This window comes from Rattus norvegicus, chromosome 14 (assembly GCF_021556685.1).
Source record: "Rattus norvegicus strain SHRSP/BbbUtx chromosome 14, alternate assembly SHRSP_T2T, whole genome shotgun sequence".
Classification (NCBI taxonomy): Eukaryota; Metazoa; Chordata; class Mammalia; order Rodentia; family Muridae; genus Rattus; species Rattus norvegicus.
Genome location: NC_141547.1, coordinates 106,927,295 through 107,071,473, shown reverse-complemented (window position 1 = coordinate 107,071,473; position 144,179 = coordinate 106,927,295). Strand labels below are relative to the sequence as shown.

The 144,179-nt window shown below is 39.7% G+C and overlaps 1 protein-coding gene across 6 annotated transcripts; it reads right to left on the bottom strand.

Moving 5' to 3' along the window:
• Positions 1-43,170: 43,170 nt before the first annotated feature.
• On the bottom strand, positions 43,171-122,430 carry Efemp1 (EGF-like fibulin extracellular matrix protein 1). Of its 6 annotated transcripts, none has more exons than XM_087583633.1 (12): positions 121,741-122,430; positions 121,573-121,611; positions 121,100-121,189; positions 112,822-112,870; positions 112,295-112,681; positions 66,636-66,758; positions 62,911-63,030; positions 61,812-61,931; positions 60,601-60,720; positions 56,164-56,287; positions 55,882-56,077; positions 43,171-43,758 (listed from the first exon to the last, which is right to left on the bottom strand). In XM_087583633.1, exons 3-12 carry the CDS (start codon positions 121,178-121,180, stop codon positions 43,597-43,599), a joined length of 1,482 nt encoding a protein of 493 aa, XP_087439759.1. In that variant the 5' UTR covers positions 121,181-121,189; positions 121,573-121,611; positions 121,741-122,430; the 3' UTR covers positions 43,171-43,596.
• Between the last annotated feature and the right edge of the window lie 21,749 nt (positions 122,431-144,179).

Here is a 144,179-nt window from a genome sequence, read left to right as displayed (position 1 = left end):
GGATTGGTAAAGATCTTTTCCCAATCTGTTGGTTGCCGTTTTGTCCTAACCACAGTGTCCTTTGCCTTACAGAAGCTTTGCAGTTTTATGAGATCCCATTTGTCGATTCTTGATCTTAGAGCATAAGCCATTGGTGTTTTGTTCAGGAAATTTTTTCCAGTGCCCATGTGTTCCAGATGCTTCCCTAGTTTTTCTTCTATTAGTTTGAGTGTGTCTGGTTTGATGTGGAGGTCCTTGATCCACTTGGACTTAAGCTTTGTACAGGGTGATAAGGATGGATCGATCTGCATTCTTCTACATGTTGCCCTCCAGTTGAACCAGCACCATTTGCTGAAAATACTATCTTTTTTCCATTGGATGGTTTTGGCTCCTTTGTCAAAAATCAAGTGACCATAGGTGTGTGGGTTCATTTCTGGGTCTTCAATTCTATTCCATTGGTCTATCTGTCTGTCTCTGTACCAATACCATGCAGTTTTTATCACTATTGCTCTGTAATACTGCTTGAGTTCAGGGATAGTGATTCCCCCTGAAGTCCTTTTATTGTTGAGGATAGCTTTAGCTATCCTGGGTTTTTTGTTATTCCAGATGAATTTGCAAATTGTTCTGTCTAACTCTTTGAAGAATTGGATTGGTATTTTGATGGGGATTGCATTGAATCTGTAGATTGCTTTTGGTAAAATGGCCATTTTTACCATATTAATCCTGCCAATCCATGAGCATGGGAGATCTTTCCATCTTCTGAGGTCTTCTTCAATTTCTTTCCTCAGTGTCTTGAAGTTCTTATTGTACAGATCTTTTACTTGCTTGGTTAAAGTCACACCGAGGTACTTTATATTATTTGGGTCTATTATGAAGGGTGTCGTTTCCCTAATTTCTTTCTCGGCTTGTTTCTCTTTTGTATAGAGGAAGGCAACTGATTTATTTGAGTTAATTTTATACCCAGCCACTTTGCTGAAGTTGTTTATCAGCTTTAGTAGTTCTCTGGTGGAACTTTTGGGATCACTTAAATATACTATCATGTCATCTGCAAATAGTGATATTTTGACCTCTTCTTTTCCGATCTGTATCCCCTTGATCTCCTTTTGTTGTCTGATTGCTCTGGCTAGAACTTCAAGAACTATATTGAATAAGTAGGGAGAGAGTGGGCAGCCTTGTCTAGTCCCTGATTTTAGTGGGATTGCTTCAAGTTTCTCTCCATTTAGTTTAATGTTAGCAACTGTGAACCCCATTTTTTAATAGGGTTATTTGTTTCCCTGCGGTCTAACTTCTTGAGTTCTTTGTATATTTTGGATATAAGGCCTCTATCTGTTGTAGGATTGGTAAAGATCTTTTCCCAATCTGTTGGTTGCCGTTTTGTCCTAACCACAGTGTCCTTTGCCTTACAGAAGCTTTGCAGTTTTATGAGATCCCATTTGTCGATTCTTGATCTTAGAGCATAAGCCATTGGTGTTTTGTTCAGGAAATTTTTTCCAGTGCCCATGTGTTCCAGATGCTTCCCTAGTTTTTCTTCTATTAGTTTGAGTGTGTCTGGTTTGATGTGGAGGTCCTTGATCCACTTGGACTTAAGCTTTGTACAGGGTGATAAGGATGGATCGATCTGCATTCTTCTACATGTTGCCCTCCAGTTGAACCAGCACCATTTGCTGAAAATGCTATCTTTTTTCCATTGGATGGTTTTGGCTCCTTTGTCAAAAATCAAGTGCCCATAGGTGTGTGGGTTCATTTCTGGGTCTTCAATTCTGTTCCATTGGTCTATCTGTCTGTCTCTGTACCAATACCATGCAGTTTTTTATCACTATTGCTATGTAATACTGCTTGAGTTCAGGGATAGCGATTCCCCCTGAAATCCTTTTATTGTTGAGGATAGCTTTAGCTATCCTGGGTTTTTTGTTATTCCAGATGAATTTGCAAATTGTTCTGTCTAACTCTTTGAAGAATTGGATTGGTATTTTGATGGGGATTGCATTGAATCTGTAGATTGCTTTTGGTAAAATGGCCATTTTTACTATATTAATCCTGCCAATCCATGAGCATGGGAGATCTTTCCATCTTCTGAGGACTTCTTCAATTTCTTTCTTCAGAGTCTTGAAGTTCTTATTGTACAAATCTTTTACTTGCTTGGTTAAAGTCACACCGAGGTACTTTATATTATTTGGGTCTATTATGAAGGGTGTCGTTTCCCTAATTTCTTTCTCGGCTTGTTTCTCTTTTGTGTAGAGGAAGGCTACTGATTTATTTGAGTTGATTTTATACCCAGCCACTTTGCTGAAGTTGTTTATCAGCTTTCGTAGTTCTCTGGGGGAACTTTTGGGATCACTTAAATATACTATCATATCATCTGCAAATAGTGATATTTTGACTTCTTCTTTTCCGATCTGTATCCCCTTGACCTCCTTTTGTTGTCTGATTGCTCTGGCTAGAACTTCAAGAACTATATTGAATAAGTAGGGAGAGAGTGAGCAGCCTTGTCTAGTCCCTGATTTTAGTGGGATTGCTTCAAGTTTCTCTCCATTTAGTTTAATGTTAGCAACTGGTTTGCTGTATATGGCTTTTACTATGTTTAGGTATGGGCCTTGAATTCCTATTCTTTCCAGGACTTTTATCATGAAGGGGTGTTGAATTTTGTCAAATGCTTTCTCAGCATCTAATGAAATGATCATGTGGTTCTGTTCTTTCAGTTTGTTTATATAATGGATCACATTGATGGTTTTCCATATATTAAACCATCCCTGCATGCCTGGGATGAAGCCTACTTGATCATGGTGGATGATTGTTTTGATGTTCTCTTTGATTCAGTTTGCCAGAATTTATTGAATATTTTTACGTCGATATTCATAAGGGAAATTGGTCTAAGGTTCTCTTTCTTTGTTGGGTCTTTGTGTGTTTTAGGTATAAGAGTAATTGTGGCTTCATAGAAGGAATTCGGTAGTGCTCCATCTGTTTCAATTTTTTGCAATAGTTTGGATAGTCTTCTATGAAGGTCTGATAGAATTTTGCACTAAACCCGTCTGGACCTGGGCTCTTTTTGGTTGGGAGGCCTTTAATGACTGCGTCTATCTCGTTAGGAGTTATGGGGTTGTTTAACTGGTTTATCTGTTCCTGATTTAACTTAGGTACCTGGTATCTGTCTAGGAAATTGTCCATTTCCTGCAGATTTTCAAGTTTTATTGAATATAGGCTTTTGTAGTAAGATCTGATGATTTTCTGAATTTCCTCTGAATCTGTAGTTATGTCTCCCTTTTCATTTCTGATTTTGTTAATTTGGATACACTCTATGTGTCCTCTGATTAGTCTGGCTAAGGGTTTATCTATCTTGTTGATATTTCTCAAAGAACCAACTTTTGGTTCTGTTGATTCTTTCTATGGTCCTTTTTGTTTCTACTTGGTTGATTTCAGCTCTGAGTTTGATTATTTCCTGCCTTCTACTCCTCCTGGGTGTGTTTGCTTCTTTTTGTTCTAGAGATTTTAGGTGTGCTGTCAAGCTGCTGACATATGCTCTTTCCTGTTTCTTTCTGCAGGCACTCAGCGCTATGAGTTTTCCTCTTAGCACAGCTTTCATTGTGTCCCATAAGTTTGGGTATGTTGTACCTTCATTTTCATTAAATTCTAAAAAGTTTTTAATTTCTTTCTTTATTTCTTCCTTGACCAGGTTATCATTGAGTAGAGCATTGTTCAATTTCCACGTATATGTGGGCATTCTTCCCTTATTGTTATTGAAGACCAGTTTTAGGCCGTGGTGGTCCGATAGAACGCATGGGATTATTTCTATCTTTCTGTACCTGTTGAGGCCCGTTTTTTGACCAATTATATGGTCAATTTTGGAGAAAGTACCATTAGGAGCTGAGAAGAAGGTATATACTTTTGCTTTAGGGTAGAATGTTCTATAAATATCTGTTAAGTCCATTTGGCTCATGACTTCTCTTCGTCTGTCTTCGTCTCTGTTTAATTTCTGTTTCCATGATCTGTCCATTGATGAAAGTGGGGTGTTGAAATCTCCTACTATTATTGTGTGAGGTGCAATGTGTGTTTTGAGCTTTAATAAGGTTTCTTTTACGTATGTAGGTGCCCTTGTATTTGGGGCATAGATATTTAGGATTGAGAGTTCATCTTGGTGGATTTTTCCTTTGATGAATATGAAGTGTCCTTCCTTATCTTTTTTGATGACTTTTAGTTGGAAATTGATTTTATTTGATATTAGAATGGCTACTCCAGCTTGCTTCTTCTGACCAGTTGCTTGGAAAGTTGTTTTCCAGCCTTTCACTCTGAGGTAGTGTCTGTCTTTGTCTCTGAGGTGTGTTTCCTGTAGGCAGCAGAATGCAGGGTCCTCGTTGCGTATCCAGTTTGTTAATCTATGTCTTTTTATTGGGGAGTTGAGGCCATTGATATTGAGAGATATTAAGGAATAGTGATTATTGCTTCCCGTTATATTCATATTTGGATGTGAGATTATGTTTGTGTGCTTTCATTCTCTTTGTTTTGTTGCCAAGACGATTAGTTTCTTGCTTCTTCTAGGGTATAGCTTGCCTCCTTATGTTGGGCTTTACCATTTATTTTCCTTTGTAGTGCTGGATTTGTAGAAAGATATTGTGTAAATTTGGTTTTGTCATGGAATATCTTGGTTTCTCCATCTATGTTAATTGAGAGTTTTTCAGGATACCGTAACCTGGGCTGGCATTTGTGTTCTCTTAGGGTCTGTATGATATCTGTCCAGGATCTTCTGGCTTTCATAGTTTCTGGTGAAAAGTCTGGTGTGATTCTGATAGGTCTGCCTTTATATGTTACTTGACCTTTTTCCCTTACTGCTTTTAATATTCTTTCTGTATTTTGTGCGTTTGGTGTTTTGACTATTATGTGACGGGAGGTGTTTCTTTTCTCGTCCAAATATTTGGAGTTCTGTAGGCTTTTTGTATGCCTATAGGTATCTCTTTCTTTAGGTTAGGGAAGTTTTCTTCTATGATTTTGTTGAAGATATTTACTGGTCCTTTGAGCTGGGAGTCTTCACTCTCTTCTATACCTATTATCCTTAGGTTTGATCTTCTCATTGAGTCCTGGATTTCTTGTATGTTTTGGACCAGTAGCTTTTTCCACTTTACATTATCTTTGATAGTTGAGTCAATGATTTCTATGGAATCTTCTGCTCCTGAGATTCTCTCTTCCATCTCTTGTATTCTTTTGGTGAAGCTCGTATCTACAGCTCCTTGTCTCTTCTTTTGGTTTTCTATATCCAGGGTTGTTTCCATGTGTTCTTTCTTGATTGCTTCTATTTCCATTTTTAATTCCTTCAACTGTTTGATTGTGTTTTCCTGGAATTCTTTCAGGGATTTTTGTGACTCCTCTCTATGGGCTTCTACTTGTTTATTTATGATTTCCTGGAATTCTTTCAGGGATTTTTGTGACTCCTCTCTATGGGCTTCTACTTGTTTATTTATGATTTCCTGGAATTCTTTCAGGGATTTTTGCGATTCCTCTCTGTAGGCTTCTACTTGTTCTCTAAGGGAGTTCTTCATGTCTTTCTTGAAGTCCTCCAGCATCCTGATCCAATATGATTTTGAAACTAGATCTTGCTTTTCTGGTGTGTTTGGATATTCCGTGTTTGCTTTGGTGGGAGAATTGGGCTCTGATGATGCCATGTAGTCTTGGTTTCTGTTGCTTGGGTTCCTGCGCTTGCCTCTCACTATCAGATTATCTCTAGTGTTACTTTGTTCTGCTATTTCTAGTGGTTAGACTGTCCTATAAGCCCGTGTGTGTCAGGTGTGCTGTAGACCTGTTTTCCTGTTTTCTTTCAGCCAGTTATGGGGACAAAGTGTTCTGCTTTCCGGCATGTAGTTTTTCCTATCTACAGGCCTTCAGCTGTTCCTGTGGGCCTGTGTCTGGTGTTCACCAGGCAGGTCACTTGCAGCAGAAAAGTTGGTCTTACCTGTGGTCCCGAGGCTCAAGTTTGCTCATGGGGTGCTGCCTACGAGTTCTCCACGGAGGCAGCAACCAGGAATATCTGTGCTGCCCTTTCCGGGAGCCTCCGTGCACCAGGGTTCCAGATGGCATTTGGTGTTTTCCTCTGGCGTCAGAGATGTGTGCAGAGTGCAGTCTCTTCTGGTTTCCCAGGCGTGTCTGCCTCTCTGTAGGTTTAGCTCTCCCTCCCACAGGATTTGGGTGCAGAGAACTGTTTATCTTTTCTGTCCCTTCAGGTTCCGGAGGTGTCTCAGGCGCAGGGGTCCTGCCGCTCCTGGGCCCTCCCCCACAGGAACCCAGAGGCCTTATACAGTTTCCTCTTGGGCCAGGGATGTGGGCAGTGGTGGGCAGTGTTGGTGGTCTCTTCCTCTCTGCAGCCTCAGGAGTGCCCACCTGAGCAGGCAGTGAGGTCTTTCTCCCATGGGGTTTGGGAGCAGAAAGCTGCTGCGGGCAGGGCGGCGAGGTTTCATTTTCTAATTGTTGCTCTGAATACGTGTTCAACCAGGATTCTGTTCAGAAAGTCCTATCAGTTGCCAAGGAGTTTAAGTGTATTCTCTTTTTCCTCATCTATCAGGGTCAGGGTATCAGGTCTTCTGTTAAAGTGCTTGACTCATTTGGAGTTGAGTTTTGTGCAGGATGAATGATGAAGATCCACTTTCATTCTTTAACTTACAGTTAAGCAGTTTCACCTAGCACACCATTTATTAAAGATTTTTTTCTCTCCAATATATTTTTGGGTTCTTTGCCAAAAATCAGGTGCTTACAGGATATACTTCTTGACGTCTGCAATATTGTCTGGGTTTGGTAGCTGTGTATGGGATACATCCCCATGTGGAACAATTTCTGGATAGCCTTTCAGGCTCTGTTTCAACGTTGCCCCCTATTTCCTCCTGTATTTTTGTTCCCTCTCCTAAGAAGGTCTGAAGCATCAACACTTTGGTTTTCCTTCTCCTTGAGTTTCATGTGGTTTGTGAATTTATCTTGGGTATTAAATTCTTAGGCAATGAATGGAATTTGAAATTATCCTGAGTGAGATAGCCCAATTAAAAAAGAACACTGATAAGCGGATATTAGCCCAAAAGCATGGAACACCCAAGATACACTTACTAAATTCTACATTCATCCTTGGTTGTCCTGGACTTATAGGGCTGCTCAATTGAGCCTCACTCCCTTGTCTCCTTCACATACCAGGTATGCCTCCCTGTCCCTCACTCTTCTCAGGCCTGGATTCTCTCCTTTCCTTCTCTTTTTTTTCCTGGCATTCAGATCTCCTCTTTCCTCCTCTCAATCACTCCCAAATCCTGGAAATTCTCAAGTCCTGCCTCTGTCTGCCCAGTCATTGACTGTGGCATCTTTATTTACCAATCATAACCAAGTTGGGGCAGGTTCCCAGAGTCTATGTGCAGGCACTCTCTTATAGTTTTTTGGGAAATGTGGTTAACATTCATAATACAAGCAGCTACACCTCCCAGCTGGACCAGGATCCTGAAGAGCCCATTCCAGACTCTTCTTCATCCTTCCTGCCTAGTCTAGGTGTACAGCAGTGTGTCTGGACACCCTGAGTAGGAGGATACAGCGGACTCAGAACCACTGCTGAGTCATTACCACACATATCTCATGTGTTTACCAGCTCTGGGGGGGCGGTGTGTTCCTTGGTTGAATTGTTGTTCATTCTTTACTTTCTCCCTACTGTAGTATGAGAGTTTTGCTGGCTCACTTTGTTATATATGAAGCACTCCTTCTAAACTCTCAGTTAATCTGTTCCTCTGACAAAATTTATTTATTACTAAACTCTTGTGTTTGATACTGTCTTTCTTCATCCTAGGTGTATCATATTCTTTTAAGTATTTTTGCAGTGCGGGTTTCATAGTCTATAACCACCTCGGTTTATATTTGATTTGAAATATCCTGAATTCTCTGTCAATTTTAAAAGACATCTTTGCTGTATATAAGAATCTTGGTTTGTAGTTACTTTCATGGCTTAGGAAATATAATTAATATATTATTCCATGCTTCCCTGAATTTTATATTGTTGATGAGAGATTATATGTTATTCTGTTGTTTCTACCTTTGTAGGTGACCTGGTGGTTTTTCCTTATGGCATTTTAATATTCTTTACAAAAAACAAAACAACAACAAAAAACCAAAAAATACCTACAGTACATCACAGAGAACTTCTCTGGTAATTAGTGCTTGGAGTTTTTCAAACCTTTTCTGTTTTAATGTCATTTCTTTTCTCTACAATTGTAAAAATGAAATGCTATGTTTGTTTAAACAGATCCTCTCATCAGACAGCGTATTTACTGCAGATCTTTCTGGCCCATAGGGTCTTAGATGTGATCTCTTAGTCACCCAAGTTTCTGCATGATTTAGTTACATTCACTTGCTACCATTCCCCTTATTGGCTTTTGAGTATAGTGTTTTTAATCTTGTCTTCTATCCTTGATATTAAGTCTATGAACAGTTCTTTCTGTTATCTATTTGTGTATAATCTGTTGGGTTTCTTGCTTCTAATGCTTTTGTCTTTTTCTCCCCAATCCCTGTTTCCTTGTTGAACTTTTCCCATGTTGCTGACCTGTTCATTTATGATTCTATTTTTTTTTTACTTTCATAATTTTTTTTAAATATTTTTTTTATTAACTTGAGTATTTCTTATATACATTTCGAGTGTTATTCCCTTTCCCGGTTTCCGGGCAAACATCCCCCTCCCCCCTCCCCTTCCTTATGGGTGTTCCCCTCCCAACCCTCCCCCCATTGCCGCCCTCCCCCCATAGACTAGTTCACTGGGGGTTCAGTCTTAGCAGGACCCAGGGCTTCTCCTTCCACTGGTGCTCTTACTAGGATATTCATTGCTACCTATGGGGTCAGAGTCCAGGGTCAGTCCATGTATAGTCTTTAGGTAGTGGCTTAGTCCCTGGAAGCTCTGATTGCTTGGCATTGTTGTACATAAGGGGTCTCAAGCCCCTTCAAGCTCTTCCAGTTCTTTCTCTGATTCCTTCAATAGGGGACCTATTCTCAGTTCAGTGGTTTGCTGCTGGCATTCGCCTCTGTATTTGCTGTATTCTGGCTGTGTCTCTCAGGAGAGATCTACATCCGGCTCCTGTCGGTCTGCACTTCTTTGCTTCATCCATCTTGTCTAATTGGGTGGCTGTATATGTATGGGCCACATGTGGGGCAGGCTCTGAATGGGTGTTCCTTCAGTCTCTGTTTTAATCTTTGCCTCTCCCTTCCCTGCCAAGGGTATTCTTTTTCCTCATTTAAAGAAGGAGTGAAGCATTCACATTTTGATCATCCGTTTTGAGTTTCGATTGTTCTAGGGATCTAGGGTAATTCAAGCATTTGGGCTAATAGCCACTTATCAATGAGTGCATACCATGTATGTCTTTCTGTGATTGGGTAAGCTCACTCAGGATGATATTTTCCAGTTCCAACCATTTGCCTACGAATTTCATAAACTCGTTGTTTTTGATAGCTGAGTAATATTCCATTGTGTAGATGTACCACATTTTCTGTATCCATTCCTCTGTTGAAGGGCATCTGGATTCTTTCCAGTTTCTGGCTATTATAAATAAGGCTGCGATGAACAGAGTGGAGCACGTGTCTCTTTTATATGTTGAGGCATCTTTTGGGTATATGCCCAAGAGAGGTATAGCTGGATCCTCAGGCATTTCAATGTCCAATTTTCTGAGGAACCTCCAGACTGATTTCCAGAATGGTTTTACCAGTCTGCAATCCCACCAACAATGGAGGAGTGTTCCTCTTTCTCCACATCCTCGCCAGCATCTGCTGTCACCTGAGTTTTTGATCTTAGCCATTCTCACTGGTGTGAGGTGAAATCTCAGGGTTGTTTTGAATTGCATTTCCCTTATGACTAAAGATGTTGAACATTTCTTTAGGTGTTTCTCGGCCATTCAGCATTCCTCAGCTGTGAATTCTTTGTTTAGCTCTGAACCCCATTTTTTAATAGGGTTATTTGTTTCCCTGCGGTCTAACTTCTTGAGTTCTTTGTATATTTTGGATATAAGCCCTCTATCTGTTGTAGGATTGGTAAAGATCTTTTCCCAATCTGTTGGTTGCCGTTTTGTCCTAACCACAGTGTCCTTTGCTTTACAGAAGCTTTGCAGTTTTATGAGATCCCATTTGTCGATTCTTGATCTTAGAGCATAAGCCATTGGTGTTTTGTTAAGGAAATTTTTTCCAGTGCCCATGTGTTCCAGATGCTTCCCTAGTTTTTCTTCTATTAGTTTGAGTGTGTCTGGTTTGATGTGGAGGTCCTTGATCCACTTGGACTTAAGCTTTGTACAGGGTGATAAGGATGGATCGATCTGCATTCTTCTACATGTTGCCCTCCAGTTGAACCAGCACCATTTGCTGAAAATGCTATCTTTTTTCCATTGGATGGTTTTGGCTCCTTTGTCAAAAATCAAGTGACCATAGGTGTGTGGGTTCATTTCTGGGTCTTCAATTCTATTCCATTGGTCTATCTGTCTGTCTCTGTACCAATACCATGCAGTTTTTATCACTATTGCTCTGTAATACTGCTTGAGTTCAGGGATAGTGATTCCCCCTGAAGTCCTTTTATTGTTGAGGATAGCTTTAGCTATCCTGGGTTTTTTGTTATTCCAGATGAATTTGCAAATTGTTCTGTCTAACTCTTTGAAGAATTGGATTGGTATTTTGATGGGGATTGCATTGAATCTGTAGATTGCTTTTGGTAAAATGGCCATTTTTACTATATTAATCCTGCCAATCCATGAGCATGGGAGATCTTTCCATCTTCTGAGGTCTTCTTCAATTTCTTTCCTCAGTGTCTTGAAGTTCTTATTGTACAGATCTTTTACTTGCTTGGTTAAAGTCACACCGAGGTACTTTATATTATTTGGGTCTATTATGAAGGGTGTCGTTTCCCTAATTTCTTTCTCGGCTTGTTTCTCTTTTGTATAGAGGAAGGCAACTGATTTATTTGAGTTAATTTTATACCCAGCCACTTTGCTGAAGTTGTTTATCAGCTTTAGTAGTTCTCTGGTGGAACTTTTGGGATCACTTAAATATACTATCATGTCATCTGCAAATAGTGATATTTTGACCTCTTCTTTTCCGATCTGTATCCCCTTGATCTCCTTTTGTTGTCTGATTGCTCTGGCTAGAACTTCAAGAACTATATTGAATAAGTAGGGAGAGAGTGGGCAGCCTTGTCTAGTCCCTGATTTTAGTGGGATTGCTTCAAGTTTCTCTCCATTTAGTTTAATGTTAGCAACTGGTTTGCTGTATATGGCTTTTACTATGTTTAGGTATGGGCCTTGAATTCCTATTCTTTCCAGGACTTTTATCATGAAGGGGTGTTGAATTTTGTCAAATGCTTTCTCAGCATCTAATGAAATGATCATGTGGTTCTGTTCTTTCAGTTTGTTTATATAATGGATCACGTTGATGGTTTTCCGTATATTAAACCATCCCTGCATGCCTGGGATGAAGCCTACTTGATCATGGTGGATGATTGTTTTGATGTGCTCTTTAATTCGGTTTGCCAGAATTTTATTGAGTATTTTTGCGTCGATATTCATAAGGGAAATTGGTCTGAAGTTCTCTTTCTTTGTTGTGTCTTTGTGTGGTTTAGGTATAAGAGTAATTGTGGCTTCGTAGAAGGAATTCGGTAGGGCTCCATCTGTTTCAATTTTGTGGAATAGTTTGGATAATATTGGTATGAGGTCTTCTATGAAGGTTTGATAGAATTCTGCACTAAACCCGTCTAGACCTGGGCTCTTTTTGGTTGGGAGACCTTTAATGCTTCTATTTCCTTAGGAGTTATGGGGTTGTTTAACTGGTTTATCTGTTCCTGATTTAACTTCGATACCTGGTATCTGTCTAGGAAATTGTCCATTTCCTGAAGATTTTCAAATTTTGTTGAATATAGGTTTTTATAGTAAGATCTGATGATTTTTTTGAATTTCCTCTGAATCTGTAGTTATGTCTCCCTTTTCATTTCTGATTTTGTTAATTTGGACGCACTCTCTGTGTCCTCTCGTTAGTCTGGCTAAGGGTTTATCTATCTTGTTGATTTACTCAAAGAACCAACTTTTGGTTCTGTTGATTCTTTCTATGGTCCTTTTTGTTTCTACTTGGTTGATTTCAGCTCTGAGTTTGATTATTTCCTGCCTTCTACTCCTCCTGGGTGTATTTGCTTCTTTTTGTTCTAGAGCTTTTAGGTGTGCTGTCAAGCTGCTGACATATGCTCTTTCCTGTTTCTTTCTGCAGGCACTCAGCGCTATGAGTTTTCCTCTTAGCACAGCTTTCATTGTGTCCCATAAGTTTGAGTATGTTGTATCTTCATTTTCATTAAATTCTAAAAAGTTTTTAATTTCTTTCTTTATTTCTTCCTTGACCAGGTTATCATTGAGTAGAGCATTGTTCAATTTCCACATATATGTGGGCATTCTTCCCTTATTGTTATTGAAGACCAGTTTTAGGCCGTGGTGGTCCGATAGCACACATGGGATTATTTCTATCTTTCTGTACCTGTTGAGGCCCGTTTTTTGACCAATTATATGGTCAATTTTGGAGAAAGTACCATGAGGAGCTGAGAAGAAGGTATATCCTTTTGCTTTAGGATAGAATGTTCTATAAATATCCGTTAAGTCCATTTGGCTCATGACTTCTCTTAGTCTGTCGACATCACTGTTTAATTTCTGTTTCCATGATCTGTCCATTGATGAGAGTGGGGTGTTGAAATCTCCCACTATTATTGTGTGAGGTGCAATGTGTGTTTTGAGCTTTAGTAAGGTTTCTTTTACGTATGTAGGTGCCCTTGTATTTGGGGCATAGATATTTAGGATTGAGAGTTCATCTTGGTGGATTTTTCCTTTGATGAATATGAAGTGTCCTTCCTTATCTTTTTGATGACTTTTAGTTGGAAATTGATTTTATTTGATATTAGAATGGCTACTCCAGCTTGCTTCTTCTGACCATTTGCTTGGAAAGTTGTTTTCCAGCCTTTCACTCTGAGGTAGTGTCTGTCTTTGTCTCTGAGGTGTGTTTCCTGTAGGCAGCAGAATGCAGGGTCCTCGTTGCGTATCCAGTTTGTTAATCTATGTCTTTTTATTGGGGAGTTGAGGCCATTGATATTGAGAGATATTAAGGAATAGTGATTATTGCTTCCCGTTATATTCATATTTGGATGTGAGGTTATGTTTGTGTGCTTTCATTCTCTTTGTTTTGTTGCCAAGACGATTAGTTTCTTGCTTCTTCTAGGGTATAGATTGCCTCCTTATGTTGGGCTTTACCATTTATTATCCTTTGTAGTGCTGGATTTGTAGAAAGATATTGTGTAAATTTGGTTTTGTCATGGAATATCTTGGTTTCTCCATCAATGTTAATTGAGAGTTTTGCTGGATACAGTAACCTGGGCTGGCATTTGTGTTCTCTTAGGGTCTGTATAACATCAGTCCAGGATCTTCTGGCCTTCATAGTTTCTGGCGAGAAGTCTGGTGTGATTCTGATAGGTCTCCCTTTATATGTTACTTGACCTTTTTCTCTTACTGCTTTTAATATTCTTTCTTTATTTTGTGCGTTTGGTGTTTTGACAATTATGTGACGGGAGGTGTTTCTTTTCTGGTCCAATCTATTTGGAGTTCTATAGGCTTCTTGTATGTCTTTGGGTATCTCTTTTTTTAGGTTAGGGAAGTTTTCTTCTATGATTTTGTTGAAGATATTTACTGGTCCTTTGAGCTGGGAGTCTTCACTCTCTTCTATACCTATTATCCTTAGGTTTGATCTTCTCATTGAGTCCTGGATTTCCTGTATGTTTTGGACCAGTAGCTTTTTCTGCTTTACATTATCTTTGACAGTTGAGTCAATGATTTCTATGGAATCTTCTGCTCCTGAGTTTCTCTCTTCCATCTCTTGTATTCTGTTGGTGAAGCTTGTATCTACAGCTCCTTGTCTCCTCTTTTGGTTTTCTATATCCAGGGTTGTTTCCATGTGTTCTTTCTTGATTGCTTCTATTTCCATTTTTAATTCCTTCAACTGTTTGATTGTGTTTTCCTGGAATTCTTTCAGGGATTTTTGCGATTCCTCTCTGTAGGCTTTTACTTGTTTATTAATGTTTTCCTGTGCTTCCCTAAGTGTGTTCATGTCTTTCTTGAAGTCCTCCAGCATCATGATCAAATATGATTTTGAAACTAGATCTTGCTTTTCTGGTGTGTTTGGATATTCCGTGTTTGCTTTGGTGGGAGAATTGGGCTCCGATGATGCCATGTAGTCTTGGTTTCTGTTGCTTGGGTTCCTGCGCTTGCCTCTCGCCATCAGATTATCTCTAGTGTTACTTTGTTCTGCTATTTCTGACAGTGGCTAGACTGTCCTATAAGCCTGTGTGTCAGGAGTGCTGTAGACCTGTTTTCCTCTCTTTCAGTCAGTTATGGGGACAGAGTGTTCTGCTTTCGGGCGTGTAGTTTTTCCTCTCTACAGGTCTTCAGCTGTTCCTGTGGGCCTGTGTCTTGAGTTCACCAGGCAGCTTTCTTGCAGCAGAAAATTTGGTCTTACCTGTGGTCCTGAGGCTCAAGTTCGCTCATGGGGTGCTGCCCACGGGCTCTCTGCAGCGGCAGCAATCAGGAAGACCTGTGCCGCCCCTTCCGGGAGCTTCAGTGCACCAGGGTTCCAGATGGTCTTTGGCTTTTTCCTCTGGCGTCCGAGATGTGTGTGCAGGGAGCAGTCTCTTCTGGTTTCCCAGGCTTGTCTGCCTCTCTGAAGGTTTAGCTCTCCCTCCCACGGGATTTGGGTGCAGAGAACTGTTTATCCGTTCTGTTTCTTTCCGGTTCCGGTGGTGTCTCAGGGAGGTGTCCTGCTGCTCCTGGGCCCTCCCCCACGGGAGCCCAGAGGCCTTATACAGTTTCCTCTTGGGCCAGGGATGTGGGCAGGGGTGAGCAGTGTTGGTGGTCTCTTCCGCTCTGCAGCCTCAGGAGTGCCCACCTGACCAGGCGGTTGGGTCTCTCTCTCACCGGATCTGGGAGCAGAGAGCTGCTGCGGGCCGGGATCCGCGGGTGAGGGACTTCCGCTAAACACAGAACGTGCCCGGTCCTAGAGAAATTCTGCTTCCGTGTGTCCCAAGCTCACCAGGCAGCTTTCGTGCAGCAGAAATTTTGGTCTTACCTGTGGTCCCGAGGCTCAGGTTCACTCGTGGGGTGCTGCCCAGGGGCTCTCTGTAGCGGCAGCAATCATCAATTTTTTTTTTTTTATTAACTTGAGTATTTCTTATATACATTTCAAGTGTAATTCCCTTTCCTGGTTTCCGGGCAAACATCCCCCTCCCCCCTCCCCTTCCTTATGGGTGTTCCCCTCCCAACCCTCACCCCATTGCTGCCCTCCCCCCATAGTCTAGTTCACTGGGGGTTCAGTCTTAGCAGGACCCAGGGCTTTCCCTTCCACTGGTGCTCTTACTAGGATATTCATTGCTACCCATAGGGTCAGAGTCCATGGTCAGTCCATGTATAGTCTTTAGGTAGTGGCTTAGTCCCTGGAAGCTCTGGTGCTTGACATTGTTGTCCTTTTGGGGTCTCGAGCCCCTTCAAGCTCTTCCAGTTCTTTCTCTGATTCCTTCAACGGGGGTCCTATTCTCAGTTCAGTGGTTTGCTGCTGGCATTCGCCTCTGTATTTGCTGTATTCTGGCTGTGTCTCTCAGGAGCGATCTACATCAGGCTCCTGTCAGTCTGCACTTCTTTGCTTCATCCATCTTGTCTAATTGGGTGGCTGTATATGTATGGGCCACATGTGGGGCAGGCTCTGAATGGGTGTTCCTTCAGTCTCTGTTTTAATCTTTGCCTCTCCCTTCCCTGCCAAGGGTATTCTTTTTCCTCATTTAAAGAAGGAGTGAAGCATTCACATTTTGATCATCCGTCTTGAGTTTCGTTTGTTCTAGGGATCTAGGGTAATTCAAGCATTTGGGCTAATAGCCACTTATCAATGAGTGCATACCATGTATGTCTTTCTGTGATTGGGTTAGCTCACTCAGGATGATAATTTCCAGTTCCAACCATTTGCCTACGAATTTCATAAAGTCATTGTTTTTGATAGCTGAGTAATATTCCATTGTGTAGATGTACCACATTTTCTGTATCCATTCCTCTGTTGAAGGGCATCTGGGTTCTTTCCATTTTCTGGCTATTATAAATAAGGCTGCGATGAACATAGTGGAGCACGTGTCTCTTTTGTATGTTGAGGCATCTTTTGGGTATATGCCCAAGAGAGGTATAGCTGGATCCTCAGGCAGTTCAATGTCCAATTTTCTGAGGAACCTCCAGACTGATTTCCAGAATGGTTTTACCAGTCTGCAACCCCACCAACAATGGAGGAGTGTTCCTCTTTCTCCACATCCTCGCCAGCATCTGCTGTCACCTGAGCTTTTGATCTTAGCCATTCTCACTGGTGTGAGGTGAAATCTCAGGGTTGTTTTGATTTGCATTTCCCTTATGACTAAAGATGTTGAACATTTCTTTAGGTGTTTCTCAGCCATTCGGCATTCCTCAGCTGTGAATTCTTTGTTTAGCTCTGAACCCCATTTTTTAATAGGGTTATTTGTTTCCCTGCGGTCTAACTTCTTGAGTTCTTTGTATATTTTGGATATAAGGCCTCTATCTGTTGTAGGATTGGTAAAGATCTTTTCCCAATCTGTTGGTTGCCGTTTTGTCCTAACCACAGTGTCCTTTGCCTTACAGAAGCTTTGCAGTTTTATGAGATCCCATTTGTCGATTCTTGATCTTAGAGCATAAGCCATTGGTGTTTTGTTCAGGAAATTTTTTCCAGTGCCCATGTGTTCCAGATGCTTCCCTAGTTTTTCTTCTATTAGTTTGAGTGTGTCTGGTTTGATGTGGAGGTCCTTGATCCACTTGGACTTAAGCTTTGTACAGGGTGATAAGGATGGATCGATCTGCATTCTTCTACATGTTGCCCTCCAGTTGAACCAGCACAATTTGCTGAAAATGCTATCTTTTTTCCATTGGATGGTTTTGGCTCCTTTGTCAAAAATCAAGTGCCCATAGGTGTGTGGGTTCATTTCTGGGTCTTCAATTCTGTTCCATTGGTCTATCTGTCTGTCTCTGTACCAATACCATGCAGTTTTTTATCACTATTGCTCTGTAATACTGCTTGAGTTCAGGGATAGCGATTCCCCCTGAAGTCCTTTTATTGTTGAGGATAGCTTTAGCTATCCTGGGTTTTTTGTTATTCCAGATGAATTTGCAAATTGTTCTGTCTAACTCTTTGAAGAATTGGATTGGTATTTTGATGGGGATTGCATTGAATCTGTAGATTGCTTTTGGTAAAATGGCCATTTTTACTATATTAATCCTGCCAATCCATGAGCATAGGAGATCTTTCCATCTTCTGAGGTCTTCTTCAATTTCTTTCCTCAGTGTCTTGAAGTTCTTATTGTACAGATCTTTTACTTGCTTTGTTAAAGTCACACCGAGGTACTTTATATTATATGGGTCTATTATGAAGGGTGTCGTTTCCCTAATTTCTTTCTCGGCTTGTTTCTCTTTTGTGTAGAGGAAGGCTACTGATTTATTTGAGTTAATTTTATACCCAGCCACTTTGCTGAAGTTGTTTATCAGCTTTCGTAGTTCTCTGGTGGAACTTTTGGGATCACTTAAATATACTATCATGTCATCTGCAAATAGTGATATTTTGACCTCTTCTTTTCCGATCTGTATCCCCTTGATCTCCTTTGGTGTCTGATTGCTCTGGCTAGAACTTCAAGAACTATATTGAATAAGTAGGGAGAGAGTGGGCAGCCTTGTCTAGTCCCTGATTTTAGTGGGATTGCTTCAAGTTTCTCTCCATTTAGTTTAATGTTAGCAACTGGTTTGCTGTATATGGCTTTTACTATGTTTATGTATGGGCCTTGAATTCCTATTCTTTCCAGGACTTTTATCATGAAGGGGTGTTGAATTTTGTCAAATGCTTTCTCAGCATCTAATGAAATGATCATGTGGTTCTGTTCTTTCAGTTTGTTTATATAATGGATCACGTTGATGGTTTTCCGTAAATTAAACCATCCCTGCATGCCTGGGATGAAGCCTACTTGATCATGGTGGATGATTGTTTTGATGTGCTCTTGAATTCGGTTTGCCAGAATTTTATTGAGTATTTTTGCGTCGATATTCATAAGGGAAATTGGTCTGAAGTTCTCTTTCTTTGTTGGGTCTTTGTGTGGTTTAGGTATAAGAGTAATTGTGGCTTCGTAGAAGGAATTCGGTAGGGCTCCATCTGTTTCAATTTTGTGGAATAGTTTGGATAATATTGGTATGAGGTCTTCTATGAAGGTTTGATAGAATTCTGCACTAAACCCGTCTGGACCTGGGCTCTTTTTGTTTGGGAGACCTTTAATGACTGCTTCTATTTCCTTAGGAGTTATGGGGTTGTTTAACTGGTTTATCTGTTCCTGATTTAACTTCGGTACCTGGTATCTGTCTAGGAAATTGTCCATTTCCTGCAGATTTTCAAGTTTTGTTGAATATAGGTTTTTATAGTAAGATCTGATGATTTTTTGAATTTCCTCTGAATCTGTTGTTATGTCTCCCTTTTCATTTCTGATTTTGTTAATTTGGACACACTCTCTGTGTCCTCTCGTTAGTCTGGCTAAGGGTTTATCTATCTTGTTGATTTTCTCAAAGAACCAACTTTTGGTTCTGTTGATTCTTTCTATGGTCCTTTTTGTTTCTACTTGGTTGATTTCAGCTCTGAGTTTGATTATTTCCTGCCTTCTACTCCTCCTGGGTGCATTTGCTTCTTTTTGTTCTAGAGCTTTTAGGTGCGCTGTCAAGCTGCTGGCATATGCTCTTTCCTGTTTCTTTCAGCAGGCACTCAGAGCTATGAGTTTTCCTCTTAGCACAGCTTTCATTGTGTCCCATAAGCTTGGGTATGTTGTACCTTCATTTTCATTAAATTCTAAAAAGTCTTTAATTTCTTTATTTATTTCTTCCTTGACCAGGTTATCATTGAGTAGAGCATTGTTCAATTTCCACGTATATGTGGGCATTCTTCCCTTATTGTTATTGAAGACCAGTTTTAGGCCGTGGTGGTCCGATAGCACTCATGGGATTATTTCTATCTTTCTGTACCTGTTGAGGCCCGTTTTCTGACCAATTATATGGTCAATTTTGGAGAAAGTACCATGAGGAGCTGAGAAGAAGGTATATCCTTTTGCTTTAGGATAGAATGTTCTATAAATATCCGTTAAGTCCATTTGGCTCATGACTTCTCTTAGTCTGTCGACATCACTGTTTAATTTCTGTTTCCATGATCTGTCCATTGATGAAAGTGGGGTGTTGAAATCTCCCACTATTATTGTGTGAGGTGCAATGTGTGTTTTGAGCTTTAGTAAGGTTTCTTTTACATATGTAGCTGCCCTTGTATTTGGGGCATAGATATTTAGGATTGAGAGTTCATCTTGGTGGATTTTTCCTTTGATGAATATGAAGTGTCCTTCCTTATCTTTTTTGATGACTTTTAGTTGGAAATTGATTTTATTTGATATTAGAATGGCTACTCCAGCTTGCTTCTTCTGACCATTTGCTTGGAACGTTGTTTTCCAGCCTTTCACTCTGAAGTAGTGTCTGTCTTTGTCTCTGAGGTGTGTTTCCTGTAGGCAGCAGAATGCAGGGTCCTCGTTGCGTATCCAGTTTGTTAATCTATGTCTTTTTATTGGGGAGTTGAGGCCATTGATATTGAGAGATATTAAGGAATAGTGATTATTGCTTCCCGTTATATTCATATTTGGATGTGAGGTTATGTTTGTGTGCTTTCATTCTCTTTGTTTTGTTGCCAAGACGATTAGTTTCTTGCTTCTTCTAGGGTATAGCTTGCCTCCTTATGTTGGGCTTTACCATTTATTTTCCTTTGTAGTGCTGGATTTGTAGAAAGATATTGTGTAAATTTGGTTTTGTCATGGAATATCTTGGTTTCTCCATCAATGTTAATTGAGAGTTTTGTTGGATACAGTAACCTGGGCTGGCATTTGTGTTCTCTTAGGGTCTGTATAACATCAGTCCAGGATCTTCTGGCCTTCATAGTTTCTGGCAAGAAGTCTGGTGTGATTCTGATAGGTCTCCCTTTATATGTTACTTGACCTTTTTCTCTTACTGCTTTTAATATTCTTTCTTTATTTTGTGCGTTTGGTGTTTTGACAATTATGTGACGGGAGGTGTTTCTTTTCTGGTCCAATCTATTTGGAGTTCTGTAGGCTTCTTGTATGTCTATGGGTATCTCTTTTTTTAGGTTAGGGAAGTTTTCTTCTATGATTTTGTTGAAGATATTTACTGGTCCTTTGAGCTGGGAGTCTTCACTCTCTTCTATACCTATTATCCTTAGGTTTGATCTTCTCATTGAGTCCTGGATTTCCTGTATGTTTTGGACCAGTAGCTTTTTCCGCTTTACATTATCTTTGACAGTTGAGTCAATGATTTCTATGGAATCTTCTGCTCCTGAGATTCTCTCTTCCATCTCTTGTATTCTTTTGGTGAAGCTCGTATCTACAGCTCCTTGTCTCTTCTTTTGGTTTTCTATATCCAGGGTTGTTTCCATGTGTTCTTTCTTGATTGCTTCTATTTCCATTTTTAATTCCTTCAACTGTTTTACTGTGTTTTCCTGGAATTCTTTCAGGGATTTTTCTGTCTCCTCTCTATGTGCTTCTACTTGTTCATTTATGTTTTCCTGGAATTCTTTCAGGGATTTTTGTGTCTCCTCTCTATGGGCTTCTACTTGTTTATTTATGTTTTCCTGGAATTCTTTCAGGCATTTTTGCGATTCCTCTCTGTAGGCTTCTACTTGTTCTCTAAGGGAGTTTTTTACGTCTTTCTTGAAGTCCTCCAGCATCATGATCAAAAATGATTTTGAAACTAGATCTTGCTTTTCTGGTGTGTTTGGATATTCCATGTTTGTTTTGATGGGAGAATTGGGCTCCGATGGTTCCATGTAGTCTTGGTTTCTGTTGCTTGGGTTCCTGCGCTTGCCTCTCGCCATCAGATTATCTCTAGTGTTACTTTGTTCTGCTATTTCTGACAGTGGCTAGACTGTCCTATAAGCCTGTGTGTCAGGAGTGCTGTAGACCTGTTTTCTTCTCTTTCAGTCAGTTATGGGGACAGAGTGTTCTGCTTTCGGGCGTGTAGTTTTTCCTCTCTACAGGTCTTCAGCTGTTCCTGTGGGCCTGTGTCTTGAGTTCACCAGGCAGCTTCTTGCAGCAGAAAAGTTGGTCTTACCTGTGGTCCCGAGGCTCAAGTTCGCTCGTGGGGTGCTGCCCACGGGCTCTCTGCCTATGATTCTATTTTTACCATGCATTCTGTTGATGCTTCATATATTTCTTTCCAGATCCTGTATTGAATTTACCTGCTTATTTGTATCCTTATTTATGTCATTAGTTTTTTGTAACAGAAAACTTTTGAAACCTTCATCTGGTCTGTTAACTGTTTAACTGTGTTTGAGATAAGTAAGGAGTTATCTCTTTCAGGAGTCATGTTGCCTTGGCTTTCCATGTTATAAGTTTTCTATGGTGTGTGTTTCTACAGTGCCATTTGTGTATCTGTTGATTGGAATACCTTTGTTTTTTTTTTTTGTTTGTTTGTTTTTTCAGGAGCAGCAGTATCTTCTTACTGGGTGACCCACTCTTGACTGAATCCAAGAGCAATTCAGCAAGGAGAAAACCAACTACTTTTGGAAAAAGTTTCCACTGTGAAGCTGCTGAGGCTTTCTCTGGCTGACCTCTCTGTGTTGACTTTTCTCTTTTTTTTTTCACTCTTACATCTAACTTTTAATTTCATTTGTGATTCTGATTGCATCCCTCTCCTCAAAACAGAGTCTTGTTTTCTGTCTTTGATTTCTTCACTTGATCATAAGGAGGCAGCATCTAGTTCCACCATCTTACCTGGAATCAGCTTAAAAGGACAAACATTTGACAAAGGAACCATCTCAATTTGACCAATTAAAAAAGTGGATTCTGTTACAGAATGGCTCACATGTCTTTACAGTTTCTTTCCTACTGGTTAATTAAGTGGTCACTATTGGAAAGTGATTTTTATTTCCTACCTACTTGGTTTATTCCAACCAAGCTTAATTTCCACTAATAATTTATTGAAAGTAAAATAAATTATTAGTGATGTCCTAAAGATCCAGGTGCTGGTTAGTATTCTGAAAAGGAAGCCTTCAGAGATCTGGAGAAATGGAGCTGTGGTTAAAGTACACGCTATTCTTCTAGAGGACCTCCGTTTATTTGTTGGCCCCTAGGTAGAGCAGTTTCAGCTGCTTATAGCACCAGTTCCAGAGAGTCTGGCTTCCTCTTTTGGCCTCTGTGGGTATATACTCATCCACATGTACCTATTATTAAAAATAAAACTTTAAAATGAAATAATCATTGTGGCTGCTTATATTATGTTAATTTGGGTCCCCAAAATTGTTTGCATAGCCATCATGTAGGAGCCAAGGAATAACAGCCTCAAGCCAATTGTGTCCAGGGCAGCAAAGATGGAGTACAGGATTCAGTGAGTAATGACTGGGGTACTGGAGGAGGTGGATTAGCCACATGGAGATTAGGAAGTCACCTAGCCATTGAGCTGTTTTAGGTATATCAAAATATAAAGGCTGTGTATGTGTATTTGGGAACCCAGAACATTGGGGCAAGTGGCAAGGAACAACACAGCTGCCTGGACAATCACATAAATAATTGGGTACTACTATGAATCATCTAGGAGAAAAATCAAAATTCTTGAAAAAAGTTTAAGTAAGCAGTTCTATGACAAATTACAAGAAAAGAAATACCCCAAATTTTGTATATAGGAAGTTTCTTTGTTTTTACTATCTCTGGGAAGTCAGTTTGCAAAGCAATCTTTTGCACATCGTTTAATCTGTGTATGTTAAGCCTATATACATAGGAACTCCATGTCAGGGTGATTGGAGCCCTTGGAGCTAGGCAGTTTGGACTCAAATCCTTGCTCCCCCACTTACTAACTGTAGGACTTCCAGCACCTTGGGAAATTACTTAACCTCTTAAAGCTTTGGTTTCTTCATTTCTCGAACAGGATAAGTAGTTTTAATTTATACAAGGTTGTATTCGGTGTGAACCAAACATCTGAAAAATTCCACCTATCATCAGTATGACTAGGTATAAGAGAGATTTTTTGCCTTAGTAATAAAAAACTTTCTTAATTTTATATATAGTTGGTGTTTAGTAAATGTTCTTTTCTACATCAATTGTTTAACTTCTACCCATTTCCCCCTTGAAGGCACTACAGCCCTGAGCACTACAATTTTGGATAATTAAAATAATTAACTAGAACATGCTATTATATTGTGACAAGGTGGTAAGTTATAGATTGCAGGTACTAAAAATATAGGCAACACAGAGAAAGGAAACATTCTGAGAAGGTACTTACTTGTAAGGATGCCATCTTGGTAACACTTTCCCACATTTCCCCTTGTTTTAATCAGGTAATTGCTGATGTTGGACTAAATCCCTAGTTTCTTTACAGAGTTCCAGGTGTATGTGACTCTTTGGCCTGTATGAAGGGTTTTTTTTGTTTGTTTGTTTTTTGATAGTTGGTTCTTTTGTGGTGCTATATACTCTTGGGCTGCTGTCTGATGGACCGGCATGGAGGTTTTCACCTATTTTTGCCCACTGGGGGCTGTTGTTGGGACCCACAGTAGACTGTAAAGCTACCCAAGAGAGAAGTATGTAGTGGTATAAGCATTGTTAATTATAGGAGCAGTGGTGAAATGATAAAACAAGGTGTTGAGCTGAGAGGCCATTAGAGAATGGCTCAATGCTAACAGCTGGGAATTTCTATCTTGTTTAATTCTGATTTTCATGGTCCTATCCCCTCCAATTGAGAAAAAAACTATAGCTTAAAGGTATATATGTGTTACCAGTGTTGAACATTACCACTGTTAAGGAGGAGTCACTTTCAAAATGCTCTGCTGGGCACCGAGTAAATATTTGCCAGTATTTGAGAGGAATGCCAAGAAGTTCTGAAGCCTTAGGAGGAATGTTGCTTAGGCAAGAGTGGGGGAAGGGCAGAATAACTCCTGTTCACACAGCTGTGAAGCCAGATTTTGAAGCTCTGAGTTGAAAGTCTCCAAAAACTACCATGTGACCATCATGTTCATTGTTTTTGTGTTGGCAACTCCTTCAAGCTGCCTTAGAACACTTCTGTTGATCCTTTGGAAAAGCAAGAATTCTCTTCTACTGGTTTGGGTTTTGATCTGTGTTTGAAAAAGTCATCATGGAAAAGTAGGTCTGAAGGGGGTGAAGTGAAGCCTCCGACCTCACATTGAGGGCTCAGCAAGTTGCTTCATGTTGGCAGTGTGCAGTTGCCTCTGCTCTGTCAGCTTGTTTGAAGCACCCATAAAACAAAACAGGCTCATTAAATATAAGAGGGTAAATGAAACTGGCAGTTGGGCCTGTTCAAATAGGCTTTCTTCTTTAGATGTTTACACTCTAGGAAAATAAAAAGCAAAAGACAAATATCTGCTTATCACTGGCTATTCAGAGCCTCCCATTTGGAGTTAGTGAGGTCAGCCAGGCTTTGGAAGATGAAGATGTTTTGCTCCAGTCCTAAAATTAATCTGGTTCACTGAAGTCATAACATAGTGAAAATATAAGGCAGGGACTTTTACTGTCATTTCATGCATCATATTTACATGTAAGGAGATCATCATCTCACATAGACTTGTCTCTGCTTGGGCTGACAAGGCCAGTAATATGTCTATCTGTCTTGTAGATAGCTCTCCTCAGCACTTTCCACTTTCTGGCTCTCTTCCTTCTTGACACCCCACCCCCACAACCACACACAAGTTTGGTTTCTTTTCTGAACCTACATTTTCCACTTTTTAATGAGCTAAAGGAGTGCTAAGATGTATAGACAGCTTTAGTTCTCAAAATCTCAGTTGGTGAGGTAAGTTATAATGATGTTGCACATCAGCAGGCAAATGTGAGGTAACTAGAACTCAACCTTGAGAGATGGTATTGTTTCTGACTGTGGGAAAAGCATTCCAGATTGGGTAGGGGGAAGGGGGAAGTTGGATCAGTAGCACAGAGCTCTTTCTAAGCAGTGGACACGTTTTGGGTGTTCCTTAATTTGGTCTGAGGAATATTTGAGGTTTGTGACTTCTTCCTTCACCTTCAAGTGTGTCTTGGCTACTGATGCCCGACTTCCATCTGGAATTTCTCTCCTTTGCTTTCTTGATGGCATTTTGGAGTCTCACCTCCAGTTCCCTATGGCTGTATATGTGGTGTGGTGTTGATGCTGCAGACCTGTCTCCAGCCAGGCTGCTCTTCTCACATCTAGTTCTCCATGTCTGTCAGCTGTCTACTCTCCTATAGCTGACTCTTCCCTAGTTTGAAACGTTCAATTAAAATTGAACTCATTATCTTTCTAGAGCTCTGTCTTTTTTCAGTTTTGAACTTCTGTGCATAAAATGCAGTGAATTATTCCAGAAAGGCATCAGCCACATGAAGTTATGCTGACCCCTTCCTCCTCACCAGTTCCTCGAGAAAGTGGTCTCTGTCCTCCTCATCAGAACCACAGAGAAAGTGGTCCCTTTGGGTCAGTTTGCAGATATTTTGTTTGTGTGGCATCAGTAATCACCCTTTTTCAAATTTCAGCTATTTTTTTCTCAGTACAACACATAGAAAGTTTTCCTAAAAGTGCAAATATTATTTTCTGGTTATTTCTTTTCTTCAAGCTATGTGGCATTCCCCCTGTTCTAAGTATAGTGTCTACATTCCTCTACAAGGTTTGTTCTTTTCTTGTTCTCGCTCTGCTGATTTCTCTTGCCTTTTCTCCTACTACCAAGCCTCTTGAGCTTCACTCATTCTGTAATGTGTGTGTGTGTGTGTGTGTGTGTGTGTGTGTGTGTGTGTGTGTGTGTATGTTTTGTGATGAGTTTTCATATTTCTGAAACTCTGGTCATGTTCTTCTCTATTTAGCATACTCTTCTATGTTTTTTTCTGTAATCTGGACTAGAGAATTGCTGCTTTATTAATTCATTTTCTCTTGCTGTAACAAAACGCCTGCAGTTAGACACTTATAAAGACTAATTTTATTTATCTTATTTAATGCAGAGTTTTGAGGCTGAAAATTCAAGGCTGTGTGATTCTGTCATGTCAGCTTATGGTAAGGCCTTGTCTTTGATGCAGTATGCTGAGCGTTGGAATAAGAGGGATATGTCCCATAGAAACACAATAGTACAGAGACTGGGAACAACAATGACCCACTCAATGTGCACTTACTGGAATCCCATAAGAATCTTAGAGGTCTCTGTTTTTAGTGACCCATTCACCCTGCAACAAGTCCTACATCCTACATGGTTCATTATTTCATGCTGCCACACTAGGAACCATGTTTCCAATGCAGAAACTTTTAGCAGACACTGAAAACACATTTGAAACACTGAAACTGCTCATATTATATTCTACTGGCTGCTTGCTCCCTTATATCTCATTAGACCAATCTTTTGAAAATTCTGTAACATGTTAGACAACCAGTAAGATTCTTATTTTGGTCAGTTGAGAGCATGAAGCTTCCTTCTGGAATGGTAGCTTGACCACTGTGACTGGTACATAGACTATAGAAACAGTAAAATTAAGTCCCGTGAAAGAAAGGATTTGAGGTTATTATGTTGTAGCTTCTGAACACAAGTTCTGAGAGGAAAGGACCAATGTATGATTTTTATTGGGGAATTCCCTTGGGATTAATAACTGTGAAGGAATGAAGGAAACAGGATAGGGCAGAGGAAATGTTGAGTTAAATAAAGTTGAAAAGAACCTTCAGCTGGTCCTGTGTGAAGCTGGCAGAGCACTACAAACTTGCTCTGAGATTGAGGCAAGGGAGCTTTGCCTTTGTGTTCCTCACAGCCAGCATTGCATGTGGGCTGCCTCCTGGGAAAAGATAGAACTTGAGACAAACAGCTACTATTGCCAAAGGAAATTTCTGGAAAGGGATTCAATTGTGACCTGTCAGTAGCCAGGATTACTGACATCAAGGAGAATAAATATGCTGGTGTGATGGGGAGGAGGATAATACCACAGAATTCACTACCTTGGGCTTAGTTTATGCCAGAATGAGCAATTTATATTTTATTTGATAGGCTATGGAATACCATGGAGGGTGTTTACTTTGAGAAGTAATGTGAGTCAGAGTGTATTGGGAAGATTAATCTAGCTGGGGTGTTTGGATTGGATTGGAGGAGGGGAAACTAGAGTCAGAAAGGCCAGTGGGAGACTTTTGAAACAGTGTAGGCAAGGAAATAAAGTCCTAAACAAGGATACTGGCAGTGGAAATGGAAAAGGTGGGTGGTGGCAAGAGATATAACGCTAGAATTCACAAGCCCTGGTGACTGAAGGTGAGACATGTGAAAGAAGAGGCCATAGTCAGATTCCCAGCTGAAATGTGAGGATGATGGCTCTGGCATTAGCAACTGAAGGACACCACATGTGTATGGATAGATCTGCTCAATTTGCAATATGGTAGCCACTGAAACAGAAGTGGTTGTTGGTGGCTGATCAATTATGAGTGAGAGAAGGCACATATAAAAGAAGTTAGGTGGTAATTTAAAAGTGGTTATATATCCTCATAAGCATCAACTTAATCCTAAGGAACCAAAGGAATGAAACCAGAGAGTAGTGCAGTGCTGTACATAGAGAGGAGGTGTTCCTTGAGCATTAGATGGAGGTCTGGTTTCATGATGGGGAGGGAGAGACTTTTGGTACAATTCTGCCTCTGCTTCTAAAGGATGTTCCATTGATTGCCAGTGTGTGGGTCTCCATAAACCCACACAGCTGAACTCTACACTTAGTCACTCAGAGCTTTTCCATGTAACTGTGATGAAGTAGACTACTGGTCATTGGTAGTATCTTATGGAGAATATATGAAGACACATTAGAGGAAAATTCAGCCTGAATGTGTTATGAGTCTTTTATACCCAGTTTTTGCTTAGCTTTTGCAGAGACGCAAAGAATCTGTGGCCTGATTGGTCAAACAGCTCACTGGCTTGCTATAAAAAGTAAATATCTGCAAGTGGGAAGTCAGTCTGTATAATCTAGCTGCTAGTCATGCCTGCCTCAAACACTGCTGAAAACCTTTACCATGGTCTATAAAACTGTCAAGAGCCCAGACCTGAGCTGTTTCAACACTAAATAACTCATTACTGAAATTACTGGAACAATATCAGCATCTGATTTTCTTGGATTTCTTTGCTACAGAAGCATACTGCAAAGCTAACTATCTTTGTGTCACATTATTTTTTTGTTTCTTACTTCTTATATATCATCTACTTTAATTAATTTGTTACTTAATTTGGAAACTTGTGTTACCCACCTCTGAACACTCACACTGAATAAGAATAGGGTCTGCATATGACTTCACTGACTTGGAAACCAGATCTTTTGACTTACCCTCAGACAACTGAAAGAGTTTTGGTGATGGTTTGGAGTGGATGTCTCATTATCTTCTTCCAAAGTGGTTATGGGCTACTTTGAGGCTTCTCATTGCTGTTTTGTGACAGCCATGGTATCTCTTTGTTTGTTCCCTTTTTCCAGTTTTATCATAGAGTTTTTGAAGTATCTATGTGATATCTATATCTACTGCTTAAGGGACTGACATTTCATGATTCATTTTCTTTATTGTTTAGTTTCTTGAAACAAGGAGTGAATGCTATATATTAGTCTCCTATGGGTGTTTTACAGTGGCCTAGACTTAGAACTAGGGAAACTAAGCAACTGGTAATATACATAGTTACTTCTGGTAAGGTAAAATGGCCCTAGTGTGACTGTAGCTTTCCTCACATTTAACTGCATGAATTCTCATTTAGCAGGAGTGTACCAAAACTTGAGCAATTAAAACACACACACACACACACACACACACACACACACACACACACACACACACACACACACGCACGCACACAGAGTGGCAACTGATACTTAATAGTTCTACATTAATCCCCAAACAGAAGAATATGTACTGGTTTTAGTCATTGCTAACTTTTGCTGGTAAAGAATATTCTATTTTATTTTTTGTTTGATTTACGAGACGTCTATGTAGGCCAGGCTAGCCTCAAACTTGTGGTCATTCTACTCTTGCCACCTTAGTGTTGGGATTATAAAGTGTGCCTGCTTAGAATTTTCAAAATATATATTTATGATAGTAATGTCTTTGACTAGTCTAAAGAGTGCATGGTGCATGTCAGTAATCCAAGAAAGTAGCAGGCACACATTGTGTTTTGTGTTTAATTATAAATCATAATCACTCATAATGTTCAATTATGATTATAATAATAATTAGGAATTATATCATTAGTCATTTCTGAGTATAAGTATTTTTCATAAATAGACAACTCACTTTTAATATCCTTTTAAAAGAATAAAGTATAGTTCCTAAACATTATTAAGTCACTCAGACTGGTCTTGAATGCTGTAAACCAGGCAGGCATGGAGCCAGCAATCCAGTTGTCTTAGCTTTGTGGGTTCTGACTTCACAGGACTAGTTAGGCATGCCATTGATATGCATCATTTTTATATTTTTACTTATTAAAATGAATTTAATAAACATTAGAAATATGACTGTCTTTGCTTTTGTCCTCCCTGTGTGGTGTCTATATGTGTCTGTGACAACAGTAGATACTTGGATGTCTATTGAAGAAATTAAGAGAGTGATTTGCTGCATCTGCACAAGACTGGGCCTGCTGTCAGTCAAACATAGATTTGGGATGGGTTCACAAAGCCTCACAGTCCCCCATGAATAGGTGGATTTTGGGAAAGAGAAGGCATTATCTTCAGTGTATACTCAAGGGTAAGCACCCCAGGTTCCAATGAACTGTTCCACACTTGTGATCACAGAGATGGCCTTCCTGAATCTTGACTTGGTAACAGTGGCCTGCTTGTTGGATTACAAAAGCCAGAAACCCACATTTACTATTGATATGTCCATCTTTCCAAACTCTCCATGACTGATCCATCATCATGCCCTTGATTTTGTCCCATGAATATGTGGACTCTGTTCCCTTCTCTTCATGTTCTTTACCAGTACTGGAGTTGCCATGCCCTATCCATGAGTCTTCACAGCATTGTTAAGTAAAACCTTGATGACATTAATTATCTCCTTAAAATGTTTGAATAGTTTTCCATTTCTTCAAGAACAAAGCCAGAACTTCAGTGGGTTCTACATGTCTCTTAAGCTTTATCCCTAAGGTCCAACCACCTCAAGGTTTCAGTTTATTTTGTTCCAGAAAATATTCTTTCCTTACAAAAGCAGTTGTATATGTATATCCTGTTCTGAATATTAACCTTAAAATGGCACTTAATTTTTACTAACCTTTAAGAAGAGACATTTTGCTATGGAGGCCTGAGTAGATTGTTAGATGTTTCCCAATTATAGACTTGTGTAATACCTCATAGCATTTTTTAGAAGTTGCCACAACTGCAATTTACAGATTGTATTAATTTTTGAGATGATTTGATTAGTATGTTTCTCCTACCCACACAAATGATATGTTGTAAAAAAATAGGAATGATATTTGCTTATGCCATCAATGAAACAGGAAAACACAATAAGAAAATAGTAAGAAAAGAGCAGAATAAACATCTGTTTGGAGAGGGATCTGTCACACGAGTCAGCAGGAGGAGTCAGAACCTTGGTTGAGAGTTATGAACCACAGATTTATGAGGCTTCTTACCCTGTGTTAGTATTTTGCTGTCTTGTGTAAGCTACCTTGTGCTAAAACATCTTTTCCTGTAGAAACCCAATCCTAACATCTTCAAAAGGTGCCCTGGATTAGCTGTCCACAGCTATGCTGCCTTAGATAACTGAGGTTTTGGAGAACCTGAACTCAGATTCCATCATGCCTGATATTTGGCCATAACCAAATCATTGGAGCTGCCTTTCGTTAGTGAAATCAAGTGCCCACCACTATCCCCACCCCCACCTCCAACAGTGAGTTACTTTCCAAGGCCTGAAATAGCAAGTTGAAAGCTCCTGTCAGTAATAAGTGTGCAGGAGATGACAGCCATTTTAAAATGTTGGACTCAAAATATTCTTTTCAATTGTGTAAGCATTTTTTACATTTATTGTGTCCAGTGCTTATATGTAATTTTTGATCCGCTTCCTTAGTGCTTAGCCCAGTTTGAGATTCATGGAGTTTGTCTAGTGAAAGATGCTAGCACCATAAGCCAAGATTCAGAGGTGGAATATAATCAGAGTATATGTAGCCTGAAAGTCTTTCCTTTCTCACTAACAACTGATTTATAAATTTAAGAAACAAAGACAGTTAATCATTGGAAGAACACAAGTGAACAAGATGTTGGCACTCTAAGGAAACCACCTACAGATATTCATATACATACACAAACACCTACATACATACAAACACGCATGTATACACATACACACATAGAAACACACATATATCTATATACAAACACATTTATACACATACACACAAATACTATACACATACACACAAATACACAAACACACACATATACATACATACAAACATATACTTACATATACATAAACACATACATGCAGAAACACAAACACATACACACGTGCACACACATATACACTCATACAAACACATACACATGCATACATGTACAAGCACATACACACACAAACAGATACACACACATACATACATACATACATACACATATATGTTACAGTAGGCAATAGTGTTACTCAAATTGTCCGGGCAGGGGCATGAGTTCCTTACTACCCACTCCAATATTCTAGATTCCTGAATTAAAGACTCATACACACACTGTCTTTCTTATATTTAACATGCCTTAACCAGCTCAATGACTGGGCTACTCCCAAACGTCCATGTGGCTAACACACTCCCTCCTCCTATATTCCATTCTGGCGGCCCCAGACCTAGTTGGGGGGCTCCCTGGGGATGCTGTTTTCTGGGTCTTACTTGTTTGGTATGTTCTCTCTTCCTGCACTTCTCAGGCCCAATCTTTCTGCTTTCCTGGAATGGCAGAAAACCCTCCTTCTAAACCCTCCTTCTCATCCCCTTGCTGGTGAATCCTAAAGTCCCACTTCTGTCTTCCTGCCCATCCATTGACTGAGGGAAACTTTACCAAACAAACCCAACTGGAGGCAGGAAACTTCAGCATCTTACATACATGTGATTTTGGGAACCCAATTAACATAATACAAGCATTAAACTATCTCCACAACACACACACACACACACATATATAAACACACACAAACATAAACACATACACACAAATGTATACACACATACAAACACATGCACATATGCACATATAGAAACATACATGCACACACATATGCACACATAGAAACACACATACACACAAACACATATACATATGTTGACCTATCATATCTGCTACCAATATAACTCTTCAAGCTATCAATACCCATTTTGTGTCATTTTGTATAGGGAGAATAGCAAGCTACTATAGCAAGAATAGCAGGTCTTGCTTCTCATATGGTTGGGATTTTCTCTTTTTTTTTCTTTTGAGTTTGTTTATATAGTGGATTACGTTAATGGAAATTCCATATATTGTAACATTCCTGCCTCCCTGGGATGAAGCCTACTTTATCATGATGGATGATCGTTTTGAAGAGTTCTTGAATTTGAGTTCAAGAATCTTATTGAATATTTTTGCATCGGTATTCTTTTTTTTTTTTTTTTTGGTTCTTTTTTTTCGGAGCTGGGGACCGAACCCAGGGCCTTGCGCTTCCTAGGTAAGCGCTCTACCACTGAGCTAAATCCCCAACCCCTGCATCGGTATTCTTAAGGGAAGTTGGTCTGAAGCTCCCATTCTTTTTTTTTTTTATTTACAAAATTAAGTTTAATTGAAGTTCTCTTTCTTTGTTGGGTCTTTGTGTGGTTAAAGTAAAAGTGTAATTGTGGCTTCATAGAAGAATGGGGTAGTGTGTCTTCTGTTTCTATTTTGTGGAATAGTTTGGAGAATATTAGTATTAGGTCTTTTATGAGGACAGATAGATTCTACACTAAACCCATTTGGTCCTGGGCTCTTTATTGGTTGGGAGACTTTTAATGACTGCTTCTATTACTTTAGGAGTTATTAGACTATGTAGATGGTTTATCTGATCCTGATTTAACCTTAGTACCTAATATCTGTCTAAAAAACTGTCCATTTCCTCCAGATTTTCCAGTTTTGTTCAATATAGTCTTTTGTAGTAGGATATGATGATTTTTTTTTGGATTTTCTTGGTTTCTCTTGTTATATCTCCCTTTTCATTTTTGACTTTGGATACTGTCTCTGTGCCTTCTGCTTAATCTGGCTAAGGGTTTGTCTATCTAGTTGATTTAAAAAAAAACAGCTCCTGGTTCTGTTGATTCTTTGTACAGTTCTTTTTGTTTCTATTTGGTTGATTTCAGCTCTGAGTTTGATTATTTCCTGCCTTCTACTCCTCCTGGGTGTATTTGCTTCTTTTTGTCCTAGAGCTTTTAGCTGTGCTGTCAAGTTGCTACTGTATGCTTTCTCCCGTTTCTTTTTGGAGGCAATCAGAGCTATGAGTTTTCCTCTTAGCACAGCTTTCATTGTGTCCCATAAGTTTGGGTATGTTGTACCTTCATTTTCAGTAAAGACTAAGAAGTCTTTAATTTCTTTCTTTATTTCTTCCCTGATCACGTTATCATTGAGTAGATAGTTGTTCAGCTTCCATGTGTGTGTGGGCTTTCTGTTGCTTTTGTTGTTATTGAAGACCAGCCTCAGTTCATGGTGACCTGATAGGATGCATGGGATTATTTCTACCATCTTCTATATGTTGAGGCCTGTTTTGTGACTGATTACGTGGTCAATTTTGGAGAAGGTACCATGAGGTGCTGAGAAGAAGGTATATTCTTTTGTTTTAGGATGAAATGTTCTATAAATATCTGTTAAATCCATTTGGTTTATTACATCTCTTTGTTTCACTGTGTCTCTGTTTAGTTTCTGTTTCCATGATTTGTCTATTGATGAGAGCGGTTGTTGAAGTCTCCCACTATTATTGTGTGAGATGCAATGTGTGCTTTGAGCTTTAGTACAGTTTCTTTTATGAATGTAGGTGCCCTTGCTTTTGGACCATAGATATTCAGAATTGAGAATTTATCTTGGTGGATTTTTTCTTGGATGAGTATGAAGTGTTTTGCCTTATATTTTTGATAACTTTTGGTTGAATGTTGATTTTATTCGATATTAGAATTACCCCAGCTTGTTTCTTGGGACCATTTGTGTGGAAACATTTTTCCCAGTCTTTTACTCTGAGGAAGTTTGTCTTTGACACTGAGGTGTGTTTCCTGAATGCAGCAAAATGCTGTGTCCTCTTTATGTATACAGTCTGTTAGTCTATGTTTTTTTATTGGGTAATTTAGTTCATTGATATTAAGAGATATTAAGGAAAGGTGATTGTTGCTTTCTGTTATTTTTGTTGTTAGAGGTGTAATTATATTTGTGTGGCTATCTTCTTTTGAGTTAGTTGAAAGAAGATTACTTTCTTGCTTTTTGTAGGGTGTAGTTTCCCTCCTTGTGTTGGAATTTTCCATCTATTATTCTTTGCAGGACTGGATTTGTAGAAAGATATTGTGTAAATTTGGTTTTGTCATGGAATATCTTAATTTTCCCATCTATGGTAACTGAGAGTGTTGCTGGATATAGTAGCCTGGGATGGCATTTGTTTTCTCTTAGGGTCCGTATGACATGTACCCAGTTTCTTCTAGCTTTTGTATTTTCTGTTGAGAAGTCTGGTATAATTCTGTTAGGTTTGCCTTTATATGTTACTTGACCTCTTTGCCTTACTGCTTTTAATATTCTTTAATTAATATTTAATTAAAGAATTTAATTTAATATTGTTTTGTGCATTTGGTGTTTTGACTATTGTGTGACAGGAGGAATTTCTTTTCTGGTCCAATATATTTGGAGTTCTGTAGGCTTCTTATATGCTATGGGCATCTCTTTCTTTAGGTTAGGGAAGTTTACTTCTATAATCTTATTGAGGATATTTACTGGCCCTTTAAGTTGTGAATCTTTGCTTTTTATATACATATTATTCTTAGATCTTCTCATTGTATCCTGTATTTCCTGGATGTTTTGAGTTAGGAACTTTTTGCATTTTGTATTTTCTTTGACTGTTGTGTCAATGTTTTCTATGGTATCTTCTGCCCCTGAGATTCTCTCTTCCATTTCTTGTATTCTGTTGGTGATGCTTACATCTATGGCTTCTGATATCTTTCCTAGGTTTTCTATCTTCAGGATTGTCCATCTTTGTGATTTTTTTATTGTTTCTATTTCCATTTTTAGATCCTGGATTGTTTTGTTCAATTCCTTCATCTGTTTGGTTGTGTTTTCCTGTAGTTCTTTAAGGGATTTTTGTGTTTCCTCTTTAAGGGCTTCTACCTGTTTTCCTGTATTGTCCTGTAATTCTTTAAGGGAGTTATTTATGTCCTTCTTAACATCCTCTAACATCATCATGAGATGTGATCTTTAATCAGAATCTTGCTTTTCTGGTGTGTTGGGGTATAGAGGAGTTGTTGTGGTGGGAGAACTAGGTTCTGAAGTTGTCAAGTGGCCTCGGTTTCAGTTGCTTAGTTTCTTATACTTGCCTCTTGCCATCTGGTTATCTTTGGTGTAGTTGGTCTTGCTGTCTCTGACAGTGGCTTGACCCTCCTGTGTGTCTGTGTGTCAGCACTCCTGGGAGACCAGCTTTTTTCCAGTGGGGACTGAAAGCGGTGATGCAGGGTCAGCTCTAGGTGCTTACAGAAACCAGAAGGATCCTGTCTCAGATGCTCCTCAGCTCCTGCATCTGGAGGTCTCCAGGCAGGTCCCTCAGAGCAGAAGTGGTAGTCCTACCTGTGTGTCAGTACTCCTGGGAGACTAGCTTTCTCCCAGCATGATCCAAGCACTTAGGATTTTCTTAAATTGGTACTTATAGAAGACTTTTTATCTCCATTAATAGTTATTACCAGGTCATGCATTTTTTCATATTGCCTAATTCGGAATCCCTCTGTCAAATTACTACCTTGAATGATCTCTGAGTTTGGATCTCAATAAACTTAGTTGCATAGGAATTCCTATGAACACTCTTTGAAATGTCAAAGCTTCTTAGTGGTGAGTGCTGCCAGTTCTTCATCTTATATCACCATTTAGCTTTGTTAATGTCTACATTAGAGCAGCACCTGATTCCTAACATGCAGAAATGATAAACCTTACGTACTGTGCATCATATCCAGAAAATATTCTCAAATTGTCCACTGTCTTGTTGACATGATTTATTCCTTTATATTCTCTCTCTCTCTCTCTCTCTCTCTCTCTCTCTCTCTCTCTCTCTCTCTCTGTGTGTGTGTGTGTGTGTGTGTGTGTGTGTGTGTGTGTGTGTGTGTGTGTGTTGGATGTAATTTTTCAAGAGGCAGGGACTTTTGTGGCTAGCAAATCCTAGCTATCCTCCTGTCCCTGTCTGCAATGGATACCATCTCTGGCTTTCTTTTTACATAGATGCTGGGGATCAAACTTAGGTCCTAATGCCTGCATAACAAGTGCTGTCCCCATTGGTACATTCTCTTCTGCCACTCCATCAATTTTTACTGACTCAAGAATCTAGTCATGGCTTTTTTTAAAAAACTGATTTCCTCTTTCACTAAACTTGAGCTTTTATCTGAACTTTCTTAAACTTTATCTGAAGCTTTCTTTCTTTCTTTCTTTCTTTCTTTCTTTCTTTCTTTCTTTCTCTGTCTGTGTGTCTTTTTTATTTTTTAGCTGCAGTTTATTCTTAACTGTCAGAATAGTTTCTGGGATTTTATAAAAATATGAACAATATTTTCATCATGAGGTACACTTATCACTGTGCATACAACATAAAGTATATTATGGGTCATGTTAAGAATCAAGTGTTCTGCTTAGCACTGTATATCTCTAGTGACTGGAAGAATTTTCCATGGATTACCTTTTGGCTCTGACAAATTCCCTCTTCTTCCGTCCCTACTCTTTCCCCTTTCCTCCCCTCCCTGTTCCCTTCCCTCTTCTTACCTTCATGCTTCCTCCCCTCTCTTTCCTTCCTTTTTCCCCGGACTCCTCTCCTCTTTTGTCATCTCCTCCTGCACAGTAGAGGAGATATAAATATTCTAGGAACTTTGTGTATCCAGATTTGAGCTCCATTTAGTATATGTTGTCATGACTATTGACTATATAAATGGTTCCTGCTGCAACAATATTGAATGTTCCTTATTGTCTCAACTCTGCCCCTAAATGCTTGTGACCTACCCCAGTGCCATGTAACATGAGAGAAATGTGACATAGAGTCTAAAAGGAAGATATTATGCTACAAAACAGCTGAAGTATGTTTCTTCTATAGATTTTTCCATGAACAAGTGACCAGGTGAACATAGAGGATCATTACCATCATCCTGGTAAGTGCTGATGGTACAAGAGCTATTAGTAATACTTCAACACTGTTAGCTCCCTTGAAGCAGACATCTAAAAGTACCCTTTTTTATATGGCACTCCATACTGATTAAGGATGAAGTCAAGGTAAGATAGATGCCATGTTAACCACACAACACTACACTTAAAGCTTTGGTGTCTTTCTGCCTAATTCAGGGCATCGTCTTGAACATGATGGTGCCTAATTTGCCAGTTAACACTGGAGGAGAAGAAATTTTAGTAGAAGATGAGAAAGAAAGTAGAAGACCAGAAAAGAAGGTGGGAGAAAGTTAAGTAAAGCATCAAAGAGGAGGTTCATGTGACACGAGTATGCCTTGTCAGGGAGTGACACAGACTTCAGTTTCCAGAGTCCTCTGGCCTTTAACAGATGCCAATGCTCTACCCCACAATCTATACCATGTAAGTTTACTGGGGACTGTGGTAGCAGTTTGTAGTTTTCTGATAGCATGCCGTATAAAGCAGTCATTCACCTCTGCCAAAGGCATGTTTTCAATGCCAGGGTGCTCATTCACTTGCAGGCAGGAGCTTGTGTGTATACTGGTATGTGATAGTCCAGTCTTTAGACTGTTACAGAACACTTCTGAAGTGAGTTTCCCAGGATTGTTTTTGGGTTGGGGGTGGATTCTAGATCTGAGCTCCAATTTTCCGCAGAGTGTTCCCTTATTGGCTCAACATATCTTTCTTCTTCACTTCCCTCCTTCCTCACATACACTCTCTGAGGCAGACATTCAAACAGGCAGACATTCAGTGCAGTGGAGTTCTTGTGTCAGGATATGCTTGTGGACCATGGAAACTGAGACACCTGGCAAGTAATTTGCAACATGAAACATAGTCTAAATATTAAAACAAAACCCCATAGAATAGTTTTTAAGGGAAATAAACAATTTGGAGACACCTATATATTCATTAAACTGCTTATTCATATATTTAGAGATAATGCTGATTGTTCAGAACTGAGTTTCTACCAAAGGCTTTTTAAAAAAAAAACAAGACATGTATTGCATTTGGGTCTTTAAAACTCTCTTGCATTTATGTTCCAATCCTGGCTTATTAAAGGAGTCTGTGCTGTGTTAACATACACATGTGCTCACAATATAAACAGCTTAGCCAGACCTCTGCATTGACTTCATACAAGAGGCAGCTCAGTTTTGGGCTTTTTTTTTCTTCTGCTGAGAAATCTTGGTATTTAAGTCTGCAGGCCAGATAAAATAGAACTGGCCTTTTTGTGAGCAGATGTCTAACAGTTTGGGTTTGTAGTTCTCAGGTGTGCCCCCTAGTTGGGGGCATGGACCCTTGCCATAGTTCAGAGATGATGATTTAGAACTCAAATATGTGCATTAAAAACAATTCAACATGTTAATTCCTCTAGTGGGATGCTTATGCGTAACATGTGTGCAGCTGTTCTGTATTTTAAAAAGAGTGTTAAAAAGTTAGAAGCACAGAAAGCTCTTTAAAAATAGAGCTACTTGAACTCAAGGAGACGTGAATCATGGAAAGCTGACTCGTGAGGTACCTTTCAGAGTAAGAACCCCACTTTAACGTTCAGTGTCTAAGAGATAATTAAGCAGTCTTTTTAGGCCATTATTTAGATTCATGAAGTCATCTCTCTCATAGAGAGAGGTGACATATGCAGGTGCTTTCTAGTGGTGTCCTATCTCTTAGTATTTATAATTTAAAATAGTCAATTTTAAATATTTTCTTTAAATTAAAATTTATATCTATTTATTTGTGGTGTGTGTGTGTGTGTGTGTGTGTGTGTGTGTGTGTGTAAGTAAACGACAATTTGTTGGAGTCAATTCTCTGTTTTCATCCTGTGAGTGCTGGGGATTGAACTCCAGTCATCACACTTGGTAGCATACACCTTTCACTGAGATCTTTTCTCTCTTACATTCAAGCACATCATAGAAGTAGTTAAGGAGTCTGAGGACAACTGAAGTATTCACATCACCCCCTTCTCTGGGATTCTACAGGAACATACCTTTCTGTGATGCTTGCTGTATGTATTCTCTCCCTCAGTAGTAACTTAGGACATTCTCTGTATTAACCCTTCGTTTACTCTGATTTATGTGGCAACATGGGCTTTGTGAGATTTTTATCCAGTTTCTTGGAGAGCAGAGTGTTAGATCCAGCCTATCTTCTTCACTCTGCCTCTAAGAGTTTCTACATGTAGAGCATTCTAATGTTTACAAAGAAGCTTTCATTTCTTTAGGAATTGCTATAGAGTTATGTAGAAACATCTCTGTATGATTATTCTTTGCACTTTGAAACATTGAAGGATAATATGTGCAAAGCATTTCTATCTCTCTGGAGTTAAAGAAAGGGAATTTACTACAGCTTAAGAAAGTAAACAACTCTCAGTTTTGAGTATATATGATTTTAACTTGACAGTGGGTGATGGTGGCTGTAATAGCTGGTCATATGACTGCCCTTAGTGCAGAGTAGAAAGGCTGTCTGAAGGAGCTTGGGAGGAAAGTTTGTAATGTTAAGATTTGGGGTATGGCTAATTTCTTATGACTTCAGTCTGGGTACAAGGATCTTGCTTAACACAGTGTAACCTTGAGCAAGTGTTAGAAACCTGAGGAACTGAAAAATTCACGAGTTCTTTGATAACTTAAAAATGAGGATGTGTGACAGGAGAGATTTTACTCTTAGATAATGAAAATTGCATGTTGTCAAGCTGTTTGGAGTGGTGATTTGGCAACAGAGGGAAAAACCCTTACTTTGAGAGGTCTTAATTACCAGGCTTCTCCTGACCATATCCAGACCATGCATCCATTCAGAAAGCATGAAAGTCTAAGCCAGGTCATGAGTGGATCTGTGTCAGTCTTCACTGAGGTTTGCTGAGGAAAAACAGACTTTTTTCTGGAAGTACATTGCACCATGGGAATATGTGGTTGTCCCCTTCTCTGCATAAAAGCAAAGGAAAACGACTTTCAATGAGTAATCCTATTTTAGTTAGTAGCAGTGGAAAGAAAGGAGTGCAGCTTGATGACCTGAATTCAATCCCCAGAACCCACAAGGTGGAAGGAGAGACTGACCTCAATGTACATTGCTCCCCAATGTTTTAAAAAGACATTATTTAAGACTGAATACATATACATGCACTTTAAAATGTAATTTTCAAAAGTTTGTAGCAGAACTGGATCCTTTTCGTTTTCTCAGAGGATGACCCATATTGTAAGAATCTATTTTTGCATGGGAACTATTTCCTTCCATAAGTATATAGTACTTCCCAATAATGGCCACATTCACAGATCACCCAGGTATGTTGAGGGAGCTCTCAATGCATCCATGGGATGGGAATTTAAAAGATTTTAAAATTGGTAAAACACCTTGTTTCAACTTTCCCATCTTATAGATAAAGTAACAAAGGCACTGAGAAGCTGTGCAAATTGATCAAGTCTCTTAGCTTTATATGATTAGAACTGAGGCTAGAATCTTGGCTCTTCTGCATTGTACTGACTAGTGTTGGATGGTGTTACAGTAGAAATCTTCAATGAATAGAAAAAGTTTAATTATAGCTTGAGTGTGGCTGTAGTTCCCAACCATGGGAATTGCTTCAGATCAATGATTTTCAAAGACAGGAGGGAACTGTATTGCTGGAGAACAAAGCAGGCCTTTGTCTTAGTGCTGTGGATCGTCACTGATTTTGAATTTCAAATTACAGTGAAAGAATTGTTATGTGTACTGAGGATTGTTGCACCCATAAATGAACTCATGTGTTAGCTTTCCCAAGTTCTTTGCAAGCCATTGATTCTAAGAATTAGAAAAGAACCATATTTATTTGCTATTTAGCTGAACACGGGTTAATTTTAGTTCTGAAAAGGGTGGATAAATAATCATTTCCTTATTAAAACATGTTATAAAAAACTGTAGGCAGAAACAATATATCAAGAGATGAAGAAAAGAAAATGTTTATCTATGCAATGGACACAAAAGGAATGCATTACAGACATACACTATGTTGTGAGAATTACAAATACATAGTTATCAATGTATTCAGAAACACACGGAATGAAAGAAGCTAGGCATAAAAGGCCACATTTATGTTTCTATTCATAAGAAATATCAGAATTGACAAATCAAGACAGAAGTAGCTCAATAGGATCTCTTACAGAAGCTTGCAACAAGTGGTACATGATAATGAGCTCATGTTTCTAGTGAATAAAATGTTATGGATCTAGAGAGCACTAATGGTTGCACACCTTGGTGAGTGTGTTGTGTGCACTGAAGTGTGCACTCCAGAGCTGCACACACTAAAACAGCATGTGCACAATTTAAAGGTAGGATTTCCTCAGTAGGACTACAGTATGTCAGTCTTTCAGTGTGTCTGATTTGTGGGTTAGACCATGCTTGGACTGAAAAAGAAGCCACCTATTTGCTAATGATTTCTGTTAATCCAGGTAAAATATGTGTTTGAAGATGAGGTTGGAGGGCTAGCATTTAAGCAAGGATATTCTATAGATTCCTGTTACTTTGAAGTCTTGAGCTAGGCACAGGACTGTCTTTTTAAGATGGAAAAATCTTGGAAAATGTCTTAGGCTTTTGGTAAAAATTTTGCAAAGTTTAAAATGCCTATAGAAACCAGCATGCTGTAAAGTGGTGATTTAATGCTTTGCAATAAACATCTGCCTTAAAACTGATCATTACAATAAAGACTAAGACAAATATGGTAGATCCTCATTATTTAAGTGTTCTTGTATTAAGCTCTGACTCAAAGACTTTGTCTAAAGACAGGGAAATCTAGATAGATTAAGTGTAAAAGTTGACATTAGTGTTTAAGTCATGTGGACTGCAGACTCTGGTGTAGCAGGTGAGGGCAGGTGTGGCTGCTCACCAGGGTCTCCTCTCTTTTTGTCCTGAAACTCACACAGCTCACCCTAACCCTAGAGTCAAGGAATTTGTATTTTGTTTATCAGTGAGGTTTCTCTTTTAACAATTCTTGCACATTTAATTAACTCTAAAAGACATTTGTTTTCAGCAGCACAGTTAATTGTGACTTGTGCTTTTAAGTGAGATGTAAGCAAAACATTGGTTGTGCATATTTCTGTGTGTGTGGCATGATTTTAATAGTCTTTATGCATCTTTGTGATACATACACACACACACACGCACACACACACACACACACACACACACACACACTCCAGCTATAATTGGTCACCTAAAATGTCTGGAAATTGAGTCCTCTTCTAAATAAAAGAACATTTATTTTTATTTAAAAATATCATAACCAAAGAGAAGCAGTTATTTTAAACAAGGAAGACATGAAATTTTTTCATAGAATTGAACAGGAAGAATAATGTGAATTCTAAGAGTAAAGAGACACGTTTTTCCTCCCTCTCTGAGTGCAAGTACAAGGGTTAGATTCTTGCTGAGAAACTAGAGGCTTGTTAGAAATGAGGCTTAGAAATGGGAGTGTCCCCAGGGAATCACCTCTTCTCCATTTTGCTCTGAACTGTAAGTGCATTTCTTTCTTCAGGGATTTTATTACATGTACTTAACTTGCTTCTTTGGAGAATTCTAAAATGGTTCTGAAAAAAGTTATTTTCTCTACTCTTCCTCATAGATTTCTCAACAAAATAATTTTTGAGGAGATAGTTGACTTTTTTTGGAATTGTGGGTGAAATTCTGACAAGCTTTAAAATGCTGAATGGAAACTAGCATATTGCACAATAATAATTTCCTACTAAACAAGAAACAAGTACCTGTAAACTGATCATTAAAATGTAGACCAACAAAAACATGGCAGATTCTCATTTTCTAAAGAAATATATCTTTATTGACTTTTTTCCATTTTCTTACAAAGAAGTTAAAAAAAAAACCCTTCTTGCTCTTGATGTTTAGATGGCCAATCCTCATGAGATTGTTTGTGGAGGTGTATATTTCTCTATTCACCACAGAACAGTATCATTGCTTGGTCCCATTTTTGTAGGAAAGAATCCAAGTTTCACTAGATAATATATGCTTAGCTCTCTTCAAGAAGAATGTTGGACTAATGTCTAATTTACACACAGTGATAAAGATAAATGTTGACTCTTATGGATTAAATGCCCACTTCCTACCATAGTCTAGCTGTTTGAATATAGATGTACTAGATAGAGCTATAAATAAAATAAACTTTAATGTAATGATATTCTTTGGCTGATTTAAATGCCTGTGGTAGGCTTTATGTGAATAAAAGTTTAAAATGAAAACGGCCCCACTATTATTGTCAATCTTAACACAGAGCTTGTGCGGAAGGTCCCTATACTACTGACTGTCAGCATCTCCAGGTCCACGATGTGTTCTCTTGGTCCTGTTAGCGACTTCACAAGCACCAGCATTGCACTCACAGGGCTTGTTTGCTAAAAAACAAGAAAAGAAGGGTAGGCACAGTGATTTTTCTTGGGCTAGAGTTTCTATTTTGTTATTGTTGTTCTTAGCATAATAATCAGGGGAAATAATAGGATAGAGAAGCTCTGCTCAGTCCATGCTGGCTTCTAACTTTCATCTCTACCCTAGCCCACCCATCTACACTAGCTCCAGAGCAAGGGCTTGATTTTAAAATTCTTATTTTCCCATATTTCTTGTTAACATGTGTTCACATCGCAAATATTTTTCTTTGTTATTAACCTTCTTCTACTCATGGATTGAAAAATTCCAGTCTCTCTAAATAGTTCACATTAAAATCTGATAATCTTGAAACTGGTAAAGAAAGTAGTCATTTGTCATTTTCTTAACATTGAGTATTTGTTTACATTCTAGTAAGGAGTTAGGTAAATAGTCAGGCATGGTGGTTCATGACTTGAGTCCTAAAGGAGCAGAGGCAGGAGGGAGGCAGGAGGCAGGAGCAGGAGGCAGGAGGCAGGAGGCAGGAGGCAGGAGGCAGGAGGCAGGAGGCAGGAGGCAGGAGGCAGGAGGCAGGAGGCAGGAGGCAGGAGGCAGGAGGCAGGAGGCAGGAGGCAGGAGGCAGAGGCAGAGGCAGAGGCAGAGACAGGCAGAGTTCAAGAACAGCCTGGTCTAGGTAGATGAATTCCAGAACATCCAGGGCTACACAGAGAGACTCTGTTACAAATAAACAAACAAACAAAGAGTTAGGTAAGTAGTATATTTAAATAGAACATGACAAATTTTAGATTATTTGGATATACATAGTATGAGTACAAAAGAATACATATATACATACATATTCCTGAAACACTGAGGTAAAGTGTTTGTAACTTTAGAGCAAAGGTCCTCAACCTTTGGGTTGCAACCACTTGGGGATGAACAACCCTTTCAGGGGGGTCACCTATAATCATTGGAAAACAGATATTTACATAATACTAGGAAAATGACAGTATTGAAGCAGTAATGAAAATAATTTTATGGTTGGGGGTCACCACGACTGTATTAAAGAGTTGCAGCATTAAGAAGATTGAGAATCTCTGCCTTAGAATCATCAAGGAGCAAGAGAAATTCTGAAAATTAACATGGTCAAAACTGGACATGGAGTGAGCATTGGAGGGTGGAAGGAGATGTTTTGGAAGAGTCAGTAAGTGAATAAATGAATCTGAACACAAAGGACAGAAGCATAGATTAAAATTAATTATCATTACAAGGGATACACATTAAACTCAGACAGATTACAGAGCCTGAGAGAGGATGGCATTGAAGGAATGGACAGAAAAGAGAAATCAAAAAAAAAATAAAGCTAGGGCTAGAAAGATGCCCTGGTGGTTAAGCTCAATGCTGCTATAATGTAGTAGGTTGGTCTAATGTTGGTTGCATTCTAATATTAATTTAGAACCCCCCTGCCCCCGAAATAGCATGAGAGAGTTACAGAAAAGACACTGAGAGCCTCTGGTCCCAGTTAATTATGATTGGTAAATAAAGTTGCCAGCAGACAATAGCTGGGGAGAAAAGACATAGGCAGGGTTTAAGTTTCCCAGGCTTGGGATGGTGAGGAAGAGGAGAGAGAGAGGAAAAAGCTGCAATGGAAGGGTACAGGAGAGAGCTGCCATGGAAGAAGAACATATACGAGGGAGAAGGAGAGCCACAATGTAAAAGGGTCAAAAGAATGTGGCCCAGGCACTGGCTAATTGGAGTTAAGAGCAGCCAAGCTGGAATATAGAAATTAATTAGTAGTAACTTGGAGTTATTGTTAGTGGATTCTAACAGATAGGAGTTTAGACAGTAGCCTGGCTATTGTCCTGTTTAAGGCATATTAAAATATAAGGCTGTGTGCATATCTTTAATCCAGGAGCATAAATTGTCAAAGGCTGGAAGGAACCTCACACCAACATTTATTAGAATAATTAAATCAACACTCTAACATGAGGAATGGAGTTCAGATCCTAGAACCCACTCAGAACTGCCTGTAACTCCAACTTCAAGAGATCTGACATCCTCACCTGGCCTCTGCAGGCACCTAGACACCATGTGTCCATATACTCAATATATATATATATATATATATATATATATATATATATGTATATATATATGTATATGTATATAAACATAAATAATTTGAAACTAGAAAATGAACAAAGCAGAGAAGAAATAGATGCTTAAGTGAAAAACATGTAAGTGGAGAGCAGTGTCCAGCAAAGCAAAGGAAAATGAAGTATTGAAATTGAAAAGTGTCCTCAAATTTAACAGTGTGGATGCCATCAGTGGCTTTTCCCCCTACAGAAACTTCAGTAAAGTATTTAGACTGAAAGATAAAGAAATGGTCAAAAAGTGGGGAAACACAGAATAGCTTAGTCTCCCAAGGAAGAAGAGCGATGGTATAACATCTAGAGGGAGAAACACGTTCAAAGGGGGAAGGTAGAGGGGAATATAATCAAATAGGATTCCAGGGGAGACAGAATGAGGAGTACATGGTGTTGGGTTGGTTGTGACTGACAATATCTTCGGAAACAAACCAGGTGGAGAATACAGAGGAACATTTTCAGGGGTAGAACAGGAAATTTATGCTGGCTAGTGTCAACGCTGGTGTCAGTGATTTCAAAGCAGGAAGTGACTCACCTCCTAAGAATGTAGGGTATAAGGGCTTACAAATGGGGACATTTGAGAACAAGGGCTGAGGATAATAGAAAAAAACACACAAGAAGCTCAACAGCATTGTTGAGCATACTAAAGCCACATCTAAAGAAGGACACTAAACTTTTACAGTATCATCAACCTGTGCTTACAGGCTTACTATGAAGTGTATGTGGATTATAGCATCTATCTGGGGTTCCTAGCTGGGGAAGTGAGGTGCTGGAGACAGTGCATGATTGGACTGAGCATTCAGAAAGGAGGAACACTGAAGGCCAAGGTCTCATGTGCTGCTCTTCTCAATGACAACGAACTTTAGGGCAGGGATGGGGTTTGGGAGTTGGTGGCAGAGTGGCAGACACTGGACATTGAAGGTGAGTGAGATGATCCGTAGGTCTCCGATCAGGCTTCAGGTGAAAAGTCTGCATGATTTAGTCCTTCGTTATTTGAGGTCCTCTTCTGAGCAATTTGAACCATCTACACTCTTCCTGAGTGATATTATGTAACAGTGGCCCCTACTTAGGCCAGAAAATTAATCAGTAAATTGGCCCAGGATAAAATGGCACAGTTAAAAGCTCTTTGAAAGAAGAAACTGTACACTGAATGTTTCTTAGTTTCTCAAAGCACCCAGCAGAAGATTGAGGACACAGTGTGTACTCAACTGGTGCCTGATGGTTGATCCCTAACCATGAAATACTGTCTACGGGTGAAATTTCAGTTTAGAGATCGTGTAGGACTTGATTTTGATCCTGTGGCAAATACTTTCAGAGAACCTATTTTTATGTTACTTTTCTTATTCTTAATTTGAGATGAACTTTTTCTCAAAAACCTCAGACTAGCCTCAGTCTTACTGAATAGGCCAGGCTGGCCTTAATCTTACAGTCCTTCTGACTCAATCTTGTGAATACTGAGATTTTAGGCATGTGTATCCATGCCTAGCTTTAAATGGTTTTGTTTTGATTACAAACAATTTAAAACTACCTAACACTATAACAAGTTGGTAATGGTTCATATTATTCATGAATATGGGATGTCTGGAAAAAATATTATCTGTTTAAAAATCAAGTCAATAAAAGCAGATATAGGCCAACAGCTCTCTGTACACAGATCTGGCTGGAAGAGAGCTGATTTCTCAGAAGTGCTGACACACCCAAGAGCAAAGGTGAGACCACCATTTCTGCACACATTTCTGGCCCAAGAGAGACCCATCCAGAGCCATCAGGACACAGAACTGAGGAGCAGTCTGGGACAGGATACTTCTGGTTTCTGCCTAAACCCTAAGCTGATCCTGTACCATAGATACCTGTACCTGGATTGCCATGGGAGACAGTTGGCCTCCCAGTAATACTGACACACAGGCTTAGAGGAGGGTCAAGCCACTGTCAGAGACAGGAAGATCAGCTAACACCAGAGATAAGCAGATGGCCAGGGGCAAGGGTAAGAAACTAAGCAACAGAAACCAAGGCTGTTTGGCAAATTCAGAACCTAGTACCCCTCCACAATAAGCCCTGGATACCTCAACACACCTGAAAAGCAAGATTCTGATTTAAAATCACATCTCACGATGATGTTAGAGGACTTTAAGAAGAACATAAATAAATCCCTTAAAGGAAAGCAGGACAACACAGGCAAACAGGTAGAAGCCCTTAAAGAGGAACTACAACAATCTACCAAACAAGTGAGGGAATTGAAGAAAGCCATCCAGGATTTAAAAATGGAAATAGAAACAATAAAAAAAAATCACAAGGGAGACAATGCTAGAGATAGAAAACCTAGGAAAAAGATCAGGAGCCATAAATATAAGCATCATCAACAAAATACAAGAGATAAAAATACAAGAGATAAAAGAGAGAATCTCAGTGACAGAAGATGCCATAGAAGATACCAAGATACATAGATGTCAAAGAAAATGGGAAATGCAAAAAAAATCCTAACTAAAATATCCAGGATATCCAGGACAAAATGAGAATATCAAACCTAAGGATAACAGGTATAGAAGAGAGCAAAGACTCCCAACTTAAAGGGCCAGTAAATATCTTCAACAAAATTAGAGAAGAAAACATCTCTAACCTAATGTAAGAGATGCCCATAAGCATACAAGAAACCTACAGAACTCCAAATAGTTTGGATCAGAAAAGAAATTACTCCTGTGACAAAATAGTCAGAACACCAAATGCACAAAACAAGGAAAAAATATTAAAAACAGTAAGGGAAAAGGTCAAGTAACATATAAAGGCAGACTTATCAGAATCACACCAGATTTCTCAACAGAGGTGATGAAAACTAGAAGATCCTGGGCAGATGTCATACAGACCCTATGAAATTAAAAAATGCTGGCCCAGGCTACTATACCCAGCAAAACTCTCAATTACCTTAGATGAAGAATCAAGATATGCCATGACAAAACCAAATGTACACAATATATTTCCACAAATCCTACCCTATAAAAGATAATACATGGAAAACTCCAACACAAGGAGGGAAACTACACCCTAGAAAAGGCAAGAAAGTAATCTTCTTTAAAAAAATTCAAAAGAAGATAGCCACATAAACATAATTCCACCTCAAATAACAAAAATAACAGGAAACAAAAATGATTGGTCCCTAATACCGCTCAACATCAATGGACTCAATTCACCAATAAAAAGTCATAGACTAACAGACTGCATACATAAAGAGGACCCAGTATTTTGCTACATACAGTAAACACAGCTCAGTGACAAAGACAGACACTACTTCAGAGTAAAAGGCTGGAAAATAATTTTCCAAGCATATGGTCCCAAGAAACAAGCTGTAGTAGCCATTCTATTACTAGATAGAATCGACCTTCAAGCAAAAGTTATAAAGGATAAGGAAGGACACTTCATACTCATCAAAGGAATAATCCACCAAGATGAACTCTCAATTCTGAATATCTATGCTCCAAATGCAAGGGCACCTACATTCATAAAAGAAACCTTACCAATGCTCAAAGCACACATTCAACCTCACACAATAGTAGTGAAAGACTTCAAAACCCTACTCTCATCAGTGGACAGATCATGGAAACAGAAATTAAACAGAGACATTGAGAAACTAACAGAAGTTATGAACCAAATGGATTTAACAGATATTTATAGAACATTTCATCTTAAAACAAAAGAATATACCCTCTTCTCAGCACCTCATGGTACCTTTTTCAAAATTGACCATATAATCAGTCACAAAACAGGCCTCAACAGATAAAAGATGATAGAAATAATCCCATGCATCCTATCAGATCACCATGAACTAAGGCTGGTCTTCAATAATGACAAAAATGACAGAAAGCCCACATACACATGGAAGCTGAACAATGCTCTACTCGATGATAACTTGGTCAAGGAAGAAAGAAAGAAATTAAAGACCTTTTCAAATTAAAAGATACTGAAGGCACAGCATACCTAAACTTATGGGACACAATGAAAACAGTGCTAAGAGGAAAACGCATAGCTCTGAGTGCCTCTAAAAAGAAACTGGAGAAAGGATACACTAATAGCCTGGCAGTCCACATGAAAGCTCTAGAACAAAAAGAAGCAAATACAACCAAGAAGATTAGAAGGCAGGAAACAATCAAACTCAGGGCTGAAATCAACCAAGTAGGATGAAAAAGAACTATACAAAGAATCAGCAAAACCAGGAGCTGGTTCTTTGAGAAAATCAAAAAGGTAGACAAACCTTTAGTCAGACTAAGCAGAAGGCACAGAGAGTATCCAAATTACCAAAATTAGAAATAAAAGAGAGACATAACATAAACTGAGGAAATTAAAAAATCATCAGTACTACACAATTCTATACTTAACAAAACTGGAAAATCTGGAGGAAATGGACAATTTTCTAGAGAGATAACAGGTCCCAAAGTTAAATCAGGATCAGATAAACCGTGTAAATAGTCCCATGACTCCTAAAGAAATAGAAGCAGTTATTAAAAGTCCCCCAACCAAAAAAAAAAAAAAAAACAAAAAACAAACAACAAAAAAAACAACAAAAAAAAAACCTCAGGACCAGATGGATTTAGTGCAGAATTCTATCTGCACTTATAGCAGACCTAATACCAATACCCTCCAAACTATTTCTCAAAGTAGAAACAACTAAATTCCTTCTATGAGGCCACAATTATGATTATATCTAAACCGTACAAAGACCCAACAAAGAAAGAAATCCTTAGACCAATTTCTCTTATGAATATAAATGTAAAATTTTCTCAAACGGCATCCAAGAACCCATCAAAATGGTCATCCACCATGATCAGGTAGGCTTCAGTCCATGGATGCAAAGATGGTTCAATATATGGAAATCCATCAAAGTAATCCACTATATAAACCAACACAACAAAAAACCCCACATGACCATATCATTAGATGTTGATAAAACATTTGACAAAATTCAACAGCCCTTCATGTTAAAAGTCTTTGATACATCAGGAATTCAAGGCCCATACCTAAACATAGTAAAAGCATTATACAGCAAACCAGTAGACAACAGCAAACTAAATGGAGAGAAACTTGAAACAATCCCACTAAAATCAAGGACTAGAGACAAGGCTGCCCACTTTCTCCCTACTTATTCCATATAGTACTCAAAGTCCTAGCCAGAGCAATCAGACAACAAAAGGAGGTAAAAGGGATACAAATTGGAAAGGAAGAAGTCAAAATATGTTTGCAGATGATGTGATAGCATAGTTAGATGACCCCAAAGATTCCACCAGAGAACTCCTAAACCTGATAAACAACATGAGCAAAGCAGATGGATATAAAATTAACTCAAACAAATCAGTAGCCTTCCTCTACTCAAAGGATAAATAGGCTAAGAAAGAAATTAGGGAAACAACATCCTTCACAGTAGTCACAAATTATATAAAATACTTCGGTGTGACTCTAACCAAGCAAGTGACAGATCTGTATGACAAGAACTTCAAGTCTCTGAAGAAAGAAATTGAAAAAAAATTACAGAAGATGGAAAGATCTTCCATGTTCATGGATTGGCAGGATTAATATTTACAATATGGCCATCTTGCCAAAAGCAATCTACAGATCCAATGCAATCCCCATGAAAATTCCAACTTAATTCTTCAGAGATTTAGAAAGAACAATTTGCAAATTCATTTAGAATAACAAAAACCCAGGAGAGCTAAAACTATTCTCAACAATAAAAGAACTTATGAGGGAATCACCATCCCTGACCTCAAACTGTATTATAGAGCAATAGTGCTAAAAACTGTGTGGTATTGGTACAGAGACAGGCAGGTAGATCAAAAGAATAGAATTGAAGATCAAGAAATGAACCCACACACCTATGGTCACTTGCTCTTTGACAAAGGAGCTAAAACCATCCAGTGGAAAAAAGATAGCATTTTCAACAAATGGTGCTGGTTCAACTGGAGGTCAGCATGTAGAAGAATGCAAATCGATCCATTCTTATCACCCTGTACAAAGCTTAAGTCCAAGTGGATCAAGGACCTCCACATCAAACCAGATACACTCAAACTAACAGAAGAAAAAGTGGAAAAGAGCCTTGAACACATGGGCACTAGAGAAAATTCACTGAGCAGAACACCAACGACTTATGCTCTAAGATCAAGAAATGACAAATGGGACCTCATAAAATTGAAAAGCTTCTGTAAGGCAAAGGAAACCTTCATTAGGACAAATCTGCAACGAACAGATTGGGAAAAGATCTTTACCAATCCTACATCTGATAGAGGACTAAAATCCAATATATACAAGAACTCAAGATGTTAGACTCTAGAGAATCAAATAACCCTAATAAAAACTGGGAAATGGAACTAAACAAAGAATTCTCAGCTGAGGAATATCAAATGTCTGAGAAGTACCTAAAGAAATGTTCAACATCCTTAGTCATCAGGGAAATGCAAATCAAAACAACCCTGAGATTCTACCTCCCACGAGTCAGAATGGCATTCCTCCATTGTTGGTGGGATTCTAAGCTAGTACAACCACTCTGGAAATCAGTCTGGTATGTCCTCAGAAAATTGGACATAGACTTCCTGAGGATCCAGCTATACTATTCCTGGTCATATACCTAAAAGATGCTCCAAAATATAGCAAGGACAAATGCTCTATGTTCATAGCAGCCTTCTTTATAATAGCCAGAAGATGGAAAGAACCCAGATGCCTTCAACGGAGGAAAGGATACCAAAATGTGATACATGTACACAATGGAGTACTACTCAGCTATCAAAAACAATGACTTCATGAAATTCATAGGCAAATAGATGGAACTAGAAAATATCATCCTGAGTGAAGTAACCCAGTCACATACATACACAAAAAAATGCACATGGTATGCACTCACTGATAAGTGGATATTATTCCAAAAGCTCAGAATAACCAATATACAACCCACAGAGCACATCAAGCTCAAGAAGAAGGAAGACCAAAGTGTGGATGCTTTAGTCATTCTTAGGGGAGGGGAACAAAAATATTCATAGGCAAGGATATAAGGACAAAGTTTGGAGCAGAGACTAAAGGAATGGCCATTCAGAGCCTGTCCCACCTGTGGATCCAGTCCATATAATGAGAACAGAGTCCCCGTTGGTGGAGTTAGAGAAAGGATTGAAGGAGCTAAAGGGGCTTGCAACCCCATAAGAACAACCATACCAATTAACCAGAGCTTCCAGGGACTAAACCACTGCCCAAAGACTCTACATGGACTGACCCATCACTCCACCTCTTTATGTAGCAGAGGATGGCCTTGTTGGGCACCAATGGGAGGAGAAGCCCTTGGTCCTGCCAAGGCTGGACCCCCCATTGTAGGGGAATGTCAGGGCAGGCAGGTGGGAAGGGGTGGCGGTTGGGGAGGAGAAACACCCTATAGAAGAAGGAGAAGAGGATTGGATAGGAGGCTTATGGACGGGAAACTGGGAAAGGGAATAACATTTGAAATGTAAATTAAAAATATCCAATAAAGTTATATATAAAAAATGAGGTACAGAGCTAAAGAAAGAATTCTCAACTGAGGAATATTGAATGGCCAAGACACACCTAAATTAATGTTCAACATCTTTAGTTCATCAGGGAAATGCACATTAAAACAACTCTTGAGATTCTACCTGATACTTGTCAGAATAGCTACAATAAAAACTGAGGTGACAGCAGATGCTGGCAAGGATATGGAGAAAGAGGAACACTCCTTCATTGTTGGTGGGATTGCAAGCTTGGGATTCAACTACTCTGGAAATCAGTCTGGTTGTTCCTCAGAATACTGGACATGGTGCTACCAGAGGACCCAGCTATACCTCTCCTGTTCATAAACCCAAAAGATGCTCCAACATATAACAAGGACACATGCTCCACTATGTACATAGCAGCCTTACTTATAATAGCCAGAAGCTGGAAATAACCCATACGTCCCTCAACAGAGGAATGGATACCGAAAATGTGGTGCATTTTCACAATGGAGTACTACTCAGCTATCAAAAACAATTACTTCATGAAATTTATAGGCAAATGGATTGAACTAGAAAATATCATCCTGAGTGAGGTAACCCAATCACAAACACACACACACACACACACACACACACACACACACACACACACACACAAACAAACAAACAAAAACCCCACACATACTATGCACTCACTGATAAGTGAATATTAGTCTCAAAACTCAGACTATTCTAGATACAACCCACAAACCACATGAAGCTCAAGAAGGGGAACAAAAAATATTTACAGGTTGAAATACGGAGATAAAGTTTGGATCAGAGACTGACAAAAAGGCACTCCAGAGACTGCCACTCCTGGGAATCCATCTCATATACAGACACCAAACCTAGACACTATTGCCCATACTAAGAAGTGCATCCTGACAGGAGCCTGATATAGCTGTCTGCAGAGAGGCTCTGCCAGAGCCTTACAAATACATAGGTGGATGCTCCCAGCCATCCATTGGACTGAGAGCAGGGTCCCCAATGGAGGAGTTAGAGAAAGGATTGAAGGAGCTGAAGGGTTTTGTAACCCCATTAGAACAATAACAACCAACCAGAGCTCTCAGGGACTAAACCACCATCCAAAGAGTACACATGGACAGAGCCATGCATACGTAGTGGAGGACAGCCTTGTTTGGCATCTGTGGGAGGAGAAGCCCTTGGTTTTGCCAAGGCTCGATGCCCCAGTGTAGGGGAATGTCAAGGTCGGGAAGGGGGAAGGAGTGGGTGGGTGGGTTGGGGAGCACCATCATAGAAGAAGGAGGTAGGGGATGGGATAGGGGGTTTATGGAGGGTTATCTGGGAAAGGAGATAACATTTGAAATGTAAATTTAAAAAATCCAATAAAAAACAAACAATATTGCAGCACATTAAAAAAGAGACCGAAAGAGCATGAGCTTACATTACTCCCATAGAATTGCATTCAGGATGATATGTGGTATTACAGAGAATTGGTTGATTTAGTAGATTTCAAAACAAAAAAATTAGTTTAAATTTTATACTAATGTGAATTCATTAGGTTTTGAAATTTCTGACATTATAATTTCATTTTTAATGAAACAAAAGTTGATAGTTAATATTTTTGATTGACTCTCATTGTCTTATGAGAAGATATTACTACAAATTTTTGTAATGAAACAAGAATTGTATTTTTTCCACAACACACAGACTGGATATGTCCCACAAAAAATAAAGTCAACAAGGAACTCAGACCTACAATAAAAAAGCAGATACAAATAAAAATAAAATTTAAAGTGTCATGTTTGCTATAGAGAACAAACCATGCTGATACTTCATCCAATTGCATGTTGGTTAAGTTGGGAAGCTTTTATTTTCTTAAATAATGGATAAAAGTTCAAGCAGAAAGTAAGCATTAAGAAGCTTTTTAAATGAACCTGTTGTGCTCTCATGGAGTTACTAAATTGTGTAAAACTCACATAGAGGCAAATAGAATGGCTCAAGTTTAAACTATCAGATATGTCAATGAAACCTATTCTTTTCTATTAGGAAAAATAAAAGTTATAGATTTTGAGTTGAATTTTTCTCTTCAGAAATTAATCATTTCTAATTTTCTGGTAAAGAAATGGCTGTTACTCTGGAGCAAGAAGGTAGTTAATATATCAAGGTACAGGATAAATATGTCAACATCAGAGCAATCTATAAACTTTATCATGAGAAAAGCTTTCAGAGTGTTTTCATCTGCGCAGTTGAACAGCATGAGTCTGCAGTCCCTGTTCGGAGTATGCTTGTGTTTGGGAACCGTACAAGCTTTGTTGGGTTCTATGGCCCAGAATCTGGATAGCTTTTAGGAGACTACTTAATCTTTCAGAATCTCACTCTTCTTTTAATATCTGACATTATTACCACTTATACTCCAGACAGCTGGGCACAGGGCTTACACATGAAGCTCTGTAGGTTTTAGCTTAATCTCTACGTGAGTGCACACAGCAAATGGCCACGTTCTCAGCAGCTAGTGCTACCGAAGCATACTTACTCGTAGGTAGAACTCTCCATTTTCATTTCCAGATTTAATCCGAAAAGTATTAATGGTGTTTGCATAAATCGTTGTTGCCTGTATCTGGAAGATGTCTGATGGCACGGACCTGTCAGATCGGATGTTCATGTATTTGTAGACTATAGACTGGGGCACGTCTCGGCACATGGTGTTTGAGACCGGGCAAACGCATCGGCTGCAGGGGCAAACACAGAAGCAGTCACACGTTTGGCTCAGGAAGACCAGAAAATACTTATGTTTAGAGGTTCTAATGTCTCTTACTTTTCTGACGTTAGAACATAGGGATCTTGACATGGGTTTTGTGGGTAACAGCGGAAGCCACCATGGTAATTCCAGCACATTTCATCTTCTCGGCATTCATTGGTGGTCTCACATTCATTTATATCTGTAATCATGCATTAAACAGTTTACTGGCATAAGCAAATTGTATGAGTAGCAGATCTGGTTTGTATGGAAATGTATTGGGGGAAATCTGGACTGTGGTTAGTTTACTTTTATTTATTTTTATTTTTTTTCGGGGGAGGGTGCTAGGGTCTTGGAAGTCTCTTTGTAATCAAGCTGGTCTTGAGCTCAAAATTCTCCTGCCTTAGCCTCCTAAGATCTAAGATTACATGTGTATACCACCACACCTGGCTTGTTCAGTTTGCTCTTAGACACAAGACTGGATGTGGCCTAAGTTTACTGCATTTATATCAAAGGTACCACTGAGTCACTGAACTAAGACATGGCATCTCATTGTATTTCATCTCTCATCAGTTATATGACCGCTGAATTCAAACACAAACTACTGATCTTGCTTACATGAAAGTAAACGAAACACCAACAAAAATTCATCTCCTGTCACAAAGGAGCTGATAGCCTAGCTGAGAATACAGACATGACAAGAGTTCCAGATTAAACTGCAATTAAGAGGTAGGCAAGACAGAACAGGGGTATAGCTGATTGTGTGGGGAGGATTAGGGACCAGGACGGAAGAGGGGCGTCACATGTGAGTCTCCAAGGGTGTGTTTAGATGATTTCTCATGCATAGGAGGGGAAAGCATCCCAGGAGAGAGCAGCTGTCTGGGAAGCCTGGAAAAGAGGGAGGGAGGGAGGGTAACAGAGTGAAGGAAGGAGGAAGGGTAGGAGAGAGAGTTAGTTTTAGTAACAGCATACAACAGTGGTACTCTGGGAGGGGTTTCCTTCTCCACAGGATGCAGGGAAAATGTGAACTGTGCAAAGGTATTTTATGACTGTATGGAAGGAGAGGAGACTGGCAACAGTGGGAGGCAAATGAGGAAAAGGCAGCGTCTACTGAGCAGCCAGATGAGGGAAGAGTCTTGGGGACGAGCCGAGTGGTGGTTAGACCAGGCTAGACAGAGACCGATTCTAGATTCAGCTAATTGGACTCCCAGATGACATCTGAAGGACAAGTTTTTAAGGAGCAAACAGTATTACATGTTAATACCAGCAGTGTTTAATGTCCGTATTCTTACACAATTACAGCTCCTTTCCAGTAATTTACAGTAGTTTCCAGTAAATTACAGTAGTTTATCTTTTGTCTCATAGAAGCCTGTTCTGAATCATGCCTTCTACAAGAAACTATTTCCATTCCTTAATTTACCTTTCTTCAAGTGATTTTCCTAGTACTGCTTCAAGTCAGTTATGGGCTGGATGCTGGGATAGAAACCCTCTTGAGCTTTTATAACTGATATTGCCCGACTAGGGCTTTTGCTGCTTTCTGTTTTACTTTGTTGGTTTGCACTCCCCTGGCTTATAAACACCTGGTGGGAGGGCTACTGTAGCTACTCCTGAATTTTCATTGATGGATATTAACTTAATTCAGTCCTTTCTTATACAAGCTATGTGGAGAAGAGGGTGTCTTGGTTGGAATGGAGGGAAAACACGGGATAAGTTCAAGTTCATAAAATGGCAGAAGTAGCTTTATTGTGAGAATAAGTTTTAAAAATTTATTTATTTATTTATTTATTTATTTATTTATTTATTTATTTATTTATTTATTTGCATCCCTAAATGCTGCCCCCACTCCCAGTCCCCCTTGTGGGGTTCTTTCCTCCATCCCACTTCCCTTCACCTTTGAGAGAGTGTCTCACCCAGGTATCCCTCCACCCTGGGGCATCTATAGGATTAGGTGCATCTTCTTCTACTAAGGCCAGATGTGGCAACCCTCTGATACATATATGTTGTGTGTATATGTGGAGGGTCTCAGAGAAGCTTTTGTATGATCTTTGGTTGGTGGCTTACTGTGAGAATAATTTTATGCCTTGTCTTTGGACAAAAGCATTTCTATTAGCTTTCAGCTGGCTAAATTTTTCTAGAAAAATTTAGGACACTGGAAAAGCTACATAGTTTCTAAGAATAAGTTAAAGGAAGTATATTCTTGGCCTAACTGTGATTAAAGAAAAAAATACAAATTCCATGGAAGTCACTATTGACATATTTATTAAATATTTTCACTTTTTTTGTAAAGTGAAGGTGGCATTCCTTAGTATGAGGAATACTAAGACTGGTTTGTACTATAGAGACAGACAACAGCAAGAGGAAATCTGAGGCTATGACCTCAGATTCTTTAGTAACTTAGGATCTACAACAGCGATCTCATTCTGGAAAAAAATTTCAGGAAAAAAACATTTTAAAATATTCAACATGAGGGGCTGGAGAGATGGATCAGAGGTTAAGAGCACAGACTGCTCTTCCAGAGGTCCTGAGTTCAATTTCCAGCAACCATATGGTGACTCACAACCATCTATAATGGGATCTGATGCCTCTTCTGGTGTGTCTGAATATAATGTGTGTACTCATATACATAAGATAAATAAATCTTTAAAAAATATATTCAATATGTATGTGTGAGTAAGTATATCTTCCTTTGCCCCTCTCTAGATATATATGCACAGTGCTCTGATTTTTGTGAGCTCATAGTCACGAGAAAAATTTGAACTTCTCAGAAGAAGATAAGAATCCAAATATGTTTGATTTTACTTTGTTCTTATAAATTATGCTGAAGTAGGGTTTCAGTAAAGGAAAGCATTGCTTTAAATGTAAGTCTTTTTGACAAAAAGATACTTTGCTTCTGTGTGTCTTCAATACGACAACATTCATGAACTTACAATTTCAATACATTTTACCTTAAATTATAACAGAAATATTTCTGAAGATGAAACTGAGGCAAATAAGATCCTGTTATGCATCAACTTAAATCCAACTTTGCTGACTATCAAATCCACTTGTGATTATAAACTTAGATATTTACTTGAATGATTTCAGGGGAATTGGTTAAACTATTTGACTTGCTAATATTTTCCTGCATGTAATATTCATTTCTCAATCAGGGTTCAGTGAAATCATTGGCATGCAATGTTTTCCCACAATTAACATTCACAGAGTTTCTAGTAACCTGGAAAGGGTTATAAAGATGTTCATTGTGCTACCAATGACATTCTGATTGTGCTTATACCTACTGGCTAGAGACTGTTCATCTACCACAAAGCCCCAGGTCTTGGATGTCCTGAGTTCGTAACTTCCTCCATGAAACTGTGATGTTAGTTTAAGAATCAACATGCCCTTGGTCTTGTTCTTGTAAAAATAAGCTCTTTCCTGTCCTTGTGTATATCTTTCTAATTTCAGGTAAAAAGGACTCTCTAGAGATTTGCTATTGCTCATTTACATTGCTAAGTAAATTCCATCAAAACATTGTGAACTGTAAATCATTTCATGTGTTCTTTTGGTTCATTTCCACACTTTCTCTTTTCAAAAGGGAGAGCCAAGGTTTAGAGAATTCTGTTTATTTGTTCAAGCTATACAGAGAGAATGCAGTAGAGTTAGATTCAAGTAAGTTTTCTGTCACTGAGTTCAGTCACAGTTTTTTTTTCCCACTCTTTTCTGTAATGGGTTTATATTAGATTTTCTGGGATTATCTGGGGATTTTTGTCCATATTTGCCAATCTTCCCCCATTAATACAGCATTGACGATTAGGGGAGGAGGGTGCATACTTTGCCATCTTCCTGTCAGATTCAATTATATTTTGTAGAGAGCTCTTTCTTCTATCTATATGAAGATTCAAGGACCATCTGAGAAGTTATTTTGAAACTAGGCCCCTTGTTATTAGACATTATTAGATCAATACTTGCTTTTCTTGAGTTGTTCAAACATATTTTAATATCCATAAGGATGAGTTTTGGTTTTTTGACACCTAAAATTCTGCCTTATTTGGCTGGGAGTGATGACATATGCCTTTAGCACTTAGGAGACAGGCTGGAGCACTACAAATCTGAGACCAGCTTGAGTTACATAGCAAGATCCGCTATGTCCCTCTAAGTGTACAGAATTCATAAGTTTGATGTTTCAGAGACTTTGAGGGTTCTTCTTGCATTCGGGTCTAAATGCAAACCTCAGCAAAATATTTTAATGACTGATTTTTGGTAGATTATTTGAAGGTATAGTTCCCTACATTTTAAGATATTACAAGATATAAAATTTGTTTAAATTACATTTTTAGAAAGGAAGTTACTTTAAAGCTTGAAGAAAATCAGGGTTGTCATTGAGTCTCTCTTTCACAAAATGATCTGTTACCCTGTGAACCAGGAGCTCAAACTGTGCAGTCAAGGCGGGAAAATAAATGTCTGAATCCTGCAAGTCTCCTCACATTCCTCTCAGCTAGCTGCAGACACTTCACCTAATGAGAACAGCGAGCTTACCCTGACAGGTTCTGCTTCGCACCACTTGGTAACCCTGAGGACACATACATGAGAACTTCCCAGGTTCATTGACACATTGATACTGGCACAGGTAGCTTGAGGTTCTGCATTCATCGATGTCTGTAGAACCAGACAAAAGCATGGACATAGATCTGAGAAACTTTCCAAACAGTAAAAACGCTAACATAGAAGAAATGCAAGACTCTGAAATGCCAGGGCTAGCTGCTGCAGCAGCGTCTGCCCCCCTCTCTGCCTCCAAGCCTGCACAGGTTTTCTTACAGCAGTTTTCACTGAAGCTAAGTGGGATCATGCGAGACACAATTCACTTTGGTTCTGCAGACCTACTCAGGTAGCAGGTTTTTGTTTGTCTGTTCAGTAATGGTGGGACTCTGATGCTGAGCTCTCCTGAACTTTGAACTTTGAAGTTCCATCCCTGTGCTGTTTTGCAGAGCTGACATCTTGGTATGATATGTCCTCCTGGGGAAGAGTCACTTGCATTTCAGAATTAATGACAAATCCTATAGTTTGCTAAGCAAGGCAGAGGCAGCAGTTCTGAGCTGGTCCCTTATGGTTTTAAACCATAATTACCAGAATTACATGGTTTGAGATTTCTTTGGATGGATTATGACCTACATGGTACCAAATAATCCTGGTCAGACTTATGAGGGAGACATGAACATCAAATGTGGATGGTATCTTCTTTGTGATGCCTTAAGCACCCAGAATTATCCAAAATGAGTATATGTGCTGGATTGTGAAGGTAACCAACCCATTCCACTTAGTGTCTGTCTTTCTCCTCATTGTAAACTGCAATTAGGACTTTTTTAAACACATATTTAAGCCAGCTAGGGGCCAGGTCTCTTGGTCATTACCAAATTCTCAGCTCTTTGTAAACCCAAATGTGCAGATTCTGTCTTGGGAAATGTTGGTTGGGATCTGAGATTCTCAGTTTCTCACACGTTCCCAACAGAGGTTGCCACTGGGCACACTTTGAGAATAAAGGCATACTTAGCCTGTATCTTGTGTTCCAGCTACTTGACGCATCCCTTATCTTGTCTAGTAACAGACTCAAAAGTCAAGGTTTTCTCTGACCTGTTGTTATAAGATTTCAAGAACAGGATTTTGTTTTCGTCAGAAAATGATCAGGTAAGAGGATATTGATAAAGTTGTCAAAGGGCCCTTTGCTATAAGATACTTGGAAAGCGTGTTACCTTCACAGTTGAGTCTGTCACTGCTCAGTTCATATCCTTGGTTGCACTGACAGATGAATGAGCCAAGAATGTTGTAGCATTGCTGAGCGCACTGGTTGCTGGCATCACATTCATTTATATCTGCAAGGAAAGATTTTAAATCTACATATGTGTCTGTGTCTGTGTAGCTGGACAATTTTGAGCTCAGCCTTGCTCTTTTGTGCCTAGACCAACTGATGATAAGTAGTTCCCTCACTGTACAAACACAACGGAAAACATTCAGTTTCACAGTTGTTGGAACAACTTCAAAGGTCCATCACACATTTCTTTTAGAAGTACCACAACACATATTTTCTAGGAGTGATAGTTTGATATTTGATAAATCTACCCACAAAGAATTTAATGCTTCTCATAAACATATATTACAGCATCTATTTTCTTATATTGTTCAGATTCAAAATGCCAAGTCCATAAATGATTGTTATTAGACATTTGGACTCATATGGTCTCTCAGCATACAGTGGTAAAGAGTTATCTGGACTATTTATTACTTTTTAAATGGTTTCTGTTAAATTCTTTGACAATTATAGCATAAGCCTCTGAGACTCGTACAGAGTCTTGCTGTGTTCCAACACATAGAAAATACTTTGGAAAGGCATTTTCCCTTCCTGCACTAGATTCCTTCCAGATTGTGCCAGTCTTGCAATCATGTGTCAGCCATGACTCTGCACTCTGAAAGGGAAGAGCCATGTAAGGGTCATGTGCACTGTTAGTGGAAAATTTATTCATTTGAACTTCCAGCAACCCTTTGGCCTCCCCGGCACTCTAACACACACTGTTGACTAATTGAAGTTTGTGTATCTATATATCTATAGTTCCATTTTTTTGATCCACCCCAAGAGGACTGGAACCAAGGTTAAAATGTTTTCCATTCCCATATGTTGTGTTTTAAGAAACAGATTAGCTATTGTCTTTTCAGCTTTATTCCCCCCAGGGCAGCTGATGAAAACCAGTTCACGCAGGAGCACAGAATACCAGAAACAGTCCAGCAAGCCACGAGGCTTTCTTTTCCTGGAGGCAGAAGCTGGTCAGTCGAGATAGCAATTCTCATAAGACTTACCCACACAAGTGTAGTTGTTTGCTGCCAGCTGAAACCCGGGATTGCACTGACAGTAAAAGGAACCCGGGGTGTTCACACATCCTTGGTGGCAGTATGGGGGCACTGAGCACTCATCTATATCTAAGTAGGTGACACAGACACAGAACCAAGTTGTTAGCTGGGCGTAGTGGTACATGCCTTTAATTCCAGCATAGAGAAGGCAGTGATGGGTGGGTATCTAGAAATCTGAGGCTAGCCTGGTCTACAAAGGAAGTTCCATGATAGCCAGAGCTACATAGTGAAAACCTGTCTTGAAATAAGCAAAACCAAACCAAACTATCAAAAACAAAAACCAACCAAACAAAAAAACCAAACACACAACAACAAAAATATAACCAAGATGGTGTCTTAGCAAATTCTCAGTGGAGATAATGAAGAAACCACATCTCAGGAAGACCTTGAGTTAAAAATAACCTTCTGCTCTTCCTTCCTCAGTCTCTCTTGTTTACCCTTTCTCTTAAAATTAGGATATATGTGTTTTAAATATACTTTGTTCATTAGCAAGACATTAAGAACAAACACCAATGTCACACTCATGCCATCAGTAAATAAGGGACTTGAGATGTAAAGAGAGGAGAGTAATTAAAACCATTCCACACACACACATGAGGTCAACTTGGTGCATAAAAACTTAATTAAAATGAGGAAAAGAATGAAGGGATGCAGCACATAGTTAAGAGAGAAGAGATGTAGGTGGGATCAGCCGGTGACTGCTGCTTTGCTGTTTAAACATTTGTATCTTGATGTTCAGAGCGTGATAGGAAGGCCTGCCATGTGTGTCTTAGGAAGTTTTGAGAGTTTTTCAAATAAAAGAACATCATGAAAGGAAAGGATGCTACACAAGTGATCTTTTGAGAATGTCCTGATGTTTGGATGAAGTGTTCTATCGTGTGTCTTTTGATAAATATTTCCAACTATAAAATGTTCATCTAAGAACTTGCAGGGATATACTCTCTTAGAAGCATAATAAAATGTCGTTACTTCACAACTACACTCTGTGGTATCTCCAGCATAGCATGTGCACTGTAATAGGACGATTTTTCACAATTCAGCACATAAAGTGATATTATCTCATGATTTAAAAGACAAAGGATGAAACCGTGCTGCTGTTTTAGCAAAAGTGTGCTCAAATGGCCTGAAGTGAAGTAAGTTTGAATCTCTGATCCGGCAATTTGCTGTCTTGGTTTCTGCAGCTTTCACTTCTTCTTCCGTGTGGTAGAAGGGCTGGAAAGTTTGCATGGTGCAGAGCAGACAATGTATCTGGGGCATAGCAGACATTGCAGTGGGAGGTATTAGTAGAAAGACGCAGACTGTTTTTCTTTTATGAGCACACTGAAACAACCAGTGAGAGGCTTCTGCATAGCCTTTTGTATCTGCTTCACGGCCCTCCCTTGGGGAGGCCACCTCTTTCATGCATATATGATAGCGTATGCTACCTTAGACTTTCTTGTAGCCTCTGTTGTTACTTAATATTGAGATAGTGTTTATTTGCTTCTCTGTCTCTCACTGTTGTCTGTGGCAAACAAGAGCTGCCCCTTTCCCTCGAGGTAGAGGTGAAGGATATTTGTCTGCTCACTGCCATATGCTTAATGCAGAGAACAAGGATTAGCAGTGTAAGTGGTCAATGACTTGTTTGAGACACAGAAACCTTACATTATTGCTTATAGTGCTTCTTGTATGGAATAGGCAGGTGCCACTATCATTAGTCATTATGTATGAGTGATGTTTTCTAATAGCACCTTCAGTGCAATGATTCTGTAAAGTTTGCCCAGTCTAGTATCTCAGCATCTAGAACTGTGCCTGGCACACAGCCAGCTCTCACTGCACATAGATGACTCAGTGGTGCCTGTCTCTTCAACTAGTACACATTTGTTTTACAGCATTGCTCTTGGCACCGAGGTTGTATAGTCTGCACATATATTCTGCATCTGTCTGTCATGCAATACAGGCATAAATTATGTTACTCTTCAGAGTTTAAATATCAATACTAGAAAGGTGTACAAGAGACAGAGAGAGCACTGAGTTGCTCAAAATGGACTGTTCATTGCAGTAGTCAATGGAGTGTAGGATCCATCCATAATGCATACAGAAACTCAGAGTGCGTGTTTAGCCATGGCAATTGAAACCAACACAACATTTTTATTATATTTCATCTTAACTTGATGAGGAAGGAGAGACTAATTAGATTTGAATAGAGCATGGCTTCTAGGGGAGGTGGCTCTGATGTAGGATTTGATAGTGGAAGAGGGTTTGGAGAGGAGTGAGTCATTGTTCTGCTATGAATCTGCATAGACATATGTACAGAATTATAACCACTGAGAAGAAGCTCTGGTGTAGCTACCTTTGGGAAGGAGGGTGTTGATGCAATGTAACTGATAAGAAAGTGCCTTTATGGGGTTGGGGATTTAGCTCAGTGGTAGAGCGCTTGCCTAGGAAGCGCAAGGCCCTGGGTTCGGTCCCCAGCTCCGAAAAAAAGAAAAAGGAAAAAAAAAAAAAAAAGAAAGTGCCTTTATGATCTACTGAACAAAGTGGATTACCTCTGTAGGCTAGGGCACGGTTGGCACACACATGATCAGATAGGAATCTGGAAGAGCCAGCCAGGGTCCAGGAGGACGTTAGCACTGCCATACTTGTGTCAACAGCTTACGTTCTCAGGTGGAAGTTGGTGCTGACTGCCTGTCCCCAAACCCTCACTTTTTCCTAAGAGAAAATCTGGCCTTTGCACTGGTCTGTGGTAAGAGGTTAGGTATGTAAACAGATGGGCAAAGGGAGCCAATCACAGTTTCATATCTTCTGCTGAGGCTCTTGATTGAGCCACAGTTCTGTTTTACTTCAGTGCATGCCAGCTGGCCTCCTCAAACCGTATTCTTCTATTGATTCAGAATGCATACAGGTCAGCAACCACATGTACTATATACCGTGTGAGGACTGTGGCAGCAACAGTGACACAAGCTGATATGGCCCCAGACCTCAGGGAGGGGCATTTGCATTTGGGGGTTGCATATCAAATATCTTGCATGTCAGATATTTACATTATGATTCATAACAGTAGCAAAAGTACAGTTATGAAGTAGAAAAAGTAGTTTTATGGTTGGGAGTCACCACAACATGAGGAATTGTATTAAAGGGCTGCAGCATTAGGAAGGGTGAGGATCTCTGTTTTAGATTCTGTTAACTTTACTGCCTGATGATTCCAGCCAGCCGAATAGCACAAGATCATACATTTCATGAGCACTGCCATCCTTGAGCTAGCTCCTGAGTTGGGACTAATGCTATCTCAACAGGACAAATGAACAAGGTGCACTTAAGTAATCATGGACTCAGACGACTTAATGGTACAGGGGACATTTGACCTCAGCATTTGTTACATGTACCATGTTCTGCTGTGCAGTAGAAAATGAAGCTTCCATCACCAGTATGAGAGTGGCACAATTCCTAATTTAAAATGTAGTTCTTAGTTGTCTATATGGTTCCATTCAGACCAGATTTTTACTTTCATTTAGTCTACAGAACTTTAGCATTCAGTACAGTTTCAACCTTAAAGTTCCTCTTGCTATGAGGAACTATGTTGGTATTCGTTAGAAGAGGAAGACATGTTATATCATTGTTCAATCAAGTAGGAGGACTTTGCTTGATGCTAAAACATTCGCAAGACAAAATTCTTAATATTGGACTGAGGGACTTACCCACACACTGTTCGCCTCGCTTCTGATACCCAGGAAGACAGTGGCATGTGAAGGAACCACGTAAATTGATGCACACTTGGTCCAATCTACAATTGTGGGTCCCTGAGGTGCACTCATCAATGTCTGGGAAAGACATGCAACAGAGAAAGAGTTCTAGTTGCTTGTGAAGACATGGAGGTGCTCTTTATTTTTGTTTCAGTTTTCTTTAACTGAATTTTACTTTATTCTTAAAAAGTATTATCGTACATTATATTAGAGATATTTAAAATGAAAAAGATACTTCAAATGCCTATAAAATAATTTCAGAGCTTCCAGAGTGTATACCTGAGATTTAAGAGATGCTAACAATTTTCACATCTCTCTGGCACCTTTAGCTGCCTTCAGCTACACCAAAGTCTTTTTCCTTATAGCTATCACCCATCACTTTATGAGTAGGCACGGGGCCTTTCCCAAGAGAGTTTTTTAATACATTCGTTAGACAGGGATAGACCTATGATAATAAACAACAGCTACTTGGGAGGATCTCCAATTTAAGTTTTTCCTGAGCTGCAGGGGAAGTTCAAGCCTAGTCTTAGTAGTATCTCGAAAGTAGAAGTAAAATGGGAATAGCAGCACGCATGCATAATGTTTTTATTATGAACCTCAAAATGAAAAGCATCAATCGGATCATATTCTTCTAGGAGAGATACATTTGTGTAAGTTAAAAATGCATATTTCGAAGCCCTGGGTCCTGCTAAGACTGAACCCCCAGTGAACTAGATTGTTGGGGGGGAGGGCAGCAATGGGGGGAGGATGGGGAGGGGAACACCCATAAAGAAGGGGAGGGGGAGGGATTAGGGGGATGTTTGCCCAGAAACCGGGAAAGGGAATAACACTTGAAATGTATATAAGAAATACTCAAGTTAATAATAAAAAAATGCATATTTCCCAAGACATTTTACTTTTAGGAGTAATTGCTACATGTGTCTTCTGTTGGAGGCAAGTTCTAGAAAAGAGGGTTAAAAGCATCACAAAATGTGCACTTTCTAGATGATCAATTCATTCTGCATGGAACCAAGGAAGACTTTCTAAGAACAGAGAAGAGGCATCTTAGATCCTTACTGTGGGAGACCAGGGAAGTGGGTCAGTAATCAATTAAAATAAGAGCCTCCAGCAACAAGAATTAACTATGCCTTCTGTTACCATCTAAAGCAGAGAATGCTCTTTGTGTAATTTTCCTTTTATGTGATTTTAAGGAGAATTGAATTGTTCCACTTAGGCTAAGCAATGCCACAAGGTAAGCAGTTGATTTTATAGTAAGGTTATTCTGAGATAACCATTCTACTTGTCTGGGCATACAAGTAATAAGAAGATCCATTCTTTCAAAAAGAAGAGGGGAAGAGCACGAGAATACTCAGATATAGTACAGCTGTTCACTGGACAATAACCTAGTAAGACTTTCTTTGACCTGTAATTCTTTGAACCTGATTTTAAACTTTTAACTAAGGATTTTGTTGTTGTTCTGAAACAACAATGGTGTATTAACACTATTACTGCAATGCTAATTTCCAATTTACCACAAAGTGACCTTTCTAGGTGCAAGGCCCTGGAGCAGCAACCCTGCTGGGAAGTTACTGCTGCCTTTCATGCCTCATTATTTTCTCAAATGCACTTGATGAAAACCTTTCTACTGGGGATTCTTTGGAGCTTTATAACTCGCTAGTGCAGAAATGACAGCAGAATTCCTATTGTTTTATGTCAGGAACATTTGCCAACATTTGCAGTGATAACAGCCCTGAGAGATACAACCCTGATAGATTCAGCTGAGGCGCTGGCTGGAGATCAAGGACTTGGGCTGCTTGGCACTGATGCAGGAGGCCTGGCCAGTGACCGAGGCTTTTCTTTTTGCAACCACTTTATGCACACTGCCTCCACCCAATCATGTTCCTGCAATTTCCTTCCTACTTTCCCATCATTTGTTTGGAGGGTTTTTGATAAACAGACTAATATTTCCACTGGGATCAATTTATCACTAAATAGGGTTTGAGCATACAAACCTGCACAGCTCCTTCCTAAAAGTCTGCTCTATTTAGCTTCTAAAAGGAATTATTTAACAAAAATATTTGGTGAGTTACAGTAATTTAATAAAAGCAGAGCCCCAAATTCTACCACTACTGCCACTCCAACTACATTGTTTTCTCTTCTTTACCTAAAGCAAAAGAAAGCTGAGATGGGATGCACCGCCACCACTAGTAAGTGGCCATTAACCGGTGAGAGACACTTTCTGCTCACCAGAACTTATAAATGCTAAAAGCAGCTTCATCTACCTTTCTGTTTATAGCTGGTCTGACTACAGTATAGACTAGTCATTCTCCGGAGCCCCCACATTTAGCAGGTTGTTTACTGTATAAGAATATCAACGGACTGAATGTCCGTGTGCTGTCTTTACTTACAGTATCTATTTAAATGCCACAATTTTGAAGACCCATTATTGCTAGTTTATACACCCACACAAAGTCATATTAAGACACTATATATCTATAAACTCTATAAACTCTCTTGTGCACCTTTTCTACTTACATGTGCTTCTCTTTCTATTATCAGAAGGTGCGGTGTGAGCCGTTGCTCACTAAGCTACTGCAGCACAGTCATTGCCTTTGCCTAGGTAAAATTAATTTCCTACATCTGTGTGGGCAATGCCTTGCTTTATTTGACAGGAAAATGACGCAGGTCAGCCATGTTTTCTTGAGAATCTAGGAACAAGTACTCTGGGGAAAGGATTTTTTGTTTTTGTTTTTAATTATCTATTATTTGTTCTTGACAGTTAAGCTCATTTTTTTCCTGCTTCCTGTAGTGCACGAAATGGAATGAGTTTTCAGTAAATGTTTACCCAAATAATGGATGAATGAATCATTACTGTTTCCTAGGAATTGGTTTTCAGAGTTCACAGAGAGTGGGACCAGTGTTTTAGATTATGAAAGTAAAACTCACAAGCCAGAATAAAAGGTAAGGCCTGAGGAGAACAGCAGAATCAACAATTTGCCTCTGACTGGGAACAAGGTAGAGCAGTTAACCAAGTCACAGGAGTTTCATGAACTGACTGCCTCACTCAGAGTGAGCAGAAGCTTTGCAGAGGGGGCAGGTTCTGAGGGGCAATTTGAAGGTGACAAGCTGGTGGGGGGAGAAAGCTGACTCTTAGAAGCCAGGCCCCACAGAAAGAGACCCAGGGACTGCAGAGAATGGCAAGAGTTCTGAAGTCAGCATGGCTCCAGGGGATGTATGTGAGAAACCTGGTGTTGTGTTTAGCAAACTCTGCTCATAAATTAGCAAAATTCAAAGATTTGAATGTAAAATTAGAGGGTTTGTATTGAACACCATAGCAAATATCTCTTAAAGAATGGACTTCCTAAAATCCTACAACACTTTTAATCACTCTGAAGTATTGATAATAGCTAAGGGCATTATTTAGTGATTTTCATACACACACACACACACACACACACACACACACACGTCTACATCTCCTTCTTTGTGGTTTATAAAATTGTAGCTCTCCCTTTTCTTGATGCTTTAAATAATCCAGTATAATAATCTTTGGTGAGTTCTCTATCAGGCTGGCCCCCAGTCAGTGGCCCTGCAAATCTGATATTGTTGCATAGCTAATATAGGGATGGTGTCCATTCACTGGTGTCCCTTAGGCTCTTGCTTAGGCCTTTAGGTCTTTGTTCTCTGGGTTTGGCTCCTTCCCTGTATTCTGACTCATAGTTTCCAAATCCCTGACTCATGCTTCCCCCTTTCTCTTATGCAACATTTTAATCTCTGCAATGTTCTTTCCATAATTTGATAACTTACCACGACATGGAGTCACTTCATTGTGCTTTATGGGCAAGGGTAACCTGCAGTTTGAGAGCTCAGTAGTACCATTTCAGGTCACTGGGTTTGTGCTGCTTTAGTTTAAGAAATGACTCCCAACTACTTTTGAAGAAGGCACTGTAGGCTATCAGTAAACACACAAAAAGGAGGAAGGGAGTCAGTAAATCTTTTCAGTAAGAGGAGTTGATTGGATAAGGGCTTTAAGAATTTGGAGGATTGGTTTTATTTTCAACATTATCCTAGAAGATAGGAAAATCTCCACAAGATCTGAGGACATTGTGTTTCCTCTCTGCTTTATTAAAAGTGGCTACTTGTAATTACAATCTTGGTAAGCCATTAGATGATTGAAATCTACCCAGAGGAAATGAATAATACAGCTTTCTATAGATATTTCTTAAAATCTTAAAATAGATTGGCATAAAGTACACACATGCTTTGCTATATGGGAAGATATTATTGAAGAAGTTGGATTCAGAAAGGTCTGACTTACTCCAAGGAGTTTCATGAAACAGATGGTCCTAGGACCTGCAGTTAACATGTGAGAAGGGAGTATTGTACAGATGTAGAGTCAGCTTCCTGGTGTTACTAAAACCTGAGGGAGGTTCAGCTCCATCCAAGGTTTCCTTTTTCCTTCTGTAATTTAGTTGGTCAGAGACTTCTCACTTAGGAGTTGTGGAGAGCAAAGGGTGTTCTACCGTCACATATATTTTAATTCTTTCCTCAGGATTAGAGAAAAATTATGTTAATTATGTCATAATTGGGTTCTTCCCTGGGTTTCTTCTGCTTAAAGACTCTTAAGTTTCTAGCTTTCTGTGTTTTCTGTTTCCTTTCCCAATTTTTAGTCAGTTATCAACAGTTTTTGTCAAAGATTTTCTGGTTCCCTTTTGCTTCGTTTATAGAGCTAGGATCAGATTTATTTGGGCAAAATGCCCAGTTCCAGTTAGCTTTTTACCCTTCTGGAAATCTCAGCTAGAATTTACCCGAGGAAAGCAATTCTAGTAGAGAAAAAAAGATATTTACTGATAGAGGAGAACTGTCATCGTTATGGCCAGAGTAGATTTATAGTTCTAGATTCTTATCAATTCTGGCAAAACATAGGTAACAAATTGGTGTGCCTTAAATGATAAACAAAAACATCATCAAAATCAGCTTTTTGCCCTCTTGATGGTTCAGTCTTTGTTTTAGAAGGTGACCAAACTTAGTGACCTGTAGAACTTTGTGATATATTGTTTCTATGTTGAAAAGAACACGATACATGTATTGGGGCTGATCCTTCAACAGTGGGATGGATTTTCACTGAAGACAGACCCTTGCTCACCAACATGTGCATGGAATAAGAGATTTCATGTACAAGCTGATTAGATGGGGTTCAGCATATCATTAATAAATGGGGGAAGAAAACCAACTGGTTCACATGAATGTTGAATCTGTTTTATCTGTAAAACTCACAAAGCAAATGTATTCATTGAGTCACAGGCTGAAATGGAAGAGTAGCGAGAAAACAAAGGCTCTCATGTTCATTCTTTAGTGCCCTTTGTACACTGGCAAAGTGCAGCAAACCACACCCAGAGCATTAAAGCAACATTTTCTACAGATAAATTTTGCAATACTGAGGTATTTTCAGGCCTGTGTGTGAATGTATCATTGCCAGATAAGCTCTTTTATTTTTTTCTCAAACATAATTACTCACCAAATATGTTTGGGGAAAGATGCCCTAGAATAGGGGATTCTGTGCCCATTGATCCAAATGTAACATTGGGGAGCATAACTATTTTGAAATAAGCAATGCTATCAGTCTTTGCTTTTGGGTAGCTCAGTACTAGGAATAAAAATCCTCTTGTGTGACAACTCAAGTTTATCTATACAGGTCGGTTATCTGTTTAAAAACGGATATTCTTTGGGAGTGATTATGATCCTATCTATGACGTGATATGTTTATATTCAGTTGTGTTTTGCTAGTGTCTCCAACTGGATATAAACACATCATATCATAGATAGGCCCCCAAGTCAAACTCTGGAGAGCAATAAGCTGAATGGAGATCAACTCCACTTCCTGAGCCTACTGAATCCACCATGAGCAATGTGACTTGAGTTTTGGTCTCCTTCCTGGAGGCCTTACAGCTGGGATTACTCGGTTCCCCCAACCAAAAGCACACACATTCCTGGCTTATTCCTTCAGGTAAACCATCACTTGGAGTCACACAGCTTCTGGTTATGGCAATGCCAGTAATAACAAGCATGGCCTTGTGACCTCCTAATTATATGAGACCAGTTGCATTCTTGTTCATTCAACATTAGGTAGATTTTGTTCCTGCTAAGCACACTACCAAATGGTGAATGTAACTTGGCATTATGTCTCCAACTCATTAAAAGCCTAACATTTGCTTTTTAAAAGTTCTCATTTGTGACTCTTGTTTTCAGAGCATGATACCTTATTGATTATACTTTCCTGACCACTTCATTAGATATATTTATACACAGTATTCCTTATATATTTTTCTGACTTTCAAATGTAACTAAGGTAAAGTGCTTTCAAAAGTGCTAAGGTAAAGAGTTAGGGGTTCTAGACTCAAAAATATTGCAACTACTTCTCTGTATTTCTTGTATAAATTCAGAATTCTTCAGAATAAAGAGTAGTAGAGGATAGATATGTGGGTAAATTGAAGTGGATAATGGTTGTAGAAAATAATAGTTAGTTTTTCAGAGGCATAAGATGTTTAAAAGTAAAATATACAGAATGTATGTGGCTTATAAGATATTTAAAATAGATGGATGGAGAGTATGGGGAGATGGCTCAGGGGAGAAATTTCTTGTTAGGAAGGCGTGAGAACCAGAGCTTGGGTCCCTGGATTAAAGCCAGATTAAAGCCAGATTAAAGTAGTAGTCATACCTGTCCTCTCAGTGGGACTGTGGTAAGCTGAGATACAGAGACAGGAGAAGTCCCCGAAGCTCAGGAGCCAGCCAGTCTGACTTTCACTGTGGTAAGCAACATGAAATCCTCAAAGCAGAAGGAAGACAAAGACTGACGTCTGAGATCTTCCATGCTTGGGGGGAAGACTCACACATACGGATACCAACACACATGAACACACACACATACCGTATATATTTAAAATATTTTAAAATGGATGTGGATTGGCAATAGGGTAGGTGGAACCCAAATATTTTTCTTCTGTATTTTAAGATATGTTCACTGTTTCAGAAAGGTTAAAACTTCCAATTTACTTTGAATTTTGATAAGTCAGGATGCATATTTAAACAATCTCCAGGAGAAACATAAAGGCACAGTAATAACATGAAACTTGGGATTGATTGATGGGAAAATAGAACATAGAAAATACTGTGTCAATTAAAGAGAAGGCAAAAAAGAGAAAAAAGATAAGTTGATATGTGCAAGAGCTGTAGACAGCAGATAGTAGGACAGTTGTCTGAGTTTTACATGTATTTGTAGGTACAATGAATAGAAAAACAACAACAATTGAGCAGATAGACGGTTCAGTAGTAAAAAAGGTTTGCTTTGAAAGCTGCTGAGATGAGTTCAATTTCTAGAACCACCTAGAGGTGGAAGAGAGAACCGAGCTTACAGTGTTTACATCATGTTGCTCATACTATACACATACAATAATAGAAACAATAAAATGATTTTAAAATTGTCAGTTAATTAAAGAACATGAGAACACTGTTCAATTAATACAATTTAACTGTAAGGGTTTGGATATTAAAACAAGAGACATAAAATGTACTATACAAATAATAGCAAAAAAAGTTTAGCTTTGTAATTTTAATATTGGATGAAATTGACCTTAAAGGGAAAACTCACTAAGGAATAAATTGGAAATAGTACTAACAACAAAAGTTTTAGAGAAATATGGAAACTGTCTTAAATGAATTTAATCATAAATAAAGTAAAAGATTAGGGTAAAAAAATAACAAAACATAATATTGGTAAGATTTTAGTATACTTCTCTCAGAAAATGAAAGAGTCAACAAAAATTATTCAGAAATGAAGAGAAAGCAAGAGTAACATGACTAAAACTTTTAAAAACGAATACTGTTGTATGGAATACAAAGCCTTTTTATGTACTTTGAGAACATTAAAAGAAAGTAGTCATGGATGAGTCTAAATTAATTTCTAAGAGATTTAATATAGAGACTACGTTTCCCAGTGGGAATAGCTAAGTGGTGAGCACTGACGGCACACGCTGTTCTCAAACTACCACAGAGAAGAAGCTGAAACAAAAGACAAGGACCACAGCAGCAAAACTAGAACAGCTCTTGTTTTGGAAAAGAGGGGGCCATTTCTAACCCTCTCGGGTCTTAGAGAAAGTAGTGAAAGTGACAGTGGAGACTACTGCAAGCTGAATGACGTCCAAAGCTGTGAGAACCAGCAGTCCACCTCCAAACCAGCCCCCACTGCTCTTTAGTTTTTTCTCTGTGCTCAACCCATAAGAGTCACAGTTGGCTCAGAGTAGACTTTAGCATTTGAAAGGCCATTTAGAGGAAAGAAGATACTATTTGGACCATACCACTTCCAAAGACTGAGTTAAAAGTAGTGAGAAGAAATTTAAGGAAGCTAGAGTTTAGTTTAGCATTCAAGAAAAAGGTGGTACAGTTATTCGATGCCTTGACGTATGTGGAAGTAATGAATTTCCCATCTCTGGTGTGTTGCGGTAAATATTAATAAAGAATCTCTACCATCCTGCGCTATGGCTGGCACTGGTGGGCCACGAGCTAAGCTCCCAATCTCCATCCCATGTTGCAGACAGCTCCTCTCTGAGATCCATCTAGTTTCCAAGGCGGGTCGATGGCATGCCAGTTTCAAACAGACATCACCTTTCTTGCGGCTCTTCTCTTGCTTCGGATTCTGCTCACATTCCCTGCATCTGCTCCCCGTGGTTATAGACTCAACTCCCAGTAACCCATTAAAATCAAAACTCAGTAAGCTTGTAATTTAGCAATCAGATTCATATCAGTAAATTCAAACTCCACTAAACGTCTACACAATAAACTCACAACCAATTGATAATGATATAAACTACCCACCTAGATTAGACAAGTCCTATAAAAACCCATCCCTTAAGAAACATTCATAACTACCTGTGGCCGTTTAAGGGCCATGCCAATATTGTCGTCCTTCTCTGCCTCCAAATTGGTTCTTTTTTTCTCTTTCTCTCTCTCCCACCTTACAAAAACTCTGTCCCCGCCTTACTTTTTCACTGCCCAATTACAGGCCTTGGTTTATCTTGTCCTTGCCCTCACCTGCATAAAGACAACAATCATGCAAATGTTGCAATGGAGATAACTTTTTAATCTTGTTGGTGGGTCTCCTTGTATTGTGAAAATAACTTTTCCTTTAAGCTTAACAAAAAATATGGAAAAATGAACACTGCCTTTATCTCAGTTGTAATGTATAAGATTTCAGCAGGACTAAGCATTCACACATTAACTCATTCATTACCTCATATCACATATATGTGTGCCTTTGTATAGTTGAGAAGTTAACATCTGTCATTTATCCTGTGACATCTGACAAACTTAATAAAACATACCAAGGAACATTATTGTCTCACAGCCCTGTTTTCTCCTTGAGCAGAAAAGCAGTTCGTGTGTCTTAGACATTTTGCTCTCTGTCAGGTACTAAGGCTTTCTCAGAAAGGAGGACTCTTTATTCTTTATGATGTCAAGGCATGAGATTACTTAGTGATCAAAATATTAAACGTGAGCAACTCCCAACTTTTATTTCACAAAGGACCATTCAACTATTACCATTTTCCCTGAGTTACCATTCTATATACTTACATTTAATTTTCCAATAAATTGTATTGACATAGGTTGTGGGATCCCTCCCCTCTTTGTGTCAAAATGCTGTGACTGTACTGAAAGTTTGAGCAACTTTTAAGTACCAATTGAAAGAGTGTAAAGGCAATATGGGACAAGGGAAAATTCTGTTCAATAAAGCTGCTGACCCTGTGGGAATTCTGAGTTTAAAGATTTCTGCCAACCAACATATAAAATGATCTTTGAACTTTTTAATAAACCGGAGGCCTTTCATCTATATCTCCTTGTTGGGAGTAGTGAGTTTTCTAGTATGTATTATTCGCTGAGCTATCTTTCAATTCTGAAATAGTGGTTTCTTTGATAAGTTCTTGGGTACTGTTTCCCAGCTCTAATCTCATCTCCCCTCTCTAAAGACCAATGTTGGCTTCAAACACTTGTTCTTGCTTCACTGGGCTCAGGGTCGTAGCTCTTTTTTCCCTCTTCTCTCCTTCTTCATTTCTCATCGGACTTTCTCCCTCTTTTCTATAATGGATTGAATCAAAGGGGAGTCTGAAATGAACCTGGTCTTTCTAGGGAAGAGAGATGAGTTGTTAAATAACGAGCCTTTGATGTTTAAATGCACTACTGTACACTGGAGACGTTACCTATTTGCCAGGACTTTAGAGTAGCTGAATGTATGCTTGACAATGTAAACTGGAGAAAATCTCCTGGGGAGACATGTACCATACAGGATTTCTCAGTTGGCAAAGTACAAAGACAGATGGAGCTATGCCAGTCACGTGGTAGACGTGTTAAAGGTAGATGCTAAGTAATCCAGGATCTGAGGGAATTTCTTGGCATGAGTAAACACAGTTGAAAAGAAACCTGTGTGTTTTTGGCTCTCTTACTTTAGTAGTTGCTGTATGTGGCACATATATATAGTATACATATTACACAAATATGAAAGAAAATGGAAAATCTGAGCAATTCATATTGTTAATTTAAGAATTACCTTAGGATTATTTCACCCTAGGAATGTCATACTTTATTTGTGGAAACTGTTAAATGATCGTTGTTGGCTTCAGGCACACATGTGGTTAATGTAAATGATGGTGAGGCTGCCAGAAAGGTATGTGGAGGTCCCCTGTCAGTGACTGTCAGTCACTGATTTCTTTATTGTTTGAAGTAGAGTAGCCAAGTTGCTCTCTCAGTGCTAGTATTTTAAGTCCTAAATTCTCTTATTTGAGATGGCATTTTATCACAGTTGCTTAGAACAAAATGCTTATGTATAACTCACATAAATAAAGTTCAAAGGAGCAACTGTCTAAAGTTTAAGAATTGCAGAATAACTTTTTTCCAATGTAGCTCATTGTCAGAAATATGATTGAGACAGAAGAGTGAGGATTACAGTTTCCTCTTCCTTTTGTGTGTATGTGTGTTATGCATGTATGTTCTATGTATGTACACACGTTCATATAGGTGAATACATCCATGTGTGTAGGTATGCTCACCAATACATGTACCTATAGAGGCTGAGGGTCAATGTTATATGCCACTCCCTGCCCCGTCTCTCTCTATTTTTTGAGACATGGTCTCTCACTGAACCTGGAGTTCCCCATTTCAGCTAGATTGGCTGGCCAAGAGAAACCCATGGGATCTGTTTCCCCTTGTGCAGAGTACTGGGGTGCTTCTGACTGGAATCTGAGTGCTTGGGATCTAACCTCATGCAGCAAGCACTCACTGCATCATGTCATCACCCCAGACCAAGGCCATGAGGTTTACAATCCCACCGGTCTCAAATCTAAACAGAGTTACAGTATTATTTTGTATCCTCAAAAACTTATTTGACCTTTCCAAGTCTCATTGCCACATCTACCAAGAAGAGATAATACCAATTTCATAATCTTATTTTGAAAATTAATTGAAATAATAGTTAAAAATAATACTAAATCTCTTTCTATACAAAGATTAAAAGTTGACAGTGGATCAAGGATATAGATTGAAGGGAATCTGCAAGTATCATGATTTCTAACAATTTTCACACTAAATTGCACATAATTAAACATCCTATTTTCATTTTATTGCATATTCATGTTTTGAATATGGCCCACCATAGCTGAAGCCTGATCAGGAGGACCAGCAATCCCTCCATGACATTCTCTCCTTTTGACATATTCCAGATGAATGGGTACAAGAATGGCTAAAGTTAGACTTTCTCATATTTATTTCTCATTGAGGAAACTGGAATTCATAGCTATATGACAATGAGGTATTAGTATTTATAAAGAGCTGCATAGCAGACAATGCCAAGCAGAGCTCTGGATAGTACTGAAATATATCAAAGACAGTACTATCATATGTGTACGTTCCAGCTATTAAAAAGATAAAAAAATAGAAATATGAGTGGTAACTTTTATTTATTTAATTATGTTAAGGAAATTATAGTCACTGTCTTCCAAGGCAGTTACAAAATTATAACTCAGAACTAGAGGATAAATGAAAAATACATTCCAATAACACTAAAATATCTACATATAAAAGCAAGGTGAGGTTTTTGTATTTTTCCCCCTAAGGAAAATGAATGGTTTAGATTTGCGGGCTAAGTCTCCAAAGAGGAGTTTCAAAACAACCATAGTATAAAGCATTTGGGCCAGCACACAGGGTGGTTTGACTGACAGCTGATTTCAGGTTCTGAGATGTTTACAGGTAACAGACAAACGTCACGACACTAAGAAGTCCAAGAAGTACTTTTTGGGAAAGTTAATTTTTGTTTGCTTTTGGACACCAATGTGAGGAGATTCACTTGCATTCATGTATCTTGTCTTGTTCCCATATTAAAGATGCAAGTAAGAGAACTGAAGGTGACTAGCCCTACATTTCAGTTTAACATTTGTTTTTTCCCATTACTTTTGAGATCACTGCTCTAATTAGAAGGCTCTGACTGACTTCCTCCGTGAGGGCGATGACAGGCGTGGGTACCTCTTCTTGGACAGCTGTTTGTAGTTGCCTTTCCCTTGCCCACATTCCCCTGCTATCTTCACCTTCCTAGTGAGGCTAAAGCTGCCAGGCCTTCTCGGATCCCCAGGCCTGGCTCTGACTATGTATTTAAATAGTGAAAAGGTTTCGATAGTTCTGCACAATTGCCCCAAACCTTCAGAGACATTTTGGGTGGCTCCCTGTGTAAAATGGCTCAGCAGTGCATCTTACACAACTCTCCATACCACCCATGGTCAGCCATGTGTAATACGCTCTTGCCTATCTCTGTCAGCGGGCCTTCCTCCAGCCCTCTACCTCACCAGGATAAAGTCCACTTCAGGGTCAGCTCCTGTCAACCTTCCTTATGCTTCTTTTCTAAGATTCCTTTGACCAATGTGACATCCTCGTTGTTTAACTGGCCTTGGATAGGTGGAGCCATAACCTTTCTTCTTAAGATAGAGCAGTCATGATCTTGAACTACTTTGGTGAAGCTCTTACTGACTGTTCTTCACGTCATTTTTAATTAAAGCCATAGTAAGGAAGAAGAGGCAATTGGCTCATGGCACCTTATCTTGCCTAAGCCTCTACATTAGTTTTATGTTGACCAATAAACTCTGGCAATGTCCATTAGGTAACTTTGGCTTTATAGCCCCAGGCACCTACCAGTGACATGTAATTTTATAGCCTCCACAAGTTGAAACTAGCAATTATGCTCTCCACTGGATTTGATGTACTCATCCTAATATTTTTATAATATGAACAAATGAAGAGAAACAATGCTTAATGTTTTCATTGTACTTTATAGTTAACTGGTATCTGTGATAAATGGTTCCATTTTGCATAATTAAAGAATAATGTTGTAACCAAGTAAAGTGGTTACAACCTGGTGTATGTGAAATGTGTGTTTCAGATCTGTTTTCGAATCAGTGTTTTAGTCAGTTTTACTGCAAGCTTTAACAAAGCAGACTTCAAGTAGTAAAAACTTCTTCAGGAACTACAGCTGGGGTCTGTGTGGGGAAACAAAAATCAGCAATGGTGGGAATGACTTGCTGGTTACCAAGGAGATACATAAAGCTGACTTTACTTCTGAAGGTGTCCCTGAGCCCTTGTCTCTGCTGCACTGTTTGATGAAAAGTTAGACTTACAGACATGCCTGTGCCGTTTGGAGAATGAAATCTGTGCTGAATTTTTGATACAGCAGAAGTATAGATGGAAAATAAGACTATTTCTAAGTATTTAGAATCAATGTCAGTACCCATGTTGTAAATTATAATTCAGAAATTAGTTTAAAAGTTAACACTATGTTTGTGCACTAAGTCTTCTGGGAACTGAGAGGATACAGTGCACTTCTAAGGAAACTCATTCTGTCATGTTTTCCTACCTTCAGGATTAAACCCTAACTGTAAACTTGACACATGGGGCACTTCCTGCTTTGACTCCTGTCTATTCACACCTTCTACACTGAAATCGCACCAAACAACTTACAATCTTAGCAAATGCTTCTTACTAGGACTGGAACATTGTTTATTTTTCCTTCCTCATTTCCCCCAAGTCTCTAAAATCAGATTCCTACAACTTTCTAAGATCAGGCCCTGATGTTGCGATCCTTAGGAAGTCCCTAGAATGAGACGTAATAGTTAAAAGGCACAGAGAAGTATCGTCTGCTCCCACGTGGGAGCTCCTTGTGGGCAGACCCCAGAAACTCTTATCTTTATTTCCTCAGTACCTCCTATGCTTTGTCCAAGTTCAGTTCAGGCTTGGTGGATAATGTTGCATTTAAAAGACATGTTTAGGGATCTTGTCTGTGGTTGGTGACATTTCCCCAACTGTGACAAAGCCAGGTTAAATCCATCTCTCCCTCATCTCATTCTCAAATCCAATATGAAAGATAAAAGCAACCCAGACAGCTGGCCTCAGCTCTGCAGACTCCACCCTCAGAGGGAAGGCACAAGCATGACCTCGCTTACACAGGCTAGGCAGCAGACGTGCTAGCTGCCGTCATCTTTGCAAACAGGTTGTGTACTAGTCTTCAGAGAACAAGGGCTAACAATTTAGTGAAATGAAATCTAAATTCAGCTGGAATTTCCTTTGAATATCCCACAAACCATATATTCTTGTGAACTTGGCAGATCAGCCCTGCCCCTACACCTAAACTATACTTTTTTTTCCTGTGAAATTTAAAATTTATTATTGTTAAGAAAGACAATGTTTAACTGAATGATGACATCAAGGAACCTGTTGATTTCCTCTTTCCTTAAGAATATTATTCTTTATCCATTCTTATTTGAAGAATGGTAGAGAATGGTGGTGGGGGGGATGAAGAGATGGAAAATTTCCTTTTGTTTTAATTTAGTACAGTAACAAAGGCCTTACATTTGAGCTAGCCTGCATTCAGTGCATTTTGAAGAGGTCAGCTTTGATGTTAAAATAATGCAGAATGGCTGTGAACAGCCCACGCTTAGGCAGAGTTTATAGCTGAAGACTAGCTCTGTAGTCCTCTACTTAGACTTTACAGCTAATAACTACTTAACATTTGGTTGTCCAAAAGATCATTTAAGAGTTAGTTAGCTCTTACTTATTTCATGAAGTGTAGAAACAGAAATCATACCATCTTATAAATGTGTAGCTTTTTAAAACACATATGAATAAATAGATCGCTAAGGCATATTATACTGTTCACTTTCCTTGTATTAACTTGTTTGAAATCACTGGATCAAGAGAAGCACTCAGATGCAAAATAGCAAAAGGCACTTAGAAATAGTTTCAAGCTAGTTATTATGATGCTGAAAATAATCCATATACAACATACCACCTTCTAGCATTGCTACCCTATCTGTATATAGTACTTGAATGCCATGCAATTCTTTCTGAAGAAACTCACTTGCCTATCAATCAGACTGATGCCTTCTCTATCTCACAATGAAAATTAGGACATTTTAAACAGGTTTAACCATTTATGTGGGCTTTTCTTCTCCATTATATAGCTATATGGAGGTAGTATTTTCATTGTCGCTTCTTGATCAAAATTTTTCTTATGACCATATTCAACCTAGCCTGTCATCTAGGAATTTTTTAGTCTCATTTTCTACTATGTTCGCAAAGGTTGCCTTCTCTCTTACCAAAACAAGTGGCATCAGGACTATGTAGCAGCTGGAGTGTACTCTCAGAAAAGCCTGCCCCGACACATCACCCCCACATTTGTTTAATCAAGATCATCCTTCATGACACCCATTGTCTAAAAAGTCCAAACAGGCCACCTGATTGCAGTAGCCAGTAACCTCTGGGCTGCTCTGCTGCTACTATTTGGTATTGCCTACATGGTAAGGAGGCCCTCAAGAAGGTTTGTTGACTTGACTTGTTGAGATGAACCGTTTGGGGCATTTAATGCTTAAAACTTTGGCGGGGGTGGGGTGAAAAAAACTTTGGCAGGGTGGTAGTGGTACACGCCCTTAATCCTAGCACCTGGGAGGCAGAGGCAGATGGATCCTTGAATTCCAGATTGGCCTGGTCTACAGAGTAGATGATGATTACTTTTCTAGTTAGATTGGAAAGCCTTCAAGGAAGGCATGATACTAGTTAGCTGATACTGTTTGAACACATGCTAACCAAATGTTACAGGGCATGAGTCTATTAACACAAAACTATACACTGAATAAATGGATATATGAATAGTACTGACTTAGGGGCACATATCAGAAATATATTTTAAAATTTCACTCCAATGTATCCTATAGCAGAGAAACATAGAGTTTTTAATAACCAGGGTCCCGTAGTCTTACAACAATTTCTAATGAATTCTGTTATACGCCTAGATTAATGGATCTCTCAACCTTCATTAGAGAAGCCTCTATTGATAGTAGATGGTGAGTAACAAAATGACACAACCAAATAGGACACCGTAGAATGCTTAGCTCTAAACAGAACAGATATACAGTACTCCCCTCCTCCCAAGCCTCTGAGGTCATTGCAGAAGACCAAGTGAAAAGAAGAGGAACCTCAGACAGGGGATAACTATGGGGAAACATTGTCCTTTGGACACAGCAGGGCAGTCTCACATATGAACTCAGCAGCGTGACAGCATGCACCAGACCTGCACAAGCACAAGCCAGACAAGTCCCAGCATGCAGATGGAGGTGGGCACTAGCCTTGCCCTTAGCAAAGGAGTTGATGGCAATAGTTAGCTCCTGGGAGAGGGAGTCTCTAAGAATGTAGGATTCTCTTAAGTTAACCACACCAAGTGAAAAGCTATGAATTTAGAACTATTTAGACAGCACAAATTGTCTCAATGTGTTTCAAAAAAGTACACAAATTACGTGTGTAAGGAAAGGGGAATGAATCTGGGAAGAGGTGGGGATGCTGAATATGATCAAAACATATTGCACAACATTCTCAAAAAATTAATAACATATTTAAAAATCAAGGCCCTTGACTTTTGATATTATCCTTTAATGTCTACAAGGAAACAAACAAATAAACAGACAAACAAACAAGACAAAAAGAAAATGAAAAAAGTGATCTAGTCAATAAAGACCTGGAATCAGGCTCTTTGGGTTTGTAACTCCAGTTAAGCCATCATGTGGGGGGATTTAAGAACAGCATGAGGTTATAGAGATACCTGGAGATACCATAGACCTCCTTTTTACCCTAGGAGGGACTGAGATTTCATTCTCTAGGGAGTGGACTTTCTTGTAATAATCTTTCAATGATTAAGTGCACTATGAAGTGGGGACAAGTCTACATAAACCTCACAGGTGTGTGTGTGTGTGTGTGTGTGTGTGTGTGTGTGTGTGTGTGTGTGTGTGAGTTCTGGGGCAAGGGAGCAGGAGTCACTGATATGTTTTATAACTTTTTTCTTCTAAAACTTTTGAAAAGATCAACTCTGGTTTCAGTTTAGTTTTTTCTTTCTTTTCTTGTCTAAAAGAAACCTCCATGGTCACTTCTTCAAATTTGTTCCAGATGGATTTAGCCATAGAATGATTGATTATTCACTCAGTTGTGAGCTATGTGGTTAAGCTCAGAAACATACAACAAACTGGTTTAGAGCTGTGTTTCATGGTAAGTGACAGGAAAGATAATCCTTAACCTGTCACTTTAGAGTTAGTGATGAAGAAAGACTACAGGGAGGCTGCTTCTGTCAAGAAGATGTATTAGCAAATGGACAGTAGAATATAAGGAAACCTTAGGTGGATAAGCACTTGCCTCCCTAGGTTTCATGGTAAAGGGAACCAGATCCCCCTTCGAGCCAAGCCAGCTCCCTGCCTGCTCCATGGATCAGATCAGCCTCTCTGGGATGCTGCAGGCCAAAGACCAGAGGCCAGCCTGTACCTGGCTTCGAGGCCCCAATACCCCATTCAGCCCATAGGTGTTTTCATTATTGACATCAGAGATATTTAGACAACTCTGGAGCATAACTGTGCTTAGGAGCAACAGTGCTTTATCAGAATTGGATTACATGCTTTAGAAAGCAATTTTAAGACATTTGATCTTCTTCACCTTTTTAAAGAGAAAATCAACTTTCTTTGGAATTTTGTTATTGTTAGAACAGCTGAATTAACTTTTTTGTTTTACTCTGGTTAATTCATAAGCTGGCTCCAGACTATTCTGCTGTCAGAGACAGCATGGCTAGTACCCCTTCCCTTCACATCAGCAACTGATTTTGTAGGTCTTCCTGCACATTGTTCAATTCCTTGACTTCTACTTAGGCCACATATCTTTTCTCTCTCCCTTAGAATACAATTCAGCTTTACCCATGATTTCTTGGTAATAAATAAGCCACCATCGTGTCTCTCATCAACACACTTATTCCTCAGGACACCAAAAAATTTCATGTAGACTTTTGTTGCTTCTGAATTTTTAACTTTTACATCCATTGCAACCTTAGGTTATGTTCAGGGGGTAGGGCAGGTCTCCAAGCAAACCTTTGTTGCAAAAGAACACACGCGAATGCACTTCGACATAAAGATGATTCTACGTGCGAGATATTGAATAAACAACTGGTGACAGAAGCAATGTGAGCTATGTGGTTAAGCTCAGAAACCTACAACAGACTGGTTTAGAGCTGTATTTCATGGTGACAGAAAAGATATGACAGAGATTTCGATGGGAGAGAACAATTATCTGTGATTCTCAAAGAAATGCACAACTAACACAGAGTCTTAAAACAAAGCTGCCATAACAAAAATAGGGTGCATTGTACTCATTTTATATAGCAGACCCCAAGCACCTGCTGCTGTATAAAACTAAAGATAATTGTGCTTTCTCACTAGGTCTTACTTCAAGGGCATTGTTTATATTTATGTGTACAGTGGAGGGAATGTTTTAAATTCCAAAGAGAGAGAATTATATGGGCAATATATGGAAGGGTGGATGGTATTTGAGAAGTTAAAGTCAGAGAAGGAGAAAGCAGTAACTCATAAGCAGGCTCTTCTATTGGACAGGACTTCACCTATTCTACCTGCCCCTGGGCTGGGAGCTTGAATGGGCATTCTATCTCTTACACTGTCTGAGAAGCATTTTGCTTTTAATTATTATTTGCTTTATGAAACCACTTAAAATTCTAGATTTAACTATAAGTTTTGGCCAGTGTCACTTGTGGAGTTTTAATTAGTCATAGGCACCCAGACCTGGCTCACAGAGATGCCAGTTTCCCAGCATTCTTCCCCCTGAGTGTAGTTGGATCCACTGACTTACCTTGAAGGACCAGACTGGCTGCCATTTTTTTTTGAGAAGGTTACAAAGAACTGTGATTTTAGCTTAATCACCATTCTGCCCTGCTCCCTTCTTTATGTCCTCTAATAAAAGAAGCTGCACATTAAGGGATGCTCCCCGGAGAAGTGTTATGTAGCAAGGAATCATAATGGAAGAACTCATGAGGGGCAGAAGCAGGAAGTGAGTCTGCTAACAATCTCAAACAAATGGAGGAAGTGATCTTTGCTCATCGAGCCTAGAGATGACTGGTACCTTGTGAAATCCCAAAACTAGAGTAGGTGCTAAGAGCCTTTGTGATAATAAGTGCTTGTTGTTAAAGCTCCTAAGTTTGGGAAAATTATACATATTGCAATGGATACTCAAATACAGCCTTCCTTATGGTTTGTGTGTGATAAATCTCACACGAAGCTAGGCAAGACATGCTGTCTTGATAGTGAACCTGATTTGAGGGCAAAACCTCAAATCAAAATCAAATAAAGAACAGAAGGCTAGTCATGCTTAATGCTGATACTCCCATATGATAAAGACATTTCTGTTAACACATGCAAGCACATATTTCATGGACATCGAAATTCAAACAATTCTTTTCCAAGCTGGTATTGAAATGGTGTCCTGGACTGTGCTATGAACCACAGTAATTACTCATGCTGGGGCCTGGGAACAAGTGAGCAATGATCCAGCTTTAATGCTTCAGTAATTTGGTCCAGACATCCAGTAGACAATCAGTTCTAGGTGTGAACTGTTTTGTCAATAAGCATTCAGGTCATTAGAAATGTCTAGTTTTCTCTTTCTGAGTCATTAATACTTTTGTAATCACAGGATGCACCTGCATTCTTCTCAGGGCCGATTTTTTTTTTTTATTATTAACTTGAGTATTTCTTATTTACATTTCGAGTGTTATTCCCTTTCCCGGTTTCCGGGCAAACATTCCCCTCCCCCCTCCCCTTCCTTATGGGTGTTCCCCTCCCAACCCTCCCCCCATTGCCGCCCTCCCCCCATAGACTAGTTCACTGGGGGTTCAGTCTTAGCAGGACCCAGGGCTTCCCCTTCCACTGGTGCTCTTACTAGGATATTCATTGCTACCTATGAGGTCAGAGTCCAGGGTCAGTCCATGTTTAGTCTTTGGGTAGTGGCTTAGTCCCTGGAAGCTCTGGTTGCTTGGCATTGTTGTACATATGGGGTCTCGAGCTCCTTCAAGCTCTTCCAGTTCTTTCTCTGATTCCTTCAACGGGGGACCTATTCTCAGTTCAGTGGTTTGCTGCTGGCATTCGCCTCTGTATTTGCTGTATTCTGGCTGTGTCTCTCAGGAGCGATCTACATCCGGCTCCTATCGGCCTGCACTTCTTTGCTTCATCCATCTTGTCTAATTGGGTGGCTGTATATGCATGGGCCACATGTGGGGCAGGCTCTGAAGGTGTTCCTTCAGTCTCTGTTTTAATCTTTGCCTCTCTATTCCCTGCCAAGGGTATTCTTGTTCCCCTTTTAAAGAAGGAGTGAAGCGTTCACATTTTGATCATCTGTCTTGAGTTTCATTTGTTCTAGGCATCTAGGGTAATTCAAGCATTTGGGCTAATAGCCACTTATCAATGAGTGCATACCATGTGTGTCTTTCTGTGATTGGGTTAGCTCACTCAGGATGATATTTTCCAGTTCCAACCATTTGCCTACGAATTTCATAAAGTCATTGTTTTTGATAGCTGAGTAATATTCCATTGTGTAGATGTACCACATTTTCTGTATCCATTCCTCTGTTGAAGGGCATCTGGGTTCTTTCCAGCTTCTGGCTATTATAAATAAGGCTGCAATGAACATAGTGGAGCACGTGTCTTTTTTATATGTTGGGGCATTTTTTGGGTATATGCCCAAGAGAGGTATAGCTGGATCCTCAGGCAGTTCAATGTCCAATTTTCTGAGGAACCTCCAGACTGATTTCCAGAATGGTTGTATCAGTCTGCAACCTCAGGGCCGATTTTAACTTGCCCACTTGCCCTGGTATGCTTTTTTTTCTCTCCCTATAAAAATACTATCAGAGAAAAAGAACTCCCAGTGATAGAAACAGTTTAAAGTATCAGTTTAAAGTATCGAGACTTGCCTTGTCCAAGTTAGAAGAAGCCTCTGTCTCTCTCTTCTCTGTACTGTTTGCAACAACAACTGGATGTGCAAGTCATTTTAGGAGCTGAAAAACTAAAGCTTCAGGGACATGTTCTGGATTCCTAGGTCATCATATCTCTGAGGGGAGGACCTGAATGGAAATCCTTGTGTCTTATTTAGTTTCATGGGGATGCTAGCACTCTTAGCTGCCAGAGGCTACTTTCTAGAATCCTCGTGAGCATGCAAGGGTGAAAGCATTCCATCAAAGAGGAAAATTCTCTTCATTAGTAGGCAATGCAGGTATCTGTGTATCAAGTTGTAGTTGCTACATGCTAACTCCTGATGGAGAAACAGAACACCTAAACAAAGAAGAAAAAGTGCCACATGCAGTCTTATGATTCCCATATTAGACTAGCTACTGCAGAAAATTGAACAGGAAGAAAAAACGGCCATATCAGCTTCCTCGTGGGAAGTCCATGGGCAGCTATGAGAGACGTGTTCTTCATACATAGTCAAGATGGGGATGTTTTGCCAGAGGTGTGTCAGGTGTTTAGGATCAGAATTTTTATTTTAATAGGGTCCTCAGGTAATTTGTAAATTCATTAAAGTTTGAGAGTCTCTGACCCAGGGTTGTATAGCATAGACCTTTAAAAGATATACTAAACTGGAATTTGAATGTAATTGCTATTACAATTTTAAGTAACTTTTAATAAAAATCTCCCAACTGATTTACTCGGGTATCTGAGTCATACAGTAGAGAGACCCAAGAAGTCTCATGACTTTATCATCTCCTCCAAATACTATGGCAATTGTTTTCTCCAAGTCATATTCTTGACAACTGCTCTTTCCTAGGGGTGACAGTGACAGTAAAGAAGTGTAATGGCGCATCCTGGGTGCTGCCGCTGCAGAGAGCCCGTGGGCAGCACCCCACGAGCGAACTTGAGCCTCGGGACCACAGGTAAGACCAAATTTTCTGCTGCAAGAAAGCTGCCTGGTGAACTCAAGACACAGGCCCACAGGAACAGCTGAAGAGCTGTAGAGAGGGAAAACTACACGCCCGAAAGCAGAACACTCTGTCCCCATAACTGACTGAAAGAGAGAAAAACAGGTCTACAGCACTCCTGACACACAGGCTTATAGGACAGTCTAGCCACTGTCAGAAATAGCAGAACAAAGTAACACTAGAGATAATCTGATGGCGAGAGGCAAGCGCAGGAACCCAAGCAACAGAAACCAAGACTACATGGCACCATCGGAGCCCAATTCTCCCATCAAAACAAACATGGAATATCCAAACACACCAGAAAAGCAAGATCTAGTTTCAAAATCATTTTTGATCATGATGCTGGAGGACTTCAAGAAAGACGTGAAGAACTCCCTTAGAGAATAAGTAGAAGCCTACAGAGAGGAATCACAAAAATGCCTGAAAGAATTCCAGGAAAACATAAATAAACAAGTAGAAGCCCATACAGAGGAGACACAAAAATCCCTGAAAGAATTCCAGGAAAACACAATCAAACAGTTGAAGGAATTAAAAATGGAAATAGAAGCAATCAAGAAAGAACACATGGAAACAACCCTGGATATAGAAAACCAAAAGAAGAGACAAGGAGCTGTAGATACAAGCTTCACCAACAGAATACAAGAGATGGAAGAGAGAATCTCAGGAGCAGAAGATTCCATAGAAATCATTGACTCAACTGTCAAAGATAATGTAAAGCAGAAAAAGCTACTGGTCCAAAACATACAGGAAATCCAGGACTCAATGAGAAGATCAAACCTAAGGATAATAGGTATAGAAGAGAGTGAAGACTCCCAGCTCAAAGGACCAGTACATATCTTCAACAAAATCATAGAAGAAAACTTCCCTAACCTAAAAAAAGAGATACCCATAGACATACAAGAAGCCTACAGAACTCCAAATAGATTGGACCAGAAAAGAAACACCTCCCGTCACATAATTGTCAAAACACCAAACGCACAAAATAAAGAAAGAATATTAAAAGCAGTAAGGGAAAAAGGTCAAGTAACATATAAAGGGAGACCTATCAGAATCACACCAGACTTCTCGCCAGAAACTATGAAGGCCAGAAGATCCTGGACTGATGTCATACAGACCCTAAGAGAACACAAATGCCAGCCCAGGTTACTGTATCCAGCAAAACTCTCAATTAACATTGATGGAGAAACCAAGATATTCCATGACAAAACCAAATTTACACAATATCTTTCTACAAATCCAGCACTACAAAGGATAATAAATGGTAAAGCCCAACATAAGGAGGCAAGCTATACCCTAGAAGAAGCAAGAAACTAATCGTCTTGGCAACAAAACAAAGAGAATGAAAGCACACAAACATAACCTCACTTCCAAGTATGAATATAACGGGAAGCAATAATCACTATTCCTTAATATCTCTCAATATCAATGGCCTCAACTCCCCAATAAAAAGACATAGATTAACAAACTGGATACGCAACGAGGACCCTGCATTCTGCTGCCTACAGGAAACACACCTCAGAGACAAAGACAGACACTACCTCAGAGTGAAAGGCTGGAAAACAACTTTCCAAGCAACTGGTCAGAAGAAGCAAGCTGGAGTAGCCATTCTAATATCAAATAAAATCAATTTCCAACTAAAAGTCATCAAAAAAGATAAGGAAGGACACTTCATATTCATCAAAGGAAAAATCAACCAAGATGAACTCTCAATCCTAAATATCTATGCCCCAAATACAAGGGCACCTACATATGTAAAAGAAACCTTACTAAAGCTCAAAACACACATTGCACCTCACACAATAATAGTGGGAGATTTCAACACCCCACTCTCATCAATGGACAGATCATGGAAACAGAAATTAAACAGAGATGTAGACAGACTAAGAGAAGTCATGAGCCAAATGGACTTAACGGATATTTATAGAACATTCTATCCTAAAGCAAAAGGATATACCTTCTTCTCAGCTCCTCATGGTACTTTCTCCAAAATTGACCATATAATTGGTCAAAAAACGGGCCTCAACAGGTACAGGAAGATAGAAATAATCCCATGCGTGCTATCGGACCACCACGGCCTAAAACTGGTCTTCAATAACAATAAGGGAAGAATGCCCACATATACGTGGAAATTGAACAATGCTCTACTCAATGATAACCTGGTCAAGGAAGAAATAAAGAAAGAAATTAAAAACTTTTTAGAATTTAATGAAAATGAAGATACAACACACCCAAACTTATGGGACACAATGAAAGCTGTGCTAAGAGGAAAACTCATAGCGCTGAGTGCCTGCAGAAAGTAACAGGAAAGAGCATATGTCAGCAGCTTGACAGCACACCTAAAAGCTCTAGAACAAAAAGAAGCAAATACACCCAGGAGGAGTAGAAGGCAGGAAATAATCAAACTCAGAGCTGAAATCAACCAAGTAGAAACAAAAAGGACCATAGAAAGAATCAACAGAACCAAAAGTTGGTTCTTTGAGAAAATCAACAAGATAGATAAACCCTTAGCCAGACTAACGAGAGGACACAGAGAGTGCGTCCAAATTAACAAAATCAGAAATGAAAAGGGAGACATAACTACAGATTCAGAGGAAATTCAAAAAATCATCAGATCTTACTATAAAAACCTATATTCAACAAAATTTGAAAATCTTCAGGAAATGGACAATTTCCTAGACAGATACCAGGTATCGAAGTTAAATCAGGAACAGATAAACCAGTTAAACAACCCCATAACTCCTAAGGAAATAGAAGCAGTCATTAAAGGTCTCCCAACCAAAAAGAGCCCAGGTCCAGACGGGTTTAGTGCAGAATTCTACCAAACCTTCATAGAAGACCTCATACCAATATTATCCAAACTATTGCAAAAAATTGAAACAGATGGAGCCCTACCGAATTCCTTCTACGAAGCCACAATTACTCTTATACCTAAACCACACAAAGACCCAACAAAGAAAGAGAACTTCAGACCAATTTCCCTTATGAATATCGACGCAAAAATACTCAATAAAATTCTGGCAAACCGAATTCAAGAGCACATCAAAACAATCATCCACCATGATCAAGTAGGCTTCATCCCAGGCATGCAGGGATAGTTTAATATACGGAAAACCATCAACGTGATCCATTATATAAACAAACTGAAAGAACAGAACCACATGATCATTTCATTAGATGCTGAGAAAGCATTTGACAAAATTCAACACCCCTTCATGATAAAAGTCCTGGAAAGAATAGGAATTCAAGGCCCATACCTAAACATAGTAAAAGCCATATACAGCAAACCAGTTGCTAACATTAAACTAAATGGAGAGAAACTTGAAGCAATCCCACTAAAATCAGGGACTAGACAAGGCTGCCCACTCTCTCCCTACTTATTCAATATAGTTCTTGAAGTTCTAGCCAGAGCAATCAGACAACAAAAGGAGGTCAAAGGGATACAGATCGGAAAAGAAGAGGTCAAAATATCACTATTTGCAGATGACATGATAGTATATTTAAGTGATCCCAAAAGTTCCACCAGAGAACTACTAAAGCTGATAAACAACTTCAGCAAAGTGGCTGGGTATAAAATTAACTCAAATAAATCAGTTGCCTTCCTCTATACAAAAGAGAAACAAGCCGAGAAAGAAATTAGGGAAACGACACCCTTCATAATAGACCCAAATAATATAAAGTACCTCGGTGTGACTTTAACCAAGCAAGTAAAAGATCTGTACAATAAGAACTTCAAGACACTGAGGAAAGAAATTGAAGAAGACCTCAGAAGATGGAAAGATCTCCCATGCTCATGGATTGGCAGGATTAATATGGTAAAAATGGCCATTTTACCAAAAGCAATCTACAGATTCAATGCAATCCCCATCAAAATACCAATCCAATTCTTCAAAGAGTTAGACAGAACAATTTGCAAATTCATCTGGAATAACAAAAAACCCAGGATAGCTAAAGCTATCCTCAACAATAAAAGGACGTCAGGGGGAATCACTATCCCTGAACTCAAGCAGTATTACAGAGCAATAGTGATAAAAACTGCATGGTATTGGTACAGAGACAGACAGATAGACCAATGGAATAGAATTGAAGACCCAGAAATGAACCCACACACCTATGGTCACTTGATTTTTGACAAAGGAGACAAAACGATCCAATGGAAAAAAGATAGCATTTTCAGCAAATGGTGCTGGTTCAACTGGAGGTCAACATGTAGAAGAATGCAGATCGATCCATCCTTATCACCCTGTACAAAGCTTAAGTCCAAGTGGATCAAGGACCTCCACATCAAACCAGACACACTCAAACTAATAGAAGAACAACTAGGGAAGCATCTGGAACACATAGGCACTGGAAAAAATTTCCTGAACAAAACACCAATGGCTTATGCTCTAAGATCAAGAATCGACAAATGGGATCTCATAAAACTGCAAAGCTTCTGTAAGGCAAAGGACACGGTGGTTAGGACAAAACGGCAACCAACAGATTGGGAAAAGATCTTTACCAATCCTACAACAGATAGAGGCCTTATATCCAAAATATACAAAGAACTCAAGAAGTTAGACCACAGGGAAACAAATAACCCTATTAAAAAATGGGGTTCAGAGCTAAACAAAGAATTCACAGCTGAGGAATGCCGAATGGCTGAGAAACACCTAAAGAAATGTTCAACATCTTTAGTCATAAGGGAAATGCAAATCAAAACAACCCTGAGATTTCACCTCACACCAGTGAGAATGGCTAAGATCAAAAACTCAGGTGACAGCAGATGCTGGCGAGGATGTGGAGAAAGAGGAACACTCCTCCATTGTTGGTGGGATTGCAGACTGGTAAAACCATTCTGGAAATCAGTCTGGAGGTTCCTCAGAAAATTGGACATTGAACTGCCTGAGGATCCAGCTATACCTCTCTTGGGCATATACCCAAAAGATGCCTCAACATATAAAAGAGACACGTGCTCCACTATGTTCATCGCAGCCTTATTTATAATAGCCAGAAACTGGAAAGAACCCAGATCCCCTTCAACAGAGGAATGGATACAGAAAATGTGGTACATCTACACAATGGAATATTACTCAGCTATCAAAAACAACGAGTTTATGAAATTCGTAGGCAAATGGTTGGAACTGGAAAATATCATCCTGAGTGAGCTAACCGAATCACAGAAAGACATACATGGTATGCACTCATTGATAAGTGGCTATTAGCCCAAATGCTTGAATTACCCTAGATCCCTAGAACAAACGAAACTCAAGACGGATGATCAAAATGTGAATGCTTCACTCCTTCTTTAAATGAGGAAAAAGAATACCCTTGGCAGGGAACGGAGAGGCAAAGATTAAAACAGAGACTGAAGGAACACCTTCAGAGCCTGCCCCACATGTGGCCCATGCATATACAGCCACCCAATTAGAGAAGATGGATGAAGCAAAGAAGTGCAGGCCGATAGGAGCCGGATGTAGATCGCTCCTGAGAGACACAGCCAGAATACAGCAAATACAGAGGCGAATGCCAGCAGCAAACCACTGAACTGAGACTAGGACCCCTGTTGAAGGAATCAGAGAAAGAACTGGAAGAGCTTGAAGGAGCTCGAGACCCCAAAAGTACAACAATGTCAAGCAACCAGAGCTTCCAGGGACTAAGCCACTACCTAAAGACTATACATGGACTGACCCTGGACTCTGACCCCATAGGTAGCAATGAATATCCTAGTAAGAGCACCAGTGGAAGGGGAAGCCCTGGGTCCTGCTAAGAGTGAATCTTCAGTGAGCTAGACTATGGGGGGAGGGCGGCAATGGGGGGAGGGTTGGGAGGGGAACACCCATAAGGAAGGGGAGGGGGGAGGGGGATGTTTGTCCGGATACGGGAAAGGGAATAACACTTGAAATGTATATAAGAAATACTCAAGTTAATTAAAAAAAAGAAAAGAATGAAAAAAAAAAGAAGTGTGATGGTTAATTTCATGTCATTTTGACTGGATCGGGGTTTGCCCAGAAATGTTGAAATATTATTTCTGGTGAGTGTTCTTGAGGATGTTTCCAGAAGAGAGAGTCTTTGAATTTGTAGACGGAATTAGGAATTAAGCAGATGGCCCTCCCCCATTTGGATCAATATAAAACTGCACTGATTGCCCAAATAAGGCAAAAAGACAAATGATGGGCAAATTACCTCTGTCACCCTCCCCCCCCCCCCACACACACCTTCTTGACCAGAAACATCATCTTGTTGTGAGGCATCAGAGCTCTTGGAGCTCAGAGTTTTGATCTCTGTGACTTACTCAAGCAGATCCCACCTTCTCAAGGCTTCAGACTCAACAAGTTTACTGATACTTATGATTCTTTAATCAGGAGACAACCCCTATGCTAAAGATGTGCCTCTCTCTCCTCTGCCAGCTCTGTCCTTCGGGGAAGTCCCAACTCAGTCTCTAACACACAGGGAAGAAAAGCCACTGTTTCTAATGAAGAGTTTCAGTTTCTTCCTGCTGAATATAATAGTTTTGACGCAACAGTAATATGTCGCTATTGGGATAATTTTTTAAAAATTTGATTTCCCAATGTTATTGCAAAGGAAACTCAAGGCTTGTGCTAAGGAGGAGCCAGCCCATTGCTGGTGCTTAGTTTTACCCATTTTTTTTTTACAACTGTTATCTGATTTTTGTTTTAGCTTTGCAATGTATGTACATTTGTATGTAACATATGTATGTATGTATGTATGTGCAGTCTGTGTGTCTGCCTATCTCTGATTCTATATACAACCAGATTTTCCAATAATTCTTCCAAGCTACCTCTTAGAATTCTACTGCGGTTTGTAAACAGTAGTAGTAAACTAAACATTCTGGGTTTTCCCAATAGACAGCAGCCTGGTTTGAGGGATTAGCCACCCGTGCTAGGCTGGGCAATTGGAAATGACTCCTTTGCTATGCTTATGCAATTCTTCTGCATGTTTTAATTTTAAAAAGCAATGAGAATGTTTTTTAAAGGTTTTTAAGTTAATTTAGAGTTGAGCTCTACTTTAGAAAGTTTTTTCTATTTATCTCCTATTTTGCATGAGTTATTCACCAAATAATTTTTTTTTGTTTTTGTTGTTTGTTTATTTGTTTTTCAGGATTGTCAGTAGCATTTTAAATTGCATCACAATTCTTCATTTAGTTTTTTTTTTTTATTATCATTATCTCCCTTTCCCCATCACCAAAGCTGGGCTTGTAGGTGAAGGTGGGTGGGGGCTGGGGAATTATATAACTCAAGTTCAAAACAAAGTTGCATCTTTAGCAGCCTCTGTGGGAGGACTCTTTCTCAGGCTTCTTCCCTGGATTAGGCTATTATGATCCAACAGGTCATGAACTATTTTAACAAAAGGGCCCACAGTTTATACTGTGAAGTTTAATTCATCATGAGTGACTGGAATTTCTGCCTTGCTTGTTGAGTGGGACTTCCTTCAGAGTTTCCTTCTGATTTTATCTGAAGAATATAAGGATTTGGAGATTTAATACTACTCCCAGTCAATATATTATTTTCTAATCTACTTCATGGTTTCTCAAACGTTTTTTTTTTCTTTGCTAAAACTTTTTTTAGGTAATAAAAGATTTTAATGCTTCAGAAGTGTGTTATGATGACAAAGCCAGGGGTTCTGTCTTATTGGCATCATTTATCTGTTAAGATAAATGGTTTAAATAAATTATTTGTTAAACAGATAGTACAGTAGCTCTCCAAGGTGCTCTGTTCTATCATGAGAGGCATTGACAGGAATCATGAGACTGGAACTGCAGCCTGTCTCTGATCAGTCTAATCTGGGTGCATTGCTACAGCAGATGATGCCAAGTACATGTTCTGGGCTTACATGTATACAGACATGTGCCGGAGTAGAGGTCTGCATGATGCATATGTGTATATACAAATTCCTGTAATATAATGGTTCCAAGCAAGAAAGGTGAAATTTGTCCCACATAGGGAAGTTTCTTAACCATCTTTCAACAACTTCCAGAATATTCTATTATTACAAAGTTCTCCAGAATAAGTAGACATAGGATAGAACCTGTTTTATGCAGCAGTATCTCTTTAGGTCTCTTTTTTTTTTTCCGGGACTGGGGATCGAACCCAGGACCTTGCGCTTCCTAGGCAAGCACTCTAACACTGAGCCAAATCCCCAACCCTCTTTAGGTCTCAAAATATGAAAAATGATGATATTTAATTGCATCAATAAAAGTTCTTCCTGAATCCAGGTTGGAAAGACTTGGTCTCCATAGAGGACACTGAATAGGATTCCTGGAGATACTTTTCATTTTGGACTATGTTCCATGCCTTCCTTCCATGGAACAGAGTTAGATCATCGAGTGCACACTCAGCTGCAAAGAGTGAAAATTTACTTCACTATAGCCCTTGGAGTCTTTTAGACTTAACTATATGTACAAAGGCAGGTCCAATTTGTGTCATGATTTTTCTGTAAGCTCAGCATATGTGAAGTTTTTTTTTTCTTTTTTTATGGCAGCCCATAGTTCTATTCCTTACTTCACCTTTACTTTGCCAGTTGTGCAAGTATAAGCCAGGTCTCAACTCTCAAGATGAAAGGTTCTTCTGCAAGCCCTGAGACCCTGACATTTTCCTTGTCTCCTCAGCAATTAAGTCCTCCCGTCTCTGCCTCTAGATCAGAAGTGATCTTCTTAAGTCACCTACCCTTGCCTGAGTGATTTTCCTGGATTCTAAGAGCAGAGGACAACCTCTGGCCTGCAGTCCACGGAAATGTTCAACATGAGATAAATTGCCATTAACTCTTCTTCCTTTCTCTTATTTTACCACCCTTCACCCTTCATCATTCATCAAGACTTGAGTTTCTACAGAGTATAAGAGAATTTATGACTATCTGTGAGCCTTACAGAAAGAATGTGGCTGGCGGTGGGAAAGGCCAAAGTGAGAAAATGCTGGTAGTTCCAGTTAGACTATGAGTGAGTTTTTGCAATCTTTTCCACATGTTGATAACTATGGTTAGTAATTTATTGTATATTTCAAATATATAAGAAAGAAAAGGGTTTTAGCTATTCTTACCATAAAATTGTCTGTGAAGAAATGGATGCATTACTTAGCTTGACTTGATTATTCCATAATGAACACACCTATTAAAAATCATACTGTGACCTTAAAATATATATATTTATTACTTGCCAATTAAAATATAAAGCACAGGGACTGGAGAGATGGCTGAGCATTTCGGAAGAGTACTTGCTGCTCTTCCAAAGGACATGGGTTGAGTTCCCAGCACCACATTGTAGCTCACAACCATCTTCAACTCCAGTCCTAGAGTATTCAGTTCTCTCTTCTGGACTCCAAGGGCACCAGGCACGTGTGCAGTACATATATGTACATGCACACAGACCACTTATATATGAAATGAATGAGTAAAGTAATAATATGAAAGCACATCTGGGGATATGCCTCAGTAGTAGCACACATGTGTAACTTATACAAGGGTCTGGGTTTCATCTTTAGCTCTGCATAGCTTTAAATTAAAAATTAAATAATGATTCAGAGAAATGAATCAGTGAATAAAAGCACTTGCTTCCAACCCTGATAGCCCAAGTTCAGTCTCTAAGACCCACATGGTAGGAGTAGAGAACCAACTCCTGAAGATGTCTTTGGCCTTCATACATGTGCTATGACATACACGTGGACCCAGACATTAATTAATATGATATTAAATAAAAGTCTAGCCTTGTGATATTTATTTCAAATACCATGAATATTAAAATTTCATCAACAAAGATGGATGAAGCAAAGAAGTGCAGGCCGATAGGAGCCGGATGTAGATCGCTCCTGAGAGACACAGCCAGAATACAGCAAATACAGAGGCGAATGCCAGCAGCAAACCACTGAACTGAGAATAGGACCCCCGTTGAAGGAATCAGAGAAAGAACTGGAAGAGCTTGAAGGGGCTCGAAACCCCATATGTACAACAATGCCAAGCAACCAGAGCTTCCAGGGACTAAGCCACTACCTAAAGACTATACATGGACTGACCCTGGACTCTGACCCCATAGGTAGCAATGAATATCCTAGTAAGAGCACCAGTGGAAGGGGAAGCCCTGGGTCCTGCTAAGACTGAACCCCCAGTGAACTAGACTGGGGGGGAGGGCAGCAATGGGGGGAGGGATGGGAGGGGAAGCCCATATGGAAGGGGAGGGGGAGGGGTTAGAGGGATGTTGGCCCGGAAACCGGGAAGGGGAATAACAATCAAAATGTAAATAAGAAATACTCAAGTTACCTATATTCAACAAAACTTGAAAATCTTCAGGAAATGGATAATTTCCTAGACAGATACCAGGTACCAAAGTTAAATCAGGAACAGATAAACCAGTTAAACAACCCCATAACTCCTAAGGAAATAGAAGCAGTCATTAAAGGTCTCCCAACCAAAAAGAGCCCAGGTCCAGACGGGTTTAGTGCAGAATTCTACCAAACCTTCATAGAAGACCTCATACCAATATTATCCAAACTATTCCACAAAATTGAAACAGATGGATCACTACCGAATACCTTCTACGAAGCCACAATTACTCTTAAACCTAAACCACACAAAGACACAACAAAGAAAGAGAACTTCAGACCAATTTCCCTTATGAATATCGATGCAAAAATACTCAACAAAATTCTGGCAAACCGAATCCAAGAGCACATCAAAACAATCATCCACCATGACCAAGTAGGCTTCATCCCAGGCATGCAGGGATGGTTTAATATACGGAAAACCATCAACGTGATCCATTATATAAACAAACTGAAAGAACAGAACCACATGATCATTTCATTAGATGCTGAGAAAGCATTTGACAAAATTCAACACCCCTTCATGATAAAAGTCCTGGAGAGAATAGGAATTCAAGGCCCATACCTGAACATAGTAAAAGCCATATACAGCAAACCAGTTGCTAACATTAAACTAAATGGAGAGAAACTCGAAGCAATCCCACTAAAATCAGGGACTAGACAAGGCTGCCCACTCTCTCCCTACTTATTCAATATAGTTCTTGAAGTTCTAGCCAGAGCAATCAGACAACAAAAGGAGGTCAAGGGGATACAGATCGGAAAAGAAGAAGTCAAAATATCACTGTTTGCAGATGATATGATAGTGTATTTAAGTGATCCCAAAAGTTCCACCAGAGAACTACTAAAGCTGATAAACAACTTCAGCAAAGTGGCTGGGTATAAAATTAACTCAAATAAATCAGTAGCCTTCCTCTACACAAAAGAGAAACAAGCCGAGAAAGAAATTAGGGAAACGACACCCTTCATAATAGACCCAAATAATATAAAGTACCTCGGTGTGACTTTAACCAAGCAAGTAAAAGATCTGTACAATAAGAACTACAAGACACTGAAGAAGGAAATTGAAGAAGACCTCAGAAGATGGAAAGATCTCCCATGCTCATGGATTGGCAGGATTAATATAGTAAAAATGGCCATTTTACCAAAAGCAATCTACAGATTCAATGCAATCCCCATCAAAATACCAATCCAATTCTTCAAAGAGTTAGACAGAACAATTTGCAAATTCATCTGGAATAACAAAAATCCAGGATAGCTAAAGCTATCCTCAACAATAAAAGGACTTCAGGGGGAATCACTATCCCTGAACTCAAGCAGTATTACAGAGCAATAGTGATAAAAACTGCATGGTATTGGTACTGAGACAGACAGATAGAACAATGGAATAGAATTGAAGACCCAGAAATGAACCCACACACCTATGGTCACTTGATTTTTGACAAAAGAGCCAAAACCATCCAATGGAAAAAAGATAGCATTTTCAGCAAATGGTGCTGGTTCAACTGGCGGTCAACATGTAGAAGAATGCAGATCGATCCATGCTTATCACCCTGTACAAAGCTTAAGTCCAAGTGGATCAAGGACCTCCACATCAAACCAGACACACTCAAACTAATAGAAGAAAAACTAGGGAAGCATCTGGAACACATGGGCACTGGAAAAAATTTCCTAAACAAAACACCAATGGCTTACGCTCTAAGATCAAGAATCGACAAATGGGATCTCATAAAACTACAAAGCTTCTGTAAGGCAAAGGACACGGTGGTTAGGACAAAACGGCAACCAACAGATTGGGAAAAGATCTTTACCAATCCTACAACAGATAGAGGCCTTATATCCAAAATATACAAAGAACTCAAGAAGTTAGACCGCAGGGAAACAAATAACCCTATTAAAAAATCGGGTTCAGAGCTAAACAAAGAATTCACAGCTGAGGAATGCCGAATGGCTGAGAAACACCTAAAGAAATGTTCAACATCTTTAGTCATAAGGGAAATGCAAATCAAAACAACCCTGAGATTTCACCTCACACCAGTGAGAATGGCTAAGATCAAAAACTCAGGGGACAACAGATGCTGGCGAGGATGTGGAGAAAGAGGAACACTCCTCCATTGTTGGTGGGATTGCAAACTGGTACAACCATTCTGGAAATCAGTCTGGAGAATCCTCAGAAAATTGGACATTGAACTGCCTGAGGATCCAGCTATACCTCTCTTGGGCATATACCCAAAAGATGCCCCAACATATAAAAAAGACACGTGCTCCACTATGTTCATTGCAGCCTTATTTATAATAGCCAGAAGCTGGAAAGAACCCAGATGCCCTTCAACAGAGGAATGGATACAGAAAATGTGGTACATCTACACAATGGAATATTACTCAGCTATCAAAAACAACGACTTTATGAAATTCGTAGGCAAATGGTTGGAACTGGAAAACATCATCCTGAGTGAGCTAACCGAATCACAGAAAGACATACATGGTATGCACTCATTGATAAGTGGCTATTAGCCCAAATGCTTGAATTACCCTAGATGCCTAGAGCAAATGAAACTCAAGACGGATGATCAAAATGTGAATGCTTCACTCCTTCTTTAAAAGGGGAACAAGAATACCCTTGGCAGGGAAGAGAGAGGCAAAGATTAAAGCAGAGACTGAAGGAACACCCATTCAGAGTCTGCCCCACATGTGGCCCATACATATATAGCCACCCAATTAGACAAGATGGATGAAGCAAAGAAGTGCAGACCGACAGGAGCTGGATGTAGATTGCTCCTAAGAGACACAGCCAGAATACAGCAAATACAGAGGCGAATGCCAGCAGCAAACCACTGAACTGAGAATAGGTCCCCCGTTGAAGGAATCAGAGAAAGAACTGGAAGAGCTTGAAGGGGCTTGAGACTCCATATGTACAACAATGCCAAGCAACCAGAGCTTCCAGGGACTAAGCCCCTACCCAAAGACTAAACATGGACTGACCCTGGACTCTGACCTCATAGGTAGCAATGCATATCCTAGTAACAGCACCAGTGGAAGGGGAAGCCCTGGGTCCTGCTAAGACTGAACCCCCAGTGAACTAGACTGGTGGGGGGAGGGCGGCAATGGAGGGAGGGTTGGGAGGGGAATACCCATAAGGAAGGGGAGGGGGGAGGGGGATGTTTGCCCGGATACCGGGAAAGGGAATAACACTTGAAATGTATATAAGAAATACTCAAGTTAATAAAAAAATATAGAAATAAACAAAAAAAAAGAAGTACTCAAGTTAATAAAGATAAAAAAAATTTCATCAACCTAAGTTTTCATTATGACCAGATTTCTGAGGAAGGATTTATCTAATCTAGAGCTGAAGTCACTCTATATTAAAGGCTTGTCAGAAAATAATTTCAGTATTTTCAACATTTTCCCCTAGGACTAAACTCAACCTTTTTAGTTACCAGTGTTATTATAAAATAATAATTTAGGTTGCAAAGAATAAGTTTTATGAATCCATTTTTTCCAGTAAAAAGATCAAATAGAGCAGAATATCTAAGATGTCCTTCATTAAAGATAGAATGGTCCCTTTAAATAACTACTTTGGGGTCATGCTGAAAGTTTGTAGCACATCTGGCTGGGACATATGGCTTACACATATGACATACATATGACATACACAATACTCAGTGGCTCCTCCTCAAGGTAATTGAGGTCTTAGATTAAAAACTGCTATGTTATGTAATCAAAGAATTTTAGTGTTCTTCTGAGATTAAATAAAATGGCCCAGGAAGGTGTTTATCAGCGAGTTATTAGCAGTTTGTTGGGGAGAGTTACTGGGAGAGAGTCAGTCATGGGTGTGTGCTGTATAATAGGGGTGCTTTCTGATCTAACTTTTGTCCCTCTTTACAGTGTCCCCATTGCTATCAGAAGCAACTGCATGTAAGGTGGTTCTAAGGCAAGGGGGACCTGGACACAGTGCTCTCCACTATTCTGCTTGGTTATAGGATGGTCACTTCTGAGTTTTGGATCTTAATTTCCAACTTCTCCCCAATATTCTTTATCAAATGATCTATCTCAAGAAGGAACTTGTGTCTTTGACCATACTTTTTGGGGCATATTTTCTTTTTTGATCTTATATGTATTTTTAGCCAATTATGAGACTGCCTCTGTCACATACTCGTTTTATTTTGACTGTTAACGGTTTATCAGGTACTTATGAGGTCTCATACATTGCTTGTCTAAATTGTTGTCTGTTTTATTGTTATTTGCCCAAACATGGGTCAGTTATGCTGAGTTCTCTAAGAATTATACTATGACCTTTCTTCTTCTCTATCAAAATGGTTTTCATCTTCTTTGACTTTATCAAATGACAACATAAAGTGGTTCTCAGGCTTGGTGCATTTGTTAAATGCTAGCTGAGTGGTTTTGTGTATAACTGAACAACCTTACTAAAATACTGCCTACTTAGCACACTAACATGAATCTACAACTATTCGAAGAGTAGCTGATGTTTTAGAATTTAAATGAAATCTCTCTCTTTCTTCTCTCTCAGTTATTTAGCACCCAATTATGCAATGTTGATCCACTGTGCTGTCTTTCTATCCTTCTAATCTCCTTTCAGATGAAATAAGAATTCTATGCTATTGCAAACTTCTTGGTGCTTAGCCTTCTGTTCTTATGTTTCTTCACTTTGCTTTCCCTAAATGTTTACATATCAATTAGGGCTGAACTACAAACCTGCAATTGTTTTAACTTCTTGTAATGACAGTGTTTTCTTCTGCCAATGTTTGCATGCAGTTGTCTTGATCAGTTTTGGTTTTGAGTGTACAATTTGCAGTTACCTCCTGGCAAAAGCACCGTGCTAATGGATTTCAGATGTGGCATGAATAACTTATTTGTACATTCGTGCAAAATCAAACACATTTGGAATGAATTTTGTTTACTCTTTGGTTTCAAACAATTAAATCATGCCAGTAACTCAACAAGTGCAAAGGCAATCCTTAAAAGGGAACTTAGTGATTTCAGAAAGTATAGGTTGGGGTTTTCTGCTGGACAAAGAAATCATGAGCCAGCACCCTTGCACATTCCCGAAGTTACCCAGGCTTGCCACTCTACTCTAATCTGCTGTTTTGTTCTGTGGGAAAAAGGGAATTCATTCCACAGATTAAGTGTTAACTAGTCCTAACAAGAATCTCCCTCTGTGATGGGAAGCAGATCTTTGATCAAGTTTGTACTGAAATGAAGAGACAAATGTACTTTTCAAATATCTGATGACTCACAGAGTATGAACAGACTGCAATAGTGATCTGCATATCTGCTCCTGGGAGATTCCTTAGTTAAAAGATGCTTTGGGGCCAAAGCCAGAGCCTACGTCCATCCCTTATGTGGTTCAGTGTAAACTTTACCTTCAAACCTCAGTGCTTCATACAAGTCTTTGTCACAAGCTTAAGGGGATCCATATAGAAGATATGGGTCTCTCTGAGGGCCAGTCATCACAGAGCACAGCTACAGTTACACTTGGGAAGTATGGCGATCTCATCTTCTCAGCTTTTATGGAGAGTTGAAAGGCTCTCCTGTTTACTCCCTTTCGTTGAAACCGTGTATTATCACATCCCTACATCCTCGGTTTAGAGATACAGTCTCAGCAGGGGCTAATGACGATGTGATCATGTGCCAGTGACATCAATGGGAGGAGAAGGGAAATACAGTGTCGGCATGTGGGATTTATGCTTTCTCTTCACTACTATCCATACTCCGTGGCTAGCCTGATTTATAGGGCTCGTGGAGCTTCCTAAAACTAAGATTGAGCTAGGGCATCCATTTCCAGGTTGGAGCAGGTATCAAAAACAGGATAATTACAGCATAGGTTTGGGGCCTACTTCCAGAGTTTTCTGATCTTATAGTGTGGGACCCCAAAATCTGCATTTCTGGGAGATGTCCAAATGCTTGGTCCTTCTGGCCATAGTTTGTAAGCACTGGAGTCAGGAGTGTTTGGTAGCAGTTTTCTTAGGCAGGAGGACAATCATATTGATCTCTTCTGTCCTTGTACTCCAGTTGTTATTATGAAGGAAATCTAAGGGAATTTCTTCACTTGAACCAGCTACATACATATGTTCTTCAAAATGCTTATTAAAATGACCTGACAGTGACTAGAAACTCAATGTCCATGGTATTTTGAAAAGTAGATAATAAAGTGTGTCATTTTTAGGAGCAAATCAAATGTCTCTAGTGAAGTGTATCCATTATTTAAACAAGTCCCCTACATTTCAGTTCTACCCAGTAAGATGGCTTTAGAGGAATTTCAGATACTCAAAGGTTATCAACAATGAAAAAGTATAAGCAGGCTTAAATTTCCATTTTTTTTCTGTTTGAGCTTTTTTAAGGTTAATACAATTTACACGATTATAGGGTTTTTTTTCCTCAAAATATCTGCTTTGTTACACCAAAGCTCTTTATTGGGCTGTGATCCGTACACAACAAAAGCTAGGTATTTCCTCACAAAACTGACTCAAGCATCCAGAGGCCTTTATGGCATCAGTCAGATCAACAAAGGGTGAACTTAGAAGCTGATTGTGAAGAGCAGTGCAGGTACATTGAGGTATCTGTCACTCTATAATTTATGCATATTCTTCTGGATATGAGATCATACCCACTTAAAATGAAAGAAATAAAAGAAATATTTCTCTAGCATCTAAGAAGCCGAAGATATTAGTTCAAGGTTTCTAAAGAAGTACATGCAAAATTGTTTCCTTTTCAAAACAGTATTTTAGCTATGAATGTGCAGGGTATAGCACAAGGTCCACCAAGAGGTGGAGGTCTGATTGGTGGGCTTGAGCAGGTGACAGGCTGGAGGATGTAAAGATTTTTTTTTCTTGTCAGTGTATTAGTTGGGTCTGTGTCAAATAATAATAAAAATAGAATAAAAATCACCAAAATTCAGTTGAAAGTTGGCAAAAGAAAAAAAAGTATGACCTTCTCTCAAAGACCAACCAATCAGAGACAACAAATAGTTTCACTGGAACTGCCTTTACCTGATCAAATATCACTAATGTTAGATTGCCTCTCAGCTGTACTAGGATGGCTACCCATCCTGTTTCCTTTGGCATTTGGTGATTCCAGTAAACTGATGCCTTCAGTCTTAATATCATGGTAGTGTTGTTGTAAAAATATAAAAATAATATATGAATTGTTGTCTTTTACCTCACTAGGTCCAACACCGCGGTGCCCCAAGATATCTGCTAGATATCTTGACAGAAATACATCCCAACTCCTCGGCGACCCACTATCTACAGCCACTGCACACTTTCCTACACTCAAACCCTCACCTAAAAGAACACACAACACAATAATCTTAGATCCAATTGATAAGATATAATTGCCCACTTAAACATACAAAGCCCAGTACCATCCATCCCTTGAGAACATTAATAACAACCTGTAAATACATAGAGCGGAATCTTAACGTCCCCCGCCATATTGTCCTGCCACGGCTTCTCTCTCTCCCTCTCTCCTGTCTCTACCTTTCTGTCCTAGTTTCCTCCTCTTCCTTCAAACTTCTCTCCCACCCATCCTTCCATCCTTCCTTCTCATCCAATGACAGGCCTCCTTCTATCTTGTGCCTGCCTCACCTGTAGTATTGAAACACTGAAGTATCTTTTCACATTTTCTTTGGTGTTTTATATTACACACACACACACACACACACACACACACACACACTCACACACACACGCACACACTCACACACACACACACTATCTGTAATATAAGATAGATTCTACCCTCTCGACTTGATTCTATAATCAGCTTTACAGGGTACCTTTACTGAGTTTATTTCTGTATTACATTTTTCATCACAATGATTCATTGATTGTGTGTGTGTGTGTGTGTGTGTGTGTGTGTGTGTGTGTGTGTGTGTGGGCATGTATGGGTACGACGTGGCCTATATATGGAGGTCAGAGGGCAACTTTTGGGAGTGACCTTTTTCCATTCACAATTAGGGATCCCGGGGATCAAACTCAGGTTGTTAAGAGTTGGTGACAAGTACCTTTATCCAGTGATCTTTCATTTTTAGTAGCCTTGTTCTTTTCATTAATTAGTAGTTGTACCTGTGAAAGGTCACCAAGTTAATGATATGTCCAAAGAAATGTGCAAAAATTATTTTGCACAAAACAAAAAGACCTGGAAAAACATGTAGAAAGGAGTAAGACATGTTTACAAAAAAAAAAAAAAACCTCAATGGTAATTCAGTTGGCAGAAAATGTCTGTCACTGGTGTGGGCCAGCTGAAAACACTGTTTAAGACTAAAACAAAGTAGAGACCGTAGCACTTGCAAGATCTTAGTTTTGGATTATGTGATGAAGTATACCTCTTGAAATACATATGCAGAAAAATAATTTTGTACAATTATGACTCATATATAAGTTTTCATTTGTCTTCATCCAGCTGGCCATGGTAAACGTGTTTGGCTTAGTGGACACACTTAGGCAGCATTTAAAAGGGAGTAGAGAAGTTTATTAAAACAGAGGGCTCCTCAAACAGCATAATGATGTCAGGAATATAGGTCCTTGGAGCACATTATTGTTTTAAGCAGAGGTCTCCACACTTTCACACTGGTTATAAAACATTATTTTGTGCTGCTGGCTTGGAATGAGACTGCCATCCATCTGCAGGCAATTAGGAGTAGGGCTGTGTATTTGATTAGCTCAATAATAAACGGGCACAAGTGTGACTCGACTTATGTTAGTCAGATCCCTAGACAGATTATCCAGTTGTTATCATATGAAATAACCCATTTTATCAACAGTTAAGTAAATCTACATTTATGGGCACTTTGCAAAAGCAGGAGGTGGGAAGAAGGCCAACTAAAAAAGCCTTAAGTCATTAAAAACGTTTAACCGTGTTTTCCATAGTACAGACTCCGAGCACAAATTTTAGAAATTGCTAAATTATTCAGAACAGTTTAGGTGAAATATTCTGTGTATACATAAATAAATAGTTAAGTATTCATATTTTCCATAAGCAATTTGCCTAATAACTTTAATTTATAATTTTAAAAATCTAAATTTAGATTATATAGAGAACTAATAATTATGGTATTTTAATATGTGAAAAAAACTTTGTAAGGTAGTCTCTATCTTTTGGTATTATCATTAATTTCATAAACATAGATAAAGTTTCATCCAGTGACCTGAAAACATAGGCAAATGACTACTAAATTATCTAACTTTCCAATTAGACAGAGTATGTGACATGTTTATTACAATACTGTGAAATTATGCCCTACCTATAGGGCTAACAACTTTAAAAACTTTTCTTTTTATTAATTAAATATGTCTGTTCCTGTAAGTTTTAAAAAATGTTTTAAATTGGAGTAGTAGTATTTCATATTTCTTCCTCTCCTCCTTTCAGGCCATCCCAGGTACACTCCCCTGAAACCCTCCTATGACCTACCACTACTCCCAAACTGATAGCCTCTTTTTCTCTCATTTTTATTGTCACATATATAGGGTATATGTATATACATATGGATAAGTACAAGATGCTGAATCTGCTTTTGTTGATGGTGACTTTATGGTTTGAGGGTTGCCCACTCTGCATTGGACAATGAATAAAGGGGCACATCCCTAATAGACAGGAAATGAAAACAGGCTGCATGTTGGATAGATAATAAAAGTGTATTTCATGAACACAATGTGAAGAAAAATGAAATCACCCAATTTTCAGGTTAAGTGGGTGGACTAGGAAAGATTATCACAGTATTGCTCACATTACTTACTTTATTGAATAAGGTAACCCACACCCAAAAAGACACTGTAGCATGTTCTCACTCCTCTGTAATTCCTAGCTCCAAATCCTCAGATGTGAATACTGAACCTGGAGTTGTCATGGAGACCATAGCTGTTGGGAGTGGGTGGTGTGGAGTCTGGTGTGGGATGGATGCTAGGGCTTGATAGGGAATAGTAGGAAACAGGTGGTCTGATATGGAAAATGGAAAGATAGGGATGGAGCTCCAACTGGGGAGGATGGAGGTCAGAAAAGGAGGAACAAAGCACAAATAATACCAAGGTTGTTTGAAAAAGCAACAAGGAATTGTATTATTTTATATTTACATAAAATGATATAGAATACATGTGTGTGGCTCTGTCTCTGTCTCTCTCTCTCTCTGTCTCTCTCTCTCTGTCTCTCTGTCTCTCTCTCTCTCCCTGTATGTGTGTGTGTGTGTGTGTGTGTGTGTGTTTGTCTTAAAGGAAGTAAAAGCACTCAGGCTGTAGTGCTCCTGACCAGAATCACAAGCTAACAAGAACCTCAGTACAGGACATGAAAATCCTCCTTTTGAATGGTAGTCAGGGTAGTCCAAGTGACTGTCTAAATATATAGAATATTAATGTAGTCATGGGTTGCCTCTCAGCGGTTGAGGGTGGTCCCTATTGCTGAAGACACCACACAATTAATTAGAAAACACAACCAAGATGATTGGAGTTGGAGCTGGCCAGAAAGCCTCTTTACTGTGGTCTAGCTTCCATAGTACCAGAAAACACTATGCAAGTTTCAAAGAAAAGGAAGCAATTAAACAGTCCTACTCAGATGCAACACCTATGAACCATGACAAGGATCAGCCTAGAAATGTGTTCCTAAGGCACAATATGCGGTGCTTGAGTGTTGGTAGTAACCAGAAGCTGTTTAATTGGACTTAAGTCCACTAAAAAGGAGGAAAGATATGTCAATACTGTAAACCTAGCCAGCTTTCCAGGGCTAGTGGTGTCATGGGTATTAGAAAAGAGTTAACTACCACCACTTTGTTAGACCAGCACAATTCCTTCCTACGTTCAAAACAACTCTTACACCCACAGGTAAGTGTAGAAGTCTTTCTTTATAATAAATGGAGACCATCACAGAAAACCACATCTGGACACAGTGCAGCGATCAACAGATTGTGGTGAGCCCAGGCCTGGTGGATACATCTATTACACATCTCTTACAGCTCCAGCGGTAGATGCGGCGAAAAGATCGTTAGAACCAGAACACCAGGTTATCTGCTTTAGTCTCTCCTACAAATGGCCTAATAAACAAGGCTGGAACATTGCAATATAAGTGGGCATGTTAATATGGAAGGACAGAGGTTTCACGAGGTGCCACCCTAGACATAGAACTACGGGCAATGCGTCCAAATATTTTAAAGGAAAGTTAAATCAGATTTCACTTTCAGCATTTACAGTATATTTCTAATACACCCAACCTGTGCCTTAAATATATTTTATTCTAGAACTTCTTCATTCAGTTTTAGGCATTGTTCCTGGATTCAGCCAGAGGTGCCAGAGATGGATCATGAACAACTTTGGAAGTAATCAGTTCTTTATCTGTTCCTTTTTTCTTCAAGTACTCCTAAAGTATTCAATACCTAAAGGGCTAATAATAATTTAAAATGTAAAAACCTAAATAAATTCATAAAATCTTTTTTATCTCATAATAAAAGACCATCAAACCTTAAGCAAACTATTTAAATAGCTGAACTAAAAGATGATATATGTGAAATAAATTTAAGGTATTTTTCACCAGTATTCATCCAAATACATATAATTCTCATATAACCTCATCATTTTATTTCCTTGTCAAAATCCTAAATTAGATACCAGAATATCAAGCAGATGATAGCACATTCACCATCAATCCTGGGATCCTGGTTCATGACATTAACACAAAACAGATGCTGTTCTGATGATCCTCTGAAAGGTGACACCGTCGCAGCATGGGTAAGCTCTTTATGTGGGGCGACTTAAAATTTGCCCACAGAATATTAAATAATAAAAAACAGAGCATGGCCGGTTTCCTCAGTTCACTGAGATGCCATTTAAAAGCTCCTATCTCTATACTGAGGATAGAACAAAGCTCTGAATTGTTCCCCTAACCCTTGAGGTATTCATGACCTCATTCATGACCAGTCAGAAAAGCAGAGCTCCTAGACCCCGCCCATTGCTTAGTGTGTATGGTGATGCCAGACTGCCCATTCTATGAGGGACTACCCACTCAGCCCCTAGCATGTGAAAACAGTCTGAGATCTCCTATAACCCTTTCTCAATAAAAGAATCACCACACCAGCAGTTCTTAGAGGATTTGTCAAGAAAAAAATGCAAACAGTCCCTTAGCGCAGTCTAGTTAGCTAATACCTCACATGTCTTCAAAGGCCAAGATTCTTATCGCTTTGCTCACATGAGTCTGCAGCTGTTTCTAGAATACACAGTTATGTGTACCCTGTGAAAATAAACAGAAAGGCCCAGGCAGATGAGCCATGGTGCAAGTGATAGAAGTAAAATGTGCTGAAATGGGAACTTTAAAAGAAACAGCCATGTGAACACAGAGCCACTCTTTGAAGTGAAGTCAGAACCGTTTTTCTTTACTTTGGAGTGATGAAATTAAGTTAGTGGCAACTCCAACAACAAAGAAGTTTGAGAAACCAAGAGGGGACATTTATAGAGTGGGTTGAAAGCACAATTTCAAGTTCCAAACAAACCACCCAACACCTCTACTGACAGCTATGACTCTGGCAACCCCTGCTCCAGGGTAAAAGTCAGCTCTGTCCTTAACACCTGTATGACCTCCAGTTCTCAAACTTGGCTGCATACTGGAACCACCCTGGGAGTTTTAAGAAACACTGATACCTAGAATTCATCCTCTGGAGTGTTATTTAATTGTGCTAGGGTGTAGTTTGGACCCTAAGAAGCTTTAAAAGGCTCATGAGGGATTATAAATAGAGCAGCTGAGGTTGGGAACTACTGATGAATTTTCTGATGCATAGCTTCCTCATTTGTAAAATAATGACATCCAGTGGCGCACACTTTTTAGGATTATTTTGACAGTGAAATATGCTACTGCAGACAAAACACTTAGCACCATGTTCTGTGTGGAAAGCCCTTGATAAATGCAAGCTATTGCACCCTCACCAGGAGGTGCGCTTGGGCAAGAACTTCCTTGTCAATACAAGCCATGCTCACCTTGGCACACATTATGCTCACTCTGTTCATAGCCTGCTGCACACTGGATCCGGTGGGAAGGGTTGGAAGGGATGCGCTGAGGGTCAGCCGGGTTCCTCCGAATGACGAAGTTATTTCGGCCTGTCTGAACTTCAGGACCAGCAACTGCAGTAGCACTGGCTATGAAGCCACCCCCAGGGATCACACCACTGGTAGCCATGCTCCTGGCAGCTATGGTCCCAGTGGCAGCACCCGACGATGCTTCGGCAGCTGGTGTTTCTTGCTGAGGCTGTTCGTTATTGACAATAATTTGGGCTGTTTTAGGAAGGCAGAGGTATCCTCCATAGTGGTTGACACATTTCATTCCACCTTTGCAAGCATCTGGTACAATGTCACACTCATCAATATCTGTGGTCAGTAATAAAATAAGTCAGCAGTCTTCTCAGAGGGTAGAGAGTGGTATACCACACATGGATAAAGAGAAGAGGACCCTGTGAGATGGACACAGGGGACTGCTTTTGGATAGGAAGCCTTAGAAGCAAACTTACCTTTGCACTGCTGTCTTACAGGGTCCCATTCATATCCATCGGTGCATTGCTGAAAAGAAAATGTCAAACATGGGACCAGGAGACAACGAGTGACTTCCCTAAGAGGCTATCTATCATAAGAGCTTTATTCTGAGGGTTGGAATCCGAGGGAAATGAGCTGGGTGGTCAGTTCCACATCCTTCCCTTGGAGACAAGTCTGTCTTAAAAGCTCAGGGGTCCCTTATCGTCTTTTCACTGGCCTAAATCCTTGGTGTGTCCACCACTATCCTTTTGGAGTTCTTTCTTGAGACTGGTCTAGTATTTCTGATTGATTATTTTATTTCTCTCATTTACTTTTTAAATTTTACAAAAACAAATACTGAAAAAAGACTAGCTGGGCTCCCTATCTTCTCCCGTCCTGAGTTCTTGCATCTTCTCTAAATCTTCCTGAGCACTGGAGCATTGGAACCCAGCTCACTGCTACTCAGGTCCTGCCAGTGGTCGGTAGCTGTTCCTCTCTCCATCCTCAGGCTAAGGCAGTCCAACTTGTCAGGGGTCACTAGGATATTACCACATGAAAGACAGAAATTAACTGAATGCTCTCCATAGCTTCTAGTTCATACATTCTTTTCCCAAAACATAATGCAATGCTCTTCCTCTGGCACTGCCTTGTAGGAATGAGAGGCACCCTGACAGCTTGACTGCACTGTGCACTACTCATCAACTGCTTGGCCTGGAAACTTTCTTCTTCCTCTGAAACCTATCTGAAGGAACCACCCTCACTCTGCCATGTGGGTCTGAGCTTTCCTGAGGTCCCCCAAATGCTACTTATATGCCCTGGGCCCTGAAATTTTAGAGCCCTGGACCTGCTATGTCTGCCTGATAACCTCTCTCCTCCTAATTATCTCAGTATTTCTCTTTGAACCTCAAAGATTAGAACATTTATAGCAGTTCTGTGACTCAGAAGGAGGTACCATGGAAACAGAGCATCCTTTGAGGATCCCATTGCTGTGATTTCTCCATCCCAACACTCTCTATTCTCCATTGGTGAGGGGTTTGGGTTCTCCAGGGACTCTGTCTGTTGACTTCTGTTTAAAACTTTGGCTCTGGGTCAGATGTTCCCTGAGTTTATATTGGACTCCCTGGCCCTAAAACAGCTGAGTCTAAAGAGACTTATTTTCTGCTTTGTTTTTACTCCTTAAGACATCTGTTGTACCTCCAGAAGGAAGTTGAAGGGTTACTAGGATGCTGGTGTCCACTGGACCTGATAAACTTTCTGAAAGCCTCTTAATGGAGAAATATTTATTTCAAAGTTCTTCCAGACTCAGGTAACTTCATACAGTGCAATGATAAGTAGTTAAGAGACTTCTGTTATCTGATCCCTTGTATACTTCAGGAACTCCCTCTCTGACAATCTATACTTCCTTTGAAATCATTCTGCTGAAAGTCTACTCTCAAAACCTCTTTTTCTGGCTGAGAATGACAGTTTTTCACTGTGGGAGATAACAGATCTGCTTCCTTTGTAGCCAGGCTCTCTGCTCTGACCATTGTGAGAACAGGGCCTGTCTTTCCTATAACGCTGTCACCATAGTCTCTTTCCTGGCCCCTCCTCCATCCTGGCACTTCTGTCCCGTCTCTGCTGCCATGTCCTTTGCTCTGAGGGCTTCTCAGTACATTCTTCCCACTTCCCTCTGTTTCCCACTTCCCATATGAGCAATTACTCCAAGGCCTTTGTTCTCCACGTGTGGGGCCCACCAGGATTTCCCTCCAGAGTTGCTGAGGAATTGGGCAGAACCAACTGTTGCTGGTTTACTGGCAACTCGACAATCAACAGGCTCCTAAACGTTGTCCATATTCTCTAGATTCTCTTCCCACCTTCCTTTTCCCTTCCAGTCTCCAGGAACTATAAACCTGAGACACAAGGTCTGGATCCTGCCCACACCCCTTTGGTCTCCTGCAGCTCGTAGCCACAGGTATGTTCTACAGCAGTCTGCTCAGACACAGAACTTCAATCTCTGCTTTTCCTCTCTCTGTGATTAAATGTAACCAGGTAACTTCAGTGTGTTGGCATTTTATTTATACACTACCGATTTTTCTTGCTTGTGTTCATAAGTGTCACATGCATGTAAGTTATCTTTCTCTGATTTTCTATATTCCAAGGGAAAATTTAAATAGAACCCACAGGGGGCATTTCTGAATGACCCCTGTGCTTGGTTACATAATAAATGTAATTTCTCCTTCATAGTGGGCTTATGGAGATCACCATGTTATCTGTACTTACGACAGATACTCAGATTACAATGTACATGTTTTCTGTTTCAAATATGATTTCTTAAGTTTTCATTTAAGAGATACTTGCTTTTGAGATTTTATTAAAAGTTAGACCTAAAACGCCTTTAGATTAAAAAGGAGATTTAAAAGTTATGTGTATAACATGTATAGTTGGTAATGAAGATGAAAAATGGGGTAATGCCTTTAGACAAAAATGATTTTTTATGGAAAATTTATAAAGGACACTCATAATATAGTTAAAACTTAACTATGCTCAAAATTCCAAGCATTAAACTAAAATCAATGCCTAGTTCTCTCTCTCTCTCTCTCTCTCTCTCTCTCTCTCTCTCTCTCTCTCTCTCTCTCTCTCTCTTTGTATGTCTTTCTCTAATTACAGCAATATGTTTTCCTTGAGCATTTTTCTATTTTTCATTCCACCTGTGTGTGTGGAATGCATGTATGTGTCTTAAGTTGCACACCTGTAGGTGTATGTAGGTGTATGCATACATGTATGTGGGGGCCTGATGTTGATGCCAGGCATCATCTAATTTATGTTTCTACTATATTTAATAAGGCAGAATCTATCAATCAAACCCAGAGCTCCCTGATATGGGTAGTCTCACTAGCCAGCTTGCACTGGTGAATCTCTGAGCACTTCCTTCCCAAGGCTAGAATTACAGATAGACTGCCATGTTTGCCCAGCACTCATGTAGAGATCCAAACTGTTGTGTTTACATTTGCATAGGAAATGCTTAATGCCTGAGCCATCTCCCAAGCCTTTAGCTTCCTTAAATATTGATTTTATCTTAATAAAATAAGATAAATAAATATTTATCTTAATAAAATCTTTATAAAAGCTAGATTAGGGATTTATTTAATTAATTTTAATGTGTATGTATGTGGGCTTAAATGTGCCATGGCTCATATCTGGAAGTTGGAGGGCAACCCTTGGGGCTTATTCTGATAGACAGACAACTAAATCTATTTACAAATTGAGTCCTTTATGCAATTTCACTGTAGCTATGACCCTCAGTTTTCTAGATGGATAATTAATTAAACAAGCAACCACCACTAATAAATGTGTTTCCACTGTAAGTCCATGCAAAGTGTGGGAATCAAGGACAATCAGATGATCTCAGTAGTCAAAAGAAGACCCCTCCCGCCTAACCTGGAGGTAAGCATCACACTTCTTAATTTGTTGTATGTAGAAGATACTTGAAGTTTAGCTTGATACAGTCCTAGAACTAAGGCTGTAGGTTAAGATTACACTGGGCCCTTCATTTGATCATGATTTTGATATAACTGTTTACTCAGACTCCCTACCCTACTTGTACAAAGTTCACATCTTTAAAAATCTCAAATATTTTCACTGTCTTTGAAAAAGATTAAAGAAACCTAATTCGAAATAGGTCAAAATTTATTTTAAATCTTCCAAAGAAACTGTATTTGTAGGATTCCTATCATGTAATCCAAATTCTTCGAGCCAAACTTTAACTTTTTCAAATTAAAAAAAAGATAAAGAAGAAAAGTATTAACTGAGTCCAGCCACCTAGATTACTACTCTTCTGCCTTGATTCAATCTACTACAGTTGGAAATAACTAAACGTTCAAAATTACCCTTTCTGGAATACACTAGAACAACTGTTTCCTTCATTTGGTAGCTTTACTTCAAGATGTACTATGTTTTTGATTATATTAATATGAGACATAGTACTGCTGTTACAATAGATATAGCGGATAGGACAAAAAGCAGAGCAGGTCATAATGGCTAATTGGTTAATATGGTCCGGGAATTTCTTCCTCCATAACTTTGGTAATCACTTCTCTCTCTCCAAAAGACTCATCTTCCTAACTATTCGGCCTGAATTTCATCAGATTCTAAAAAAATAACCTCCCTGGCAGTGTGACACATGGAATGATATTTTTCGCATTCCCTCAAAAGTTATACCTGTGCCACTATAACTTCAGAAGTAATGTCTGTGTTGTCAGGATGTCAGCAGTGAATATCGACAAACCCAAGACCAAAGTTTTGTCAGGGGATCTTTTAGTCTCTCTAACCCCATGATACCCCACCAGTCAGCAGCAGATGCCAGATGGTGCCTAGTATCTCAACTCCCTCTACATAAGGTTATTCTCTCAATTCCTTTTATATAAGTAAAAAGGCTGAGAATATTAGAACCCAGACTAGCTGCTGCCTCTGTAACTGTGTCTCCTTGTGCCCTATGTATGTATCATAGTTCATTCTATATACAGACCTTAGGCTAACAGACTCAAAGCAATCAGGGGCTACTGAGGACACACCCTATATGATAGTTACACATAAGTTAAATGTTCGTCCACCCCATTCTCAATATTCTACCCTTAATATCACATTTCTTCTGCAAAATTCAAGACTTTCTCTCCTCCCCTGCTGCCCATGAAACAGAGCCAGCTTGACTACAGTACTATATACTGTGTGTGTACTATGCGCTCATCACCCACATGGCCTCGCAGCCCCTGCCTGATGAAACCTGTCCTGCATAATGAACGTTGTCCAATCTGCCACATGACCTTGATCATGCCAGAGAGCCTCCACCATGCTGTCTGTCTGTCTGTCTACAGCATTAGTGCCTGAAATTTCCTCAAAACCTCTGCCATGCTGCTATCCTTCTGTCCATCTGTAGCATTAATACCTTCTAGTCTGTTTCTTATACAAAAGAGTGATCTGCCTCAGTGCCTCCTTTACACTTTGAACCCACACTAGGTACTCTCACTCAGTTTAGAGCTTTCCTGACATTCTAATTTCTCTTTCACTCCCTGCTCTGTCCTTAGCTCTAGTTCTTCACTGAACAACCACTGAGTAGATTCTCATACTGAGTATTTTTAGGGCTGGCAGCTCATGGGTCAGAAGAGCATGTGGGTAGAGGGCAAATTGTACTGAAGTATCAGCAGCGTGGCAGATGCTTTTGTGTAGACAAGAAAGTCCTTGCAGAGAAAGAGAGAGTGAACTAAGCCTTATTGAATGAGGATTCCCTCCACCCCATGCACACACCCAGGGAGATGTGGGAATTCTTGGAATGGGGATCATTATGAACAGAGTCATAAAACTATTGAAGAGGGAATGAGTTCTGGTAGGGGCCGAGGTCAGGAAGGCAGGCTGGGCTGAATCCAGAAAGCCTTTCATTGAGAGTGAGGAACTAGATTCTGTCTTGAAGGCCAGGTTGTACTGGGCCTCTGAATTACTTGGGGTGCTGTTTGAAGGGGATTCTAGCTCTCAAGGATCTGACTCTGTCAACCTAGATAGGATGCCTGGAATCTGGTTCTTCATAAGCACTTCAGACAGTACTCATGCAGGTTGTCAATTACATCCTGAGAAGCATCCTAGAGGAGATAAGCCTCTGCAGAGACTTAAAGCTCAGGAAATAGTTTAATTCATATGGCATCTGAGGAAGTCATAGTGAAGAAGATGCTTCAAGGGAGACTGAAACTGGAGTAGGCAAGTTCATTTACTAGAAGTGGTAACTGATAAGTCAACTGTTTTAGTGATGCTGGAGACCTACCAGGGTGAAAACTCAACTCATGTTATCCCACATATCAATTCCTCTTAGCTTTCCTAACACTGTTTTGGGGCACCTAACTGAGACATAGTACTACTTATGTACGAGCCAGGAGACTCAGCTTTGGTATCTCCACTTATCTCCTTTCAAATTCTCTTATCTATACAGTTACCATATTGATGCACACCTTCCTGGCCTCAGAAAGGAGCAAGACTCCTTCTGCTCATATTTTGTGAAGCAGGCATTCTGGTTAGATTTGCTTTCCCACCTATGAGCTCATGGAGGCCTCAGACACACACAGGTCTCCTTTCCCATCTGCTTGACTTGTCTCACATCACCTCCTAGGCGTTTCTTCATGGCTATTCCAGACCTGCCTTAGAACAACCTGAGCCCAGAACCTCCATCAAGACACAGCCTTAGGTTATTCTCTTTTATATTAGCACTGACATTATCTACCTCTGCCTTTTCTCTTTCTTTGGTGATTTGTATAATCTATGATAATGTTATTTCAAAGAGTTGAAGTTTTCAATGATATCTTCCCTGATATAGAAGGCTGAATTGTCTCAGTAAACAAATGACATAAACTTCTTTAGATAGTGAAAGAATTGCTTATGTAGGTATTTGTCCAATAGTAGGTTAGTGAACCCTATCTCTCATGTGGAAGGGGAATATGAGACTGCCTGTTTTATAGACACCTTAGAAGGTTAGTGGACCCTACTTCTCATATGGAAGGGAAATGTAAGTCTGCCTGTTTTATATACACCATTTTCTCAAACCATGGCAGCTCATTTGAATACTTACAGGATAAATACGGAAGACTTATAGTTTGTCTTAGGTATTTAGCATGTTGATTGGTGCATTGGTTCATTTAACACGGCTCTACTATTAAGGCTAGCCTGAAGATAGTTTCCCAACTTCTCTTCAGTCTGAAGTCAAGGGGATAACCTTTCTGTTCTTCCACTCTGGCATCCATCAGCAGGATCTTGGCACTTATCTCATACTGAGGTGATTAAGAATCACCCCTGGTCCTTTAGCCATTTGTTATTGGGCATACAAGTCTTTAAAAAGAATAGACTTAATCTGTCATCTCTTAGCACAAAAAGGGCATCATATCTGGAAGGCCTTCATAGTAACAGTCCTAAAACTGAAGGGCTTAACCCACAATGGATGCTTTCTACTCAAAACAAATAAGATGTAGGTGATTGGGAAACAGAGGAGGCATGAGATAAGCAATAGTATCTGCTTAGGAGACGAAGACAGAAGACCATGCATTCAAGGCCAGACTGGGCTACATAGTGAGTTCCAAGACAGTGTATCAGAAAAGGAGTAAACTCTTTTATTAGATGAATCTACAAGTAGACAGTTTAATCCTAGCTCACTGAGAGGGCAGTAAGTTTAACCTGAATAACAAAACATCCTCATTTGAAGATAAATGGCACATGTTTTAATTTTCCTTTATTTTAATGTTAAATTAACACAATACTTTGACTCATTGATTTTTATTTACAGTTGTTCTGAATAGCAGAAGGGAACATCTGCTGAATGGGTAATACTATTCTAGGGATAACATGATGCAAAAGTGAGATAATGTTTATTATTAGTAATTGATATTAGCTCACTTCTGAGTTTTACTCTAAAAACATTTGCATTCTTTTGAATAGGATTACTTAATTTTAAGAATTGGAAAGAAGTGGGAAAATGTGTTTTCCATATGCTCACCCGGGACAAATGTCATTCATCTGAGAACACTTACCTTGAGTTAGAAAACAACACAGAGGAACTGGCCTCACCCCAGCCAGGTAAGCCCTGCTTTGCCCCCTACTGTCAGGTATATTTTGGGCAGTGGGAGGGGTCAGATGATATTTTAAATATTTTATTCAACATTGGTTATACTGATGCAACTAACTGACCAAATGTGACTGAAAATTGCCAGAGATGCAGATAGAAGTTGCAAGACCAGGATGCACACAGTGTGTTTTAAATCTACTTTAGCAAATGCTGTCTCCCAGTGACAGGTAAACTATCTGTAGTATTCCTACATGAATAGATAGCCTTCATGAATCCGAGAAGGAGCACTTCACGGGGATAGGCACAGATGAGAACTTATAAAATACACTTTTATTTGATCTGAGTGTTACTCTGCACGAACCAATTGCATCTGAATGTACCCAGGCATCCAGAGTCCTCAAACCCATCAATTCATTGAGTGGTTAGAAACATGCAGCTTACATAGATTTGAATTTTAATAGAGTCAATTTTTGGCTTTGTACAAACCATTCTAGTTTGATTCCTACCCCAGCTGGTGAGCTAAACGCACCTTTGAAAGGACCCAGAGCAATTTATCAGGAATCTTAAATCTGAATCATTTTAAAGTGTTGTTTAATTTATTTTGCTTCACAGAGTACTGCCTACTTACCCTGGCAGAAACTGGTCAAGTCTTGTATCATAGACTACCACTCAATACACTCCAATACAATTCCATCACCTCTTACCGTGTATGTAATGGTTTCCTCCGTGACCTGTGACTTGACCAGAGCCAGAGTCAGCATAGTTAGGAAAACTGTTTGCAACATCGTGATTTTCTAAGGGAAATGGGACAAAGAGACGTTTAGTATTAGCTACACAGAAAATCCAAACTTTATCAGTGAAGAAACAGGCAAAAAAAAAGGAGTGTGGGAAGCCCAAGATACCTAATTTCCAGTCTGCTATCTCACCCCCACCCCAGCCAACAAATAAGCAAGACAGGAGAAGAAGCTACTGCAGAACTGTATTACTTCATTCCAACCATCCTGTACCAGGGTTGTTCGGCGTGTGTTTATACTACTCATTAGGCTCCAGGAAACAACAGTAGTCAAAGGGGATAGAGAATGTGATCATTTCCATCCCTTTGTCCCCTCGGAAGTGGAAATAGGGCCGCAGCATCTGTCTGTTTTTGGAAACTGTAGAGTGCCCATGCAAGGCTCACCTCTAGCTGAAGTTCCGTGCCCAGCTCAGCAAAAGATACCTGCAAACCAGTACAGTCACGTGGCCGCAGACTTTATTGCCCTTTAAGAAAAGTTCAAAATACCCAAACAAAACTGGAAGAGCGATCTCTTAGTTCCTGATAGAATACCCTACAGGGATTCACACTCACCGCAGGGTGACTTCTCTAGTCCCCACCCTTAAAGCTCCATTTCCATCCGCGCGCGCTCACGTACAACTTTGTTTCCAAGCTCAGGACTTCGGAGACCAGCAGCTCAAAGTCGCTGATCCCTTGTTCCATCGTTCTCAGGTCTCAAAATGTGCTATGCATAGGCTCTAGGCTGTCTAAGGTCGGACTTCAGACCGCTTTGCAGCACTGGGTACCAATTTTGAGGTGCCTAGCCTGGTGTCTGCAAGGCAGTGAGCTCAGCATTCTTAGATGCAAGCTACTAGGCGCCTGCCAGCAGGAATTGCTGAGCCCTTTAACTTTTAGCCAGCCTCTGGGCAATCCAGGTGCCTTTCAAGTACATCAGTCGCTGAACCTAGAGACCATGGTCACCAGCAAAACTCTCTGTGTTGAGAATCAGCTCGCATACTCTGCCCATCCCAACAAATGTCACCCAAGTACTAGCACAAACTGACAGATTGCTATCCCAGACCCGCACCTCCACCTCCATCTTCTCTGCCCAGTTGCACAGTCAGGGACAGTTCTTGGGTCAACCCACCACACTTCCCGGTACAGTCCCTGCCGGTACAATGCACTTCTGCGACCTTGGCTGGGGGCTCCTACCTGCGGGGAGCCGCGCGGCAATCCAGCCCCGGCAGCGAAGGAGTGCGCAGGGGAGGGCAGTCTGGTGGGTCTGAACTGGCGAGGTCTGGCAGCAGCAGCAGCCACAGGAGGAGGAGAAAGGGAGGAGAAGTAGGGCGAAGGGGGGCGGAGGAGAGAGAGGGAGGCGCAAGCGCCCTGCCCAGGCTTCCAACCATGCGGGAAGGCGCGCCTCTTGGCTTGGGGTCTGGGGGCCCAGCTGTCTTCTGCAGTAGGCCCCTTGGTCCCCTGATTCACAGGAATTTGAGATACAAGAGCTGTCTAAATATCACTCCCGTCGAGCTTTTAGGCTCTACAGGAATGGCTTAAATTCCTTTTTATCTCAACAAGTGATTCCTGGGAGAGTAAATTAAGGCTATTAACAGAACTGGTCCTTTATTTTTCATCTCGGATTTTTATTTTTGGAGGGGAGGTGCGTTCTGTCTGCTTTCTCAAATGGTGAAAGGTGAAAATGAATGCATTCTGGGCCTACCAGGTGCTAGGTGTTAGGAGTGGACCAAGTGGAACTCATCCTAACAAAATATATGCCATCCTGGGGTATGTGCCGTTCCCCCCACCCTGTGTGTGTGTGTGTGTGTGTGTGTGTGTGTGCGCGCGCATGTTGCATGTGAGCATGTGTGCGTGCTGCATGTGTACATGTATGCACGCATGTGTGTGCGTGCGTGTGTAATGTGCTAGTCTTTTAACTCATCTCCTTCTTGTCTCATCTACGGTTTCTTATTTCTCCGGATTACTGCCCATCCAAAGTTAAGTTAGGCATTTTTCTTGCATCTTCCATAATAATGGTGGAATTTCAGGAATCTGAAGAGAGAATCCCCCACCCCCTTCATCAAGTCATACCACACAGATTGCAGCTATTTCTGATAGCCTCTCCCGCCCCATAGTTAGGCAGTTATTTCCCTTTGGCTGCAGGTGTGCCTTTAAAGAACCAAATCACCAAACGCAATTTGAGAACTACAGAACCTGCTAATGACTGTCCTGTCCGGGGCGGACTGCAGAGGTTGTGGAAGTGGTGAGTTGGTAGAGACTGCTGGAGAGCAGCAGTTAGGTGGTCGCTGCTCTTCTCTCTTCCTGGTGGGTGGGTTAAGTAAACATTGGTGTGGTAACAAGTCATCCAGTACTGGACAGGATCAGATCTGCAGAACTTACAAAGTATGGAAGGCTTTGGTGATTGTAGCAAAGGCATTTACTACTAAGTTTCTAGTAAGTTCCCTAACCCTACTAGTCATCAGTGACCCCAAACTGCTTTTCTTTGAAAAAGTAGATTCTCTGTTTCTATACAATAAAAATTTCTCCCTGTGTGTTTGCTTATTTAAACTCATTTCGACTCTTTCTTTGGAGCAATGAAGTTACAAGCTTCCAGTCATCTATCTGCAGTCCAGCGATTGTTTTGCACACCCACTTGCTGGTTCGCTGCCTTAATTTAGACATCTGTTGGGCACTTCAGACTGAACACGTTCCAGCCTCGTCCTCTTCCTCAGGCTGCTCCACCCCTCAGCTTCACCATCTCAATCAACTGGAATTTCATCCCCTCCTGCTCATGTCCAGTTGGCTACATTTCTTTGCATAGTGCATTTAGTTCTTTACAAAACTATGCTGACTTTCCCTTTGAGATAGATGCAGAACTGGGCAATTTCTTATCATCTTTGCAGCCGCTCTGATTTAGCATTTTCCATCTGGATTACTGTAACAATGCCTGACTGATCTCTCTGTGTGTGCACCTTTGGACATCTGCAGCTGTTCCCCTCAGAAGTTCCTGTAAATAGAATCACACAGTATATAACTGCTTTGGATCTGTTTTCATTCATTCCCTGCTTTGGGGTGAGCCTCCTTAGAAGTTCATTATTTTCACTGTTGTATGGCATTTGGTCATGTGGTTGTACCTCAAGTTTTCTGCTGGCTTTCTGATAGCTCTTTGGGTTGTTTATGAATAAAGCTGACTGGGTATTCATTTAGAATTTTTTGAGTAGGCATAAACGTTTTTTAGGGGAATACTTGAGGAGTAGGCTTGTATGTTTATCTTTCTAAGCAAAGGGCACAGATCTTTCTCCTTCATCCGTTCCCACTTTGTTCTGTAACTTGGCACTTGACACTGGGCACTTGACATTTACAGCACCATCTATCTCTTCTCGTTGCTAAGGTGCCTTGCGCAGTTTCACCTTACAGATCGAACACAGCATTTTCACTTATCTATTGATAAAGCTTCCTTTTAAAGATTTTGTCCAAAGATTTGGTTGGTTTCTGAATTGATTTTGCGTGATTAGTTGTGGAAGTGCTTTTCCAGTCACTTCCTCTCCAGTGCTCTGAGTATGTTCTTGTCTTTTTTTTTCCCCCTGTGTTCCCTCTATTGGTTTTGATGATGTTTCTGACTTCCTGATATTTCGTCCCTTTTCTACTTAAGAAATCTGTTTTGAGAAAACTTATCTTTTGTTAGGATTTCTAAAAAGTCATTGCTTTTGTCAAATGAAAGGATTAAAATTTTCTACTTTTAAGGTTTATAAAATGACGTGTGTGTGTGTGTGTGTGTGTGTGTGTGAAAGAGAGAGAGAGAGAGAGAGAGAGAGAGAGAGAAAGAGAGAGAGAGAGAGAGAGAGAGAGAGAGAGAGAGAGAGAGAGAGAGCACATGAGTGCATGCCACATGTGCAGAGGTCAGAGGACAGCCTGTGGGAGTCACTTCTCATTCACCATGTGGTCCCCAGGGACTGAACTCAGGCTATCAGCTTGGCAGCAGACGCCCTTACTCAGCTGAGTCATCTTACTGGTCCCTCGAGGTTGTTTTGAGGCTAGAACAAGAAACCCATGGAGAATATCAAAAACACTTGAATAATTGTTTTTAGATATCAGAACATCTGGTGCTCCACCCTAACAGGATATTATTCAGGTGTCACTTCCTGTCCTAAACAGTGTCCTGACTTAGTGTAGAGGTGTTGCAAGCAGCGATGATGTTTGGTGCCTGTTATTTCGTGGTGGACAATTATCCCACGGTAGGACTAATAAGAACTGAAAGAAAGCTGTTTTGTTTGATTCTTTTTTGTGGTGCTGGGAATGAACCTAGGGCTTTATGGATGTCAGGCAACTACTCTGCCACTTAGCTATAGCCCAGATCCTGAAGAAAGGGTAGTCTGTGTTCATTGTCCCCATGTGCTCCGATCTGCTCTCCTCACACACTGTGAACAGTCATCACACTGCTGTTGCCTGCCCCTTATCTCTCTTCTGTGAATGGTTTCTTGGCTTTCCTTTGGAAACCACAGCACGTGGTGTACGAGCTTGTTGAGGAATGTTCACTGAGCATCATGAAATGTACACAGAAGAAAAACCTGCAGGCTCAGCAGGAAGGGGAAAAGGGTCAGTACCAGCACAGCAAACATGACAGCATGACTGAATCATGGCCTTCACTAGTGTGTGAGCCAGTGGCACTAGCATGTACTAATGACACAGACCACCTTTTCCTCTGGAAATTCTAGCAGGGATGGATGTCAAGACCTCCAAGTTCCAGGCCTGCCTTTGTGAGCTACAGTCAAGTTGAGAACTAAGCAGCCTAGGAGCTTTTACTTCGTTTATCCTTTGCCTGGATCATATATAACCTTGAATCCAGATACCATAATTTGATGGAGAACATTTTTTTCTCTATGTAATTTGCATGAGGTTTACTTTTTCCCTGGCTTAATGGAGAATGTGTGCCTTGACTTTGATAGTCATAGCATCAGATCTCCTGCCATCACATAGAATGGCTTAGGAATGGCAGACACACCCTAAGATAACCAACATGCTGGCATAGGGCCTACAAGCCTGTATTCAAGTCTTGACTGGTGTGTCCCAGCTATGTGAACTTTGAACTTAACCTCTCTGGGCCTCAATTTCCTCCTATGTTAAACAGAGGGAGGCGAGTGACGTTCCTTACACTAGATGTTTTACAAGTATTAAAAGTATGCACAATGAGAAGCCTTCAGGACTTTCTTGTCACTGTTGGTATTGTCACTGTCAATCTTGGTGGCATATCATTCGCTGCTCTGTGACGTGAGCTTGGAAATCATATTCGTTCCAGACCAAATAAATTAAAGTTTTTCATGGTTTTGTTTGTATGTCTCTCTTTTTCTGGAATATTTTAGAAGCAGCAGGCTGTTGGTACAGGTCTGCTGTGGTCTACTCTTTAGGTCATGAGACTGTGTGGATCCTCAATAAACAGTGAAGTTACAGTTGGAATTAGGGTCTTCAACATTTCTAAATACCTTCTACTTGAGTTCAGGGATAGTGATTCCCCCTGAAGTCCTTTTATTGTTGAGGATAGCTTTAGCTATCCTGGGTTTTTTGTTATTCCAGATGAATTTGCAAATTGTTCTGTCTAACTCTTTGAAGAATTGGATTGGTATTTTGATGGGGATTGCATTGAATCTGTAGATTGCTTTTGGTAAAATGGCCATTTTTACTATATTAATCCTGCCAATCCATGAGCATGGGAGATCTTTCCATCTTCTGAGGTCTTCTTCAATTTCTTTCCTCAGTGTCTTGAAGTTCTTATTGTACAGATCTTTTACTTGCTTGGTTAAAGTCACACCGAGGTACTTTATATTATTTGGGTCTATTATGAAGGGTGTCGTTTCCCTAATTTCTTTCTCGGCTTGTTTCTCTTTTGTATAGAGGAAGGCAACTGATTTATTTGAGTTAATTTTATACCCAGCCACTTTGCTGAAGTTGTTTATCAGCTTTAGTAGTTCTCTGGTGGAACTTTTGGGATCACTTAAATATACTATCATGTCATCTGCAAATAGTGATATTTTGACCTCTTCTTTTCCGATCTGTATCCCTTTGATCTCCTTTTGTTGTCTGATTGCTCTGGCTAGAACTTCAAGAACTATATTGAATAAGTAGGGAGAGAGTGGGCAGCCTTGTCTAGTCCCTGATTTTAGTGGGATTGCTTCAAGTTTCTCTCCATTTAGTTTAATGTTAGCAACTGGTTTGCTGTATATGGCTTTTACTATGTTTAGGTATGGGCCTTGAATTCCTATTCTTTCCAGGACTTTTATCATGAAGGGGTGTTGAATTTTGTCAAATGCTTTCTCAGCATCTAATGAAATGATCATGTGGTTCTGTTCTTTCAGTTTGTTTATATAATGGATCACGTTGATGGTTTTCCGTATATTAAACCATCCCTGCATGCCTGGGATGAAGCCTACTTGATCATGATGGATGATTGTTTTGATGTGCTCTTGAATTCGGTTTGCCAGAATTTTATTGAGTATTTTTGCGTCGATATTCATAAGGGAAATTGGTCTGAAGTTCTCTTTCTTTGTTGTGTCTTTGTGTGGTTTAGGTATAAGAGTAATTGTGGCTTCGTAGAAGGAATTCGGTAGGGCTCCATCTGTTTCAATTTTGTGGAATAGTTTGGATAATATTGGTATGAGGTCTTCTATGAAGGTTTGATAGAATTCTGCACTAAACCCGTCTGGACCTGGGCTCTTTTTGGTTGGGAGACCTTTAATGACTGCTTCTATTTCCTTAGGAGTTATGGGGTTGTTTAACTGGTTTATCTGTTCCTGATTTAACTTCGATACCTGGTATCTGTCTAGGAAATTGTCCATTTCCTGAAGATTTTCAAATTTTGTTGAATATAGGTTTTTATAGTAAGATCTGATGATTTTTTGAATTTCCTCTGAATCTGTAGTTATGTCTCCCTTTTCATTTCTGATTTTGTTAATTTGGACGCACTCTCTGTGTCCTCTCGTTAGTCTGGCTAAGGGTTTATCTATCTTGTTGATTTTCTCAAAGAACCAACTTTTGGTTCTGTTGATTCTTTCTATGGTCCTTTTTGTTTCTACTTGGTTGATTTCAGCTCTGAGTTTGATTATTTCCTGCCTTCTACTCCTCCTGGGTGTATTTGCTTCTTTTTGTTCTAGAGCTTTTAGGTGTGCTGTCAAGCTGCTGACATATGCTCTTTCCTGTTTCTTTCTGCAGGCACTCAGCGCTATGAGTTTTCCTCTTAGCACAGCTTTCATTGTGTCCCATAAGTTTGAGTATGTTGTATCTTCATTTTCATTAAATTCTAAAAAGTTTTTAATTTCTTTCTTTATTTCTTCCTTGACCAGGTTATCATTGAGTAGAGCATTGTTCAATTTCCACATATATGTGGGCATTCTTCCCTTATTGTTATTGAAGACCAGTTTTAGGCCGTGGTGGTCCGATAGCACGCATGGGATTATTTCTATCTTTCTGTACCTGTTGAGGCCCGTTTTTTGACCAATTATATGGTCAATTTTGGAGAAAGTACCATGAGGAGCTGAGAAGAAGGTATATCCTTTTGCTTTAGGATAGAATGTTCTATAAATATCCGTTAAGTCCATTTGGCTCATGACTTCTCTTAGTCTGTCGACATCACTGTTTAATTTCTGTTTCCATGATCTGTCCATTGATGAGAGTGGGGTGTTGAAATCTCCCACTATTATTGTGTGAGGTGCAATGTGTGTTTTGAGCTTTAGTAAGGTTTCTTTTACATATGTAGGTGCCCTTGTATTTGGGGCATAGATATTTAGGATTGAGAGTTCATCTTGGTGGATTTTTCCTTTGATGAATATGAAGTGTCCTTCCTTATCTTTTTTGATGACTTTTAGTTGAAAATTGATTTTATTTGATATTAGAATGGCTACTCCAGCTTGCTTCTTCTGACCATTTGCTTGGAAAGTTGTTTTCCAGCCTTTCACTCTGAGGTAGTGTCTGTCTTTGTCTCTGAGGTGTGTTTCCTGTAGGCAGCAGAATGCAGGGTCCTCGTTGCATATCCAGTTTGTTAATCTATGTCTTTTTATTGGGGAGTTGAGGCCATTGATATTGAGAGATATTAAGGAATAGTGATTATTGTTTCCCTTTATATTCATATTTGGATGTGAGGTTATGTTTGTGTGCTTTCATTCTCTTTGTTTTGTTGCCAAGACGATTAGTTTCTTGCTTCTTCTAGGGTATAGCTTGCCTCCTTATGTTGGGCTTTACCATTTATTATCCTTTGTAGTGCTGGATTTGTAGAAAGATATTGTGTAAATTTGGTTTTGTCATGGAATATCTTGGTTTCTCCATCAATGTTAATTGAGAGTTTTGCTGGATACAGTAACCTGGGCTGGCATTTGTGTTCTCTTAGGGTCTGTATGACATCAGTCCAGGATCTTCTGGCCTTCATAGTTTCTGGCGAGAAGTCTGGTGTGATTCTGATAGGTCTCCCTTTATATGTTACTTGACCTTTTTCCCTTACTGCTTTTAATATTCTTTCTTTATTTTGTGCGTTTGGTGTTTTGACAATTATGTGACGGGAGGTGTTTCTTTTCTGGTCCAATCTATTTGGAGTTCTGTAGGCTTCTTGTATGTCTGTGGGTATCTCTTTTTTTAGGTTAGGGAAGTTTTCTTCTATGATTTTGTTGAAGATATTTACTGGTCCTTTGAGCTGGGAGTCTTCACTCTCTTCTATACCTATTATCCTTAGGTTTGATCTTCTCATTGAGTCCTGGATTTCCTGTATGTTTTGGACCAGTAGCTTTTTCCGCTTTACATTATCTTTGACAGTTGAGTCAATGATTTCTATGGAATCTTCTGCTCCTGAGATTCTCTCTTCCATCTCTTGTATTCTGTTGGTGAAGCTTGTATCTACAGCTCCTTGTCTCTTCTTTTGGTTTTCTATATCCAGGGTTGTTTCCATGTGTTCTTTCTTGATTGCTTCTATTTCCATTTTTAATTCCTTCAACTGTTTGATTGTGTTTTCCTGGAATTCTTTCAGGGATTTTTGCGATTCCTCTCTGTAGGCTTCTACTTGTTTATTAATGTTTTCCTGTGTTTCCCTAAGTGTGTTCATGTCTTTCTTGAAGTCCTCCAGCATCATGATCAAATATGATTTTGAAACTAGATCTTGCTTTTCTGGTGTGTTTGGATATTCCATGTTTGTTTTGGTGGGGGAATTGGGCTCCGATGATGGCATGTAGTCTTGGTTTCTGTTGCTTGGGTTCCTGCGCTTGCCTCTCGCCATCAGATTATCTCTAGTGTTACTTTGTTCTGCTATTTCTGACAGTGGCCTATAAGCCTGTGTGTCAGGAGTGCTGTAGACCTGTTTTCCTCTCTTTCAGTCAGTTATGGGGACAGAGTGTTCGGCTTTCGGGCGTGTAGTTTTTCCTCTCTACAGGTCTTCAGCTGTTCCTGTGGGCCTGTGTCTTGAGTTCACCAGGCAGCTTTCTTGCAGCAGAAAATTTGGTCTTACCTGTGGTCCTGAGGCTCAAGTTCGCTGGTGGGGTGCTGCCCAGGGGCTCTCTGTAGCGGCAGCAACCAGGAAGACCTGTGCCGCCCCTTCCGGGAGCTTCAGTGCACCAGGGTTCCAGATGGTCTTTGGCTTTTTCCTCTGGCGTCCGAGATGTGTGTGCAGGGAGCAGTCTCTTCTGGTTTCCCAGGCTTGTCTGCCTCTCTGAAGGTTTAGCTCTCCCTCCCACAGGATTTGGGTGCAGAGAACTGTTTATCTGGTCTGTTTCTTTCAGGTTCCGCGGTGTCTCAGGCAGGGGTCCTGCCGCTCCTGGGCCCTCCCCCACGGGAGCCCAGAGGCCTTATACAGTTTCCTCTTGGGCCAGGGATGTGGGCAGGGGTGAGCAGTGTTGGTGGTCTCTTCCGCTCTGCAGCCTCAGGAGTGCCCACCTGACCAGGCGGTTGGGTCTCTCTCTCACCGGGTCTGGGAGCAGAGAGCTGCTGCGGGCCGGGATCCGCGGGTGTGGGACTTCTGGTAAACACAGAACGTGCCCGGTCCTAGAGAAATTCTGCTTCCGTGTGTCCCAAGCTCACCAGGCAGCTTTCTTGCAGCAGAAAATTTGGTCTTACCTGTGGTCCCGAGGCTCAAGTTCGCTTGTGGGGTGCTGCCCACGGGCTCTCTGCAGCGGCAGCAATCAGGAAGACCTGTGCCGCCCCTTCCGGGAGCTTCAGTGCACCAGGGTTCCAGATGGCCTTTGGTGTTTTCCTCTGGCGTCCGAGATGTGTGTGCAGAGAGCAGTCTCTTCTGTTTTCCCAGGCTTGTCTGCCTCTCTGAAGGTTTAGCTCTCCCTCCCACGGGATTTGGGTGCAGAGAACTGTTTATCCGGTCTGTTTCTTTCAGGTTCCGGCGGTGTCTCAGGCAGGTGTCCTGCCGCTCCTGGGTCCTCCCCCACGGGAGCCCAGAGGCCTTATACAGTTTCCTCTTGGGCCAGGGATGTGGGCAGGGGTGAGCAGTGTTGGTGGTCTCTTCCGCTCTGCAGCCTCAGGAGTGCCCCCTAAATACCTTCTTAATTTGTGATATTTAACATTTTGAATTTCAAACATTAAACATATGATAGACTACCTCTTACTATTAATAACTATTAAAGTAGAAATAACTAATATTATACAGCATGCTTATTGTCCCAGAAACTAATAACCAGACTGTGACCTATAGCTTCCTAATACTATTACATCCTGCTTATTCAAAAAGGAGACTGAGGCAGGTAATAAATAGTAACTTACCTGGGTCACACAGTGAGGGTTCAAAGTTATCTGGTCTGGTGCTGGGAATGTGGCTCTGAGGGTTCTCAACATTATTCCTCTCTACCAGTGGAACTCAGTACACAAGGAACACAAAAAAGCAGCCACCTACAGAGAGTGCAGCCATAACAACCACAAGGATGGGAGAACAGACTTGAGTGGGGCGTAGTTGGACAATAAACTTAACTTGATAAATTGCTCTGAGCTTAAGAAAAGCTGAGACTTTTAAAGGCTTCAAGCTCTGTTTGGTGGGAAGAATTCACAGTTTCAGAGATGTTAGATGTTGAAGACCATGAATAGGCAGCATGTATCTGAATCAGATTTGATTGGAAGTATGGCTTATTTCCAAAAGAGGTTCATAGAGGTATGAATTAATTGAGTACAATAAGGAGCCACACTGGTTATCTCTAGATTCTTAGAGACCAAGACATGAATCATTAAATTATCTGACAGTTATGGCCATGTAGTCAAATCAGGCAATGCTAATATATTCTCATTTCATAAAAATATGTTGTACAGAAGGAGAAGTAACAACTATAGACAGAATTTGGATGAATTGACTGATTAATATTGCGGAAAGAATTTATTGTTATATAGTAGTATTCTTAGTGGATTGATAAAAATTGATCATGAGCAAGAATAATGCTAATCAAATTATTATTTTCCTAGGTCATTCTTCATATTGATGCTTTAAAAATTCAATATTTTTGAATAGCTAAGTTGAACATTATTGTCCCTGACAATATTCTCTTGATAGGCACATATATGCTCTCCTAATAGACTTGCTATGATTCAAGCATGCCCATGATGTGATGGTGACTACTGTTCAGTGATGAAATTCTTCCACTCTATGTTGACTTTCAGCATTGAATTGGAGTTTATGTAAAGACCAAAGAAAGGACTAACTCAAGTGAACATTCAGCACTTAGTTTCTTAAGAGAAAACACAACCAAAACCCTAAAGATCAAAACTGAAACACAGAAAAGTAGTAGCACAGCCCTGAAATCCCAGCACTTAGAAGGTTGAGGTTGGAGAGTCCTGATTTGTAGTCCCTCTCCCCCTCCCCCTTTCCTCTCCCTCTCCCTCATACACACACACACACACACACACACACACACACACACACACACACACACACACCATACCCCATTCTGTTTCTGTCTCTCTACTATATATGTATATATTTGTTTTATAGCATAAACATATATTATGTTTATATACAAACGTTCTTTTTGAGACATGGTCTCATGTATTTCAGGCTTGCACTGAACTTGTTAGATAGCAAAGGATGTCCTTGAATTCTTGATTCTACTGCCTTCACCTCCTGAATTATCAATGTAATTCCACCATGCCCGGCTTGCCAGTAATTCTAAATGTGTTCACTGAAAATAGTGTGTTTATGTAATTGATTTTCAAAATGTCCTCAAAATATGAAGCCATGTGTTAGAAGATCAATCTACTAAAATGTGTGATGCTGGTATTGAATCTTGGACCTCAAAGAATATCGACAAGTTTGCATTTACGCCAGATTAATTGATGTCCAGCATGTCATTGGCGAGTCCTTGGTTTTAGTAACTGCCAGATACATCATTCCTCAGAATCTCCTTTGTGAAGCTCTCTTCCTGAAGGCCAGATGGACATGAGAAAACGTTCAGTCATCTGGAGCTGGTAAATTGTTCTGAAATATTTGGAATTTTATTAGAGGCCTGATTTCATCATAGAGCAAAGAATATCTTGGACAAATAAAAGTCAAATCAATCAGAAATGATTGGAACCAGTAATTAGAATTTCCTTGGAGAGATAAAATGTATGATGTAAAGCCCTGAGGAAAATTGCTTTCTAGCAAGTTCCCAGATTCTGTGAGGCAACCTCAGAGGTGGACACAGATGGGAAGCTTTGTTTTGTTTTCAGCTACAAATGCCCCCTCCTTCCTTTCAGACTTAACTTTTTTGGAACCCTACTCCAGTTTGATAGGATTTCAAGATGATTGTTGTTACTGAGCATGAAATTATGAAAATTAGTCTCTTAAATGTCTAATTTCCCCTCAATATGCAATTTAAAGAATTGAACCATACTTACCTGGCAGGGAAGATACCACGGTCACAAAGATGGTTTTCCCAGGGTAAGGTCACCCAATGCACTTGGTGTGTCTTAACAATTAAATTAAAAAAAAAAGAATTGAACCAGTGTTATTCATATTGCCCACTTGGAACCTTTCCATAATAATTTGTTAACTTTAAGAATGTTCTCTTTTTTCTTTTAATTCTTTTATTGGTCTTTTTAAAAATTTATATTTCAAAAGGTATCCCCTTTCCCCTCCAGAAACCCACTATCCCATTCCCCTCCCCTTGCTTCTATGAAGGTATCCCCGTACCCACACACCCACTCTCTCCCACCTCTCTGCCCTGACATTCCCCTACACTGGGGCATCTAGTTTTGGCAGGACCAAGGGCCTCTCCTTCCACTGATGCCCAACAAGGCCATCCTCTGCTACATATGCAGCTGGAGCCATGGGCCCATTCCTGCATATTCTTTGGGTGGTAGTTTGGTCCTTGGGAGCTCTGGGGCGGTCTGGTTGATTGATATTGTTGTTCTTATGGGATTGCAAACCCCTTTGGCTCCTTCATTCCTTTCTCTAACTCCCTTATTGGGGACCCTGTTCTCATTTCAATGGTTGGCTGCAAGCATCCGCCTCTGTATTTGTCAGGCTCTGGCAGATACTCTCAGGAGACAGCTATATTAGGCTCCTGTCAGCATTCACTCACTTCTTGGCATCTGCAATAGTGTCTTTATTTGGTGACTATTTAAGGGATGGATCCAGGTGGGTCAGTGTCTGGATGGCCTTTCCTTCAGTCTCTGTTCCACACTTTGTCTCTGTATTTCCTCCTGTGAATATTTTTGTCCCCCCTTCTTTTTTTTTTATTAACTTGAGTATTTCTTATATACATTTCGAGTGTTATTCCCTTTCCCGGTTTCCGGGCCAACATCCCCCCCCCTCCCCTTCCTTATGGGTATTCCCCTCCCAACCCTCCCCCCATTGCCGCCCTCCCCCCAACAGTCTAGTTCACTGGGGGTTCAGTCTTAGCAGGACCCAGGGGTTCCCCTTCCACTGGTGCTCTTACTAGGATATTCATTGCTACCTATGAGGTCAGAGTCCAGGGTCAGTCCATGTATAGTCTTTAGGTAGTGGCTTAGTCCCTGGAAGCTCTGGTTGCTTGGCATTGTTGTACATATGGGGTCTCAAGCCCCTTCAAGCTCTTCCAGTTCTTTCTCTGATTCCTTCAACGGGGGTTCTATTCTCAGTTCAGTGGTTTGCTGCTGGCATTCGCCTCTGTATTTGCTGTATTCTGGCTGTGTCTCTCAGGAACGATCTACATCCGGCTCCTGTCGGTCTGTACTTCTTTGCTTCATCCATCTTGTCTAATTGGGTGGCTGTATATGTATGGGCCACATGTGGGGCAGGCTCTGAATGGGTGTTCCTTCAGTCTCTGTTTTAATCTTTGCCTCTCCCTTCCCTGCCAAGGGTATTCTTTTTCCTCATTTAAAGAAGGAGTGAAGCATTCACATTTTGATCATCCGTCTTGAGTTTCGTTTGTTCTAGGGATCTAGGGTAATTCAAGCATTTGGGCTAATAGCCACTTATCAATGAGTGTATACCATGTATGTCTTTCTGTGATTGGGTTAGCTCACTCAGGATGATATTTTCCAGTTCCAACCATTTGCCTACGAATTTCATAAACTCGTTGTTTTTGATAGCTGAGTAATATTCCATTGTGTAGATGTACCACATTTTCTGTATCCATTCCTCTGTTGAAGGGCATCTGGGTTCTTTCCATTTTCTGGCTATTATAAATAAGGCTGCGATGAACATAGTGGAGCACGTGTCTCTTTTATATGTTGAGGCATCTTTTGGGTATATGCCCAAGAGAGGTATAGCTGGATCCTCAGGCAGTTCAATGTCCAATTTTCTGAGGAACCTCCAGACTGATTTCCAGAATGGTTTTACCAGTCTGCAATCCCACCAACAATGGAGGAGTGTTCCTCTTTTGTCCCCCCTTCTAAGAAGGACTGAAGCATCCGCACTTTGGTCATCCTTCAACTTGAGCTTCGTCTGATCTGTGAATTGTATCTTGGGTATTCTGAGCTTTTGGGCTAATATCCACTTATTAGTTCTACTTTGCAACACTAAAATAAAGTCATTTAACTGATCTGTGGGGTGCCTGTGAAATGGGTCAGTAAGTAGAGCACTGGCTTCAAAAGCTTGATGGACAGGATTCCATTCCCAGAAGTAACACAAAGGTGGTAGCAGAGAGCCCAGTTTCTGGACCTGCTTCTGCCTCAGGGACATGCAGACCCTCATACACTCACAACCATAGCACAATTTGTTTTTAAGATTGAAAAAGTCCCCTCATTTTTGTGTATTATTTTTTTTAACCACATAGATGTTTCTCACCTTCCTGTAGTGACTACTTAATTGTATCTTGATTATAGTTAAACTTGGTCTTAAAACCTCTTTGGAAATATTTAAACTATTCTTTAGGAGATAATGGTCCAAACCAAACCATAAAAAGTGTTGAAATCCATAACTGTAGAAAATGTATAATAGCTTCAGTAAAGATAATTTATTACTCTCTGCACCCCACATTCCAGAGTGTGCCACAACCTATATCAATGCAACTCCTGAGACCAAAGTCTAAAATGGAATGGACATTATTATTTTCTCTCTCTTTGAGGAATTTAAAACATAAATTATTTTGATAAACTAGTATTAACTTCTTTCTCGTTGCTGAGACTAAAGAAAATACTTTCTACTTAGAATTTATAGTATTCTGCTAACAGAACAAATCTACAGAAAGACATGTCTGACCTTTACTGATGATTAAATAGGTCAAATAAGGAAAATCATTCAATAGAGGTAAGAGGTTAAAAGTTTACATATCCACAAGAGACACTTTGCATGGATATTGCTTGTATTTCAGTCTTTTTTTTCCTCCTTAAAATCTCTGTTTAAGCAGATGCTTTCACTGTAGTTAATTTTTAAAAGGTTCAAGAATTTTAAAACTGTATTGAATTTGTTTAGTTCAGTTAGAAGAATGACAAGCTTAGAAAGGATTTTCAAAGCATAAGAACAGATAAATTTACTTTTTAGTAAAAGGAAAGAGAAAAATGGGGGTCCATTTGCCCCTGCTCAACAAAGAGGCTTAAAAAGTAGATAAGTGTTCAGATTCACAGTGGCAGAGCAAGACACTAGAAAAAATGTCTTTCCTCTCCCCTCCCTTCCCTTCTCCCTTCTTTCTCATTTCAAATTCATTTATTTTAATATAGGGTCTTGTTATGTAGTACCCAGGTTAGCCTTGAACTCCAGATCTGTTGGCTGCCACTATCTGAGTTCTGATATCACAGGTGAGTGTGACCCTGACCAGCTTGTCCTCCCTCTTCATTTCTAGCCTTTCTTGTCTGTTTTTGACTAAGTTAGACTTCATCAGTACCATCTATCTACACAACATACATTACATATTTGACGAGGTGTGTTTCTAGTCTTTACAGAAATGTTGAATGGTGCTGAAATTCATGCCTGTGAAATGAGGTGGATAATAACCCTTTCACCAGGCCTCCATGAAGGCAAGGGCTATTCTCATCCTCTAGCAGCCCAAGGTGAGAATATACTCTATGATGTTTATGCAGAATGCTTTTGCCTCGGCATTGCTTTTCTGTCTCTTTATTACAAGTGCTTGTATCTGTTTTGGTTTCTGCCCCATTGCTTCCTACTGGGAGTTTTCACTTCAAATTCAACTCCTTTTAGACAGACAATTCAGTCTGTCTTCCCCAGCTATTACCTTTTGAATTATTTTTTTACACAGTAATATGCTCTGTAGTCCCTCACCTACTATTCTCTTTTACCTCCTTCCTGTCCTATTCCCTCAATTTTTCTCTCCCCTTTTCTTTTCTTCATCCTTTGTGTAAAGGTATACATGGTTGGGCAGAGTACAAGAAAGTAGCAGCTGAAGGCAGTTGCAGAAAAGTTCTCAAAACAGCGGACTGTGGTAGCTTGCACTAAGGACTTATCCTCCTTTTGATAGGGTCCAGAGCATGCAATTCTCACCACCCAAATGGTACCAGTCCTGGCTGGTTTGACTCTGGGCAAGGAAATCTGGCCAGGATTATATTGTGGAAATTCCCTTGTTCAGAATTTCTCTGGTTTCTCAGTCCAGGGCCATATTCCTTACATCAAAAACCTTAGTCTTATGGAAGATTTTTCTTTAGTAACTTTTTTAAAATAACTGAGCAAGGGCAATGTGTGGCCCTTACCAATTGTTCTTTTAGGGTGGTGGGGGTTCTATGGGGCTGTGTGAGGTAGAACCACAGTTAAGGGCAATCCAGATAGATAAGAGGTCTGCATTGTCTGGTCTGGAGCTGAAGGAGGATGGAGCTTCTAACCGTAAGGATTGAAAGCCTTACGTAGGGATCATCTGGAGATGGCACTGTTGAATCCTTTACAAGAAATACAATTGACAAATAGTTTTAAAATGTAGAGACCAAATATAATACTCAGACAGGCATTAATGAAAGAAAGAAAAAAATTGGGACAGCCATGATCAGACATTTCTTGTAAAATCACAAAGGCTAAAGCCCCCTTTTGTTTTTTGTTCCCTAAATCACCAGTGTATTTGAACAGTATTTTTTTTTAGTATAGTAGTATAGTAGTAGTAAGCAGTAAATATAGTACTTGGTGTTTTGAATTACAATCACTGAAAGTGAATTTAAATGTACTTGGATTATTGGAAGTTCCTGGGTTACCATAGTTACTTGGTTTGTGAATTCTTTTTTTTTTGAAAGATTTTTCTCCTTATTTATTTATTTATTTATTTATTTATTTATTTATTTATTTAATATCCTGATCACAGCCCCCTCTCCTGGTTCCCCTTCATATAGCTCCTCCCTTGTCTCCTCTTCCCTTCTTCTCTGAGAAGGGTGAGACACCTCCTGGGTACCAGCCCTCTCTGGCACATCAAGTCACTACAGGCCTAGGGACATCCTCTTCCACCGAGGTCAGACAAGGTAGCCCAGTTAAGAGAACAGGATCCACAGGCAGGCAACAGAGTCAGGGACAGTTCTGCTCCAGTTGTTGGAGAACTCACATAAAGATCAAGGGGCACATCTGCTACATGTGTATCAAGGGAGTGGTTAGGTCTAGCCCATGTATGATCTTTGGTTGGTGGTTCAGTCTGTAGGAACTCCCAATGCCCCAGGTTGGTTGACTCTTGTCAGTCTTCTAGTGGAGCCCTATCCCCTCTGTGTTCCTTAATCCTTTCCAGACTCTTTCACAAGACTCCCTGACTCACAAGACGCTCTGTTTAATGTTTGGCTGTGGATCTCTGCATATGTTTCAGTCAACTGCTAGGTTGACAGTTAAGGTAGGCTTCTGTTATAGTGTCGGGGACTTGTTCTTGCCCATGGGGTGTTTTTAAGTTGGGCCAGTCAATGGTTAGCAGTCTCTGCTCCATCTTTTGTCCTTGTACTTCTTGTGGCCAGGACACATCTGGGCCAGAGATTTCATGGGTGGGTTGGTATCCTTATCTCTCCATGGGGAGTCTTGTCTGGCTACAGGAGCTGGCCACTTTGGGCTCCATTTCCCTCACTGAGGAGTCTCAGTTAGAGTCACCCTCATAGAGTTCATGGAAACTCACCCATTGGTTTGTGCATTCTAAGAACAGTCCTTGGGATGTGAAAACAGAATTGATAAGGTAACACTCTAAGGGCAAGAAATTCTTTTTGTTGTTGTTATTATTGTGAAATGTTTTCTTTTTAATTTTATCTTTCTTGGATATTTTATGTATTTACATTTCAAATGTTATCTGTTTCTCCCTCTCCTCCATATCTCCTTCCCTCTCCCCCTGCTTCTGTGAGGATGTTCCCACTCCCACCTATCCACTTCAACCTTACTGTCCTGACCTTAGCCTACATTGGGGAAATGAGTTTCACAGGACTAAGGGCTTTTCCTCCTATTGATGGTGGACAATGCCATCCTCTGCTATATATGTGGCTGGAGTCATGGGTCCTCCCATTTGTAAGACTTCTGCTTTTTAGTTTTGTTAAAGAGATACTTAACTTTGATCATTTACTTGATAGGATTTAGAATCACCATAGAAACATATCCCTGAATACATGTTTCTTCAGTGAGAACTAAGGATGTTTCCAGAAAGGCTGAGCCCAACAGGGAAGACCCCCTCTGTGTGTAGGAGCACTAACAGTCAGGAACTGAATAAAAACTAAGAAGTGGGTGGAACCCACAAAGCCCTGCCAGTGTGAGTAACTACTTTACTCCCTCTCAGGTCTGCTGTGATGGACTATAACGTCGAACCAGTTTGAACCAACATAAATGCTTCCTTACTTTGCTTAGTTTGAGTAGTTATTTTGTCCAGTGATGAGAAAAGTAACTAACATAGAAAATTGAAAGGAGAGAGGCCATTTCTGTGATTAACCTGACCATATGGTAAAGATTGAACTGTAGGATATTGTTAATGTTAACAAATGTGTAGGTCATGGTTGTTCTAAAAGGGGCTTGAGGAAGGAGATAGGAGGGTACCTAGTCAAAGTTATTTTAGCCTATGTAGGCAGAATTTAAGTGGATTCTCATCTTAACCCAGTATGATGTTTTATGATGTTTGTGATGTTTTGAAGCTGAATCTATTTAATTTTTGGAGAAGCAAAGCTGATTAGTTATAGAAGGAGGCAGGACCAAAAATGTAGAGCAAAATAAGGAGTCCTATTAGCTAGCTAGTAAGAGGGGCCAAACATGACCAAAGTCATTTAAGAAATGACTATAAACATTGGCAATGAGAAGAAAAAAAAATAGAGCAGTAGGTTTGGAATGAAAAGAAATTCACTCACTGGGGACAACAGCAGGAGGAAAAGAGGCCTTCTATTATATGGCAGTGAATTTTCTTTCTTTTTCCCGTTGCTTTCTTTTGAAGCCCCCAAGAAGGCAGTGGGAAAAAACAAGTTAAGTGACAGATTTATATATGGCTGATTAGTGCATACCAGATGTCCAGTGATATCTTGATGTGGGTCTCACTGAAGGAATAAAGGAGGAGATTTTGAAGAGCTGGGTAAACTTCAGGCAGTGTTGGTTAAGTCTAAAGATTTCCTTCATTAACAACAAAGAAAACAGGAAGCAGAGAGTTGAATTTGCAAATTATCCCCTATGCTTGCCGGCCTCAAAAGGATTGCTGAGTGTATTTTTGAAGCAGGTTTGATGTTTCGAGTAGTTGGAGACCAAATTGCAATTGTTGCATAGTGACTAGAGTTAGGTATTGAGGGAAGATATTCAAGACATGGTTTTGGTGGGAAGAAGAAAGCTCACAGCATTCTTAACTTTCTTTCTTGGGAGACCAGCTGAATGTTGGTATAATTAGCTGACAGGAAGTGGAGAAAACATAGGAGGAAATGAATAGGGGATGAGAGTGGGGGATGAGAGGAAGGCAAATTGCTGATAATGTTTCTTAGGTGTGAATGACATCAATTTCTTCAAACGTAATTGATTTTATAATAATGGATATTGTGTTTTGAGACACATACTAAAAATGTGAGAGATACAGTTATCTAGGCCTGGGAAATAGCTTATAAAATAAAGTAAAGGGACATAAGAGGTAAATCAAGAAACCCAGGTTGTCTGTAATGATAAGCTACTGTCTAACATTCATCCCCGCTCACTCTTAACTTCACCCCAAGAAGAGGTGCTTGCCTCTATGTCAATGATTGTTATGGAAAGTGATTCTTCATGAACACGTGTTGGATGAATAACTGAATGATTATGTTTGTCTTGGAAACTGTGGCTAGGCTGAAGAATCTCAGCATACACCACAGAGAATACTGTCAAGAAAACTTCGCTCTCACCCATCTCCTTGTCAAATATGGTTAGCAACAAATGCTCATTCACTTCCTTTTACAAGTTCATTTTGCTTATGTTCTAGCTTTCCAATTACAATTCTGAGACTGAACATTTCTAAATATGTTTTAGTATTTTGAGACTCTAATTGGTTTGAAAAATGGTGAAAATTGAAAACATAAAATGTTTAAGATATGGTCAAACCCTAAAGTTCTTTGCAAATCATAGTGAACTTGTATTTAAATATTATGTATTTATAATAAAGCATTAAATTGACTAGCACTTACTTTGTGGAAATAATATTTCTAAAAGAAATATCTTGGTTATATATTTGAAGCTGATTGAGTATTCATAAATTACAAAATCATTCAGTTTGCTACTGTCTGGTCTGTATATCATTTATTAAGTCAATAAATTCTGTAAAAAAATTACACCTAAAACCCCAATTATTGATGGGCAGTAATGTAGATTAAATTATTGATTTTACTGTTATACAGAGTTACCAGTGTTTAACTGAGTAATTAGATTTAATTAGGTAATTATGAGCTGGCTAACTGCTAGAGAATTTTATTTGAAATTATTAAATACATATGTGTATTGTAATTTACGAATAGAAAATAAGACTTAAGTGTCTATACAAAACTATCAATGATTTACATTTGTGAGTGTATTATTTAGTTCATGTTCTGAATAATGTAGTAGTATACATATATAAGTGCAGTATGATAGATACTTCTGTAAAGGCATACAATGTGTGATCAGAAAATGGGAATATCCATCGCCTCAAACACTGTCACTTCTTTGTATTGGAATGGAAGTCTGCTCAATTTGAATTTGGATATGTTATTTGCATTTACAAATTATTCATTTGTTTTAAAAGTTTTCTTCTGTCTCCTAATCTTTTCTGCAGATGGTGTTGGATTAAATGTTTTGAGAATATTGTGGTTCTGAGGCTTAGATTTCTATGTAAGCAGTCAGTTCTTCCTTGATGTCATTTGGCAGAGAGTAGTGGGAGGAGGCAGTCAGCTCAGCATAAGGAGGTCAGAGGGTACCTACTTCAGCTCTAGAGAGTTAGCTGCAGCAATGAAGGAAAGGGCTTTGTACAGACTTAGTGAGTCTTCAGGGCAGCCACATATAGTTCATCATAAAGAAAGTCAAGATATTTAAGAGAAAAGAGGAATTAAGACTGGGGAAATAAGCCAGGATTGGGTCATAAAGGCCTTTAAATCAAATGAGGCAACAAGGGTCAAGTCAGAATAGAATAGACTCATTTTAATTGAAAAAAATATAGATTGTATTTAGAAACAAAGGTGATCTTTTTCCTTGAAGAGAACAGTTTGTGTGTAGGGTTGAAGTCTGACTACCACAAATCAAAAAGCTAATAAAAAATAATGGACTAGTACTAAAAAAACTGTGTTAGTCTTAGGGCTCTAATTAGATAGGGGAAAGGAGATAAATTCAGAAGGAGACAGGAGGGTAAAATAGCAATAAGGGTATTTGAAAGAGTCATAAGGAATCATACTATCAATTACCTAAAAAGACCATAATACACAAGAGTCTGTGTATAAGTACACATACATACTTTAAATGAAGTTTTCCCATTTGGGAAATGCTCTCTCCAAGAGCCAAAGAGCATCTAATAAAAACCCCAAGTGAAACATGAGAAGCCTTCTTTTCAGTTGTTAGTCATACTTGTTCAAAAAGGTTCCCCAAACATTACAAATCATTGCCATTGCCCTCGGTTGCCCCCTGGCCAGAATTGAAAGGCAAGGTTATATTGACAAGACATCATGTACTTTAGGTACAGGCCCTAGAAAGTTGAAATGAGAAATTCTCCTTGAGCACTAGCTTTGGTCATGAAAGTCTTTTATGGCACCAGGAGGTGCCATAAAAGCTTTCAAAGGAGGGAAGTAACCAACAAGCCATGATACCTATGAACCACAAATTAAGACTGTGGTGACACAAATACCTTTGCAGTAGCAGTGATTCTCTAATCAGACTTAAGACCTACTCAGCAAGAGGGAAATCATATTTCATACTGGAAACACAAGGTTAGTGAAATTACAGATCTTGGAGAGGAGTCTACAACAGCTACTTTATCAAGTCAGCATCAACCCTAACTATACTTTAAATATTTGTTTATACACCCAGATAAGTGTAGTTCTCACCCACTGTCAAAGAAGAAACTTTCACAATAGATGGAAAACGTTAGAGAAAACCACAACCAATCAAAATGCAGAGCTGTAGAGCCCAATCCCAAATGATACACCTTCAAAACACCCCTTACCTAAGTCTCAGGGAGCTTTGCAGAAGAGGGATTGAAAAGATTTCAAGAACCAGATAATCTGAGACTTTGCTATGGAATTGTGTCAGACACTACAAAGTCTTAGCA

Bases quoted from the DNA above. Each gene is read 5' to 3' on its own strand.
- Efemp1 (XM_087583633.1), bottom strand. From the start codon at position 121,180: ATGTTGCAAACAGTTTTCCTAACTATGCTGACTCTGGCTCTGGTCAAG. The intron at 56,078-56,163 runs GTAAGAGACATT...TTGCCCCTGCAG, and splicing joins TATGTTCTAACGTCAGAAAA to CCGATGCGTTTGCCCGGTCT. The intron at 43,759-55,881 runs GTAAGTATGCTT...CTTGTTTTTTAG, and splicing joins ATGGAGAGTTCTACCTACGA to CAAACAAGCCCTGTGAGTGC.